Below are 121,896 nucleotides of genomic sequence, written 5' to 3'. Positions count from 1 at the left end.
AGCACCCAGCCCCCTCTAGCCACTAGACTCTGCTCCCCTCCCAGCACCAGGGAAAGAACCGCAGAACCTGAGCACCCAGCCCCCTCTAGCCACTAGACTCTGCTCCCCTCCCAGCACCAGGGAAAGAACCGCAGAACCTGAGCACCCAGCCCCCTCTAGCCACTAGACTCTGCTCCCCTCCCAGCACCAGGGAAAGAACCGCAGAACCTGAGCACCCAGCCCCCTCTAGCCACTAGACTCTGCTCCCCTCCCAGCACCAGGGAAAGAACCGCAGAACCTGAGCACCCAGCCCCCTCTAGCCACTAGACTCTGCTCCCCTCCCAGCACCAGGGAAAGAACCGCAGAACCTGAGCACCCACCCCCCTCTAACCACTAGACCCTTTTCCCCTCCCAGCACCAGGGAAAGAAGCGCAGAATCTGAGCACCCAGCCCCCTCTAACCACTAGACTCTGCTCCCCTCCCAGCACCAGGGAAAGAACCGCAGAATCTGAGCACCCACCCCCCTCTAGCCACTAGACTCTGCTCTTCTCCTAGCACCAGAGTTAGAAGCCCGGGAGCCCTGGCCTCCAGCCCACCCCTGCTGTAACCCACTAGAGCCCATTCCCCTTCCCAAGCTAGGAAAGTCCCCGCCCCCAGCCCATGCTCCCCCAGCAGGAGAGCTCGGCCCTGGCCGACTTGTGTGCCAACACCAGCCAGCTGCGGGTGGACGGCAGCCCAGTGCTGAGCTCCTTGATGTTCTCTGCCGGCGTGGTGGGCAACCTCGTGGCCCTGGCCATCCTGGGCGTGCACCGCAAGGAGCTGCGCACCAAGTCCTCGGCCTTCTGCATCCTGGTGACCGGCCTGGCCGCCACCGACCTGCTGGGCACCTGCTTCCTCAGCCCCGTGGTCTTCGTCAGCTACGCCCGCAATGCCTCCCTCCTGGGCCTGGCGCATGGCGGGCGAGGCCTGTGCCAGCTCTTCGCCTTCGCCATGACCTTCTTCGGCCTGGCCTCCATGCTCATCCTCTGCGCCATGGCGGTGGAGCGCTGCCTGGCCATCAGCTACCCCTACTTCTACTCCCAGCACAACGGGCGCAGCTGGGCCAAGTTGGCGCTGCCGGCCATCTACGTCTCCAGCGCCCTCTTCTGCAGCCTGCCCGTCCTGGGCGTGGGCCGCCACAAGCAGTACTGCCCTGGCACCTGGTGCTTTGTGGAGATGGCAGCCGGCCAGCCGGGCACCGCCGCCTTCTCCCTCAGCTACGCTACCCTCATGGCCCTGCTCATCCTGGCCATCTTCCTCTGCAACGGCTCCGTCAGCGTCAGCCTCTGCCAGATGTACCGCCAGCAGCAGGCCCGGCGCGGGTCCCTGGCGCCCACCCAGCGCCACCGGAAGACCTGGTTTGCCAAAGGGGAGGAGGAGGTGGACCACCTTGTGCTGCTCGCCCTCATGACCATCATCTTCGTCATCTGCTCCCTGCCCCTCACGGTGAGTGCCGGCCGGGATCACGGAGGTGGGCTTGGAAGGGGGCTTTGAACCCCTGGGACCCTGGAGAGCAATGGAGAGTGTGAGCCCCAGGGTTTCGGGGGGGGCTGTGGGTCAATAGCTGAGGACGCAGGGAGAGGAGGTGGGAGCAATGTTCCCTCTATTCTTTCCATCCATGTGTGGAATGTAAGAACGGCCAGACTGGGTCAGACCAAAGGTCCATCCAGCCCAGTAACCTGTCTGCTGACAGTGGCCAAGGCCAGGTGCCCCAGAGGGAGTGAACCGAACAGGGAATCGGGAAAGCCATCCCCCTCCTGTCACCCATTTCCAACCTCTGACCCTGTTCCTACCCATCCCGGCTAACGGCCAGTCATGGCCCCAGCCTCCCTGAACTTTCCCAGTTCTTGATCTAGTTTACGCCCTGGCCTTCCCAGCCTCCTCTGGCCAGGAGTCCCACAGGCCGACTGGGCGCTGTGTGAAGAAAAACTCCCTTGTGCTGGTTTTAAACCTGCTGCCCATTAACCTCACTGGGTAACCCCCTAGTTCTTGTCTGATGGGACCAACTCAATAACTTGTCCTCATTCACTTTCTCTGCACCAGTCACGATTGTATAGACCTCTATCACCTGCCCACTTTGTCTTCTTTTTTCTGAGCTGAAAAGACCCCGTCTGGGTAATCCTTCCCCTCCCCCTGGCTCCCATTCCAAACCCCTCACCCTTTCGGTTGCTGTTTTCTGACCTGGCCGAACGCCAAGAGGTATCTCTTTGCAGATGAGGCGACCACATCTGCACGCAGCATTCGAGATGTGGGCGTCCTGTGGGTTTACAGAGAGGCGAGAAGATACTCTCTGTCTTACTCTCGATTCCTGTTTGAATGACGCCTGCCATTCTCTTTGCCTTTTCGGCAGCTGCAGCATGGGGGTGGATGTTTTCAGAGAACCGTCCACGGGGCGCCCGGATCTCTTGCGAGTGGTTAGAGCTAAATCAGTTCCCATCATTTTGGTTGTGTGCACTGAGATACGCATCACTGATGCAAACCCAGGCTGTGGGTGCTCTGCTGATCAGCTGGGCGGTGTTTGAATCTCTCCCTGGGCCGCAGCCTAAGTGCTCAGCTTATAGGGAATGCCGGTTGGGAGTGTGGGGAGACGGTGACCCCCCAGGGGAGCTGGGGAGACTCTGGGTGGTTTGGGAGATGGGGGCGCAAGGGGACCATGAGTGGCTGGATAAGGACTCCTGGCCAGGACAGAGGATCCTGGCTCACCAGGCTAGCACTCGCTAGGAAGCCCCTCACCCCATCTGCTCCCTCTGCAGGGAGAGGGGCTGGTCCCTTCCCAGCTGGCCAGGCTTCGAGCTGCACTGAGCATCCCTGTGGGAGCTGGGCTCGGGGTGGGACCCAGGGCCAAGACAAACACAGCTGGACCCAGTTCCCAGGCGCTGCTGGCCCCAGGTCCGCCCTTGCCCTGACTTTTCCACTGTCAGTCCCTAAGTACAACGCTCAGCTGGCCCAGGGTGCTGGAGCTAGTGGAGGTCAGGGAAGCTGGCGGCTTCTGGGCAGGGCTGTTGGGGGGGCTTTGCAGGGGCAGACTCAGTGGCTGGGAGTAGAGCTATAGGCTGCTGGGGTGCGGGGTGGGGCTGCATTGCAGGGGAAAGGGCGGGTAGGGGTGCTGTGGGCTCCTGCAGATGGGTCCATGGGGTAGGTGATCAGAGAGTGTGACGCCTTCTGGATCTGTTATGGGGGTTGTCAGGGGTGCCATAGGTTTGGGGCCAGGCAGGGGGTGGTGGGTGTCTGTCAGGGATGCAAGCAGCTGCTTGGGGGTGTGGATCCCTGGCGGTCGGGCGTGTCAGGGATGTTGTAGTTCCTGGATGGGGCTCTGTGTGTGTGTGTGTGTGTGAGGGAGGCTGTAGGCTTGGGGGAGTGGGTCCAGAGAGGGGATTGTGTGTGTGTGGCTGTTGGTTCTCTGCTGCAGGGCCTCAGGGCACTGGAGAGAGGAAAGAAGGGGATGAGAAAACTGAGTGGATGCCCTGAGGGAGCCCCTGCCAGCCCGTGTCCATCCGTCCCCCAGCTGAGAGGCAGCAGTTCCCCTCCATGAGCTGACGGATTCTGGATGGAGGGAAGTGGAGCCCAGACTCGGGCTGCAATGCAGCCACTTCTGGGGCGGGACATGGTAGCCGGTTAACACTGTAATTATCCCCAGGCACACCCATCCATCCTTCTGCACATCCCTCCAGTTTGCCATACTGCCTGGGTTTGCCCAGCCCTATGCACACCTCAGCCTGGGCCTGTCTCTTGCTATGTTTTCTGTCTGCTGGGAGGCGATATGGTGGAAGGAGGATGCCTTGAATTCAGATTTTCCACATGTCAGCGGTTGAGGAGCTGCGGGAGAGGGCAGCCCCTGAAACGGAGGCAGCCCAGGTTGCTTGGGCCCATTGGAGTGGCTTCGTTAGACTGCAGAGTTGAGCTCATTGATACTAGAGATATCCCCCCCGGCTTGGAGCCAGAGGCTCTGGCTGCCTGCAGCCTCAGGCAGACCTTGGGGCTCTGGGCACAGATGGGAAGTGTTTATTGCCCCCCTGCAGGTGAGGGGTGGCTGGGCTGTGACAGTTCGGAGGGGCCATGGGGCTGAGCCTGCGGTTCTCTCTCAGCTCCTGCACGGGGCCTTTAAGGCCTGGCCGACTGCACTGACAGCTTCGCGGCTGCGGCTTCTCTTTCCTGGGAATGGGGTTGTGCTCATGGAGGAGGCTGCAGAGCTGGATCTTGTAGGCTGGATCCAGTTGTGTGTGCTGGTGCCAGAGCCCTGCTGTACTGGCCCCATTGCATGTGGATGTGTGAGCGAGTGCTGGTGCCAGAGCCCTGCTGTACTGGCCCTGTTGCACGTGGATGTGTGAGCGAGTGCTGGTGCCAGAGCCCTGCTGTACTGGCCCCGTTGCACGTGGATGTGTGAGCGAGTGCTGGTGCCAGAGCCCTGCTGTACTGGCCCCGTTGCACGTGGATGTGTGAGCGAGTGCTGGTGCCAGAGCCCTGCTGTACTGGCCCCGTTGCACATGGATGTGTGAACGAGCGCTGATGCCAGAGCCCTGCTGTACTGGCCCTGTTGCACGTGGATGTGTGAGCGAGTGCTGGTGCCAGAGCCCTGCTGTACTGGCCCCGTTGCACATGGATGTGTGAACGAGCGCTGGTGCCAGAGCTCTGGTGCTGTTGTCCACCCGCAACAGGGCTTCGAATCCTGCTCTTCTCAGGGTTGAACAGTTGCAGAAGCAAACCGGGGGGTGGGCGGACAGACGAGGAGTCTGGCTTGCAGGGAGCTCCGCGCTGGGCGGGGTGTTTGTGCAGCTGGGCTGGAATGGTGGCTCCCGTCTTCGCTGGCCTGTCGCGACCCAGCAGGGAGCTTCAGTGCACAAGTGGCCAGGCAGAATACTTGTGACCTTTACTGTTGCACACACACCACAGGCGCTGCGGGTACCCCAGAGCAGCCGTGGGGGCGGGCTGGGCCGGGCTGCCCATGCGGTGGCAATGTGAGCTGGTGGGTGGGGCCCAGGGCCCCTTGCTGTCGTGGGGAGAGGCTTCTGGGCCAAACCACAGTGACAGTGTCCCCTCGTGCAGGGAGCTGAACCTAGACAGCCTGGGATGAGGGGTGCCCTGCACACCCATGGGGCTTCCTGTCCTGACACCCCTCCCTTGCCTTTGGGCTCTTCTGGTAACCCCATGTGGAGTGGTGCCTAGGAAGTGACGAACTCTGGTCTAGTACGTACAGAGCAGGCGGGGGTTCTAGCCCTGGCTGTGCGAGAGCAGTACTGCCTAGTGGTGAGAGCAAGGAGGGTGTGAGCCGGGACTTCTGGGTTCTGTCCCCAGCTCTGGGAGGAGAGTAGGGTGTAGTGGTGAGAGCAGGGGCCACTGGGAGCCAGGCCTCCTGTGATCTCTTCCTGGTTTCGGTGGGTCACTCCCCTTGCCATGCCCTGCCTCGCCTCCCTCATTTATAAAACAGGAGTGAAGCCCCCGGGCCTTCCCAGAGTGAGTGAGGGCTCTGTACTGACGGGTGGCACATGAATACAAAGGACTGCAGTCCTACGCGTGAAAGAGGGATCGCTGTTGCCTCCAAGTGTATGAAATGGAAACTCTTTGCCTATGGGTCCTAGTGCGTGTACTGCGCCTAGCTGAGGTGAGTTCCCTGTAGCTCAGGCACTGGATCTCTTGGCTTTAGAAGCCGGTCTGGTCTGACCGGCTGCAGCAGCTCCTCGATAAGGAGCTGTGGGTTGGTGACCGTGTTTGCTGTGGTCCTGGCAGCTTGTCAAAGTCTGCGGACGCCCCTGCAGGGCACCTTGAGTGCAAGCTGCTGTGGGGCGTCTCTGAATGCAGCTTCTGACACCTTCCTCCTCCTTCCCAGCCCTCCCTGCTTTATCACGCTTATCGACCATCAGCGCTGATAGTGGCTTGGGCCTGTTGCCTCCCCATGTTTCCTCCACCTCTTTCAATATTACCCTTCTGGCTGATCTGGCATGCAGCAACCCCATGGCAGGCCTGATCACCAGCCGGTGTAAATCAGCCACAGCCCCATCCGAGCTGTGCCAATGGCCCTCAGTCTGGTCCAGGGAATAATGAGATCAGGTCCCCTCCTGTGCTCTGCCCCCTCACTGTTTGCTTGGCGTGTCCGGAACGCCCCCTCTGCCTGTCTCTGCCCGCATGATTCACTCTTTCCTCCTTGGGCTCAGTTCTCCTCCTGGGACTCTAATTACAACCAAGCCTCCAGTTTCATGGTTTCTCTTCTTGCATTTCCAGGCTGAGCCTGCGACGAGAGAGGGACAGGAGCACAGGGCCTGGGTCGGGGCTCATCTGGGCTTCCAGAGCTTCTCTTCCACGCCAGCAGGGTGAGCAACAGGGGAGTCACGCTCCGATTCGCCCTTTGCTCCCACAGGTGCAAAGCAGGGCTCCCCTCTTGCCGGCGGCACCGTTACACTCAGAAAATCAGCCCCTTTGTTGGGAACACAGGGTGGTAACTCAGCTGAGCTGAGTTTGCTGGCATGACTCTCCTGCCTTGCACACTGGGGCCAGGGATGGGCAACAAGAGAACCCTGGGACGAGTGGGCAACTTCTCACACTTGTTTTGCACTGATGTGCAAGGGGCACGGCAGAGAAGAAATACAGCCCCCGTGTGAGTGTGCGTGCACACGTTTGTGTTCTCCTGCGTGCACATGCACCAGCACTGGAAGGGTGTACGGGGGATGTGTGTGTCTGTGCCAGTGCCACTTAAATCAATTCCTCCTTCTGGTGGTCGTCCTTGCTTCCCTTCTGCCCTGGAGTGCAAGCTGCACTCCCCTTGCACGTGCACGTTGGTGTAAGTTACACTTGGCCATATCCTCTGGCTGCTGCTGTCAACAGTCCCTGGGCCTGATTCTGATCTCACTCCTCTTCTGCATCATGCCAGCGTTGGTGGTTTCTTGGGGGTCCTCGTGTTTTACTCCGGGTGACGGAGGGCAGCAGCTGACCAAGGGAGGCTAACGCCAACTGATCTGATAGTGATCGACTGCTCCGGAAGCTGTTCCTCTTTCGCCATCAATCACAGGCACTTCCCAGGGCGGGAATCGTCCTCTTCCTTACACAGGACAGGAGCTGCTTACGGGGCAGGTGTCCAGAGACCTGAACCGGCCACACCACTGATTTCAGTGGGATCGTACCGAGGCAGCTGCTTGAACTGCAGTGGGTTAACTCCTGACTCACACCGGGTTTCAGTGCAGGTACTCCTGAGCTGCACTTTCGGGAGAAGAGAATCAGGCCCACTTTCAGGAGAAGAGAATCAGGCCCCTCCTGCTTTACACGGGTCTATGTCCTCTGTCTTCAGTGGGGCCATTCCAGGATAGGGCTGCTCAGACCTGGAAAGCATCGCCCAGGACGGGATGCTGAGAGATGGTCGTCATTGGCCAGCACCCCAAGAGGTAGGAGTGGAAGAGGCTGACTACTGCTATTACAGATGGAAGACGTGCAAAGAGATTCAGCTGCCTCCCCGCGCAGGAGCAGAGCGCCCCCAGCCGGCAGCATGTGCTTCAATGGGTGGTACACATCTGTACAGGCTTCGGCGCACAGGACAAAATTTATTCTGCCCACGGACAGGAAAAACTGGAGGGACCATTACTCCCTTCCCCCCAGCCCAGAGATCCTTTTCTCACCACTTCTCCTCTTTTGTGGTTGGAATTGTTTTTCCCTCCACCCACGCTGTGAGAAATCGGCTGGTTTCAGCACACTCGAGAGGCCGTTTCTGGCCAGTTCCGTGTCACGCCCTCTGGGTCCTCGCCCACGATTGCACAGGGGGATGTTTATTTACAGTCTGCCCCTACTTAAGAACTTGGCTGGGGATGAATAGGAACGATCTCCCCTGCGGTTGGCCGGGCACTGTTGAATTAGCGAGGCACCTGGTGTTAAGGTCTCTTATCCAGGAGCCTGGGATGTTGACCAGCCAGGCCTGGTTCTGTTGTCCCGACTTCCAGAAGGATGCTGATAGACTGATGGACGTGTAAACCCAGAGGCACTGAGACCACTGGCAAGGGAGAATGAAGTCTCTGCTCTATCCACCTAGCCAGACGGTTTTAGCTCCAGCACGTGGCTTTAGCCCCTAAGGTCACAGGTTCATTCTCTCCAGCCGGCGTCCCGGGGCTGTCAGCTTGACAGAAGGACTGAAAAAAATGAACCTGACCATAAGAGATTGTTATTGGTTGTGTGGATTGCTGTAGTGCCCAGGGCTGCGCTGTGCCAGGGGCTGTGCATTTTGATTGATAGTAGGTGTATTATGGTAATGCTTCGGTGCCCCAAATGTGGACCCCATGGTGCCAGGAGCTGCATATTTTTATTGCTACAATGTGTATTATGGTAGCACCTAGGCCCCCTCCTGGGCAGGGACCAGGCCACCGTTGCCACAGCAGCTGTGTAAACCCAGGACAGTAAGGCAGGCCCAAAGACCAGACAACCTTAAGGCAGGCCGTCAGACAGAAAGATGCAGAGAACACTGAGGGCACGCTGGACAGAACCACATGCCCTGCTGCAAAGGTTGGGTTTGCAAATATCTGTGATCCCTGATAGGTCGGTGCAGGGAGGAGGGGGGTGAAGAGTGGCTGTGACCAGCGTTACCTGTAAGCTGAGCACAGAGGGGAACCCTGCAAGGAGCCCGACAGCTGGCCTGGCTGCAATGATGGACTTGCAGTTACAGCCTCAGTTTCCTCATCTGTGCAATGGGGATAAGAGTTCTGCCCCCCCCCCCACCATTGTAAAGCGCTCTGTGATCTGCTGATGGAAAGAACCCAATGAGCACGAGGGATTGTACAGTAAGTGTCATCGTTCCTGTGCTGAAGGGAGAGGTCCAGGCTCCTAAGGCAGCTGAGACAGCTTGGCGCTGTGGGCGTGGTCCTACCAGGGTCAGGCCCTCAGTCCTGGGTCAGTCCCTGCAGTTACAGCCCAGCGTCCCTCCACCTTTCTCTCTCTCATGATTCTATGACTCTTAGAAAAGCAGGATTGCAGGGAGGTGGCTTCAAGGCACCTGGAGTGACAGAGTTCAAAGCTAGAGCGGACTTTGCCCAGTGTTCCCAGTAAGCTGAGCACTTGGGCAGCCACCCAGGAGAGATTCAGGTGCTGCCCAGCTGATTAGCAGAACGCCCGCCGCCGGCAGCCTGTGTTTTTATGGGAGGTGCACCTCTGCACATGCCTTGGTGCACAGAACAAAAATCATTCTGCCCAGGGAGGGAAAAAGTCAGCAGGAACATCGACTGGGACTGGAGGATCTGGGCTCCCTTCTGGGCTTCAGCCAGAACTTTCATAGCATTTGACATTCATCTCTTGAGAGTCCCGCTCAGCCATTTCCTCCATACAGCCCATATCTGGTGGGCGAGCTAGTCACCCGATTTTGCTGGCAAGACTCCACGCAGAGACTGTCCCCTGGGGATTGTGCACCTCCCTGCTCCAGATGTGCACTTTGTTCCCAGTCTAAATTTGTCTCGCTTTGGCCCCAGCCATTTCACCGTGTTCGGCCTTCAGGTGTTCGATTCTCCCCAGGGAGATATTTACAGCCTGTAATCAACCCCCTCTGAGCTCCTCTTGTGCCTCACCCTGAGGATCCTTTGTTTCCTTCTGCTCACTCCTCTGTCCTGATGGCTCTGGTGGTGTTTGTAGATCATGGACTACATTGGCAGCTCCTTGGGACTCAATGGGCCAGAGCCCTCGCTGGGGTGAAGCAAGGCACCCTGGGAGGGGGCACACCCCCAGACGCTTTTCGGTCACTCTCCCTTCCAGTGGGGAAAGCAGCTGTCGCGCTGGGCTGGGTGCCTGAAAGGGACCTGGAGATAAGGGCTGAGTTTGCCTGTTTCCTCTTCCTGATGAGGGTTTATGGCCCCAGGGCAGTAATCTTCTTCCTCCAGACCCTGGGCCTTTCTCCTCCCTTGATGAGGCTGTTTCCTCTCCCAGGATGTGGCCCTGATGTGGCTGCATGGGCTGGTTTCTAGCTGGTGGCCCCCGAAGTTGGAGGACTGCCTTGGCAGCCTCCTTCTGGCCCTGGCTGAGGTGGCATTGATGGCACCCGGGGGAGCACGCTGGCCGGGCTGTGCTCTGTGACGGTGGGGTCTGTTGCTGCTTCCCCCTTGCCTTGCACATCCGGGAAGGGCTCCTCTGGGTGACGTGCACTGGTTCCCTAGATGGCTTCGCGGAGCAGTGGGCGCTGTCTGGGGTCCCCCTCTGGTTCCCTCATTATAAACCTGTGACCTGCCCCCCAGACCCCGTTTTCTTATCCGTTGACCCAAGCAACCAGTTGGCCCCAGGGGGATCCAGTGGCTCCCCACTGCTAGGCTGGGGGCGGGGCCTTAGTTTAGACCCGCCCACTTCCCAGGGTGATGGTTCTGCCCTTGGATGTTAAAATGAGGGGAACCGTGGTGGATGGTGCTGCGGGGGGCAGCTGGTGGGTGGGGCCCGCTGGTGGGTACCGAGCACCCACTGTTTTTTCTCCCGGGTGCTCCGGGCCCGGAGCTCCCACAGAGTTGCTGCCTCGGCTTCCTCTCCCTGCTGGGTGCTGGCAGCCCCCAAGTTTGCACCGTTCTCCACCTGCTCCAGGGCGTCCCACCCTTACCGCTCTGTGGGCTCCAGGTGTAGTAGAGACACCTCTCCGCTTCCCCAGCTCCTGGGGCCAGGGCATCCATGAGCATGCACAGCCTCTTCCAGTGAAGGAGCCTCAGGCAGTGTGATCGGTCCTGCAGCCCCAGCAGGGATGGCGCCGGCCACGACACCGACCTTCCTCCATCTTTGGTGGCCATGGCTTCTCCGCCTCGAACGAACAATCACCGAGTGGAACATGCACAGCAGATGGGGCTCACCAGCTCCAGCCACACAGGCTGACTCCCTTCTTGGCTGGGCTAGGTCTGTCTACAGGTTGGATCCCCCTCGTCTGGCATCCCCAGACCTGACCCTCTGCTGCCAGCCTCCTGGCCAGGCTCCATGCATAGCCACCAAGCTAACTGAAACCCACAGCCATGACCATGGGATGGGGCTCCCTGTCCATGGGCTGCTGGCCCAGCTCTGCTCCTGGCCCCAGCTGGCTCCCTGGCCACGGGACCAGTTCCACGTGCTGCCAAGCTGGCTCAGCTCCCTGCTTCCCCACTGCCAGACCCCCAGCCGGCTCCTGTCCTCGGCCACTGGACCATGGATGTTGCCGGACCAGGGAGGTTCAGCCTGTGGTGCGGGTCCCAGCTGCTGCACATGCCGGTGGTGCAGGGGATTCTAGCAGCTCTGATCTTGGGCTGGGTCTGTGTCTTCTCCTTTGTCTTCATCCTCTCTGGAGTCTTCTCGTCTCCCTCCTTTCCCAGCAGGTCTCCCCTCGTTTATGCGGCGAAGCTTCCGTCCTGCTGAGCTCCACTTTCACCAAGTGTCTTGTTAACCTATTACACCGCGAGTCTTTCGCCAACCCTCCCGTCTGGCGGCGCTGATTCCGTGCATGTCTGGGGGCTGCAACACCCATGGGGAAAAACCTGGGGGTGACCAGCTTCCACCAGCCACAGCTGTGGGATGGGCAGGGCTTGGCCACCCATCAGCTGTTCCGTGGGCTGGGTTAGATCAGCTGTTGGGTACCTGGTGGGAGGTGCTGGGGGAGGGCTGAGAGGAATGAGTGGCAGGTGGGTGGGGCTTCCAGGGAGGGGGTGGGGTGCTGTCATGAATAGGTGGAGCAAGGGCGTGGTCTCAGGACAGGGACAAATAGGGATAGGGCAGGGCCTTGGGGGAAGAGGCGGAGCAGGGCAGGTAGAGACAAAGTGAAGGTGGGGTCTCGGGGGTGGGGCAGGATGAGCTGGAGAAAGAGTGGGCCTTTGAGGAAGGGGCCAGCGGGCCTTGCGATGGAGAGGGGGTGGGGCCTAGGGGTAGGGGTGGGACCTCCTGGTGGAGAGGGGGTGGGGCCTGTGGTAGGGCGGGGCCTCAGGGGAGAAGGGGTGGGGCCTGGGGCAGGGGCAAGGCCTCCGGGTGGAGCATCCCTTGGGAAAAATGAGTCAGTGCCTGTGCAAAGCTATTGTGAAACGGTTCTTTACCCAATTGCTGATTTAACTCTTGCAAAATTCGTTATGCAATGGGCTGAAGCAAGCAAAGGCCCCCAGAGAAACCACGTGGCTAAACAGGGGGGACGTGGGAGCCAGAGAGGTGAACCGACGGGAAAGTCAAGATTCCACGTCCATGGCTGATTTCTCTTCTCCCGGATCTGACAACGCTACGGGGAAAAGCCTTGGCAACTCCCCAGGCCTGGTCCCCAGGGAGGGTGTCTGGCTGAGAGGGGGAGCCCAGCTGCATTGGGTTAATACGCAGATGGGCGAGGCCATGAATAATGAGGGGTCTGATGTGAACGGGGAGGCTTAGGTTATCCCATCATTGCCTGGTAGGGGCTGTCTGCACCCTCCACTTACCCCAAAGCTGCTGTGGAGCCTCGCCTGAGCCAGCAAGGGGGCAGGGCACAAGTGTGTAACCTCAGGAGGCAGCATGGCTCAGTGGCCCTGGTGGAGGTATGGGAGAGTTGCAGCCGTCCTGTGCCTCAGTTTCCCTGCTCGCTGGGGCTGATTTAGCCTACGCTCTGTACAGCCCGTCTGCCCCCGCCAGGCGCTTGGCGGACAGGGGCTGCTCACGTCTGCCCCCTCTCTGCTTCGGCTCCTGGATCAGAGCCGGCAGGGAGGGTGCAAGCCCCGGGTAGGGGTGTTGTCGCATGGCAGGTGTGGAGATAGTCATTGGCAGCTGCGCTTCGAGGCTGGGGGAGTCTCTCCTGGGATGCGGGGGCTCTGATGAAGATTTAGGGGGTGGATAACCCGCTGAGCAGGCACTCCCCCTGCAAGGCAGGTCACGAGACATGGGCAGTGGGTGAGCTGCGGGCTCAGGGAGGCCAGCGCATGGCCCAGCCCACCCTGCCTGCGGAGGAGTGGTGGGTAGGTGGTGCGCCTCTCCCCAGGCCCAGAGCACTGGCTCCAGCCACCCTGTGTCCCTGATGGCAGGCTGCCCTCCCTACCCCAGCCTGGGGCCAGTGTCCCCTGTAAGCTGAGTGCTTGGGCGGCCGCTGAGGAGAGATTCAGATGCCGCCCAGCTGATAGCAAAGCGCCCGCAGCCGGCAGCCTGTGTTTTCATTGGTGGTGCACAGCCGCCCATGCCTTGGTGCACATAACAAAATTCATTCCACCCACGGATGGAAAATATGAGAGGGAGACCTGATCCATAGGTGATGTGTGGGAGATACATGGTGGGGGGGCCCAGGGACAGGGATGGGGAGGGGCCCTGGGTAGGAGAGGGCAGGGCAGGGCCTGGAGGGGTAGGGGCTGGGTGGAAGTGGGCGGGGCAGGGGCTGGAAGGGGAGGGGCTTGGGTGAGGAATTGGTGGGGTAGGGGCCCCTACCCCACGCCTGCTCTGCCCCTACTCCACCGCTTTCTCACCCAAGCCCCTGCCCCGCCCCCTCCCCCCCAGGCCCCTCCCCCTCCAGCCCTACCCTCTCCCACCCAGGGCCCCTCCCTGTCCCCTGGGGCGACACGGCGGAGGAGGGATCGCACCTCTGGGCTGTGTCGCTGTGGGGGAGGGACAGGACTGCCCCGGTACTCATGCGAAGATGCTGGTTCACAGTGAGTACGGGGAGGTGGGGTGTGATGTGGGCTGTCCCTGTGCCCCCCCCCCCAAACCATGTGTCCTTGGGGGAGCCCGTCACCGGAGGGTGACCCGGTCCCACAGTTTCACAGTCACAGTGAGAGAGCAGAGAGAGAACCTGAGCACGTCGGCACCCCTGAGGGGCGGGGAGGGGACAGCTGGGAACCTGCCTGCTGGTCCCCCTGAAAACGTCTGCTCAGTGTGCAGCGGCTGTCAAAAAAGCAAAGAGAGTGTTGGGAGACAACGAGAAGTCCTGTGGCCCCTTATAGACGAACAGACATTTTGAAGCATGAGCTTTCGTGGGCAGTGTTGAGAATTATTAAGAAGGGGATCGAGATAGATAGAATCTGTGTAAATCTGTGGGGCCTCCCGCAGCTTGGACCCTGCGAGCAGAGGTGGTCACCTTGTCTCAAAAAAGCTATCTGGGCACTGGAAGAAGTTCAGAGAAGGGCGGCCAAAACGATCCGGGGTTTGGAAAGGGTGGGCCATGAGGAGAGATGACCAGAACTGGGACTTTTCCGCTTGGGAGAGAAACTCCTTGGCAGGCAGCTGACGGAGGCCTATAAATTTGTGACCGGTGCTGAGAAAGTGAATACTGAAGAGTAAGTTTCTCCGTCCCATCACACACGAGCTAGGGGGTCACCTGATGAAATGAATAGGTAGTGGGTTTAAAACAAGCACTGGGAAGTTGTTCATCACGCAGAGCCCTCTCAACCTGTGGGACTCCTCGCCGGAGGAGGTTGAAAAGACTCAGGCTATAACAGGGTTCGGAAAAGCTACCTGTGCAGAGGTTGGGTCCAGGAGTGGCTGTTAGCTGTGCTCTGTGGGAACGGGAGCCCTCGCCTCTGTTTGCCAGGAGCTGGGAAAGGCCGGTGGAGAGGGATCACTCTCTGGGGTACCTGGCATTGCCCACTGTTACAAGACAGGACATTGGGTGACCTGGACCTTTGCTCTGACCCAGTCTAGCTGCTCTTATGATGGTGCTCCCTGGCTGTGGAGCCTATTTCCGCAGCTCCCTTGTCTCCCGCGCCTGGGCGGAGCTCCTCTGGGCGGTGTCCAGTGGCTCCCTAGACGGCTTCGAGGAGCAGGCGGGGTTCTCTGCTTGGCGTCCACCCCAAGCCCCCCCGGTTCCCTTGTTTTACACCTGTGACCTGCACCCCTGCCTCATTTTCTCACCTGTTGCCCCACCAATCGCTTGGCGCCTGGGTCCACTAGCCCCTCCCACTAGGCAGGAGGAGGGGCCTTAGCTAGGCCCACCCACTTCTCAGAAGCTGACTAGTGCTGGCTCTGGGAGGGGCGGCAGCTAGTGGTTAGAGCAGGGAGTTGGGGGTCAGGACTCCTGGTTTCTCTCCCCAGTGCTTGGGTTCTGCTCATACTGGAGTGCCTCATGTGGCAGCTGGGGGACAGCCTGTGTGCACATGGCAGCCTGCGGGGAGGGGGGAGAGGTCACTGCCTAGTCCGAGAGCTGTACGTCCCCCAAAAGGGCCTCCATCTCCCCCCAACCCTCCTAGCTTCACCCCCGCCCCCCGGGCAGTGGCTGTAACCGCCCCTCTCCCCCCAGATCCGGGCCTACATCGGTGGCCTGGCCCCCGACGGCTACGAGAAGGACGACATGCTGGCCTTCCGCTTCAGCGCCTTCAACCCCATCCTGGACCCCTGGATCTTCATCCTGTTCCGGAAGGCCGTCTTCCGCAGCCTGCGCTCGCTGCTCTGCTGGGCCTGCACTGGGCGCCGGAGGCTGGAGCCCCGCACGCTGAACAGCAGCCACGTCCCTGCCACCTTCTCCTGCTGAGATGTGGGCGGTGGGCACCCTGCCACAGGCACCGAGCACCAGCCACCAGCACTGCCAGGCCCCTGCCTCGGGCACCGAGCACCAGCCAAGGGTACCACCAGGCCCCTGCGGGGGCCCCACGGCATCGCGCGGCACAGGGCACGGTGGGCAGCTGGCATTTTCACCCGCCCTCTGCTACAGGTGCAGCCGGGGGCGGTGGGAGAGGGCTGGAACCGGGAAGCCAAGTGTGAAGAGGTGGCCTAGGACGGTGGGGGGCAGGAGGTGGGGCTCTGTGGGAGGGGTACAAGACTGGACAGAGCATGAGCAATGGGGGCCAAGCAGGGGAGACGCCCCTCTTGGTGTTGGGCAGGGGATCTGGAGGGAGGGGTGTGGGTGCCCCCAATGGGGCCTACAGGGCACATAATCCCATGCAGTGGGTGGGCGGCAGAAGCTGCTTGCAGGGGGCTGCTTGCAGGGGGATACGCCAGCTCAGGGTGCACAAGGGGGGCGGGTCTTTGGCTCCGACGGCGATCCGTCCGCCAGCCCTGGGCACAGGCCAAAAGGGGGAGTGGAGAGGCTTGTATGCTCCTGCCAGCCCCGAGGAAATGGCCCAGTCCGGCCTCTGGCTCGTTAGTGACACTCACAATTAACGCCTCTGTCCTCCTTGTTAAAGAGAAGGTAACGGAGTCGCTTCCCAGTCATCCCTTTGTATTAGAGTTGCGGGGGGGTGAGCTGGGGGGGCAGCGGGTTGGGAGTGAGGAGCACCAACGGAGTGGGGAGGGGAGCCCAGGGCTGGGATAGTACGGGGGCGGGGGCGCTGCGAGTTGGGCTTGAGGGGTGTTGGGGTGGGCAGGGCTGGGATAACATGGGGGGGCTGTGAGTCAGGGGCTTTGGCAGAGGGGGATGAGGGGGTGTGGGTCAGGATTGTGGGGTGTTGTCTGAGCAGTGTGGCTGGAGGCCACGTGTGCCCCCAGTTACCTCCGCCCCCCTGCCCTGATCTGTCCCTTCCTCACCCTGGCCCGCCCCCTCCCTCCGCCTGTATACCCTGCTGGGATCTGGGTGCTGGAGCTGACACCGGCAGCCAGTGCTGAGCTCAATGTAAATATTTCCTTTGCCGAATTAATCCCTGCTGGCTTCTCCCCCGCAGCCGCTGGCTAATCCCCTGTCTAAATATTTGCAGCACAGTCCCCCAGCGCGCAGCCTCCCAAAATCCACTGACTGCAGGAAGCCCCCCAGTACTGGCGGGTCTGGGGTGCCACGGAGGGGGCTGATCCCTGGGCTGGGAAATTCTGGCTCAGCCAGCGGCCACATCCCAGCAGCCTCTGGGGCAGCTGCCCCTAGCGCGAGCACCTGAATGCGAAATCCATCAGCCTCCCGCTTTGCCCTGGCTGTGAGCTGAGACTGGTGCCCAGGCACTGCCCCACTGCCCCCAGGGCTGTCGTCTTTCTCCCTGGCCTGTGGCTTGTCTCACTGAGAGCTCCAGCCCCTTCCTGTGGGGTTGCGGAGGGAGATGGGCTGGGAATCTCTGATTTGCACACTCGCTGTGTGTCTGCACGGCGCCCAGCCCAACAGGGCCCTGATCTCGGTCGCTGTGTCTGGGGGCGCCCAGCCCGACAGGGCCCTGATCTTGGTCGCTGTGTGTCTGGGGGTGCCCGGCCTGTTGGGGCCCTGATCTCGGTCGCTGCGTGGGAAGGGTTCAATGACAAACACTTGTTGCATCTCAGACAGTAGCGGCTTCTCCCAATCGACTTTCCACCAAACGCTCAGCACTTGCACCCGTCCCTCTTGGTGGTAGACCCTCCTGTGCCTTCAGGCTGGTCCGATCATGATAGCAGGGAGGGTCGTGGCCTTGAAGCTAGAAACGACCCCGCCTGATGAGGGCGTCTCAGGGCGTCCAACGCTACTCAACGAGCAAACCCCAGCACTTCGGCTGCAGCAAACCACTTCCATCCTCGGAGCCGCAGACGCCGTTTGACTGCACAAGGCCCGCAGAGCTCAGCCGCCTGCGTGCTGGGGCGGAGCAGGATCACAGACAGAGCCCGGCAGCGACCGAGGGCTGTGATGGAGGCTGGTTCTTTGTGAGCAGCTGATGGCTGGTTCAAAGGACCCCCTGCCCGGCGGTACCGTGACACCGGGCCCGGCTCCTGCCAGACACTGCAGAATCCAGGAAGGCCGAGGCAGTGGGCAGGAGGGTCTGTTTACCCCGACCTCCCTGCGCATGGGGGCACCAAGGGCAATGACACAGCTGGGGCGCTTTAGGCATCCTGTATGAGGCCACCATGCCAATGCCGTGCCTATTAATACCACAGCGTCTTTATCGCCCCCTGCTGGCCAGACTGTGGAACAGGTTCCAGCTCAACGGGGTTCTATCTGGTAGCCACATGGCACCTCTAAGGCACAGGAGCGTGGGAACTGGGTGGGGCTCTTTTCAATAGGGTGTGAGCGCTCTGGTGGAGCTCAAGGGGTTGGAAGCTGCGGCAGCTTCTCTCGACTTGGTCAGATGTTGTATTCAGTTTCCCTTCTGGCTAATGGGCTTTTTTTTCCAGCCAAACACCAGTTTGCGTTGGCTGAAAGATTGTGTTCGTTATCTGTTGCTTGCCAAGTGCTGCTGGATGGCTGAATTGTTTTGGTCAGAAACTCGCCTCCCCCGCCGCTTTGAGCAGAGTCCAGTACACTCTGTTATCCAGGAACGTCAGGGGATGGGGGCTTCAGGTTAATCACATTTCCTGGTTAACAGAGGTCTTTTTACCCATGGCTCCGAGAACTGGGATGCTTAACACTAACTAAGTGTTGAACAGCAACAGAGAGGTCCCTGTGTTAGTCTGTACGCCAACAAACCAGCCATTGTGTAGCACTTTAAAACCTAGCACAATGATTTATTAGATGAGCTTTCATGGGACAGACCCACTTCATCAGATCTATAACATTTCCAGTCCAGACCCAAATATATAGCACAGAAGTCCAAAATAAAATAAAATAAAATAAAAAGCAAGTTAAAACTGACAAATCAAGTACATAGGACTGAAGGTGAGGGGGGCTGGGGGGGCATTTGTGTCTTGCCTGTGATGATTAGGCCTATCAAAGAAAGGGAAGCAGTCCTTGTAATGCGGGAGATAATTGCAGTCCTCGTTCAGACCAAGTGTCAATGTGTCGAACAAAAAGCTTCAAAACCAGACTCCAAAGAGAAACTGCAGAGCTGCAATTCACTTATGAAGCTGACACCATCAACCAAGGATTGAACAGAGACTGGGAGTGACTGGCTCTCACTGTTCACACCTCCACATTACCTACTGATAGTGGCCACATCCTCCCGGACTGAACTGACTTGATTTCTCCTCTCTTGATGCTCACACCTCTGCAGTAACTGCTGACAACGGGCCACATCCTCCGTGACTGAACTCACATTGTCATCTCTGGCCCTCCTCTCGACTGGGACTCCCTCCTTTTCATGAGCCCATATATTTATACCCTCCTCTGGAACTCCCCACTCATGCATCTGACGAAGCAGGCTTTTGCCCACAAAAGCTCATGCTCCAAATGATCTGTTAGTCTATAAGGTGCCACAGGACTTCTCATTGGTTTTGAAGATACAGACTAACTCAGCTCCCCCTCTGGAAAGTGAGTATGTGTTTTGTTTTGTTTTGTTAGAATACAGAGTAATGCGGGTACCTCTCTGTTACTAACTGCATGCGCATGTCACTTTATTCTGCTTTAACTCACACAGCATCCGTGACCCTTCCCAGGTGCACAAAGATGCCTTTGATCTCTCTACTCTGCCCACCAGATGAACTATACGTGGCATTCTCTCTTGCTGCTTCAAAACAAAACCAGTCCTGTAGCACGGTAAAGAGTAACAAAATGATCTGTGAGGTGGTGGGACAGGCCCACGACTTCAGATCTGGAGACTAACTGAAAACGGAGAGAAGAAAATACAAAAAGGAAAGAAAAAATGAAAGAAAACCTGATGAATCAGCTAGAGGTGTGGGGAGAAAGGACAATGTCTTCACTAGAGAATTTGGTCGACTAAACTGGGGTCTGGGGGTAACAAATGGTGACAAATATTTAATTACAGGCTCTGCTGTTGAGCAGAGAAACAGAATCCGATGGCTGGCATGGGAAGCCAGACAAATTCAGGCTGGAAATAAGGTGTCAGTATTTAATGGGGAGAGTAAGTAAATCCTGTAACAATTGCCCAAGGGCTGTGGTGGATTAGCCATCATACGTCGTTTTAAAGTCCCAGCTGGTGTGTTTCTAAAAATGGTTGTTATGGGAATTATTTTGGGCCATTCTCTGAGGTCAGACAATGATTTTCTGGACGCGGCATCGAATCACTTCAACAATATTTTTAAAACTTTTCTATTTGCCATTATTTCTGGGAAAAAGTCACTTTCCCTGGCGCTATTTTTTCCTGGGTTTTTTGGGAAGGCAGATTTTGTCCCACTATTCTGACTCTTAAGCGAGTGTTTACATCAGGATAATGTCATCGGTAAAAGCTTCCCATCCCAGATCCAGAGACCAAGGCAAAAATCTACGTGCGCAGAGCAGGGCTTAAGCTAAACAGATGGAAGTGCCTTGGGAGTGCGTTGCGCTAAACCCAACATGATTAACGAAACCTGTTTAAAATCACACTTGGAGTTTCATAGGTCCCTAGAGGCTAAGGCAGATCACCCAGTTCAGATCATCAGCATAGGATCTCCTAAGCCCCCTTTTCATCCTGGCAAGTAGCAGCCTCCCCCGCACCCGCCCACCAGACATGTTTAATGTCATCCAAAGTGATGGAAATTTTGGTTATGTTCATATTAAAAAAAAAAAACCTTCTGGCACATGTAAGGAACCAAGTGTGTAGCATGTAAAACCTGTATTAATCGCTCTAGAAATGTAAAAACTCCGACATTAAAACCAGGAACATTTTTCAGCATTTTTAAGGGGATGGATGAGCCTGAGACCCAGCAGCTAATCATACTGTGCCCCCCCCTTAAAAAACTTCACCCTCCCTCTCCCCTGGTTTGCACATCCCTGATCTAAGTCAGTGGCTCTAACCTTTCCTGATTACTGTCCCCAGATTCTCCTTGCCTACCCCCATGGTTCACCTCCCTTAAAAATGCCTTGTTTCGAAAACCAGCCAGAAAAAGACAACAGGGTCATACCAACCTGTTACTGAGAACTTGCTGCCTTTTTCTTTCTTGCTACGTACTCGGTATTTTAGAGCATTTGTCTGTTTCATCAAGAACCCCTCCTCAGTGGTAAGAGCTAAGATCACCAAATTCATAGACCCATAGAATGCTAGGACTGGAAGGGCCCTTGCAAGGTCATCGAGTTCAGCCCCCTGCCCTCATGGCAGGACCAAGTACTGCCAAGTTCTGTTTCCTCTTAGCATATTGGGGTGACCAACACATGGCCCGCGAGCCAGAAGCCTTTTCCATGGCAGCGATGCCATTTTACCCAAGCTGGCCCAAGTGAGTGTGGGGCACGGGATGTAGCCAGGTGGGGGGAGGGGTCGCAGAGTTTCCAACCCATAGAGATTTCATTTACGGACAAAATGGGAAAAATTTACAGCTGGACAAATATTTTTCCAGACATAATGTTTATATTATGGTCCTGTGAGAAGAATGGGTGACGAACATCTTCCTAAAGAAACCCTCTTTGGTGAACTGTCATGTGGGTTGCGAACAAGAGGAAGAGCAAAGCTAAGTTTCATGGATACCTGCAAAAATGCCATGAAAAAATTCAACGTCGATCCAAAATCCTGGGAATCTACATCATCAGATCCAAATACCTGGCGACGCTTGCTACGACGGGGCCCATCAGCCTTTGATCGTACATGTGCAAGCCCCGCAAAAGCACTTTGGTTGAGAAGGAACAGCTTGCTGACTCAAGAATTAGGAAGTAGACTGGCGTGGTTATTGCAGTCCACTGTGAAAATCCGTTATGGGACAGGCACGCCACGAGAGAAGCTGCAGAATCGAACACTGCCCATAGATCCTCACCACTGCTGCTAACCACCGTCTCTCGAGACGAAAAGGGGCCATGTCGTCCACCTATTAAGATGACATGACTGGCTAAAAGTTGAACTCATCGTTGTTGCTCATACGTCACAAGAACAATGTGCTATTTAACTCACTTTCATTTAGTTAGTCACGTTGCCAGTGCGCTGACGCTAACTCTGCGGGATAATGTAGACGATAACATCGTGCATCAGGATACGTCACCTCAACCGTTGAGCTGAATAAGCAACTCGAATGCCTAATTTCTGCTGCTCTGCAGTAAAAAGGCTGGCACAGCACAGGAGAAATTTAATGACTATAGAGTAATTGCTGTTTTTTTTAAATTTGATTGCACTTTTCTGCAATTTACGGACACCTACATTTTTTTACGGATTTAGTTTCAGCTAATTTTTTTCAGTAAATTTACTGACAGTTGGCAGTCCCGAGGGGTTGGCGGCCTGTGGCTCTGGAGTGGCATGCGTCTCTTTCAGGAGCCGCTTGCAGCTCACTGAACTCCTGCGGCTGAAATAACGGAACTCAGCGTAATTGGTTTCATGGCCGGTGGTGGGAGGGCTCTGTCCGTGAAGCCTATTAAACTGAGTCCCGTTATTTCAGTGGTGGCAGGGCAGGGAGCCGCCCAGGCTGCAGGTGGGGAAAGTTAGAAGGAGAGCTGAGGGTGGGGAGCGGCTGAGTCTGCCCCTGCTGGGGCCGCCCAGCTGCACTTGGGATAGGGGGGGCAGGTTTGGGGCTGAGAGGGGTTAAGCCTGGAGAAGTGGGGATGGGAGGTTTGTGGCTGTTTTGTGTTTGGCCCCTGGAATATGTAAAATATTGCCATTAGGCCCCCATACAAAGAGGTTGGCCACCCCTGTCTTAGAGCAAGGTCAGGCTTTACATATGCCAGGAACATGGAATGGGCCTGGAATGGGCTAGCGGCTCCTAAAACCACACAGAAAAGAGACAATCACCAAATCAGATGCAGTCCTCCGCCGCGACACCACTGGGTGAATGTTGAAAGAGACTTAACGAAGATGAGACAGAGGATGAACCTGTTCTAGGATTGCTTCTCGATAACCCTTACAGAAACGAGAGAAAAACAGAGACGTGGAGGCATGCTCAGTTTTAGCACAGCTAAACCAATACTTAAGGTTTCACTATAGCCCTTTTTTGGTGAAAACAGTGAATGATGACAGTTTATAGGGGTGTAAAAATACGTGATGGAATTCCCATTTAAAAGATTATTAAAAAAATAAACGAACAAATGTTAACAAATCCCTTTGTTAAGAATTTCTTAAACTAGGGGGTCAGGTAGATACCTTGGAGGGTAGGGATAGGGTCCAGAGTGACCTAAACAAATGCACCCCAATGGGCAGATTCGAGGCTTGGGCCAAAAGAAATCTGATGAGGTTTAACAAGGGGAAGTGCAGAGTCCTGCACTTAGGACAGAAGAATCCCAAGAACTGTTACAGGCTGGGGACCAACTGGCTAAGTAGCAGTGCAAGAGAAAAGGATGTGGGGATTACAGTGGATGAGAGGCTGGATATGAGTCAACAGTGTGCCCTTGTAACCAGGATGGCTAATAGCATATTGGGTGCATTAGGAGAAACATTTCCACCGGATCTATAGAAGTGATTGTTTCCCTCTATTCAGAACTGGCAAGGCCACATCTGGAGTATTGTGTCCAGTATAGAAAGGATGTGGATTCATTGGAGAAGGTTCAGCAGAGGACAATGAAAATTATTAAGGGGCTGGAGCACATGACCTATGAGGAGCAGCTGAGGGATTTGGGCTTACTTAGCTTACAGAAGAGAAGACTGAGGAGCGATTTGATAGCAGCCTTCAGCTTCCTGAAAGGGGGCTCTAGAGAGCATGGAGAGAGACTGTTCTCAGTGGTGACAGACGGCAGAACAAGGAGCAATGGTCTGAAGCTACACAGGGAGAGGATTCGGTTGGATATTAGGAAAAACTATTTCACTAGGAGGGTGGTGAAGGACTGGAGTGTGTTACCAAGAGAGGTGGTAGAATCTCCATCCCTAGAGGTTTTTAAGTCCCATCTTGACATGGTCCTGGCTGGCATGATTTAGTTGGGGGTTGATCCTGCTTTGGGCAGGGGGCTGGACTAGATGACCTTCTGAGGTCCCTTCCAGCCCTCGGATTCCATGATTCTTTGAAATCCGAAATAAAAATTAACTTCATAAACGTAACACTGTATTTTTGAAAAACTGCAGTCCTATAAATGAAGCCTTTTATTTCCCAAAGAACCCCACCACTGAGGTATGGATCTGAGCCACACTGGGCAGAGCAATGAAAGAAATCTATTGGAACAGGAATATTGCCCTTACATTTCAGTAGATGGGACAGAGTGTTGTATAACCAAGTCATTGTCTGTATGAGATTTTAGTTTGTACCAATTTGACTAGGGCTTTTTAATGGAGCCTGTTGAAAAACTAAGCAGATCTCTAGCTGTGTTGATGATAGGATGCTAACGGGTAACCAGTAAGCCTCTCCCTAAACAGATGAGGCTTATGGTTAACCAGTGGGGGATGGAGTAGCCACCCTCCACCTGTGGGTAGGGGGGCTGCTCCAGCCCTGTGGAAGATGCTCGAGCATGGCCAGACCAGCCCCAGTCCACACTGGCCCGGGGAGAGGGCCTCCGTCCAGGATGGGGGGACGGCATCAGCCCAGCTTATGGCCACATCCCTCCTGTTTAATCGGTTAAGTGGTTAACGTTAAAGTTTAATCAGTTAACTAATTAAATGGGATTTTACACGTACCCCTGGTTGAGAACCACTGATCTAGGCCCCTGTTTTCATCCTGTGGTTCATGGACCCCAGGGGGCCCACAGCATCTGAGGCAAAGGAAAGTCCCCATCAGCTGTTAGCATTATAGGACCTATGAAACACAGTTGTGAGTCTTCTAAGTGAGGAAGTCCTGACATTTGACCATGTTTAGAGACCCACCAATGAAAAGAGGTGCAAACCAGGGAGCTAGGCTGAGCTGCTGTCTAACCCAGGTGGTTTCCCTGTGTTGAACCTCATGACTTCAGTGAGACAAAAGTTTTCAGTTTTCAGGAGCCGAAACTCTTGTGTTCTCTGGCAGCAAACAGACAAGGCCGAGCTGTCCCAGACGCCCACAGACCGTGTGCTGCCCAGGAATGGCCAGGATGAGTCCCACCGCATTGCACGAGCACGATCCTTGGGGGCACCATTTTCACACGTGGCTAATGATCAGTGCTGCCCTGACTTCGCTCCCTGAAAGGAAAGCTGATCCGGGAGAGACAGTGAAATTGAGCAGGGCCGGTTTGCTTGCCGTGGGAGCCAGGAATGGAGAAAAATCCAATCCGGGAGGGTTGGGGGCAAGATCGTACGTGGGGCCTGACATTCCTTCCGAATTAATAATCGAAGGAGCTATTATTAGGCAGGCAAATAAAGACGTCTGTATTAACGTTGCTGGGTGTCTTTAATACCCATCACAGCCTGGAAAAAGATCTGGGGCTTGTGGAAGGGTTTAACCCTTTCCATGCTGCTGGGCCAAGACAGAGGTAGTGTTGCTTCTGAGCACAAGAAAGGCTCTTTCAAACCTTGAGAAATAAGACAGACTTCCAGAGAGGTGAGGAAGCATCAAAGGCGATGACCCTGGAGCAGGCAGCTGGAAGCAGAAGGTCCAGGACACAGCAGCCCATGAGACTATTTGCCTTTATATGATGGATTCACAACTGTGTGTCATAAGCCCTATAATGCTAACAGCTGATGGGGATTTACCTTCAGCTCAGATGCTGGTGGGGGTGGATTTTTCAAGCTGCAGCTGGGGTCTGAGTTCTAACCCGCGCCCCCCCCCCCCTCCCCCGACGAGGCCAGCCGAGCGAACCTCCTCGCCTGGCTCACCGATAGTAGCACAATGCTTCCCGATGTTCCTGCAACACAGCTGCTCTAAATTCTGGCTTAGCCTCCGCCCCCCCACCCCCGGCCACTGGAGTCTCCCCAGGAGAGGGTCCTTTTGTCATTACACCCAGGGGAGGGGTTTGAGTGTGCATGTGTAGGGGAGCCAGGCCTGCCAATAGAGTGGGAGCAAAGGGGGTAAATGGATATTCCAGCTGGAACCCTCCTGGATCTGTTACTTGTGGCAGGAAGCCACATGCATTATCCTTAGGGCCAGGGCTCTGAGCGGGAGGCAGGCCGGGGAGGGGCAAATAATGGTGCAGTAACAGGCCTGAGCTGTGACAGCCCTGGATGGCAAATGCTCCTTTCATAACAGGTTGCATCAGCCCTTCCTGTTTACATTTCCTTTGCAACTGTTACTGGAACCACTGGCAAGCCCAGCTGAGCATGAGCCTCAGGCACTGCTGAGAGCAGTTCAGCGCAGGGCCCCCTTGTGTCAGGTGCTGCCCAGCCCCCAATGGAGATCAGGGCACTGCAGTGTCAGGTCCCAGCGAGACCTTTTAATTTTTTTCCCATCAATGGGTGGAATAAATTTTGTTACATGCACTGAGGCAGCAGCAATGTGCACCACCAGTAGAAACGCATGCTGCCTGGGGTGTGCTGGGCGGCACCTGACTCTAGCCTGGTTGGCTGCTCCCACCGTGGGCTTCCAGGAGGTGAGGCCGGGCAACAGGAGCCTGGTCCAACCCGGCACTGCAAGACAAGCAAAGGGAGGAGGGGTGGGAGGGAGCAGCCCCCAGGGTGACCAGGCTGGGGCTGATGGCGCGTGGCAAATCTCAGCAATGACGGACACACTTGTGGTTCCTGCTAGACTCCCACTGTCCAAAAGGGGCTGCCTGGGGGACCAGGCCCAGCACCTGAGGGCCTAATGCCCAGTTCCCCCAGCTGAGTGGCCAGGTGGTTGTAGCGCCCCCCCCCCCCCCCCCAAACCTTTGTGCGGCCAAGACACTGGACCCCGCAGCAAAGTCCCATCCTGCCTCCGCCCCCCCGCCCCCCCCAAGAGCCTTGGGCGGGCTCGGGGGGGGGGGGGGGCAGAGAATAGCCAGCATGGCTCAGCCACGGTCCAGATCTGCCCCCTATGGGCCTTGGGGGCAGAGAATAGCCAATAGCCACAGCACAAATCCCACCCCTGCACCTGGAGCAGGGAGCAGGGCGCAGGCCCCTTTCACCTGCTCCACACAGGCTGGGGAAGCCCTGGTTTGGGGTGAGGCTGATGCTTGCAGTTGGGGGGGGGGGCCATTTCCATTCATGCTGTACTGCGGGGGCCCCAGTGCAACTCAGACTTAAGCCCCCCCCCCCCCCCCCCCCCAGCCCCGGCTGCGGAGCCAACACTGGACCGTTCCCACAGGATCCCCAGTCTCAGGGCAGGTGGGGCTGCAATGGGGAGCGGCTCTCCCAAGAGGCGATGTGGGGGGGGGGGGTTAGAAGGGACACGTGCCCCCACTGTATGCGGAGCTGGAGCTTGGTCTGTTTGGGAGCCAGGTCAGCTGGTGGCAGAAGGAAACAGGCTGGTGTTGCTTTAAGGGCCAGGTCCCAGCAGGTGCCAAGCCACTTGGCACAATGGAAAAATGTGCCTGCGGTGACCTGGCTCTGGCTGCATAAACACAGGCCAGGGAGTGCTCTGCACGGCATCAAGCAGCGGCCGTCGGTGTACCCGGGCACCAGCCGGCACGTCCCTCCCTTTTCAGGCCAGCAGCCGGCTCAGCAGGGCACAGGGCCCCTGGGGACTCGTGCCCAAGCAAGGGCGGTGCAAAGCCCAGAGAGGACCAGGGGTGAGGGGCTTATGGGGGGGGGGGGGGGGGGGTATGGCACATGTGGGGGGGGGGGGGGGCGGCCCTGTTAGCTGAGCTCTTGGGGCTGCCCAGGAGAGCTGCCGGGTGCTGACCTGCCCCCCCCCCCCCCCGCACCCCTCAGCGTGTGGTTCTCTGGAAAAAGATGAGCAGGCCCAGCGGTGGCACGCCAGGGCTGGGGTAGCAGAGGCTGTGAGGGACGCTGGCAGAGCTCCAGGAGGCTGAGGCTGAGCAATGGGGCGGGGGGGTCACCAGCGCTTGGGGAGCCCGGGCCTGGCCTAGCGGTGGCGGGGGGGCGGGAAAGCTGGGGGTTAGGACGGATGCACCGGCAGAGCCACGTGGGCGAAGCTGCCACAGCCCCGTGCCTGGCTCTTGTCTGCCCGCGCGGCCATGGAGGCCATTGACAGCTGTTTACATTTGTCAGCCTGGGTTGGGGGTGGGCTGAGCGATGGAAATAACATGCTATGGGGGGTCAGGTGCACCCGTCCACATGCCCAGGCAGATTGAAGCTGAGCTGCTCTGTCCCTTAACAGCCCCCCCACCCTGGCCCCTGTCAACCCAGCCATGGAGCTGGTGGCATGGGAAAAACAGCTCTGCTCACACTGGGGAAACTGAGGCACAGGGTAGCAAGGAAATTTGACAGTGGCCGAGCGGGAACCAGCCCCCGCCCCCCCGGCTGCACCTTGCCTGCTTTAACCACTAGACCCCCCCCCCACTCCAACCTGCAAAGCACCTGGCAACAAGCCTGGCCAGCAGTGCCTGGGGCTGATGTGTGAACGTGTCTATTTAATTCGGTGCCCGGCTGGTTGCCAGGATGTTCCGCCCTGCAACCTCTGGATGGCCTCACGGGAGCGCAGGGCAGGGCCCGTGGCATCAGCCATTGCACAGGCCGGGTCTGGGCCAGGGGCTGTGACTGGGGCATGCAGGGCCAGTTCTCTGCTGTGCAAGGGGGCAGGAAACCAGCATCTTTGCTTTGTGGATTCCTGTTTCGAGCCCCAGCCCTGGGAGGGGAGTGGGGTCTAGTAGGTTGGGGGTGGGGCTGGGAGCCAGGACTCCTGGGGGCTGCTTCAAGCTTTGCCATAGCTTCCCGGGGAGGCGTCCTCATTTCCCCAGTCTGTGCCTCTGGTTCCCCACCGCTGTGCTGGGGTCGCCTGGCTCCCTGGCCGGGGCCCCTCCTGGTCTCATTTCGGCTGATGAGGTTAGCGGGCACGTGGTTGGCCTGCGATCAGCAGGAGCTCAGACATGATGCATGTGGCGGGGGCAGGGGGAGTCCATCCAGCCTTGGCCCCTCGAGCCACTGGCCGCTAGTCACCCACCTCCCAGCCCTGGGCTAGAACCCAGGAGTCCTGGGGCTCACCCCCACCCCAGCCCCTGCAACCCTGGGACACCAATGGTTCCCTGAGCTGGGAAGAGACCTTGGGAGACCTGACTCCCAGCCACCTCCCATCTCCTGCTGTCCCCCTCACACCCCTGCCAACTCACCCACCAGTCCCCCGCCCCTGGGCCAGGGCGTGAACCCAGGAGTCCTGACTCCCAGGCACCCCCATCGCCACCTCCCAGTGGCTGCCATAGCCTGAAAGGGGGACGCCCTCCCCAAACCAGGCTGGGGGGGCAGAGCCAGGGGCACAGACTGGCCAGCATGACTCTTGCAACCCCAGGCTGAGCTGTTCCCTCTGCCCATGGCCTGGGGCCTTCTGATGACCCCAGCAGAGAGCAGGATCTGCTGGCTGGGCAGCGGTTTCCTGCCCTCCCCCCCATAGCCCCAGGTCTGGACCCCCCCCACCCCTGTACCCTGCTCTGTCAGCCAGCCAGCGGCAGATGCCCCAAACCCCTCCCCTGGGCCCAGCTCTTGTGTCTGGAGCCCTGTGCAGAGATCTACCTCCATAGCTGCAGCTGGGGCTACCTGGGGCTGTAAAGCAGATACCTGAGGCTTGGCAGGGCTCTACTATGTCTCCCCCCTCCAGGTGGGGTGTCTACAAACACCCCCCACAGCTCTGCCCCTGCAGCCTGACTACTGGGGATGCCGGGACTGACCTCCCCAGCGCCCGCTCCCCGGCCGAGCCCTGGCTGGGGGAGGCCAGCTGTGACCCCGGCAGGAGAGACATGGAGCCAAGGCATCCCCCTGTCCCCCGAGGCAGAGAGGGGGCTGCAGATTCACACCCCTGCTCCCCAGCACGCTGGCCTGCCCCAGGACCCACCCGCAAGGGTGCAAACTGTGTCCAGCTCCGGCCTGCAGTGCCCATGGGTAAATCCTGCCCAGGGGCCAGTGGGGCTGACCTGTGTCACACACTCCAGCACAGGTTGCACGTGTGTGTGTGTGTGTGTGGGTTCGCATGCACACGCCTGCCCCTTCATGCAGTCCCTGGCTCTGATCCAGCCCCAGAGCTGTGGCCTGGCTGGCTCAGGGGTGGGGATTGGGACCTAGGGCCTCAGACCCTGGCATGGCTGGGAGGGCCCAGCTGGTTACACCCCTCCTGCCTTCCACATGCCCTATGGCTACTATGGGCTCAGCTTAGCCACACGTGGGATGCCCGGATTCCCCAGGACAGCCCTTGGGTCTGTGCCCCTTGCCAGGCGAGGGCCCTCTCACCTCCCTCCACCTGCCCTGGCCTTTCCCACCCAGGCCAGCTCCCTTAGCCAGCTGGGTCCCTTTCTGTGGTCGCTGCCTCCCTCCAGCGTCCTCCCCTTGTAATTGCAGCACCAGGCACCTGGACCAGCAGAGATGCTCATAGAAAGCAGATGCTGGAGCTAAACCTTCCGCCCCCGCGCCCCCCGCCCCCCGGAAAGTCCCCTGGAGGGATTGTCTTCCTGCCAAACTCAGGCCAGCTGCCAGAGGCTAGCAGAGCCAGCGCACTGTCCCCTCTGCCTGTCACTGCATCTCTGGGCTTTCCTTGTACAGAAGGGACAAGTCTGAGGCTCTGGCTGCTGCATTTCAGGCTATCAAGGTGGATGCAATTTTCGCCCCCCACCCCTACATCCAGCCCTCATGCTCGCAGCTGACAACACTGCAAGGGGCAAGCAGGCCAGAGCAACTTCCGCCAGCAAGGCAGCACCCAGGGGAGACTGGGCCCCAAGAGGCAGCTTTGCAAAGATTCAGGTGTTGCAAGTGAGCTGGAGGGTTGGATGGGGACGTGCCCAAGTCTGGCTTTGTAATTCTCAGCCTCGGGCGCATGGCTGGAAGGCATATTGGGTTTCAAGGCAGTGAGCAGAAGGGCCCCTGTAAGCTGAGTGCTTGGGCAGCTGCCCCTGAGAGACCTGGGTGCTGCCCAGCTGATTAGCAGGACCTATTTCTGAGTGGTGCACATTAGCCTATGCCTAGATGCACAGAACAACATTTATTCCAGCCCAGGTGGAAAATACTGAGAGGGCTCATTGGTGGACAGTACTACAGGGGAAGAGCTGGTGGGTGGGGTACTCAGCACCCACTCCGGCTGTGTTTCTGGTGGTGCACATTTGCACAGGCCTCAGTGCACAGAATAAAATTTGTTCCGTTCACAGATGGGAAAATATTAGAACATAGGCCTGAAGCTGCAATTTCCCAAGAGAGCAGCTGGCATCTTAGCACAACCCAAAGGCCACCGAACAGGGCCCTGGTTCAGGGCTGCTTCTGGTCTACCACTGCTTGGCCATGGGTGAGTTGATGCAGGACACAGCAGGCCGTGAGCTCAGGTGACGGACAAGGCGGAGGAGGAAGTAGGGAGGGCTGGCAGGTTGTGACACGCACAGCCTTCAGCCTCGACTCCCCCAGGCTCAGGATTCTGCAGGGTTAGGTGCAGCAGACACATGGCTCAAAACTAGAAAAGGGGAGTGGAGACAGGAGAGGTTACCACAGCAGCTCGGGAAGCTGAGCTTTGAGCCCACCGCACAACCCCCCACAACATCTGCCCCAGGCTGAAACAGCCACCAAAGCAGTGAGTTTCAAGCCAGGGGGAGATGAGCTGTCAGCAGGGGTACACAAGAAAGACACAGGGGTAACAGCCATCTTACTTGATGCAGTTTTCCCACTGGCAGGGCAGAGGGGCATTCAGGGAACAGGTGGGAGGAAAGCAGAGCTGCTAGCAGCTCAGGCCAACCCTTGGTAGCAGGGCAGAGGGAGGGCATGGTGGTGCCCTGCCCCCCCCCTCCACACACACACCAGCAAGCCACCTGGGCTGGGGAGATGCTCCCCCCAAACAGGCTGAGAAGTTGAGGTAGGTTCTGAAATAGGAAAAAGTTCCTAAAAGAGGGAAAGGTTAAGTTACTTGGAAAGTGAGATGCCTCTAAGTCATCCTAGAATACTCAAGGAGTTAAGAGAGACGTGAGCCATTAGCGATCATTGTCGAAAAGTCACGGAAGGTGGGAGAATATAGTTGCCCTCCACAAGCCCCTGAGCGGGACACCGCCCCAGTTTGAATCAGTATATGGGCAAAGATGGCGCTCATCTGTAAAAAGGGAAGTAAAGACAATCCAAAAAATGACAGCCCTACTACAGTTTAAATTCTGTGCCTGGAAAGATGAAGGAGCCTTAACTAAAGAAATCCATTTACAAATCTCTGGGAGACAATAAGGTGATAAGTAATGATCAGCATCAAGTGCACTCACAAAACATTGGCAGATAAGCTGGGAAAGGTTGCAAGGGCTTTGGAAGATAAGATTAGAATTCAACATGATGCAGACAAACTGGAGAAACGGTTGAGATACATAGGGTGAAATTCAACAAGGTCACATGCCAAGTGTTTCACTTGGAAAGTAGGATCGGTTTCAGACATACAAAATGGGAAGCATCGGGCTAGGATGGACTAGTGCAGAAAGGGACCTAGGGGTCAGAACGGACCACAAGGTAAATATGAGTCAGTGCGACGCTATTGCTAAAAAGCAAACGTCTTAACAGGAACATTGTAAGCAAGAGGTGTAATTATTCCATACGTCCACAGATTGAACTCTCTATTGAGTTGGGTCCTGCTCTGGGAGCCACACTTCAGGAAAGACATGGACATAATGAAGGTCTAGAAAAGAGCATCAAAAATAAAGACCTAGAAACCTGACCATTGAAAGAACAGGGGTTGTTGAGCTCAGAAGAGGGAAGGCTGAGGGGATGTAACAGGTTTCAAGGACCTAAAAAAGTTGTTACAAGGAAGGGGGAGAAAAGTCATTCCCCTTAACCTCTGATAGGGGATAAAACAATGGGCCTGAACTGCAACAAGGGAAGTTTAGATTCCTAATGTGGCATAGGGCCAGAGCCCCACTGCAGAGCCCCCTGTGGCACAGGCCTGGGGCCAGAGCCCTGCAGCAGAGCCCCTGCCCCAACATGGGCCTGGAGTCCCCACCGAAGTGTGGGGCAGTACTCCCAAGAAGGCAGGGCCCCAGCCAAACTTGAAAAAGCATCACTGGCACTCAGACCATACATGGAGATCTAAAGGTTAAATTTCAGTACGATGCCTCGGAAAGGGCACTGACCTCTCTCTAAAGGGTGCTTGGTCCTCCCATGAGTGCAGGGACTGGGCTTGGCCTTTTGCAGTACTAGTGTTGATTCCACCATGGCCTCCTGCAGGGAACTCCTCCCCGGTTTGAAACCTCTAGAAGCTGTTGCTAAATGAGTAAGTCTAGGGGCACAGACGATCACACGCACCTCACAGGCTCATGTTTGAAAACCACCACACTACAGCCCCATGGCCAAAAGGGCACCACAGCCAAATGCCCTTTTTCTATACGCCCCCCAGCCACAGAACCACTGGTAAAATCTGACTCTCTAGCTTCACTGAAACGTTTAATCAGGAGGTTCCCTCCTGTCCCAGTTCAGACCAGGAGTCACAGGAATAAAAACGTAAGCAGTCGCTTCTGTGGGTCAGGCCTCGCTGGTACACATGTGCGTCTGCTTTCCTGGCTTTCCAGCCGGCCAACAGGCTGCCAGGAAAGGAAGCAAGCCAGGATGGGAATTTTGGCAGCAGGAGAGAGGCAGAATTAAATCCGGGAGGAGGGGAAGGAGACAAAGCACCAGAATCAGGTAGTCACTGTATTTTATTGGAAAACATTGATATAGTTTTATTTTCACAGCTTGAACTGAACACAACATCGCCCGCTTTCAGACAGCCTCGCTCCACCAGTCCCGCACCCCGGCTTTCACACAGGCTTCCCCTCACAACCTGGGGGGGAAGAGGGGCATCGCCAGCTCTGCCATGGGGCATGCCAAGTGCCTGCTTTCCGGGAGGGGGTGAAAAAAAAAAAATCAGTTTTTTCCGAGCACCACGCTCCTTCCCCAAACGTCTACAAAATTAAAAATCAAGAGAAGCAAGGTGGCAGCTCATGCTCTCCGCAGCAGGTTGGCCAGGCACAGGCAGGGGGTGGGGAGGGCTTTGCAACCAGAGCACAGACATCAAGAAAGCAAAGGCAGGTCACTAGGTAGAACAGGGGCAACGCTGGTGACGCCCACCTAGCCGACAGTCCCCTCCCACCCGCTAACTCTTGCCCATCAAAAAGCAGCCATGCCTCGCGCAGGGTGGGGACCGGATGGGTTAGCACCAGTATGTACACAGCAGCTCTGAGCATCAGATGTTGCTTAGGAATCAGGCGTGGACATTTACAGTTTGTACAGGGCTACGAGCAGGGAGAACTAGGCCTGGTTTTAGGATGACTGGTCAAGAGCCAATTTCTAGTTTTAATCTTTTGTTGGTTTGGGGCTGTTACAACCCTCCCCCATCTTTTCCCCGGAGGGCGCGCCAAGATCTCAGAACCCACTCTCACTACGCTTTGGGGGGTCGCCCCCCCGACGAGACAAGAGGCTTCCCTTTCTGCCGACCCCGTCGTTTCCAGGGGCGAGACGCTGAGGCCGCGGGGTGAATGCATAGACCCACAGTGCCAGACGCATGCAACACGGTTAAAGTTTGCTCTCTCCGCGCAGACGCGTGGATAGTGAAATCGGCGTGCTGGGACACCGGCCAGCTCAGTCCGCAGAACAAAACCCCGCACAGGAACTAAAGACATCAGCAAGGCTGAAATTTCTGGGGGGTAGGAGGGGGGGTTGGGTTAGGACCAGGGAGATGGGCTGGGGAGAAAATGGAAAGGAGGAGAAGAGGAAAGGGCACAATCATGCAGTTTGGGCAAAGTTAACTTTTTGTTGTTTAGTCAAATTTATTCCACAGCCGACTGGAGTTTGCTGAAAGAACCAGGTTACTTAAGTAGAGAGAGAGTGTTGGAAAAAAAGTATTGAAGGAAAATGGGCATCGCCAGCCGCCCGTCCCGGAGCCTTCACTTTGCAGTCATCATCTGCACAAACTCTGCAAGAGAGAGACGGGTGTAAGACCAGCAAGCCAGGATCACATGAACACCATCCTCCTCCAGGACAGGGGGCAGGGTAGAGGAAAGGGGGGCTTGGCTGCCAGACAGCCCACTGTTTCCCAAAGGGCTCAGGATCAGCAAAGCATCATGCTCAGAGCTGTCTGGAAGCAGGGGCCGGAGAGTTAAGCACTACAGATTCAAGGGGTCAGTATGTGCCTCTCAATACAACAAGCTATTTTTTAAACAGAGCTGAGAGCACTTTAAAAAAGGGCAACCTAATGAGGGTGAGGTACATGAAGACAGGCACAAGGAGGAGAGAAAACATGCTGAAGATCATCCAGTGCCTGAGCTGGGGTGAGCAGCTAGTGGTCCCAAATGCCAGTTCAGCACTTGAGTTCTCTGGCACCTGCACTCAGTGCAGAAATGCAGCTGCCTCTGGGGTGGAATCCAGCAGCTGAGAGCTACAGGTGTGCTCCAATTTTGGGCACGTAGCCTGCACGACAAGTGCGGGAACTGCAGACCTCTTGGGGCATTTTTCAGGAGGCAGGACTGTACCACCAGCCTGGGTCAGGTCAATGGTGCTCAACACCGGGGACTGTACGGGTTTCTGGGCCCACTGACAGCAACAAACTGTCAGCTGCTGAGGTGTCCAATCCCTGACTCACCTTCGTAATTGACCTGCCCGTCCCCGTCGATGTCGGCCTCTCGTATCATCTCATCTACTTCCTCATCGGTCAGCTTCTCGCCCAGGTTCGTCATCACGTGACGGAGCTCGGCCGCACTGATGTAGCCGTTCCCATCCTGCCAGGCAGAGGACAACAGAGCAGGGGGCTTAGCTCATACGATAGGAGAGATCTGTGCTCCCCCCCATCTCCCCTCACCATATGTGCTAGCCCAGAGAGCACTTGTGAAGAGGGTGTCTAGTGGTAAGTAGCTGGCACCCACAAGGTACTGTTCCCCACACCCCCGAGGCACTTACCTTGTCAAAGACCCGGAACGCCTCCCTGATCTCTTCCTCGCTGTCTGTATCCTTCATCTTCCTCGCCATCATGGTCAGGAATTCTGGGAAGTCAATGGTGCCGTTCCCTGGAACGAATGGTTGCTCTTCAGTGAAGGGGACTAGTGGGCTGCTGATTTGCTAAGGCAGGGCATTGTGGGATGGAAGAGGAAGGGAAGGACATTAGCTGGCTGTGCCAGGGACAGCGCAGGTCTGGAGGGACCTGCACATAAGAGCAGGACAGAAGTTTGGGCCCATGAGCTGTTCAATCCAGGACCTCTCCGCTGCGGCTGCCAGTGCGCTGGCACCACTCGATGTGGCCTGAAGTCCTTGGGAATGGCAGCAAGCAGCCAGCAGCAAGCACCAGCCTCACTTGGCTTTGAAGCACAGCCTGGGCAGTGGTTTCTAGGAACAGCTGCCCATGGAGCCTGATGCTGGGCTGAACAACCCAGCTGGGACAAACCAGGATGCAGGAGTCATGTGGAGCACTTGGGACACCTCACAGATCATCTCGGGAATGCCTGATCATCCCCCGCTGCCCCATTCCACTCCCCTCCAGGCAGGCTGCCCTCAGCCGCTCAACGCCCCTCAGACTCACCATCTGCATCAACCTCGTTGATCATGTCCTGCAGTTCGGCTTCAGTGGGGTTCTGGCCCAGGGACCTCATCACCGTCCCAAGCTCCTTGGTGGTGATGGTGCCATCCCCATCCTTGTCAAAGAGGGAGAAAGCCTCCTTGAACTCTGAGGGGAAAAACCATCCATGCTTCAGTTAACAAGGCCTCTCCAGAGCAGAGCTGCTATCTGGAACCATGCAAGTGACTCATGAGACAGACCCAGCCCAATCAGCAGCTGTGCAGAAGCAGAATACCAGGTTATCTTAGACCTGAGCTTCCTATTCATGTGCCACTGCTTTCCAAGACAAGCCTGCCCCTAGGGGGAAATCGGTCACTGCTGAACCTCTGTAAGAGGGTGAAGTAGCTAGCTTGAGCAGGGGCCACTGCCAGGAATGGGATGAGATGACCCCCAGCCTGGTGATTCCTACGCTGGCCCCACTCTAAGGATGCTTAGAGACCTAGAAGCTATTGGACGGCAAGAAGCTAAAAGCAGGGCCACAGGGCATCAGCTAGCGGGTTGTTTCCATCACGATAACTTGATATTGTGGGTTCCAAACAAGCGTTCCTGTGTCCATCCCATTCCCCAGATGCAGCTCCCCTGCTAGATCCCACCCTGGCGTTCCCCCCAGGGGCTAGCTTTGAACTTTCCAGCAAATTAAGTCTGTGACTGACACTAATCATGTCGCCCCAAACCCAGATGGCTGAAGGCTGTGGCAGGGGCATCCAGCAGCCTCAGCCATAGGCTGAAAGCCTGCTACAAAGCTGGCCCAGGAAAAGATGCCTTAAGGAAAGACAAGAGCCAACCTTACAGTATTCTGATCATCTCCATAAGCTGACTGCAGCTTTCAGTCTCAAAACAGGTCTCCAACTCCCCATGGCTCAGAGGCCAGAATCCTGCGGGCTCTGGAGTCACATTCAAGATGGGCATTAGAGTAGAATCTCTTTTCCTGGCTGCCCATTGTGCTCCAGCCCCAGTGGCAGGACCCCACTGTTCCTGCCATCAGCAACTGCTTGGCTCCACACCAAAGGTGAGCTCCAGAAGAGGGACTGCAAAAGCCGCAGCCAGGAGCGTGAAGACATGGCAGTTGCAGAGCTGACTTACGCCTTGAAGCATGCTCTGCCCTGCAGCTGTAAGGAGTATGGCTCGCCACGTGGGCCACCCCCCTAGAAGCTATCATCTGCACATCCCACTGGCAGCATCTGCAGTGAGATCCCCTGGATTTAGACTGGAAGCTCCTGGCTGGTTTTGTCCCAACACCCCAGCATTACCAGTAGCTGCAGTGGGTATTAGAGGTGATGAACTGGACTGTGCATACTAGGTTTCCTCCCCGTTCTTCTAAAATCTGGGCCCGGGGTCAATCCCAGCAGTGCAGAGACTTTGCCTGCTAGACACGGCGTGCCCAAACCCTCGGCCGGAGAAGGAGCAGTTTGGGACTTACCTGCTATCTGCTCCTCAGTCAGCTGGTCAGCCTAAAAGGAGCAGAGAGAAGTTAGTCACAAGGGCATGGAAATGGGCGGTTGTCACTACAGCTAAAAGGCAGCTTGGCAGGAGGTCCTGGACTGACAGGCCTGCCCAACACTGCCCCTGCCCCACTTCAGGTGGTGAAGCAAGTTCAGCCATACATGGGTCAGGCCAAAGGACCATCACACCCAGTGCCCTGTCAACACCAAGAACCCCGGAGGAATGAACGGACCAGACAAGCACCAAGTCATCTCCCTCCTTCCCGCTCACTCTCAGCTTCTGGGGAACAGAAGCTCGGGACACCACCTGCTAGGAGAGTACTATCTCTAGAGCAAGGGCAACATGAGCTCCCCACGGCCTATCCAGTTCTGGATCTCCCTACCAGAAACTGGGATCATTCCTAAAAGGCTTCTGCTTCCCAGGGCCCACTTTAGCTGCTGCAGCTCCTCAGCATGGAGGTGAGGGGGGCAGGTGCTACTCCAGGGTGGTGGCTGAACCCCCAGCCATTGTCACAGCCAGAGCATCAGCATGCCAGGACTCTTTGGCTTTATTTCCAGTTCCACTGCAGATTGCAAGAGCTTATTTTTTGCCTGTGGTGAGATGGGGCCATTCTCTGCCTCAGAGGCCTTAGTTCAGTAGTGTTTATACAGAGGACCGAGGCGAGGCATTGTGGAAGGGCAGCATATTATGTTACCAAACAGCCTCACCGGGCTTCCTGAGGCTGCAAGGATGCTCAAGGACCCGGGGGCTCCCTGCTGGAGTGCCTTGGACAACCACAGAACGGCAGTAAGGTCAGCAGGGCTGCCTTCGAACGAGCACTTGGTTGAGCCGCACATGCCAGAATCGGGATTAAAGAACTCTAAAGCTCCGCAGTTCCCAAAGGCAGGGTTTACAAAGAAGCTCCTGTCACAAGCCGGGTCAATAGGATTTCAGCACGTGTCTGTATGGACCTAAAGCTTTGCTTGAAGTTTTGGAAACTGCAGCACCACGGGCAGCCACGTGATGTTAATGAGGTTCCATTGTGACAATCCCTAGAAGCCCTGAAGGGAGAATGGCACAGTGTCTGGCGGCACGCGGCACTGAGGTTTCAGCAGAGGCTAGAGCAGAGCAATTAGGGCTCCATATTGTAACCCATCACCAGAGCATCTGGGTGCCTTCGGTGTCAAATTAACAGCTAGAGTGTGGTCTCTGGCAGCCGAGCCACCCTCAGGACAGTGGTGCCCTGGTCCAGATAACGTCTTGCCGCAGAAAGCCCCAGTGTAGCGTTCATGGAGCAGCACCACTAGGAAAGCAGCAGCCTGGCAGCCAGCCAGGGCAGGAATCAACACAATAGAATCATTCTAAAACTGAGTGAAAGGAGGATGCAAAGCAGTCGTTTTCCAAGCCACAGGGGGCGCCGAGGGTGGCATCAGCTCCCAGCATGAGTCGAATGAGGGCATTCGTATGCGAGATGGAGAATCAGCTACAGGACCAAGTGGCTCCGATCTCAGTCCAATTCCATCTGCTGCCAGGAGTGCACACCAGCAGGCTGGCAAAGGGCATTTGTCATTTTCATCTTTGCTGACTAGCTTAAGGGCCAGCGCTCCCCAAAGCCAAATCGAATTCTGGGGCCACCCAACCTCAGACCGAGCTTCTGTCAGATCTCCTTTGCTGAATGCAGGGAAGATACGAAGCAGCGATGGAGATTTCTGACACCACACAGGCATTGAGCTGGCAGAGTTATCTGCAGCGGAGGCTGTGGACATCAGTTTCCCACCCTTAAAAAAATCCCAGGGCATTTTCCACAGGAGACTGCATGCTAGCCCCAGCCTCCTGGCCCCATTCCAACTCAGGCAGATCCATTTGGCCTCCCTAACCTCCCTGGCAGTTTCAGTATCACTCTCGCCTGACCTACTGGGTATCATAGCTAAGGCACTGCAGAAGAGACAGGCACATCTTTTGAGACTCTCTAGATAGCTCAAGTGCAAGGTGTTCTGGAAACAGATTTAACGAGACAGCAGTGAACAAAGAAATATTCCTGCCTAATGAATTCATCTCAGCCAACTGAGATGGGGGAAGGCAGCCATCTGGCCACACAGCTGATGGTAGTTTGTGGAGGAGGAAGTCACTCCTTCCCTAGGGCTTGGGATATGAGGCATTTCCACCCAGAGGTGGGAGGTTATTTACACAGCTGTCCAGTACTGGAAGCATCATTCAGTCCTGCAGTAGCAGGAAGAGGTTAGAGAATTTGGAGGGTATGAGGGAAAAGAAAAGATCTTGCAGCAGCCCATTGAAGAAAAAGGGCTGATTAGGTAACTACTTTGGGAAATCATGCCTCCCAATCTATTAGAATTCTTCGAGGCGTGAAATGCACAGAGAAGAGTGATCCAGTAGACCCAGTGCACATGGACATTCAAGGAAGTCTTTGACAAGGTTCCCTGCCAAAGGCTCTTAAGCAAAGCAAGATGTCATGGGATGAGAGAGGTGGTGTTCTTGTGGATCTGTAACTGGTTAAAAGATAGGAAACAAAGGGTCGGTCCATTTTATGGACTGGTGCAACGTAAACAGTGCTGTCCCTCCAAGAGTCTGTACTGGGACCTGCGCTGTTCAGCATATTCATGAACAATATGAAAAAAGGGAAGAACAGTGAGCTGGCAAAGTTCACAAATGATGCAAAGTTACTCAAGTCCAAAGCAGACCATGAAGAGACAAAGGGATCTCACAAAACTGGGTGACTAGGCAACAAAATGGCAGATAAATGCAAAATAATGCATACAGTCTACAAAATCCTAACTTTACATATAAAGTGATAGGGTCTAAATTAGCTGTTACCACTCAGTCATAGGACAGTTCTCTGAAAACGGCCACTCAATGTCCAGCAGCCATCAAAAAAGCAGATAGATGTCAAGAGCACTAGGAAAGGGATAGATAACTGTAAATATAATGCCACTATATAAAGGCACAGTATACCCACACCTTGAAGACTATGAACAATTCCAGTAGCCTCAGATCAAAAAAGATAGCAGAAGTGGAAAAGGTACAGAGATGGGCAACAAAGCTGCGTAAGTGTATGAAACAGCTTCTATATGAGCAGCAGCTAAGAAGCCTGGAAAAGGAAGGACTAAGGGGGATATGATACAGTTATATAAAACAACTGCTGTAGAGAAAGAGGCAAAGGAGGTGTTATTTACCTATTCACTTAAGAACTAAGAGTAACCCAATGACATTAAGGCTGGGTCTACACTACAGAGTTTTGTTGACAGAAAGAGCCTTCCGTCAACATAACTCAGGGAGTGTCTACACATGTAAAGCAGTCTGTCTACAAAGTCTTGACAAAACTCTGCATTTGCCTCGACAGTATTATTCCTCAAAAATTTGAGGCATAATCTCTACACAGAGTACTGTTGACAGAAGTGCAGTGTAGCCTCTTCTGTTGACAGAGAGGGCTTCTGGTGCCTGACAGCCCTCTTTGCACAGCTGCCCTTCTCCTTTCTGGCACCAGCAGGCAGTGCAATCTGGCAGTTCTCTGTCAACAGAGCAAGTTGCACGTAGATGCAATCTGTTGACAGAGGTTCTGTCGAGATTACTCAGTCGACAGTAACTTCCGCTGACAGATGCTTCTAGCATAGATATAGCCTAATAGGCAGGAAGCTGAAAACAAAAGGAAGTACTTCACAGAAAGCAGAGTCAATCTGTGGAACTCATCGCCTAGGGATGCTGTGAAAGCCAAAAATACAACCTGTGTTTAAAAAAAGAGTAAATGGCCAACACGTCCATCAATAGCTATTAACCAAGCGTGCAGGGATGCAACCATGTGTTCCAGAAGCTAGGACTAGATGACAGGGGATGGGTCCCTCGGTAGTTGCCATTCAGTAGAACGGGCTAGAGGGTCTATTCCTCTGTCCTAGCACTGTTTTGATCATGCTGGGCCCTGAACCCTCACAAGGCAAAAGACCAAAGGCCAGAGCTCAAAGTGGCACAATTGCTGGCATGGAGAGCACATCAGGATCTGCCATCCAGCGGGAGCTCAGGTTCCCAACTTCCCTCCTCCCCAAAAAGCAGCCCTCCACCCTCTCCCTCCTTTTCCCCACCAGGTGAACTTTAACTGGCTTGCTCCCCAGGTTTCCCTTCCTAGAGCCTGTTCAGGTAGCAATCTCTCTCCTCCTCAGCCTAGCTCTACTCCCTACTCATGCTGAATCACCCACTGCAGCTTCACGTTCTCCACTCAGCACTCCCACTGCCAACAAATCTCCCCTCTCCTACTACCTGCCCACTTAGTTCCTTGTACCCTGCCCTGTAGCAGCTGACAGTGGCACTGCCAGCTGTAGGGTACAGGAGCCCCTGGTTTGCTCCAACCTCCAAGCTCTAGGTTACTGAACTCCCAAACGCTGTCTCCAACACATGCCAAGGTCACATTCTCTCACGACCCAGCTCCAGGGCACTTCAGTGACGCACTGGTTCCAAATCCCAATGATCCCTCCCTCTCCAACCCTCCCCACTTCAGACCCACCCCCCTTCACCAATCCTGAGAACCTCAGCAAAAGTCTCCTGTACCCTCATGCTAGTTCTCAAGGCCCTTCCCACCAAGACCGTCTCCACCAACCACACACGGATATCACCAGCTGTAAGAACTCCCAAGCCTGCAGCCCTCTTCCACCAAGATATCACTGCTGACCCCACAATCTGCCTCTCCTGTTTTTCAGCTCATGCAGTTCTTCCATCAAACCTCTACCTCATGTAGCCCACACTGAGGAGGCCCCAGTTATCCCCCACTGTATCCACCTCCTAATCCTAGTTCCTATCTCTCAAACCCCAGTCCCTCTGAGCTCCTTCCCACCCCACATTTACCTAAAAACCCTCATCTTCACTTACTCCAAGTGTTTCACTCCCATCCAACACTCCCACAACCCTGAGCCATCCTAGCTCCCCACTCCCCATCTAAGCTCACATACCCTCCAAACCATTTCCCCCAATCCCGAGCCAGAGAGCTTTCACTCAGTCACTATCCCACTATATCTCCAAGCTTCACAGATCCAGACCTCCTAAGCTTGTCTCTCAAACCTCCTTATCAGCACCTGTCACCAACCCACCCTATTAAGACCTGCTAATGCCCCAGATCTTCCCCCTCCACAGCCCCAGCCACACTGCAACCCTTCTGTCTCCTTAACACCCCCCCTTGAGTGCTGCCCACCCACGCCCCAACTCACCCGCCAGCTTCTCCACAGGCTACGTTTAACATCCCCTATATCACTACAACACACAGCCCAGCCTGCCCATCTCCTTCCTGTCCCACACCCAAGCCTAACCGGTAAGACCCTCCTCCTGCCGCCTCAACTCCACCCTCTCACTGCATAGTCAAACCCTTAACTTTTCCACTGGCGCACCCCCAAGTCACCCTCCCTCCCCCCACCTCCAGTGTCCCCCCTCCAACTTCCTGACACAACCAGAAACTCTCACCCCACCTCAACACCCCCAGGGCCCTCCTCCAACCACCTGCATCCACCCCCCCCCCAGCAGACAGCACCTTCCTCCTCGACAACCCCAATGCCCTAAACAGCTTCTCCTTACCAACCCCTCACTTTTCCTAACCCCCTCCCCACTTCCTCCCCACACTCAACCCAGTCCTGGCCAAACCCCACCCCACTTTTCCTAATCCTCATGCCCCACCCCCATGGCCACTTCCCAACACCCCACTCAACCCCTTCAATCGCCCCCCCCCCATTTCCTACCCCCCACTCAACCCAACTCCACCAGACACCCCCAGCCCACCCACCGGCCCCTGTCCTACGCCCCCACCTCGCGCACTCAACCCAGCCCTTTCCAGCCCCCCCCACTCCCTAACCCTCACCCCCAACCCCCCACATTTCCCAACCCCGCACCCTACCCAGCCCCCCACTAACGCCCCTCACCCGACAGCCCCCGGCCCACCCACCAGGCCCTGTTCTACCCCCCCGCCACCCCCACTCAACGCTGCCCTCCAAACACCCCACCCCCTCCCAGCCCATCTCCCGCCCTCAACCCCCGGCCCCCCCACGCAGTCAGCCCCCTCGGCCCCCCCCACAGGCCCGCTTAAGCCCCCCGCCAGGGCCCAGCTGCACCCCAAGCCCCCCTCCGGCCCCCCCTCACCATGGCGGGGTCCGGCTCGCGGCGGCAGAAGTCTCCAGGCGGCGGCAGCGGTGGTTGGGGGAGGGAGGGAACCACCAACAGCAGACGGGACTCGCTAACCGCTTCACATACCCCGCTGCAGGATCCTTCCGCCAAGCACCCGCCAGCCTGGCCCCGCCCCCAGTCGGCTGCAGCTGAGCAGGGAAAGGGGAGGTGCTCGCCGAATAGGCCCGGCCCATTCGCGACGCCCCGACCCCGGGACTCTTTTCTTTCTCCGCGCAGGGACACAGGATGGTGACGAAACTCATGTGTTGCACCTTCTGATTGGTTCAACGGCCGCGTCGGGATAAAAGCGCGGCGTCGATTGGTCAATGCTTACCTGCAATGCGTAAAAATTGGAGCGGGCCATGTTAAGGGGAGAGTGGGGGGGACGGGGCTGGAACCAAGCGCTGGACTGAGGGGTGGGGCCAAGCCGATCCAGACCACTGCACCTGAGGGTGGAGGAGAGGGGAATAGAAACTCCCTTTTCAAAAATGGAGCAGCCCGAAGCAGGCCACCCAACCAAGCAGATGGACCGACCCAGTGGATGGGCGGAGCCCAGGATATCACATGACACACAAGACCCTTCCCCTTAAATGAGGCCCCGCCCAGATTAACATAGCAACGGACTCTCCCGTTTTGCCTCGCCCCTGAAGCCTTTGACCACGCCCACTAGGCAATTTCTATAAGGCCACACCCCTTTCTATTCATATATTGGCCGCGCCTCCTGCTTCTCGTGCCACGCCCCCCTCAATTATGACCCCACCCGCGGTCCTAATGCCACGCCCATATCGTCATTGGCCACGCCTCCTGCTCCCGGGTCCCACCCCCTTCGCGTCTAGCCACGCCCTTATGCTAATAGCATGGAGGAGCAGGACTATTATTAGCTTTGGGCTATTTTGTGGCCCCTCCCAAGATGGAGCCGAGCACGGGGTCGGGGGTGGGGAGGCCATCAGCCGCAGCTCCACCCGTGCCCCCTTGGGGCCCAGGGCCGGGGCGTGCCCTCTGGTCCGGTCCCCGGGGCTTTGCTATTCACACCCCGGAGAGTCTGGTGCACCACTGGGGAACGGCCCCATTCTAACCCCCACCCTCGGGCACCCGAACGGGGAGTTACCTTCGCAGAGGCAACATGAGGGGGATCAATGCAAACGTAGCTGTCACCAGATAGGCTCAGACCAGAGACCTATGGAGTACAGTGCAGCATTTGTACGTCTTGAGCTCCAGGCCGCCTGGCTCTCGGCTTTGGTCATAAAGCACATTTTTTTCTTTGTGAATTGGTTCAGGCACCATTGGATGTGTGTGTGTGTGTGTGTCAGCCTTTTTCTCTGCCTCCTCCCAAGCAGGGGCGTGAGGCCTATGTGCCTGCGACGAGGGGTGTCACCCATCGCCCACGGGCTCTTCTACCTGGCTTTGATGGGCTCTAAGGAAACAGCCCCAAAGATACTGCTACTCCACAGCCTGGGAAACTTCTGCCACTGGTGGCCCTGTTTGTGATCCATTGGACCCTCCCCAGTGCTGCCTCCCCCAAAGGACCCACACCACCCCTTTCTTCACTCCCCCTTTTCAACATCCCTGCAACACCCTCCCACCCAGCAGACAATGGCCAGTGGCAACCCACCACCCCCTTCCCTCCATCCCTCCCCCTCCCTGGCAACCCCCACCACAACAACATTCCCCATCACCACCGAGCACCTCCACCCACTGGTACCCTCATCCCACCCCTAACCTCACTTCCCTTCCCAACCCCCCATGCCCCTTTCCAGATACCCCCACTACACCTGTCTGCCCATCATGCCCCAGGCCGAGCCTTCTAAGAGCCCAAACAAGCCACAACTATGTGGGGGGGGGCAGTGAAAATCCCAGTACCAGTTTTTCAGGCCCCTCCACATCCACCACTCCTAGGCTCTGAACACCAGCTGCTTAGCCTCCCGGCTTCTCTGCACCCTGATCTCCACAGCTAGGTAGCAGCCGAAGCCTGTGGGGCCTGCGTGGCCTTCTGGACCTTGGCCCTGCAGGACTCCAGCCTGAAATGGGAGAGTGGTGGTGGAGGAATAGATCCCCTGACCCCCAGCCTTCCACCATTCTGCAATCCCCTGCCAGCTGTGGCCTGCCCTTGTCCCTGGTTAGGAACCTGCCAGCTGGGGGGTCTGGGCTAGCTTGCCTACCAGCCACTGCACAGATTCTCTCAAACTGGGTCTATTTTTAGTCGCTAGCTGGGATTTTTTCCCCCTTCTATCTTTCCCTTCACAGTATCAATTTCCCCTTCATCTTTCTACCTGCAATATCTAACTCTCGCTCCCGTCTCCCATCCAGTGGATCTGTCTATTCCTTCACAGCACACATCACAACGATAATTTTAGTCTGATTTGTCTGACCTTTCCCCTTTTCCCCTGCAGTCTACCTACCCACCCTTCTCTCTGCTGCATCCACCCCTCCATCCTTCCCACCCCCATATCTATCCACCTGCCCACTCTCCCTTCTGCAGTATCTTTCTAATCCAGACTTTCTCCAGCAAGCACAAACAATGCCCCTCTTTCTCCCATCCAGCCATACCAGCTCCTTAGGCACCCTGAATCCACAGCTAGTTCTGCTGGCCCCGCTCTCTCAGCTGCACCTGGGGTTATTTGTGTCATCTTGTATGCATGGGGAGGGTGCAGCTTCTAAAACAAATCACAGGCGACGGCTCAGTCACTGCAAGTGCCAGGTGGGTGTGGAAATTATCAACTCAGGAAAGGAGCCACTGGGCAGATGGGTTCTGAGGTGGAGATACCTGGCTAGGAACTGGATCAAACCCCCCCCTCATTTCCCCTCCCCCAGACTCATTAGTTATGGGAGGCACCAGGCAGCAGTGACGTGGGGCCTGTCTCAGATTTCCCATTCATTGCTTCCCTATGGATCCTGCCTCCACCAGGCCCCCTGGCACCTTCTCCCAGCTGCCAGTGCTGCAGGCGGGGCAGGTCTCATCCTGCTGTCAGCCAGGGAGCTGGTCCAGGCGCCAGTGTTTCAGTTGGCTGGACACCAGCTGCTCCTCCAGCTGCAGCTAGAGGGGGACGGGGGTGTTAGAACAGGGAAGGGCTGCCAAGGGCAGTGGCTTCTGCGTCCGTGAAGCCCTGCAGGAGTTTCACTGTGAATCAGCAGGAAACACAGCACTACCACACTGAATTTCCCAGGATCTGGGATGGGGGCAAGAAGAGCACTGTATGTGCTGCAATCAGTACTATGTAGCTGTGTGTCATAGCCCCCATACTGCTGGCAGCTAGTGGAGATTCTCCATCAGCCCATGGGGTTTCTGCAGGGGGAGAAGGCCCTCAATTCTCACCTCCCACTCTTATCACCGAGTGCTACAATCAGCAATTCACTGCCAACCAAAGACATCCTTTCACACCAGCCAAGAACCACATGAAGACAGACAACCTAGCTGGGAGGAAGGAAGGTGCTGGGGCCAATGGGTGGCTGCCCTGGGCTAAAGCTGTGCAAATGCTCCAGTGGGGTTTAAGTGGGTTGGAAAAAGATTTCTCAGGTGCCTTGTTAGCCCTGAGCACATCCCTCTGACAAGCAGGTACATGACTCTGGCTCTGCTCTTCTGCTGCCTCCTTGTCTTTCCCTGGCTTCTCTGTTCCACCTGTCTTAGTCTCTCTACACCCCTTTCCTCCCTCTACCTTGGGGTCCCCCCGACCCTCCTGCGGTATCACAGTACAGTCCTTTCCAAACACGGACCATCTCTGGACACCTTGGGCTTTGTGTTGGCTCATGCTAGAATCCACATCCCTCAGCTTTGAAAGTCTCTTGAGCTCCGGAAGAATCCCCTTTTGCTGTGCAGAGGCTATGACACACAACTCAGCAGTTCTGATGCCAACCAGCAGAGGTCAGTGGGGCACCCTTCTGGACCAAGCCATCAGCATAACAGGCTCTTCAGCGAGGCCACGGCTTTTGCTACAGTCAAATCTCACCTTTGTTTAAAAAAATGGTTGGGTGTAATGGGTGGCTAGAAACCGTGGGTCTCATCTTCCTCTCCCTTTCCACTCTGCTCAGTCGTCCTCCCATTTGACTGCCTTCTCTGCCCCAAGACAAAACTCTCCCAGCATTGGGTCAAGGCTTGGAAAATATTTACTCATGGCTCACACTCTTCACCCCAAGCAAGATCAAGTCACTCTGGGGGTGGGATAGAACCTGGTACAAAAAAGCAAAGGGTCACAAAAACTGTATGAAGGGATCTGTACAGTATCATACAACATAGATACATTCAGTGCACACACCTATGATCAGGGGTTGGGCTGCAGTCAGAACCCCTCCCTCTCCCCAATGCAGGGGGGTCTGTGCCTTGCCTCGACACTGGCACAGAATAATTTACATTGCTAACCACAGGCCGGGGTAGGGAAGGGTTCCCTAGGCAAGCAGCTGATTGAAAATGATGGGGTGCGGTTGGGGTTCTATGCAAAATTGCCTATTTCTGGCAGAAACTCAGAATACTGCAATAGCTTGATTTGGAAATGCAGATGTACTGCAACATGAGTTGTAGTTCTGTTGCTGTTTTCTCTCAGCCACATCTATAGGCTGGGCTCACCAACCAAATATATATCTCCCATGATGCATCATGGTCACAGAGCCCCATGATGCTGCCACGGGGCCATGAGGTGATGCCACGGTGCATCATGGGAAATGTAGTCCAAATACCTAAAGGTCTCATTCTCCTCTATATGCAAGCCTCCCCAGCCAGACTACATCTTCCATGATGCAATTGCCTCTCCATGGGATTCTGTGGTACATCATAGGAGATGTAGTCACAGTCTGCCCTGTTCTCATTCTCTAATCGCCAGGCTCTCCAGCCAGACTCCATCTCCCATGACACACCATAGCCAGGGGCTCCCATGATGCAACTGCCTCTCCAGAAGGAACAACAAGAAGTCCTGTGGCACCTTATAGACTAACAAATTTAATGGACCATCAACTCCAATAAATCTGTTAGTCTCTAAGGTGCCACAGGACTTGTTGTTGTTTTTGTGGATACAGCCTAACACATCTACTCCTCTGATACCTGTCTCCAGAAGGGAGTCTCTGGTGCATCATGGGAAAGGTAGTCCCATCGCCTCATGCTTCCATTCCTTGTAGTTCAAGTTGCCCAGTTGCACTACCTCTCCCATGATGTAACAGGGGATGTCCCTGGTCATGTTGCATCATGGGAAATGTAGTCCAGCAGCCAAGACCAGCCCACCCAGAACTAAACATGAGCCATCCACACTATAACTCCCATGAGGCATGGGGTCCTGTCTAAACAGAAATATTTTGGTGTCTGGAGCTGCGTCTACACCGGCACAAATCTTTGAAATAGCCATGCTAATGGCCATGTCAACAATTACTAATGAGGCGCTGAATTGAATATTCAGTGCCTCATTAGCATTAGCACACTTCTAGCTGCGGCACTTCGAAAGCGCTGCTTTTGAACGCCCGTGGCCTGGCAAAGGTACATGGGGGTCCTTTTCGAAAGGACCCCACACGTTTCAAAATCCCCGTAAGGGATTAAGCTGAAGGGAATAAGGGGATTTCGAAACGTGTGGGGTCCTTTCGATAAGGACCCCTGTGTAGCCGCACCATGGGCGTTCGAAAGTGGTGCTTTCGAAGCGCTGTGTCTGGAAGCGTGCTAATGCTAATGAGGCACTGAATATTCAGTTCAGCGCCTCTTTAGTAATCTTCGAAATGGCCATTAGCATGGCTATTTCGGAGATTTGTGCCAGTGTAGACACAGCCTGGGTGTTTGATTTTTGTGGATTCTTCCGAGAGGAGCAGGTGCTTTTCAAGACAAATTTCCTTTGGTTGAGAAACTTCTCCTAGGAAAAAAAAATAGACAGTTTTGATGTAAATTTTCCCACCAGTCCCAGCTACTCCTTCCCAGGTGGGTGGTTCAAAGACAGAGGGCCCTGGAGAGAGCCCCCAAGACACTTTTCAGAACAGAAAGGAGCTGGGCTGGGTGATGGCTAGCAGAGGTTGGAGCTCCAGGTAATGGGCAGACCTGGTATCTGTTCAAGGACCACAGGTACCAGATGCACAGTGCAGGCAGAATCAGAGGCAGCCTTTCCTCCATGCCCTGAGAGTCCCACCCTGGGAGACCCGTGGAGGATGGAGTTAGATACACACACCTTGTAGAATTGGAAGCGACCTTTGAAGTCCAGTCCCCCGCACTCAGGGCTGCACCCACCACCACTCTGACATTTCTTTTTAATCTATTCTCCCACAGCCCCTTGGGGAGGCCCCCTCAAGGGCTGAACTCCCAGCCTTCGGTTTACAGGGCCAGTGCTCTATCCGCACAGAAGCTGCCGGCTGGGGACAGTCTCTAGAAGGAGACTTCTGGACCAAGGGCTGGATGTGGACAGTGGAATGATTTTCAAAGAGACAGGAGCTGGTGCTTCTGGAGGGGGAAGGCCCCATGTTTCAAGGCCTTCTGCCTGCCCCTGAGCGAGCCAGCTCCCAAGGCCCTCGGGCTAGGTTGGAGATGGAGCCTCTTAGAGAAGAAAAGCCCCACATCCCTGTCCACACTGGACCAGTTGCATTTCCCTTGTGCCCACCTGTCTGCCTGCTAATGAGCGTGGCAGATCACTGGCAGGTCATGCTCATTCTAGGCAGTGACCCAGCTGCCATGGTCATCTGCTGTTGAGCTTCTGCCTGGTGAATACCGGCTCACCAGCGTGATGAACTGGGGCAGCCTCAGCTGGCCAGTCTGAATTACCCCCGCAGGGGGGGTCCCTCTGGGTTGGACCCACGCTGGCATGGTGAGAGCATTATGTGCCCCCCCGCCACATGGGGGCCGGTTAAGGTGCTTTAGCAGAGCTGGGGGGAATGAGGGGGCTTGAGGGTCCCCAGTGTTGGGGGGAGCCCTGCAGGGTCTGTGCCCCACCCCCAGCCCCTTATATAGCAGCGCAGGGAGCCAGCCCATTCTCCCCCTGTGCTGGATCAGAGCTCGGGCTCCAAGCAAGCCAGGGCATTGAGTCTGTTGAGCTTGGCTCTCTCCAGGTTGGAGATGTCCGTCTTGGGGAGGCTGCGGGGTGGGGGGAAAGGCGGCTCCCCCTTGTCCGGGGGCTGGCCACACTCCCCCTGTGTAGCGCTGTGGATGAGCTGTGCTGCGTTGTTGGCCAGCAGCTCCTGCTGGGGCAGTGCTTGGCCTTTCCGGCGCATCCACAGGGCGCAGAGCAGGGCAGCCAGGAGTGGCAATAGTGCCAAAGGCAGCAGGACGTAGAGCAGGGTCTGGCCAGCGGCCCCTGCGGGAAAAGAGCGCAGTGAACAGGGACAGCCAGGCCCATGGTGCCAGCCGGTCCCCCTGAGCCCCATTCCCTGCCCTTTCCCCAGCCCAGCTCTTCCTCCACCCTGATATAGCTTCCTGATCCACCCCTCCCTGCCCCCACTGTGCCAGCCAGGCCCTCTCATGTGCCCCCCGCCCTCACCAGCAGGGTGCTCCCTGCCCCTTTGCCTGGCAGGGGGCCTGCCCTCCTTCCCCTGCCATGGGATGTGCCCTTTCCACAGCACCTGCCTCTCTCCAACCCAGCACCGAACCACAGCCCTCTGCCTCCCCTCCATCGCACCTGCCCCATAGCAGCTGCCACCTGGCCTTACCGGCGCAGTTCCCATCTGGGCAGGAGCACACATAGCTTCCTGCCCCACCCAGGCACAGGGCCCCTCTGGGGCAGGGGTTTGGGGAGCAGAGATCCAGCCAGACCTAGGACACAGGGAGAGCAGAGCTAGCAGAATCTAGCACCATGCTGGGAGCGCAGGGGCAAGGAGACCGCCGGGCCAGGGGTCTCAGGTCTGTGCAGTCCCGGAAGGGGAGAGCGAACGCAGCCCCACTGAGGGGGCTCCTCCAGCTTCTTCCCAGACTGGATTTGGCCCATTGAAGGTCTACAACCTCCACGGAGCAAGATCACAGGCCCCTTTTTGCCAACAGGGAAACTGAGGCACAAAGGGGTTGGGGGCAGTGACTTGCAGAGGGTTATGCAGGGGAACCAGCCATAGAACCAAGGAGTCCTGGCTCCCAGCCCTTCCCCTGGCTCTACCCACTAGCCCCTCCTCCCTGCCCCTCTCTGACACCGCTTCTGCCTCTCCGATCCCTGTGGTGCTCACCTCGCAGAAGGGCCCGCTGAAGCCCGGGGGACAGCTACACGCCACGCCGTGCCCTGGCGTCTCCTGGCAGCGGGCTCCGTGTTGGCAGGGGCTGCTGGCGCACCCGCCCAGCTCTGTCTCGCAGGCTGCGCCCGTGTAGCCAGCCGGGCAGGAGCAGACGTGCTGGGTCCCCTGTGCCTGCGAGGGGGGTTAGCGGAGACGGGGAAGAGGAATGTTTTCACTGGCATAGCAGAGGGCAGCTCCCCACAGCGACAGAACAATGGAGCCCCCCAGGCCGTAAGGGGCACTCTGGCAGTCACAGGCCACTGGCACAGGAGGGGCTGGGGGTGGGGGTGATAATATCCCACCCCCACAAGTTGGCTGTGGCCAGCTCAGGGCCAACACGCATTCCTACCCCTCAGCAGCCACGGGGCGGGGTACCTCCGGTGTCCACAGCCTTTGGGATCCCACCAAATCCATCTCCCCCCCATCTCTGGGGTTACCCATGTGTCCCCCGTTTCCATGCCAATCCTTCAGCACTGCTTGGGGACGTCACGCGTCGATCCCTGCCCCCACACCGCAGGGGCTCTGCCTAGCTTCAGGGGTCCCTCTGCCCACTCTCGGGGGGGAGGGGGGAGCTCAGGGGTAAGGTGCTGCCTCCAGACCCGGAGGGGAGGGGTGATTCCTGCAGCCAGTGCGGGTCCCTCCCCTTGCCCGAGAGGCTGAGGCACCGGCACCCACCTGGCACTGCCCCCCATTGCGGCACCGACCCTGGCAGTGGTCGTCTCCTGCAGATGGAGAGGAGCCAGGAGTCAGGGAGCGACATGGCTGTGAGGGGCGCAGGGGAGCATCCTGGGGAGCCGGCCAAGGACCCCATCCGCCTTGCGCCCCAGCAGGCCAGGGCAGGGGCAGCTGCTGCAAGCTGGCGTGTGGCTCTGGGACCCATGTTCCCAGTCCCCAGACATCTGGCACAACTCTCCCACTGCCTCCCAGATGGGGGGCGAGGAGGGACATGGACCAGCTGGCAGGGCAGCATTAGGGCAGGATTCTGAGCAGCCTCCAGGAGTTCTGGGGGGCAGGGAGTAGCCACAGCACAGTGTGCCCTGGCCGTGCCCCTCATCTGCCCTCTAGGGGCTTGAGGGGGCACACTGCACTGTGGCTATTCCCTGCCCCTCCCAGAGCCCACAGAGGCTGCTCGGAATGGCCCTAGGGGCCAGGCAGGACCCAAAACCATGGCGAGTCCTAAGGCCATGTGAAGCCCCCTTCCCGGCTGTGAATCTGGCCCAGTGGGTCCCCAGGCTGCGCTTGATGCCCTCAGAGGCCTCTCCCTGTACGGTCTGTGAGCTTTGATGGCCAGGGTCTGCTCCTTTCTGGTCCCCCTCCCAGCCACGGCTGAGGCCTGGCAACCCCCAGCCCCTGGCTACGTGGTGCTGTGCCCTCCCTCCCACGGCCCCGTCCCCAGCAGCTGGGGCCCGCTGGTTGCTCTCTTACTGGTCTCGCAGTTGGGGCCGGACCAGCCCTCCAGGCAGTCACAGAAGTAGCCCCCGATGAGGTTTTTGCAGTCCCGGGTGTGCACACAGGGCTCTTGCTCACACTCGTCGGCATCTGTGGTCGGGGTGGTGGCGGGGGGTCAGGATGGGGCAGGGGCTGCTGGCAGCCCACGAGAGCAGCATGTGACACCACTGGCCAGCATCAGGGCCAGGGCTCCCCCACACCCTCCAGCCTTGGGGACAGTAGGATCCTCGCCTCACTAGCGCCACCCTGTGGCACTTGGCTTTCGTGGGGCCGGCTCCCAGCCGGCACTGGTCACTGGGTACCAGGCGCGCAGCTCCTTCCCCAGCACAGGGATGCCGCAGCTTCCCCTTCTCCCCACTCCCGACCTCTGGCCAAGTTCTGCACAGCGGGGAAGGGGCACAGCTAGCCCCCGGTCCCGTTCACGGCCCCTGCTGCAGACTCACGAGAAGGGGAGGAGCTGGGACGCACAGCACAAGGGCCGGGGGCGGAGGGCAGTGTCAGAGTGGGGGTTGGGAGGGTGGTGTCATGGGGCAAGGGAGGGTGGCAGGGGGGAGGCCGTGGGGAAGTGTCAAGGCATGGGGGCAGGAAGGAACGGCAGGGGGCAGAGGCAGAGCATGGCAGGGGCAAGAAGGAGTAGCAGGAGTCCGGGGGGGGGGGCGGGGGAAGTGGCTGGGTGTGGAGGGCAGAAGAGGTGTGTCACAGGGCAGTGTCAGGATGTGGGGGGCAGCAGAGAGGTGCCATGGGGCAGTGTCAGGACATGGGGGGCAGGAGGGGGGCGCCACGGGGCAGTGTCAGGACATGGGGGGCAGGAGGGGGGCGCCACGGGGCAGTGTCAGGACGTGGGGGGCAGGAGGGAGGTGCCACGGGGCAGTGTCAGGACGTGGGGGGCACAAGGGGGGCACCATGGGGCAGTGGCATGGCCTGGGAGGTGGAGAGGAGCTGGGGAGCCCTCTGAGCTCTGTGCCAGGGGAGCCCCCTCACCCAGCTGGCAGGTTTTCCCGGTCCACTGGGGTGGGCAGGAGCAGCTGAAGCCATCGGGGAGGGGGTGGCAGGTGCCGCCATGGGCGCAGGGCTCCGACCGACACTCGTCCAGCCCTGCCAAAGGAGGAAGTGATCATGGAGGGAGGGACCCCTACTGCGAGTGGGACGGGCTCAGCCAGGCCCCCAGGGTCCCTCAGGCTGGGCCAGCACCCTGCCTTCAGCTATGGGGCCTGGGCATCATGCCAAGCAATGACCATCTGGGCAGGGGGGACCCTGGGAGCAGGGCCTGGGGGCTGAGTGGGGACAGGAAGGACCTAGGCCCCGATCTATGGGACCTGCTGTTTCCCTCCCAAGACCGGCCAGGGACAGGCTGGATCCTGGGTGCTTTGGGGTGACCTAAGCCTGGGGGATCCAGCCTCTCCACCAGCCCCCTACAGCCTCCTCCACCCCCCCTCCAACAGCTTCCTCTGCCACGCTCACCCCCAGTCCCTCTCCTGCCCCCCAACCCAGCCGTCACATCCCCACCAGCCCAGCCACAGACTCCCCACAACCCTCTGGGCCTTTTCCCCAGGACACCCCAAATCCCCAACAGTGTCCTCAGCCATGTCTCTGCCCCTCTGAACACCCCATCTCCGTTCCCCCTGGGCCTAGAACATGACCCCTGGCCACACTGGCCACCCACCGCCATCCTCCTGGCTCCCCACTCTTCTGCTCCCCACCGGGCCCCGTCCAGCATCCCCCCTGTTCCCAAAGGAATCCCAAATCTTTCCTCCTACCGGCTGCCAGCAGCTGCTGCCGGCCCTAGAGCATCATTCCCTTCATTTCGAAGCGCCCCAACAACCAGCTCCCACTATCCCAAGGGCACCCCAAAGCTCACAAGCAGCTGTGGGGAAGGGCAGAGAAACTGGCGTCAACTCCAAGGTAGCCCCCACCCCCCGTCTCCAGCCCACCCCCGCCCGGCCCCCTCACCATTCTCGCAGTCCCGGCCCCAGAAGCTGGCCGGGCACAGGCACTGGTACTCGTTGGGCTCCGTGTTGGTGCAGGTGCCGCCATTCCGGCAGGGCCGGTGGGAGCCGCAGTAGTTCAGGTCTGGGGGGAGAAGGGCTCGGCTCAGCTCCAGGCAAAGCCCACTGCCTCCGGCCTGCCAGGGCAGCCAGGGTCATGCCCCGTCCTCCCGCTGGGGAGAGGCAACCGCACCAACCAGCTGTGGGGGGCGCTGGGGGGGCGGGGCAGCAGCTCCCAACTACTCCAGTCCCAGTTTATCCCAGCAGGGGGCGCTGTGGCGAGTAGGGGGGCTTCCAGCTACTCCAGTCCCAGCTTATCCCAGCAGGGGGCGCTGTGGGGAGTGGGGGGGGGCTTCCAGCTACTCCAGTCCCAGCTTATCCCAGCAGGGGGCGCTGTGGGGAGTGGGGCAGGAGCTGGCTGTGGGGTGAGACCCTGGATACTCCAGCCCCAGCAGGAGGCTGCTATGGGGAGCAGGGCAGGCACTAGTAGGGGACGCTCTGGCTACCCCAGTCCAGGCTGTCCCAGCCAGGGCTCTGTGGGGCAGGGCTATGGGGCGGGATGCTGCTCACCCTTGTCACACAGCAGCCCGCCCCAGTTGGTGTTGCAGTCGCACTTCCAGGGCTCTGTGCAGGTGCCATGCAGGCAGCCGGGAAAGGGGATGCACTGGTCGCAGTTGGGACCCATCCAGCCATAGTGACACCTGGGCAGACACACCAGACGGATACACACGGGCAGTGAACCCAGCCCTGTGCAATAACCTGGGTCGTCAGGGACGTCTGCGTGGGGGCAGCAGGGGAGGAGGTGTCTCTGTTCATGACCAATGGCCCCCTAGCAATCTCCGGCCCTAGGGGCTTCTCGGGGCGGGGGGAGCAGACGGGCTGCAGCCGAGACCCATAGGATACCATACTGTGGGGGTCCTGAAAGAAGGAGCATTGTGGCAAGCCATAGAGGCAGTTGCCCGGGAGGGGACTGGAGTCTAGTGGTTAGAATTTGAGGGGCGGGGACTGTGCTGGGAGACAGGACACTGGGGTTCCACCTCTCGTTTTAGGGGGCTTGTCAGGTGAGGGGTCAAAGGGGGCACTGGGAGCCAGGACTCCTGGATTCTGTCCCCAGCTGTGCACAGGATGGGACCGGGGGACGCAAGCAGGTTTGCCCTGGGAAGCTGCCAGGACTTGTCAGCGAAAGGAAAACGCTTCGAGTTCCCCTTCCTGCCCTGACGCCAGCACTTCCCCGCTCCTGGGCCTGGCCCAGCCGGCCACAGCCCTGCGCCTCCACCATTTCCTCCCATCCTATCCACCGGAGAGCCTGCCTGGCAGCCAACTGGACTGGGCTCCGGCTGCAGTGATGCTGGGAGGGACCCCACCAGGCTGCCAGGGAGGCATCCAAACAGCCCCCCGCCCCCTTCCTTCTCCACGCTGTGTAGGAAGTCGGTGGGGGGGAGAGGTGGGGGGGGGCATGGGAAAGGGGGAGGGGTCCATCCCACTCACGTGCACTCTCCGGGCACCTCGCAGAAGCCGTGGAGCTTGTGGCAGCCCAGGCGGCAAATGGCTGTGACAGAAATAGTGGGGGGAGGATGAGGGGCAGGAACGCCCCTCTGGCTTCCCCCTTTTTCCAAGCCCTGCACTCTCCTAGGAACCATGCCCCCCAAGCACCCCTTCCTGGGGACACCACGTCCCTACCCCCGCGGCCCTTCCCTGCCAGCACCGTGCCCTGCCTTCTGCCCCAGCACGTACCTTGAGTGCAGTCCTCTCCCGTCCAGCCGTGCAGACAGACCTTACCGCCGCTGGCGTCGCAGCCGTGGTGGCCAAAGAAGTCGTCACGGGGCCGGCACAGGCGGTTGCAGGAGGGGCCATAGTAGTGGTGGGCACAGCGCACCCGCAGCCGGTACTCCAGAGCTGTGACCCGCCCGTGGTGCTGGAAATCCTGCCAGCCCTCGCCTGGGTTCAGCATCCCTGAGCGCGTCACCCGCTCCACCAGGGACCCCCTGCCTGCCAGGGAGAGGAACCTGTCACTGCTCTAATGCACCCTACACCGGCTGCGTCCTGCCTGGCGGGGGGGGGGTCTCTGAGCCTGGCTCACTCGGGGGCAGGGGAATGGGGCACATGGGCTGTGTGCCATGGGGAACATGGGGCTGGAGGCTGTCTGGAACCCCCTTGGGTGTGCCAACTGCAATCTGGCCCCAGGGTGGGGACTGGCTGGCTTTGTGGGGCAGGGCACAGGACACGGGGGTTTCCCCCTGCAGGGGGTGCTGGCTCCGATCCAGGCACCACATGTGGGAGCTGGTCAATTTAGGGCACCTCACCTGGGGTGCTGGAGCCAGTTGTGTTGTCAGCATCCCAGGCTTCCAGGATCAGCGAATACGCACGCTGCAGTATGAAAGTACAATGTTAGAGAGGCCAGGTGTCACTCCCTAACACCCCCCCTCCTTTGACCCGATTGTTCCAGGGTGGGGATGTGGGCAGGGGGTGACATGGACTGTCTGTGCAACATAACACCCCCTGTCCCAGGGTCTCTACACCCTTGTGGCTGGGTGGGGATCCTTAACCCCACCGCACAGAGGGGGAAACTGATGCACACAGAGCCGGCATCCTGACTCCCAGCTACTCCACATCTTCACCCCACCCCCAAACGCTAACCACTAGACTTCACTACCTTCCCAGAGCTGGGGATAGAATCCAGGAGTTCTAATTCCCAGCACCTCCCCCCCAGCTCTAATCCACTAGACCTTCACTGTCCCACGCCCAAGCCAAGGGTAGGACCCGGGAGTCCTGCATGTCATTTGCTGTGAGGAGGCCATGCTGATGAAGTCCTTCCTGCTGTGGTTGGACATGGATGATTGCTGAGTCCCTCCCCTCAACTCTTTATTGTGCAGGCAATTGTCTCCTCTCCTCCCCACTGTTTCCTAGGTGCCGTGCCTGCTGCATGCGAGTGCAAGGGGCTGCACGAATGGAGGACAGCATCAGAGACAGCCAAGAAAACACAACTATCCCTACGGTTTTCCCCAGGGGCTCAGTAAATTCAAACCCATTTCACAGGTGGGAAAACTGAGGCCTGGGCAGTGGTGGGGAGCCCCCCCAGCAGCAGAACTGGAAGCAGAGCCTGGCTGTATGCCCAGGGCAGCCTAGAGAAAGGAGGTTGCCAATGCAGGGCAGGCATCAGGGAGGTGGATCCTGGAGTTCAGTGTGCTGGTAAGGTCTGTCTTGACTGTCCCATGCCACTGGGGCCGGAATGGTGGGTCAAAGGCGTCTGGCTGGGGCATGGCAACTGGGAGGAGATGGGAAAAGGGAGAGTGTTTCCCTCAACCCTTCTCCCTGCCCAGAGTCGCTTCCATGGGAGAAATCCCTGGCTGCTTCCCAGAGGTATCACTGCCTGCACTGAAACATTCCTTCTGCCCACGTAATGGTCCAGGTGTGGCCCACACCGGGGTGGCGGGGAACTCCCCATTTCCACCCCACCTCTGCCCCCTGGGGCCCAGCGAGGGCATCAGCCAGAGAATCTGCCTCCTCTAGACGAGCTGACTGGGCCAAGCTTAATGCAGCCTGATTTCCCTTCTCACGGGCGGCTGGGCAGCAAATGGGCAATGCCACTCTGGCTCCTCTTCAACCACCCGGCTGCCCCAGCTCTGCTTTCGCTCGTGGAGGAGGGAACCCACCCCTTTGCGGCTTCTAGAGCCGCTTGGGGGAACAACCGCAGAAGGGGCAGAGCTCAGCTGCTGCAAATGCTACTCCAGCTGATGGAGACTCCCTGCAAGCTGCTAGCAGTATAGGGGCTGTGACACATGGAATGGCGGGTCTGACCAAACCCAGGCCACGGCAGTGACACATGTCCACGTGGCCTTTCTGTTGTGTCAGCTCAGACCTCTAGGCCCAAACAGACCGGTATGCCCTCCCTGTTGTCAAAGTAGAATGAGTAGGGGGCACCAGGCGCCCTCCCCCTGATACTATAGGGATCCCTGGACTAGTCCCCCTCCCCCAAATTCCTTTCTAGCACTTTTCTAGCTCTGTAGCAACCCTGCCTGACTCCCTGGGTAGTGCATGGTGGGAGTGGGGAGCCCTGTGTGTGGAGGGAGTGCAGAGGAAGGATACAAGGGCGGAGGGCCAGGGAAGGGGTCCCTAGAGGTAGAAGGATGGGAGAAGAGGCAGTGAAGGGGCCTTAGAGGCGGAAGGGTACAAGGGGGGCAGTGAAGGGGTCCCTAGAGGCAGAAGGGTATGAGGAGGGCAGAGAAGGGGTCCCTAGAGGTGGAAAGATATGAGGGAGGCGGTGAGGAAGCCCCTAGAGGCAAGGACATGAGAAAGGGACTGGGGAAGAGCAGGGCCCATAGAGGTGGAAGGATTCAAGCGGGGTGAGTGGGAAGTGAAGGGGTCCCTGGAGGCAGAAGGATACAAGCGGGGGCAGTGAAGGGGCTCTTAGAGGTGAAAGAATACAAGAGGGGGGTCAGGAGTGAAAGGTCACTAAAGGTGGAAGGATATCGGGGGGGGTCACTGAAGAGGCCCCAGGGACAGAAAGGGCATGAGCAGGGAAAATAGAGGTGGGGAGAAAAGGCCCCTAGAGGTGGAAGGATACCAGGGAGGGGGCCACTCTTACAGATTGACATGTAGTCCCCTTCCAGAAATTGAGTCCCAGGCAGGTCCCCACCTATCCCCCCACTGTTAATTTTCCAAACCCTGGTGCACACTGGCCCCGCTGGCTGAGGGCCCCCCCCATAAAGGGGAGATGTAAAAGCTGCCAGCAGGGTTCCCCCCACCCCGAACCCAGGCATAGATGAGAGCCAAGGCTGGCGCACAGGTGATGAGTGTCTGTAACCCACTACCCTGTCAGCGCCACACTGGGGGCTCCAATGCTGTGAGCTTCCTCACAGCAGTGCCCTGCTGGTGCCCAACTGGGGAACCAGGCAGTATGTAACCTGGTTTCCAGTGAGTCTCATCTGGTGTTTACCAGGGCACTGCCATGCAGCAGCTGGCAAGGCCTGGGTGGGGGGCACTGCCACAAGGAAGCTTGCAGCATCTCATTCCCCAGTTGCAATGTTGCTGCAGGAAAGCTCACAGGCCACAGGCTGCTAGCCCAGCCTGTAATACCTCGCACACCTGCCAGCTGGCTTGAGGGCACAGGATGGGCCCTGGTAATTTAGGGAAGTTATTTCATTAAGTTATTTACCTTTCTGTTTCCCCCCTGGGTGAGGGTGAGGCATAGGGGTGGGGCTGGAGCCCTGCACTTCTTGGGCAGCACCTGGCACAGGCCTTGCGGGCTGCGTGTAAAGGGCTGTTTCCCTTCCCTGGCATCTGCCAGCAATCCCGTTCCATGCAGGACTGGGCTTGCCTAGCATTGCAAAGAGCCCCAGGTTACAGCCCCACCCAGGGTCCCAGCGCAGCCCCTGCTGCAGCGGGGTGGGGAGGCATCATTCTAAGGGCTGGGAAGGTCTGCTACTCCCCCAGGGCAGGTAGATCCTGCAGCGTCCATCACCTCCGAGACCCCATTCCTTGTCCTGCTGTGCCCCCTTCCCCCAGCTCTGCCAGTGCCTTCCAGTCCCGACCCACACCTCTCTGCTAGCCCAGCCCTGGGCTCCCCTCCTCCAAGCTCTGCCAGTGCCCCCGGGGCCTGATGCAGAGGGGCTGAGAGGGGACATCTGTCTCCAACCCAGTGTTTCCCTGACCCCTGCTGAGCAGTGCAGCCCCCCGGCCTTTGGGGGAGACTGTTCCTACATCTGAGGACCCGCTCGGAGCCTGGCTGGCTGTTGGAGTCCAGAGAACCCCATGTTCCAGGTCAGCCCCCTCTGCTGGGGGTGCGGGCAGCTTGGGCCTGTCTCACATGCGTGTGCACTGATGTGCAAGCTCACAGGCCGGCCCTGCATGGGCTGCACCCAGATGTCGCAAAGGGATGCTGTAATTGTTGCTGCTGGAATGGCTCTCCAGACAGCCGCTAGGGGGCGCTGTCTCCCCACCTGGCCACGCCCCTTTTCCCATCACTCCAGCATGGCACCATCTCCTGTCACCTGGCCACACCCATTTCCCATTACTCCAACAGGGCACTAGGGGGCACTGTCGCCCCACACCTGGCCACGCCCCATTTCCCATCACCCTAGCAGGGCACTAGGGGGCGCTGTTCCTCTTGTCACCTGGCCACACCCTATTTTCCATCACCCCAGCAGGGTGCCAGGGGCATTGTGCTTCTAAGACCCATCTCAGGCTCTTCTCCGCAGCCCACTTCAGCCCATGGCCCCTCTGTCAGCCTGTAAATATCCATGACTCAGACTGGGGCCAGTGGCATGAGGGCACTGGGCAAAGGTGCCAGCTTGTGTCTCGGGCACTTCTGTGGGGGAGGTTGAGGCTGGCGTGGTGATGAACAGCAGGTGGGAAGCTGCAACCTGGAGACTGCACTGAGCGGCACCCATGGCCACGCAGAGGGCAGCGAGTTCGAACCTGCGCTGGGACAGGAGCCCAGGCTGCAGCTGGAGCTGGCTGCTGGAAGTGCCCAGAGGAGGGCTCTCAGGGGAGGGGCAAAGGGAGCAGGTTGGCTCCGGGCCCTGGGAAAGGTCACGCAGGGCAGGCTGCTCACCCACTGGGGCCAGGAAGCTCCACACCGTGCAGGGCAGGTCACAGGCTCCCAGCGTCCCTCAACCAGAGGTGCCCTGGCCAAGTGAGTGGGCAGAACAGGCCTCTCTGTATGCAGATCAGCCGGGCCCTTTGTGCCCATTCATCCCTGGCCGGCCCACAGCTCTGGAGAGGGAGCCGGATGGAGATACCAAGTTGGGGCAGAGGAAGTGGTGTCTAGTGGTTAGAGTGGGGGGGCGGTGTGGGGAGCTGGGAGGCTGAATTCCTGGGTTCTCTCCCCAGGTCTGGGAGGGGAATGAGGTCAGTAGTTAGAGCAGAGGGGGCTGGGATCCAGGATTCCTGGGTTCTCATCCCAGCTCTGGGAGGGGAGTGGCATGTAGTGGTTAGAGCACAGGGTGCTGGGAGCAAGAGCCCCTGGTCCCTGTGCCAGGTTTGCACAAGATCAGTGCGAAGAGGATGCAGACAGCTATGGCTCCAGGTGTGCGGGGGGTGCGGGAAGAACAGCTGGTACTCAGAGTCTGTTCTCCTGGCAACTGCACGTGGGGGCTGATGGGAGGCCCAAAGCAGGGTCCCCTTCCCCAGAGAAAGGGGGCAGGGAAGGGAACGTACCAGCCCCTGTGATCTGGTCCAGTGCCTCCTGGCCCTCAGTTCTGACCTACTGCCCGACTGTGCTTCAGTTTCCCCTCCCACTCTTTGTGCAGTCAGAAGGTGAGCCCTTTGAGGCAGGATGTGTCTCATGCTCTGTGCCCTGCCGGGAGCTGCCGGATAACACCACCCGCTGGAGATGGCTTTGGAACGGGAGCCGGGAGTCTGAGGGAGGCAGGAGCTTGAGGGAGCCCAGGATCAATAAATCACGGAGCAGCTGGGGCCACCCACTAATTCATATGGATGGAGAGAGACTGAGCATCTGTCAGCCCCCAGGGAGCCAGGCGAGATGAGAATGCAGACATGGCACTGTCCCCACCCCTCCATCTTCCAGGGGGCGTCTTACACCATAGGCTCAGAGCCGAGCTACATAGCCTGCCCGGCTCTAACCAGTGGACTCCACTTCCCCCAGACCCTGGGACAGAACCTGGAGTCCTGGTTCCCAGTCCCCCCGGCTGTAACCACTAGACCCCATTCCACATCTCTTTTTTCCCAACTGGGGCAGTTTGTGGCTTACAGCAAAGGTCCGTCCCTCAACCTGTCCCAGTTCCCAACGGAGCCCCAGGAGGTAGCCTGGCTGGGCCCTGGAGCGATGGGTGGATCAGGGCCAGGCAGGTGGATGGCCTCTCTCCCAGGGGCTGATCCCTCTCCCAGCAGCAGCCCCAGGTGTAGATCCTGGGAGAACCCAGGGACTGTTTCCATCCAGCAGCCTGGATAAACCCCACCCCCCTTGCACACCCAGGCCAGCTAAATCTCAGTCCTTGCACACCCAGGGCCAGATAACCCCACCCCTTACACACCTAGGGTCAGATAAACCTCACACCTAGGGCCAGATAAACCCCGCTCCTTGCACACCCAGGCTAGATAAACCTCGCTCTCCGACACTGCAGCCCCCCCACCCAACTCCCCTCTTGGGTCAGGATACTGGGCCCTTACCGGCCAGGCGAACTCGAATGGCACAGTAATCCTGCCCATGTGCTCCGCACCCCGCCTGGACTTGGCCGTGAAGGTGTTGCCCCCCAGCACAGGGGTGGTGCCGGCCCCCAGCACGCAGGGCCCCCCAGGGATGACACGCAGCTGGTACTCCTTCAGGCAGGCCTGGAAGTAGGTACGACACGGTTCCCCCCTGGGACACGGCGGCTCTGCCCCGCCCTGGCAGCAGCGCCCGTCCGCCAGCACCCCCTTCTCGTTGCTCATCAGCCAGATCTGCAGCTCAAAGAAGCCAGCTGCTTCGAGAGTCTGGAAGGGAGAGGAGTTGGTTAGAGCAGGGGCTGGAGTCCCCCTACCTCTGCTTCTCACTTCCGGGTGACTATGAGCTCAGCTTCCCCACCCCCACTGCTCTGTGCCCAGCTCTTCCCATCACGCTGCAGGCACACAGGGAGAATCTCTCACCAGCTTGGAGCAGTATAGGTCCCATGACACACACCACGGTGCTGAATCCATCCAACAAGATGCAGCAGTGTGCCCACACCCCTCACAGTAACAGCAGCAGCCCATTGCTCGCCACCAGCCCCTGCTGCTGCCCAGGGTGAATTAATAAGGACACACTCTGCCTGGGCTTTGCTGCTAGGGAGAGAGGCTGGGGGCTAGGTCCAGCCCAGGGATCCAGAGATGGCTGCATATTTCTCTGCCAGCTTTGATCCAAACCCACAGAGCTGCCCTCCTCTAGGCATTCTGCGCTCCTCATGCCAGCCCCCACCAGTGCTTGCCTCCCATCCCTAGCTGTCTGATCCCAGCCCCTCAGCCCAGCACAAGGAAAGGAGGGTGCTGGAGCCTAAGAGATAAGGCAGGATTGGAACTGGGAACCATTGCCAGCTTGGGGCAGAGAGATGCCAAACCCAAGAACCAGACTATGCCAACCCCTCCCTGGCTCAGCTTTCAAGCCCAGCTCAGAGGGAACACAGGAGGGGCAGCCATGGATCTGGGGGGCCCTGGGCCACTTGGACAACACAAGATGGGTATGGATGGAACAAAGGGGAGCAGAGGGGTGTGATCGGGTCTCACCAGCTGGGGGCTCCAGTGTTTGCCCCCACCTCCATGGTGAGATGAGGGTCTCAGGCCCAAGACAGCAAATCTATGGGGATCCCTCACCTCATGCAAAGAAGCACCCACCCCTGGTATGGGGTGACACAGCTGTTTATACAGGGCTCCCTCCCCCAGTGCCGTGATGCAGCCACCTCTGGGGTGGGGCGCAGCCACTGCTTAACAGCAGTTTATGTCGTAAAGGTGCCTCCATCCACCCGAGTCCAGAGAGGGACTTTTCAGGGGGCGCGACTGGACCCTCTCCTGGTGGATTTAGCCAGCAGGGACCCCAAAGTTCACATGCATGTTCGGTGGGGCTCATAGGTCCTTATGATCTTGGCTGGCATCTGAGTCGACAGCTTGTGCCCTCCAAGAGCCTCACGTGGGGCTCAGCTCTGACCCAGGGAGCAGAGTGCCCCTTATGGAGCCCCCGCCCTGCTCCCTGCAGCACCCCGATTTCCTCGCCAGTCTCCCATCCGAGCACAGAGCCAGCGCAGGCGTGGCCGACAGCTGCGGGCTGGAATGTGCCAGGAGACCTGTCCAGGCAGGGCTCAGATCTATGGGCATGGAGGTGCTGCTTGCCCCCATGCCGCTGCCCCCCCCACTCTGGGCAGGGACAAGAACCCAGGGGTCCTGTTTCCCCTGCTCCGAATCCCCCACAGGCAGGGTCCAGCTGCCCCACGGAAGGAGGGTTAGCTTGGATCCGGGGGACCCCGGTGCCCCACGGAAGGAGGGGCAGCCTGGACCCGGGGGTCCCCTGCCCAGCACAAGCTGGGTGTGGAAGGAGCGGAGGGGCGTGACCCCTGGGCCGGGCCCCCAACGTTTGCCATCGCCTGGACGTTAAAACCCACCGCGGCAAGCGACGCCACAGCCCCTGGGGGGCCCTTCGCCGCCCCGGCCCGGACCTGCCCCCCCCCACGGGGCACGGGCGCCCCCCGCCCCCCAGCCATGGACGAGCTGCCCCGGGGGCCGGCCGGCCGGCCCGGCGGGGCCCGTTCCCAGACAAAGGAGGGGGGCCGCGGAGGGCTCACCTGGGGCCGCAGGTGAAGCCAGAGGAGGACGCGGAGCAGCCCGCAGCTCAGTCCCAGCCTCATTGTCTCCGCCCGGCTCGCGGCCCCCTGCCGGCTCCCCGGGGCGCGGCGCGACTCCCAGCCGGGGCTCTTCGCCGGGAGCCGCCTGACATCATGCAGGATGGGTGGGGCCAGCCCGCGCCGGCCAAGTCATTAGCAACTTTCCCTGCTAATGAGAGGAGAAAGCTGGTCCCCCCCGCCCCGCCCCGCTCCGGCTCGGCTCGGCTCGGCTCGGCTCGGCTCGCCGGCAGGAGGGGCCGCGGCAACAGCGACCTTCAGGGGAACTGCAGGACCCGTCTGTCTGTCTGTCCATCCATCCCCCGGAGCCTCTGTCCAGCCAGTCATCCTCACAGACAGCCCGCTCTCCATCCATCCCCCATCCGTCCATCCACCCTATACACACCCCTCTGTCCGTCCAGCCCCCTACACACCCCTCCATCCATCCGTCTGTCTGCCTGTCTGTCCGTCCATCCACCCTATACACACCCCTCTGTCCGTCCAGCCCCCTACACACCCCTCCATCCATCCATCCCTCCCATACATACCCATCCGTCTGTCTGTCTGCCTGTCTGTCCATCCATCCCCCAGAGCCTCTGTCCAGCCAGTCATCCCCACAGACAACCCTCTGTCCATCCATTCGTCCGTCTGTCCGTCTGCCTGTCTGTCCATCCATCCCCCTACACACCCCTCCATCCGTCCATCCATCCCATACATACCCATCCATCCGTCTGTCTGTCTGTCTGTCCATCCATCCCCATACATACCCCTCTGTCCACCCATCCCATACATACCCATCTACTTGTCTGTGTGTCTGTCCATCCATCTATGCCCCCCAAGAACTCTCCATCCATCCCCATACACACCGCTCCCTCCATCCCCCTCCCTCCATGGCCAGATAACTCAGTGGTTAGAGCATTGACTTGCCAAACGCCCTTGTGAGCTCAATCCCTGAGGGGGCCACTTAGGAATCTGGGGCAAAACAGATTTAAAGAAGAAGAACTCTGCTGGGGGTGTGCTATGACATGCAGGGGACTGGACTCAATCACTCTTGAGGTCCGTTCCAGCTCTATGAGACTAGTATATCCCCATCCATCCACACCCCTTGAGGACCTCTCGATCCACCTGGCTGGCTGTCCATCCCCCTTCCCCATACACAGCCATCTGTCCATCCGTCCCCTCTCCGTCCGTCCATCCATCCACCATCCCTCCTCATACACATCCGTCCCCATAGACAACGCTCTCTCTGTCCATCCCGTCTCCTCACACATTCCTCCACCCTAATACACACCCATCTGTCTGTCCATTCATCCGTCTGTCCTATCCATCCACCCCACTCCCCATATGCATCAGTCCATCCACTCACCCCACCCCTGCATTATCAGTCCCTCCATTCATACTTCCCTCATACGCACTGGTCCATGCACACATCCATCCACTTCCCCTCCCCACCCTAGCATTGGTCCATACATCCAATATGGCCTCTTCTTAATTTCCTGTCCTAAACTGCTCTGCAGGGAAAGGGCTGTTAAGCAGCTGCCCAGCCTCTCCCAGGCAGGTGGTGGCTGGGTTTTAATGCTGGCTGAGCGTTCTTGAGCTAACCAGCTGCCCTCTCAGCCCAAGGACATGAGGTGGTTGAAGAATAAATAGGTGCTACCCACTTCTCCCCCCAGAGGTGGCCACATCTCAGTGCAGGGTGAGAGATCCCTGTACAAACAGCTGCTGCAGCTCACCCCAGAGGTGGCTGCATCTCAGTGCTAGGTGAGCAATCTTTCGGTGTCACTGGTTCAGTGCTTTGGGATTCTCTGGGGTCTCTTGTGCTGTACACACAGAAAAGTTAGTCCAAGAAATGCAGCCAGCTGCCACTCCTAAAAGCACTTAGCACAGGCCAGGGCGGAAAGGGCCCCCAAGTAACCCTCGCCTGCCTGGACTGGGAATGATAGAGCCTGAGAAAAAGTAGGGTTGGTCAGTGCCCAGGTCTGGTGCTGCGAGCTTCCTCCCCGAGCAGTGTCCTGTCAGTGCCCAGCTGGGAACTCTAATGCTGGGAATTTCCCTACAAGGGTACCCGGCCACCAGGAAATCCAGCATGGAGAGCTCCAACTCTGACAGCTGGTGCTCCCGGGCAGTAGGATTGCATTCCCAGCCCCTCCCCCCTTCAACCATCCCTGACTCCCTCTGCTCCCCCCAGCCCCTCAGGGAGCGGGGATTTCACAGTTTAGCATCTGTCCCTCCATCTCCCTTCCCCTGGCCTCTCTTCCCTGCAGCATCCCCCAGCACCCTGGCGACAGCGCTGTGCTGCTGGCTCCCCCTGCTGGTCATGGATGGCATGGCCTGTGCTGGAGCGGGGGGGTGGGGGTGGGGGGGGAGCTTTTTCCCCATGCCTGCCCTAGAGGGGAAAAAAAATCAACCGTGTCCCATTCCCCACGCTCCGGAGCCAGCCAGTCCCCATCCTAGGGCCGGGTTGGAGCCTGTGCCTCTACAGGGGCAAAGCCCCTGCCTCATTCCCCACCCTTTAGCCAGCCAGTTCCCACCCCATCCCCCACCCTCCATCAGGCACCTTTCTAGCACAATTCCTCAGTCCAAATGCCATCACAACCCCTGACTCCGCTGGCGCTCCCCCACTGGATCTGCCAGCCTGCACCCCTCTCTCCCCACCTGGCACCTTCCCACACGCCAGGATGTAATTCTACCCTCCTGGTCTCTTGGGGCTTTGGCTGGGCCCCACCAGGGGCAGCAAGTTGGTACTGTGTCCCTGACATCACCACGGAGCTCTTGTGTCTGGGATCTTTATGGGTTCCCCTGCCCACAATGTAACGGCTACTGGGAGGGCATCACCCACAATCCCCTGGTCTCAGAATTAGCACTGGGGAGTATAGCCCAAGACTCACCAGAGCAACCACAGCAGCAGGCTACTGTGACACAGCCCATGGGTGCCAACTGGCAGCTCAGACCGGACAAACTCGCTACACGTAATACACTGCTTTCACAGTACTCATGAATAAGGAGTAGCAAGTGGGGTCTCTGATGGAAACCTGTAACTTACACATGGTCATAGTCCTTGTGTGAGGTGCGTACGGGTGATATTTAAGGAATAATGTGACTGCACAGGAAATTATGGCCTTGGAAAGAAAGTGTGTCACCAGGGAATCATACCCCTGGGTGCTGGCCCTGGGAAGCAGGAGGGAGTTACTGTCCCTGACTGGCTAGCTGGTGCAGAATGTATTGTATCTTACCAGCCCCACCTCCACAGGGTTTTTCTGCAGGGCTGGGAAAGGGGCTCGGGGCAGTGCAGCCAAATACAAGGTAGAAGCAGTTTTTTTAGCTGAAGGAGTTAACGTGTGACAGGGACCCACGCCAGGTGAAGGGGGCAGCTCACAGCTCAACAGTCACAGAGTGGGGTTCACGGGTTACTAATTGTTGAAATCAGCCCCAAATCCAGAGGGTTTATTAACTCCCTGGGGTCTAGCAGAGCTCTGAATTTAATTTTTGGTGTTTTGCAGAATTATGTTGTGATGGAGTTGGGGGCGGGGTGAGAGTCAGGCTGAATATGTGTGTGTGACAGGCAGAGCAGCTCGCAGTGGCTAAGGATGACCCCTGAGGCTGTAACCTAAGCTGGCAGGTAACACCTCTGACCTGAGCAAAGAGGAGGGAGAAGCCGAGCTGGGTTTTGAATCCCAGGCGGCAGTTAGAAGCTTGTGAGAGAGTGGGAAGGCAGCCAGCCTGTGCTGAGGGGAAGCTAGACCCCAGATGGGGTACCCCTCGGGCTCATCTCCTCAAGATGGGTTGGAATGATGGTGCCAGCCTGATGTACTGACACCTCTGGACTGAGCTGCGCCTCTCTTGACTAATAAACTTCCCTTTCTACCTGATGAGTGAGAGTCACTCCTGCCTGCGGATGGGGTGCAGAGCCTGGGGACCCCTGAACCCCATCACATATGCATTTAAATTCCCTGGCTCATCTTTCAAAGGAATCCAGAAGACCATAGCTTTGCTGGACACCAAAAAGCACAGACTTTACAAGCCCCGCTGGATTTGTGGCTCATAAGAATTCGTAAATCAGGAACTTAGGCAAAGGGAGGGCTGGGGGAGCCCAGGGGGCGTGAGTGGCTGCCTGGTAGGTGGTGTCAGGGCGCTGACACCCAGGCAAGATAGATGCCACCAGGGGGTGGGCCTCAGCCGTGGGCACCCCAACAAGCAACTCAGCCCCTTAATGAGCTGGGTCTGAGACAGCCTTCTGCCAGTGAGGCAGGCTCGACTGACGCTCCCACCAACCTCTTTGTCTCTCTAGGGAAAAGCTGATGGTGCTGGGCGAGTCACGTCCCCTCGCTGTTCCTCAGTTTCCCTCTCCCACCCTTTGCCTGGCTACACTCACTGTGGCAGGGGCTGTCTTTCACCCTGACCTCAGACTCCACACCTCCCCAGTTGTCCCTGTGTGGCGGAGAATGGGTCCTGGTCTGAGTCTGCCTCTTTTCACATCCATCAGGGCAGAGAATCTAGGCTCTGCCATGCTAGGGAGCAGAGGGAAACCCCACAAACCTGTGGCATGCAGCAGCTTCAGACTCAGCCCCACCTCACTTGATCCAGATTGAAACCAGATGAGGCATCAGTTTCACTAGCATGAAACTGACCTGGGGAGACAGGTCTTTCTCCCCAGCAAGGAAGTGTGTTCCCAATGGAGCTTCATCTGCTCTGCTGTGGGAATGCCACCCCCCCACCTCCTTCCTTATTTTAACTCCACCCCCTACACCCCCCGACTGTTTATTTAAGGGCAATGTAAACAGAAGCCCTTCCCCATCCCAGCAGCCTGATAAAGCCTCTTTGTGTTTGCTAAGCCTGGGGTGGGCTGGGGGGGGCTGCATGCCCGATGAGCGGGCGGGGAGCCCAAGGGAAACCAAAAGGACAGGAGGAGAGGAGAGAACAGGCCAGCCAAGGTCATGGCTTTCCCAGGAAGCTGGGGCACGCAGGGCTGAGCAAACTGAAAAGGGCTGATTGCTGGCCAGCCAGGCAGTGGCTCCAGGTTAACCCTTGCCTTGCGGGACAGCTGGCCGCGCTAGGGACTTGCACAGTAGATCAGGCCTTATGTTGGACTGGGCCCCACGGGAGAGCCAGCTGGCGGGTTGGGCCTGCCCGGGGAGCTGCGTGTTCACTGGTGAGCCAGGCAGTGGCTCAGACGCAGCTGGGGAGCTGTGTATTGGATCGGGCCCTGTTGGTGAGCCAGCTGGTGGATCGGGCCCAGCTGGGCTGCCCCGTATTGGATTGGGCCCTGTAGGTGAGCCAGCTGGTGGATCGGGCCCAGCAGGGGGAGTCGCGTATTGGATCGGGCCCTGTTGGTGGATCGGGCCCAGCTGGGGTGCCCTGTTGGATCGGGCCCCGTTGGTGAGCCAGCTGGTGGATCGGGCCCGGCAGGGGAGTCGCGTATTGGATCGGGCCCTCTTGCGCTCTGCGCTGCACAGACGTGGCTGCCACTGCGGGGCGGGGGTTCTTGCTGCCAGAGGACACAGCACAGCCGTCAGTGCTCCAAGCTCTGCCCTGAGCCCCGCAGCGCCTCTCCCCAGCACGGCTGGGGATTCAGCCCACTGGGTGAGCCGGCTGCATCAGCGCCACTTCAGCATCAGAGCCAGGGACAGCTCCCAGGCCGGCCTCTGCTGCAACCGCTCCGCCCCGCTCTCTTCCCAGGCCTGGGCAGCCATCCAGGAACTCTGAATCCCAGTGCCCCCAGCGCCAGCCCTCAGACAGTTTGCCTGCCGGCTGCAGCGTGGACCAGGCTGGGAATTCCCCTGGGACAGATGCAGCCTTCTGTCTGCTCTGTGTCCCCTGCATCACCTTCAACTTCTGTACAGCAGCCCACTCAGTCTGCTGGGGAACTTGGGGGTGGCATCTCCCCCCTTGGGTACTTACCAGGGCAGTCCAAGGTCCCCAGTGCACCGCTGGCATCCCTGATGAAAGGATAAGCTGGGCTGGGCCAGGAGGGATACCCTCATACGGACACCTACTGTTCAAATGCAGCCGGCACTGCCTTTAAAATTCTGACCAGACCCAAGCACCCCTCCTACTGGGCCTGTTCTGCGCCTTGCACTTACTTAGCTCTTCCTACAGGACAAGTGCATGGCAGACCAGCAAGGCAGTGAGAACCAGGGGGCCTGTGAGTCCTGGCTGCATGGTCCTACACCCAGCTCCGGGAGGGAAGTGATGTTTAGTGGTTAGAGTGAGGCAGGATGCTGGGAGCCAGGACTTCTGGGGCAAGTAATCTGCTGGCTCCGTGCCTCAGTTTCCCCATCTTAATAATGGAGGCTACTGTTGCTGGTTCCTGGGCTCAATCGGTTAATGTTCATCAACGGCTCCAACGTCTCAACCCTCATCTCAGAGGAGCAAACCAAAAAGTGTGATTCCGCCCGCTTTTGGAGCAGGGCCGATGCGGAGTCACACCCATTAACGCTGGTGTAAATGGGAGGAGAACCTGGCTCAGGTGACTGAAACCGCTGTAACATTGCAATGAAATCAGCTTCAGCATGTTGCTATTGTGATTGTTTGGGTTGGTGCATGTGGACCTCAAGGGACCTAAGAAACAGAGCTGCATCATGCTGGGCGCTGCCCAGACACAGTGACCAAGATCAGGGCCCCACTGGGCCAGGCACTGCCCAGACACAGAGCCAAAGCCAGGAGATAGTACCTGTCCTGAAACTGTCTGAATAGACAGCACATGGGTGGGAAACTGAGGCCTCCAGAGGTGGGGAGTTGGGAACATCCCAGGCACCAGCAGATCAGTTGGGAAGCCTGGAATGGAGCCCAGTAGTCAACACTGCCACTTGGGCAACCTGCGCACTGTCCCACATTTCCTTCCACCCCCCCACCTTCAGTCCCCTGGGCTCCCCCCTGCTAGAGTCTGTTTGTGTTCCTTTCCCTTCCCCCACCTTCTCCTGCTTGCTGTCCATCAGCCTTCCTTTCTCTCCCATGCATCCCCATCCACCTAGACAGCTCCCCTATTTTCTGGGACCCGCCGACTGGCTCCAGGATCATTCTGCCTGTGACCCTTCCCCAGCCAGCCAGTCCTTTAACCAGCACATGGCACACACATGGAACTCCCCCCTTAGGGAGCTTCCTGGACCAGGTATTTTGCCCATTCTCCACTGGAGGGGGCACTGCGCACCTCCCCATTCAAAGAGGGCTCCCTGCCCTGTCCATAGGGGCTGGGGCCCTGAGCCACTGGCACTGGGAGGGGGCTGGCGTCCATGAATTGGGGGGCCTGAGTGGAGGGTCTCAGTCCCTCCAGGCTATCAATGAAGCTTTCATTTGTCCAGGGCTGGACCCCCATGTGTTGAGGGCTCTGAATCAGCCCTGCTTCCTGCCCCCTACCCCGCTCTGGGACGTGCTGAGTACTGGGGACAGGTTCAAAGCCCTGAGCGGTGCCCTCTGGCATCCTCAGGGCTCAGAGACCCGGCCAGGGCACTGAAAGGTCTGCTCAGTGCCCCCAAGCTGCCCTACTGAGCCAGGGCCAAGCTCACTGTCTCCCAGCAGGGGGCGCTGTGGGGAGTGAGGCAGGAGGTGGGTGTGGAGGGAGCACCCACCAGCTCCAGTTCCAGCCTTTCCCAGCAGGGGGCAGGGTGAGGGCAGGGGCACTGGCTAGTGGGGGGGTGAGCACCTGGCTAGTCCAGCCCCAGCATCTGGCAGCAGGGGGCGCTGTGAGGTGTGGGGAAGGAACTGGCAGTGCCGGGGGGTGGGGGTGGGGGCGCTCCCAGACAGTCCAGCCCTGGTCTCTCCCAGAAGGGGGCGCTGCGGGGCACTGGCAGGAGCTAGCTGGGGGTGGGGGAGGCTCCCAGCTACACTGGCCTTGGTCTGTCCCAGCAGGGGGCGCTGTGGGGAGTGGGGCAGGAGCTGGCTGCCGGGCAGGGCGGATGGCAGCAGCTGGCACCGCTTCCCCTTGGCAGGGCAGGGATGAAGGGTTTTCTGCTTGGCTCTCCTGCGGCTGCTGTTCCCCACTTCGGCCAGCAGGGGGCAGTGAGCTCCAGGCTATGACCCCAGCCTCTGGGCAGAGAGGAGACGCTTGCAAACTTGGTAAAGGGGATTCCCGTTCTAAGACCGGGTTAGCTCCTCAATAATGCAGCTTCCAGGGAAACGACGTATGGAGGGCAATACCCATAAGGAATAACGCAGTTAGTCTGGATACGTTCTCAACACATACAGTTCACAGAATCACAGAATCATAGGGCTGGAAGGGACCTCAGTAGGTCATCGAGTCCAGCCCCCTGCTTCAGGCAGGATCAACCCCAACTAAGTCATCCCAGCCAGGACCTTGTCCAGCTGGGACTTAAAAACCTCAAGGAATGGAGAATCCACCACCTCTCTAGGCAACGCATTCCAGTGCTTCCCCACCCTCCTGGGGAAGTAGTTTTTCCTAATATCTAACCTACACCTCTCCCTCCTCAACTTCAGACCATTACTCCTTGTTCTGACATCTGACACCACTGAGAACAGTTTCTCACCCCCCTTTTTAGAGCTCCCCTTCAGGAAGTTGAAGGCTGCTATTAAATCACCTCTAAGGCTTCTCTTCTGTAAACTAAACAAGCCCAAATCCCTTGGCCTATCCTCATAGGTCTTGTGCTCCAGACCCTTAATCATTTTTGTTGCCCTTCGCTGAACCTGCTCCAGCAAATCCACATCCTTTTTATACTGGGGGGGCCCAAAACTGGACACAATATTCCAGATGTGGCCTCACCAGTGCCAAATAAAGAGGAATAACTACTTCTCTAGATCTGCTTGAAATGCTCCTCTTTATGCACCCTAATATGCTGTTAGGCTTTTTGGCTACAAGGGCACACTGTTTACTCATATACACACCATGTACCTACAACCCGTAAAAAGCAATACATAGAAGTAGGTAAGACCAGTATGTTGTTATTTTTACCTTGTAAATGGATTTGATGGGCTTGATGATGGAAGTAGGGACACTGGAACACTAGCCCCTGTTTGGTAGGTGGAGGAGAAGGGAACTGGGACAGGGGAGTCATCCACCACCATCTCCTCATCATGCAGGATGTTAATTTCTTCATCCTCCTCGACACCTAATGGCCATGCAACACCTGTTGGTTCCACTTCTTCCATGCCTTGAACGCCTGAAGGTCCAGCTTCTTCTGTGACTGGTTCAGGTTTGTTTTCCTAAGGACTCTAATATTGTCCACTTGCCACCACGGATTTTTGCATCCAAAATCTCTCGCTGGCATGACAAGCTGTCCCGTATGAAAAACAAAACAGCGGAAATGTAGCACTTTAAGGTGAACACAATGATTTATTCGGCGATGTGCTTTGGTGGGAGAGACCCACCTCAGATCAATTTCATGTCATGTAAGAGACGTGCAACCTTGGAAGAGCGGTTAGTCAGATGATCATGTGTCTTGAATGTGTCAATGATTTCACCAGCAAGGTTAAAAATATGGCAGAGGGACTTCATTGTACGTCCCTCATCTTCCTTCTTGGTTGTTTCTTCTTCATCTTTGTCCTGGCTTTCCCCTCCAAATGCTTCCTGATTGAGTTCATCCAGGTCTCCATGACTTAGAGGTTCTGAATGAGAAGGAAGCAATTCAATCACATCCTCTTCCTTGACATTATCAAACACCATCTTTGCTAGCGTCCCCCACTCCTTTCGAATTGTGGTTTCATTGAAACCAACAAAGCCATTAATTGCTCCAGGATAGATTGTTTTCCACACACTGTTCATGCATCGAATATTTCATCCCATGCTGTGCCTGTGTGCATCACTGCGTCCGGTATGTTAGAAGTTTTCTAAAATTCCTACACTGTTGGTTTTCGTTCACCGCCTGTATCCTTGATGAGTCTCCTGAATGTTCTGTGTAGATAATAGGCTTTAAAATTAGCGATCGCACCTTGATCGGTTGGTTGGCTCAGCCGCTTAATGCGTGGTGGTGAAAACTCAGCTTTAATGTTGGGGCATGCTGATTCATAATCTAAGTTACATGCAGCATTGTTGTCCAGAAGAAGGAGAATTTTGAATGTTAGATTTTGCTCTTCACAATATTTTTTATTTCCAGAACAAAATAATCCACGAACCAGTCGCGGAATGTTTGCTCTGTTATTGCCTTTCTCTGAGGCTTCCCTACGCCAGGCAGATGAGGGCTGTCTCTATGATAGACTAGCCGTTGTTTAATTTTCTTGTCTCTCTTTGCATTGCCGCCGAATGAGAGTGTCAGGTGACCTGGCACGCTTTTTTCATTAACAGAAATGTAGGTTCAATAGAGTCCCGTCTCATCCACATTAAGGACTTGCCATGGCTTGTATCCTCTTTTCCGAATGCTCTCTCTTACCTTTGCCTCGTACCCTTCGGCTGGCTCCCCGTCGGCACTCGCTGCATCACCTTACGCTCTGACATTCTTGAGCCCATAGCATGACTGGAAACTGAAAGCAGCCATGGCTAGCATTAAATGTTTCTTCTTTAGAAATGCCTCCCTTTTCCTCCTTCTCTTTATCCTTCAGGAATTCAAATAACCTCACTGTCTTCTCCTGAATGGCACTGAGACCTACCAGCTGTAACAAAACCCCAGGCTTGACCTTGTGGGTCCCTGCACTGAGTGGCGGTTCAAAAGCAGCCTCAGAGGCCTGCTGTGGGCCTTGCTCTGTGTCCTGTACTTGCAGGGGCTTGGATCACAGCATCACCAGGCCATTCTCATCCTTGGCTAGTCCAAATACAGTTTTCCCTGGACAAGGCTCTCTCCCTGCCTGCCACCTCTTAGGGTGGCCTTTTCCTGCCCTCTAGGGCTGTCCTGATACTTTGGGTGGCCTGGGGGCAACCCAGTCTCCTCCCACACATCTCAGGTTCTGGCCCAGGAACCCTAGGCAGCTGCAGCAAGAGGGGCTTCCCTCCCTGGGCCTTTCTAGTGCTGCAAACTGCATCCCTGGGCCACTTCCACCAGACCCCCTTTTCCCCACTACCTTCCTCCGACAACCACAGTTCTTTTCCTTTGTGAGTCCTTCTCTCCACAGTCCCTGTCACTCCTCTAGCTCCTTCCCCCTGCTTGCCTGGGGGGAAGCTTTTTTGAAGGGCTCCACAGGCTTTGATTGGCCACAGCCCCAGGTGTTGGTTTACCCTGGTGCTGCAGGTGAACCCTTCCTGGGCCTTCCATGAAAGCACATATCCAGCTGCCAACGTATTTCCCCTCCACACAGCACGGCGTCTATCATACAGCGTATGCTGCGTGTGCAAGTCCTCCGACCACAGAGCCAGCATTGTCTCCATCGTTTCTCTAACCTTGCTTCTTTGCTGAGCGATCTTTACAGAAGGATTGTGCATTGTGTGCGTGGTCTTTTCCGTTACGTCAGCAGCATTTTGGGCAATGGTACGAACCGTTGTCGGAGGTACGTGAAGATGGCGAACAACGTTGGCCGACCGTTCCCCGTTTCTGATGCGCTTTATCACGTCTATTTTCACAGCGAGACTCACGCTAGCACGTTGCCTCTTGCAAATAGCACTTAACTTTGCACCCACACTTGATTTCTCCGTCCTGGTTAAAGGCTAACACAAGTATATTAAGGTAAAGTATATGCACTTGCTGGGGTGCATGGGGTGTCCAGGGGGAAAGGTAGCACCTCTGGAGTGGGGACTTGTCGTGTCTCTTCGGGGCAGTTTGTGCACCTTTGGTTCCCACCTGGCACCCAGCTCTCACCTGTGGCTCCAAGAAGCTGTAGCACGCAGCAGACACACCCTGATAAACCGCTTCGACAGGCAGGCTAAACCAGGTGAGGGTAGCCGGCAGGTCTGAAACCTGCAGTGACATAGGGAATTGCCTATCCCAGCATGCAAAGTCGGCCCCAGAGGGCTGGGCAGATGAGATCAACAGCAAGATCCAATGACCAGGAAGGCAGTTCTGCAATGCCCTGTGGAGAGCGAAGGGCATGACAAGGCACCAAAGATGGCACGGCCATCCACTGCAGCCTAGGAAGTCCCAGCCGTGACGACTTTTTGTACCACTGGAACCAGGCTTCTGAGGTCAAGTGAGTGGAACTGCCCCTGTGCAACGGCTTTTCCACTTCAAACATTCTCCCGCACAGGTTCTTTGCACACGTCATCGTCGGACACGACAGACTACCTACACATGTGCTTGCAGCATGTTCACTTTAAAATTTACAGGACGGCGCAAAGGATTGTGATTCCTTGGAAAACGACTGACGTGCGGATCTGTGGGACATATAATGAATTTAAGTATCAGAGGTGTAGCCGTGTTAGTCTGGATCTGTAACAGCAACGAAGGGTCCTGTGGCACCTTATAGACTAACAGAAAAGTTTTGAGCATGAGCTTTCGTGAGCACAGACTCACTTCATCAGATGCAAATGATGAAGTGAGTCTGTTCCCACGCTCAAAACTTTTCTGTTAGTCTATAAGGTGCCACAGGACCCTTCGTTGCTATAATGAATTTAGTTTCCTTAATTCATTGACAACTTAGATGTGAAACGACTTATAACGAGGCAACTTATAATGGGGATTCCCTGTACCTGCCTCTGCGGCACTCTGCTTTGCAAGCAACACCTCACCAGGAACAGGGCTACACGGCCCTAGAGGAGAAGTGTTCGGCATTGACCCCATCAGGCCAGGCGGAGACAATGGAGAGGCCAAATTGTATTTGTTTGCCATCAGTTAGAGTCCAGCGGGAGCAAACTGCAGTTTGCTATAACCCGAATTGTTCGATCTGTGCAGGCAACTGTTCTCTCCAGCGTGTTAACTCCTGTTATCTTAATTAACCGCACTGGCTCAATGAACATTTACACCGAGAAAAGACCAGGATTTGGAATTAGAAAATGCACCGCCCAAGAACACAAACCCACTGTCTGCCCGTCCCTTGTCCCGCTTGCAGTGTTCAGCCTCGGTAAGGCAGGAGTGTCAGGGAATGTTCAATGACTGTTAGCTCTGTACTGAACAACCCTCTTGTGCAGAGTTCTCTGTAAGCTTTGCACTCATGCAGCTGCTCAGGAGACAGGCCAGAGCTGCCTGCTCATCAGCAGAGCGCCCACAGAGAGGTTTGTTTCTACTGGCCGTGAACATCTGCACAAGCCTTGGTTGACATAAAAAATTATTCTGCACAGGAATGGGGGTGGGAAATCCCTTCACAGCTGGAAAAGATTGGCGGGAACATGGCTCTTGCACAATTGTTGTTTAGCACTTTGTGCTCCAGCTTAAAGAAAAACAGACCCGGGTTATACTTTGGCTTCTCGACAAGGGCTCCTTGGCTCACTCTCAGCCTCACAAGGCATTTGGTTTCTGACAGTTTCAATATTCCTGTCCCTGCCCCTGGTCTGCCAGTCTGCCAGTCTGGGGTTTATGTTTTCCACACTTTTGCTACAGTTTTATTCTGAAACCCTTTGCTGTTCCTTAATGGCAGAGGCAATTCTGGGAGATAACATCACGTGCTGGACCAACCTCTGCCGGGGAGAGACAAACTTTGGAGCCCCCAAAGCTCTTCCTCTGGCTGGGAAATAGTAGGCCAACTCGCAGCTAAATGCAATGTGGGAGACATTGTTTAGCCTAAGTGGTTAGCCCCAGGACCCGGGGTGGAAAAGCTACCCCAAAAGTTACTTGAGTAAAAGTACTTCTGCTTTAGGAGGAATACACTTAAATACAAGTCACCGGTGTCCCTCTGGCAGACTACTTGAGTGAAAGCAGCCCTTCCCCTCAACAGCTTTATTGTACTCACGTATCCAGAAGTGAGACCAGCTGCACTTTTACTCAAGTAACTTTTTGGGTACGTTTGCCACATTTGACCAGGACCCATTCAAGGTGAGTGGCTTGTTATCACTGCAAAGTGCAAACAAGGGTACCAGATTTAGGGTTACCATACAAAAACGAGAACACTCCTGCAAGGGCTGGTATCTGTAGCAGTATCTACCAGCTCGCAGTTGTATTCATGTACATTACAAAGACAGCTTCCCTGTCTGTGATATTCATGGTGATCTCAGGCAAGTCACTTAACACTAGCAGTAATTTCCTCCCTACCCTTCACCTCCCCGGCTGATTTGTCAGTTTTCATTTTGTTTTGTTTTGTTTTGTTTTCTGTCTGTTATTTATTCATTATACCAGTTCACTTTCAGCACCAACTCTAGAGCTGAAGAAATGAGTCTGCTCCATGAAACCTATTAATTATTTTATTAGGCATTAAAGTGCTACAGGACTGCTTTTTTGTTTTGTATAGTATATCTAGTACAGTGGCTCTTAACCTGGGGTGCACGCACCCCTTGGGGATGCAGGATGCCCTTTCTGGGGGTGCAAGACAGGCCAGATTTTTTTAGAAGGGAAATCGAAAACACAAATTAAACACAGGCCTGTTAAGTACAACTATTTTGTTTCATCAAACCTATGTATTTATTAACATTATACATTTGTAACAATTATAATAATATACAAACAAAAATTATTTTCATGTTTTTAAGCTAATTGTAGTGAAATTCTCTTGCTACACAATACAAGGCACCGCCACGTTGCGGGGTATTTCTTGACGCATGCGCAGATGATGGCGTGGCAATGCAGCGGCTTTGTTTGAATTCAGTTAGCTGCTAATGGTTGGCTTGTCGGTTACCATTTACTTCCACAGCAAAACGCTGCAGCATCTCTGGGTAGCACTTTGCATACGTACTGTACTATTATTTGTGGTGCGTAATAACATACAACTATTTTACATATATTTAATATGCATTTGAAGTGTATAGCCCCCCCGCATCTCCATTTTTGATTTTTGATAAGAGGTGCAAGAACATATTTTGAGAACCAAAGGGGTGCAGGCTGCGGTAAAGGTTAAGACCCACTGATCTAGTACATTCATACAACCTGACTTGGTGGCTACAGAGACACTCCCTCATGGGGGGGGTCCTCTTTTTTGAAAGATTTTGAAATAGATTATTATAATGATTTTGAGTCAGGCTGAAGTCATGTCTGGGAAACGCCTAGGCTCACCTTCTGGAGGCAGGGGCCAGGCATAGAAGACTGAGGGGAAGTGGCAACTGGTAAGGGGGCTCTGGGGTGGGGGGGAACTGACCATCTGCCCCACCCCTGCCCTTTTCCTTCAGAAGTGGGGGAGCACTGATAGTGCTGGGGGGGGGACTACGCTCATGGAGGATGCATGTGACCCATGTGCACCCTTTACCGTCGGGGGTGTGTGCATCTCATTAGTTACCTGTCACTCCTGCTGTGCCTCTCTCACCCTTTGCTAATAACACCCTAGATCTGGGCTTGGTTGTCCTCTTGTTAAATTGCCCTGACTCTTGGACTCATCACCTGCTGGCCTCCTTTAAGGCGTGGACCCTTTGTGGCTGGCTTGTGTTCGGCGACGTAAGAATCTCACACCCTCTGAAAGTCGGCAACCAAAGTCAGAAGAAGAGCCGTTTTCTCCCAGTTCGGTAAAAAACTCAATAATTCAAGAGCTGCAATTCACGTGAATACCAGACGGTCCTCAATAAATAATGTCAAACCAGACTTTTTCTAACCCCTATTTTAAGAACAACGAGCGCGCGCGCGCACACACACACACACACACACACACAGAGTGATGCGTAAAGAGATACCCATGTACTGAGAGGCGTTCACAAACTTTTTACATATTCTATTCCTCACCCTTTACGTGTGTGTTCGTACCACTGTCTGCCTGACCTTTTCTCCCTCTCTCTCTCTCTCTGGAGGATGCTGCGGGGAGTTACCCAGTGTTTCAAGATCACACATCGTTTGCTATTTAGACAGGAGTTATTCATTTCGGGGCTTTTAGATGTTCACCATTTATTGCCAATAATCTGGAGGGTTTTTTTTTTTTTTAAACTTGGCAATGATAGTATTGGGAACCACAAAACTGTCCTTCAAGAGCCACAGGCAGCCCTGGAGCCGCAGGTTGCAGGCCCCCGTCGTTGGTGATACTGTTAGTGTAATGCCGACGGGTGGAACCACACCTGGGACCCCTGGAGCGTAGTGCAGGAGCTTCTACCACTTGAACTAAAAGCCACCGGCCTCTCAGCTAAGGCTGTGGAGCAGGGTCAGCAACCTTTCCGAGGCAGAGAGTTGAAATTTGACCTCTGCGTGTGGTCTGAGTGCCAGTGATACGTTTTTACAGTCACTAAGATGACGCCTGCACAGCAGCATTGTTCCTGAATAAGCTATTCCAGAAGAGGCCTTCCAGAATAGCTTATTTTGAACGAGCGCAGCTACCCACAAAATGCATTTCAAAACAGCACTCAGCTATTTCGAAATATAACATCTACACCCATACCGCCTATTCTGACATAGAGCCAATGGGGACACTATGGTTTATTTCAAAGTCGGCTCCATTCCCTGTCGACACAGCCCGTGTCAAAATAGCTCTTTGGAAACAGGTGCTATTCCTCATGCAATGAGGTTTACCAGTTTCAAAAGGAGGCCTCGTCTCTTTCCAAATAGCCATTGTGTTGTGTAGACACTCGCGTAGCTGATTCGGAAGAGCAGCTGCTATTGCTGTGCATACGTACTATAACAGTTCTAGCATCAGAGAAGTAGCCGTGTTCGTCCGTATCTTCAAAAACCAATAAGAAGTCCTGTGGCACCTTATAGATTAACACAGAATCATAGAACAATAGAGCTGGAAGAGACTTAAGAAGCCATCAAGTCCAGCCCCCTGCCCAAGGCAGGACCAAACCCCATCAGATCAGCCCAGCCAGGGCTTTGTCAAGCCGAGACTTAAACACCTCCAGGGATGGAGACTCCACCACTTCCCTGGTCAGACCATCCCAATGCGTCACCACCCTCCTAGGGAAAAAGTTTTTCCTAATGTTCAACCTGGACCTTTCCAACCTCCACTTGAGACCATTGTTCCGTGTTCTGCCATCCATGACCACTGAACAGCCTCTCTCCAGCCTTTCTGCAACCTCCCTTCCATAAATTGAAGGCTGTTATCAAAATCATATTTTGCTAGATATTTTGGAGCATGAGCTTTCTTGGGCAAAGACCCGCTTCTTGTTTATAACAGTCCTACCAGCCTTCACAAGATCCTTCTCATCTTTTGGCCAAAGACAATCTCCCAGCAAGACTTGCTCCTGCAATGCCAGCAGGAGGAAAAGACCATGATCATCATGAGAAGAGGCTGGAGCTGGACAGGGCACGTGATAAGAAGGGAGGCAGACGCCCTTGTAAAGGCAGCACTTCACTAGACACCCAAAGGATGACAGCACCGTGGGAGGCCCAAGACAACACAGTGGCGTATTGTCGAGGCAGCCATGAACAGAATGAATGATAAATGGGACACACTGGAGAAAGTGGCCAGAGATAGACGGAAGCGGAGGACCGGCCTGGCCGTCCTACATGCCAGCTGGCGTAACAGGCTTTAACTATCTAACTATTACAACAGCTTCCTTAATAAAGAAATGCAGCTGTGGAGCTTTACCCGTCAGGTGATGGCTGGTGGCAAGAGCTGGTCTTTTGTTAATCCGCAGGCTGCCTGGTTTTGAGCAAGCTCCCGGCTGCAGTGGGGGAAGGCGGGGCAGGGCTGTTTGTGCCCCTCTTGGCACCCGTGCCGGAGGTTGCTGACCCCCTGCTGGAGAGGACGCTCATCCTTTCTCCCTCGAAGGCTACGTCTACACTAGCACACTATGTCAAAGTCGCCTATTTCAAAGTAAGGACATTGAAACAGGCTACTTCGACGCGTATCGTCTACACGTCCTCCAGGGCTGGTGCCATCGACGTTCAATGTCGAAGTAGCGATGGGGAACGTCGAAAGGAGCCTCCCCGGAAGGAAATGCGGCGCGTCCACACACACAAGCGCTCCCTGTCGAAATATGGTACGCCCACATCTTGAGTACTGCGTGCAGATGTGGTCTCCTCACTCAAAAAAGATATACTGGCATTAGAAAAAGTTCAGAAAAGGGCAACTAAAATGATTAAGGGTTTGGAAAGGGTCCCATATGAGGAGAGGCGAGAGAGACTGGGACTTTTCAGTCTAGAAAAGAGGAGATTGAGGGGCGATATGATAGAGGTATATAAAATCATGAATGGTGTGGAGAAAGTGAATATTGGAAAGTTATTTACTTGTTCCCATAATATAAGAACTAGAGGACACCAACTGAAATTAATGGGTAGTAGGTTCAAAACTAATAAAAGAAAATTTTTCTTCACAGAGCGCACAGTCAACCTGTGGAACTCCTTGCCGGAGGAGGCTGTGAAGGCCAGCACTCTAACAGAGTTTAAAAAAGAGCTTGATAAATTTTTGGAGGTTAGGTCCATAAATGGCTATTAGCCAAGGGTCAAGTATGGTGCCCCTAGCCTTTAGTCAAAGGCTGGAGACAGATGGCAGGAGACAAATCGCTTGATCATTGTCTTCGGTTCACCTCCTCTGGGGCACCTGGCACTGGCCACTGTTGGTAGACAGGATACTGGGCTGGATGGACCTTTGGTCTGACCCAGTCTGGCCATTCTTATGTTCTTATGTAAGGGGCCAGCAAAGCCTGTGAAAAGGGTGACAGGCTGGACTAACCCTTCTGGGGCAACAGCAAGCCGCGCCCTTAAAGGGCCCCTCCCAGACACACTCGACCTGCACAGCATGAGGTCGGCAGAGCTGACAACCAGTTGCAGACCCCGTGCACACAGCATGGACCCCCAGCTGCAGCAGCAGCAGCCAGAAGCCCTGGGCTAAGGGCTACTGCACATGGTGACCACAGAGCCCCTCGGGGCTGGGCAGAGCATCTCTCAACCCCTCAGCTGATGGCCGCCATGGAGGACCCCGCTATTTTGATGTAGCAGGACGCGGATCCTCTACACACACCCCACTTGGACGTTGAAGGTCGAAGTAGGGCGCGATTCCCATCTTCGGATAGGAATAGAGATTTCCATGTCCTGCCGCCTAACGTCGATTTCAACGCTGAAACAGCGCACGGCCCGTGCAGACGTGACGCATGCTATTGCGACGTCGCGCCAGCTACTTCAAAGTAGCCGGCTAGTGTAGACGCACCCGAAGTGCCACTGCATGAGACAGCAACCGACAACCTGCAGGTTGGGGCGGTGCAGCCTCCACATTGCTTGCATCGACTGTTGCTGGCTTGCAGGACTTGTCCCTATGATGCCCTTTCCCCACAGTACAATCAGGACCAGCTCTCCTGCTGAGGCCAGCTGACACGAAGAGCCATGCGTGCGCACAGGCATTTCTGCAGTAGAGGTGGCTACACGCAGCCAGAGGTTAGCCCGGCAGAATTCGGGAGCGGAGATGTGGACGAGCTCTGCCCGCTGTACTGTTGTAGCGGTGTTGGCCCCGGGCTATCGGCGCGATGAGCTGGGAGAAGGAATTGTTTCAAATGAAGCAGCTTCCAGACTGGCAACACGGAGCTGTAGCCACCACACCTGCCAGCAGAACTCTGCTGTTTGGCCGACAGAATAAAGCCACCTTGCCGAGAGGCACAGAGCTTTTAGCGGAGAAGTCAATGCAACGAAGGCTCCGTGTAAAGGCATCGGGTTGTTCTGTCGCCATCACTGGCCTCCCCAGTAACCCACAATGCCTTCTGAGGCTGCTCTGCTCCTTGTTTAGACCTCGGCTGCCCTGCAGGAATGCGCTCAGGAAGTTTTGAGCGGAGGAGGGCATCGCAGAACAGTTGCCTTGGAACCTTTAGCAGGCGGGGCGGCCCCTGGGGTGGGGCTGCGAGGTGGTGAGCCCACTAATTTCTTCCATCCATAGGTGGAATAAATGTTGTTATGTGCACTGAAGCCTGTGCTGATGTGCACCACCCATAGAAACACAGGCTGACTGCTGTGGGAGCTCTGCTAATCAGCTGGGTGGCACCTGAATCTTTCCCGGGTGGTTGCCCAAGCGTGCAGCTTACAGGCAACACCGCGTGGGAGTGCCACTCAAGGGGGGCCATGGGGCTGTGCCCCCCCACTCTGAGTTTTGCACCGGGGTCTAGTCACCCTAGCCCTGGCCGGAGCTATAAACTGCAACCCAGCCTGAACATGACCTGGACGAACTCTGAAGCTGGCAGCAGCACAGCCTTTGGGGCAGGGAGCGAAAGCAAACAGCATTAGCAGTAGGGAGCATTAGCTGCTCTGGAAAACACGGTCAGGCACTTGCAGTTAAAAGGCAGGAAATAAAGGGCGGGAATAAGTGGTGAGACCACGGAAGATGTAAATAGCGGTGTCCCCCAGGGGTCTGCACAGTGCTGGTCAACGCATTCATAAATGATCAGGAAAGCGGAGGGTAAGCAGGGAGCTGGAAAAATCTGCAAATGATCCCAAATTTATTCATAATAATTAAGCCTGTAGCAGACCGCAAAGAGTTCTGAGGGGATTTCACATAACTGGGGCACTGGGCCACACAAGGGCAGGTGAAATTCAGAGTTGAGCAATGCAAAACAACGCACCCGGCAAAATATAATCCGAACGCTATCTACCACGGGGGGTGGGTGGTCTGAGTTAGCTGAAACCAGCCATGAAGAGACCTTTGAGCTCTTGCACATCTGCACAAACCAACATTTATTCTGTGCACGGATGGAAAAACATGAGGGGAACCCTGGCCTGGGAGTGCGTTGGGGTCCCCCTGCAGGCAGCAGTTCCACCCCGTCGCGCCACAGGGGGCTCACAGGCCAGGTAGCTGTTTGCAAGCTGGACAGGTGGGAGCAAGGTAAGCAATGCATTGCCAGCGGGGGCACCTGGCGGGGAGGGGCAGCAGGGAAGCCTATGGAGCACCTCAGTGGGCAATTCAAATGCTGGGGGAGCATCAGAGGGCAGAGCATGTCCCATGCGGCACCTCTGATTGCAAGGCATCCCGGGTTGCAGGGCAGAAGTGAGCCAGTGGTCTACACAGGTCTGGATGGGGCCCGGCCCTATTACCTTCCCACCCGCAAGAGTACGGACGCTGCTCCTTTGCCTTGTTCCACCGGCACTGCTGCAAAGGAAAACCAAAAGGAAGAGCCAGCTCTCATCATATCCCTCCTCAGGAGCTGAACAGCTTTAATAACTTAGTGCTTCATCATATTCTGTGAAGCAAAGCAGACCCCAAGCACCACGACATAATCACCAAACATTAAACCTCAGGTACAAAACCCAGAAGCGAGCAGAAGGATTTCTGGAGCTGAATGTGGGATTTCTGGCTCCTTCGGGGCGGGGGGGGATATTGCTCCAAGGAGGAAGAAGCCCTGGAAATGTGATGCCAATGGCTGAGAACTCGCATAATGACACATGCCCTGAGGTACATTCAGGCCACGGTGGTGCTTCAGTGTAGGGGCTACCTAGGCTGTGAGAAGACGGCTCCAATCTCTGCAAGGGGGTGGACCACCTATGCCGGCGGGAAGCCAAGTCAATGGAATAATCCTTCTGTTGATTAATGCTGTCTGTCCCAGAGCTCAGCTCAGGTTAGCGCCACGCTCAGGGGTGTGGATTTTTCACACCCTTGATTGATGGTGCTCGTCTGATGTGAGTCCTTCATGTGACCCAGCCCTGAGCAGCATCCTCAGAGGCGTACAAAGCTCCCTTAAGGCGGGGAAGCAAGATTGTACGGCTGGGGCCAAGTGGATTCTTACATTCCAAGCCCAGGATTAAAACTTGCTCCCTGCATGAGCCAGGTGTGGGGAGGGGGAAATGTTCTGCCTTTGTAAATCCATTGGTGCTGATGGAATCCAGGCCTGGAAGGAGACCTCTGAGTCATGCAGTCGAGACCCCAGTTTGGCTCTGCAGGAAGGGAGTACAGGCAAGGCATGGGTCCCAGCTGTTCTCACTCGCAATGGAGCACTACCCCTGCATGCAGGGGGGGCCCAGCACCAGACTCTGCTCCTGCTACATGCCCAGCTGAAGCCTGGTGCACCCCAGCTGTCTTTACGCTGCCATTTGCTGGGCCATAGGGCTACGCCCTCTGTCCCCTCCTGCTGGAGAACCAGGCTGCATTCAGGGAACTGGCAGAGAGATACACATCTTTGAGCCAGAAGGAACATCTGGAGGTCATCAAGTCCAGTCCCCTGCCCTCTTGGTAGGACCAAGCATCACCCCCCCATTTTTTTAAAAAAATAAAATCTATTTGCCCCAATGGCCCCCTCTAGGATTAAACTCACAGCCCTGGGTTTAGCAGGCTAATGCTCAAACCAATGAGTGGCCCCACCTGAATTGCTGCTACCACTCTAGGGAGCGCAGCACAGAGCCTGGGGGTGGGGAAGGAAGACGCCCCTTTAACCTGGGTCCTCAGCACTGGGCTTGTGTGTTTCAGGGAGACTTAAAATCTCACCTCAGTCCAAGGTTCCCTCTAATCTCCTACCTTCCCCCTCCCTTCCCCACACTTACGCCACCACGTGAGTGCCGGGCATCATCCCAGGATCGTCTGGGGGAACCCGCTAAGTGCCAGGCTGAAAGGACAGGGGGGGTCACTGTAAAAAGTTTGCTCACCCCTGGACTAGAGGAGCATGTTGGCCTTGGAATGTAAGAATCCACGTGGCCCCAGCCATTTGGCATGCAGAAATTTGCATGTGCCCTGGGATTGGCTAACACCTGCTGTCTCTACAGTAGCATTACTGCCCTGGCCAAAAGTCCCCAGGACTATACCAGCACTGCATGCACCTAAGCCTTTCAAAAGCCAGGTTCTCCCCCGTTAGTACATGTAGTAACAAAAACACCTGCAAAGTATTAACTAAATGATACCTAAGAAACAAAAAAGCCATCCAGTAGCACTTTAAAGACTAACTAAATAATTTACTAGGTGATGAGCTTTCGTGGGACAGCCCCACTTCTTCAGATCTTCAGGTCTGTCCCACGAAAGCTCATCGCCTAGTAAATTATTTAGTTGGTCTTTAAAGTGCTACTGGACGTTTTTTTTGTTTTGATAGTACATAGACTAGCACAGCTAGTTCTCTGTTACTAAATGATACCCAAATATTAATCTCCACCCCAACCCACACAGGTGCTTCTGCTGTGGGGTGGGGGGGTAACATCTATATCCATGTACTAGATCCCTGTGTTGTCTCCCTTATCCACCTCCTGAGTTCCTGTATCTCCCAGACCTGCCCCCATTAAAGGACTCTCCTCTCCCTGTCCTCCATCTGTTGCATCCACCCCAGTCTCCATCCCATATCACTCCCAGACTACTTCGACCCTAGAGGGTTCTTACAAAAAAGCCGGGCCCTTTGGAAAAAACCCACGGAGCATCTAAACACAAAATGCGTTCCTTCGACATCAAATCGGGGCCCTCGGCCTCTCCCGGGTGAGGAAAAGCGCCTTTTTCAAAAGAATCCTTCGAAACAAAAATTCATGTAGATGCTCCGGGGGCCCTTTTCTGACAGGCAGGGCTTCCAGGCAGCCCTGTTTGCTGAGCTTCCGGTTGGCCGTTCTGTCGAGAGAGTGGGTGGCTCTTTCGATCCGCTTACTGTGCGTGGCCGCCATCTTTCAAAAGAAGTTTTTTTTGGAAGAGAACAAGAAGTCGTCCTGGGGCACCTTATAGACTAGCAGGTATTTGGAGCATCAGCTTTCATGGACAAGGACGCTTATGCTCCAAAATACCTGTTTGTCTATAAGGTGCCACAGGACTCCTTATTCCTTCTGAAGATACAGACTAACTCAGCTATGTCTCTGATTTTGTTTGGAAGAGATCTTCCGGAAGAATGTCTTTCGAAGGACCGCTGTAGCGTAACCCTAGCCCGAGAATAAAAAGCACCAGCCCCGTCCCCACTCATCCCACCCCTCCCCTCTGCTGCAGCCTGGAGGGGTCCACCTTCTGCATCATCTGGTTTGCCCTGGAAAGAGAGAAAAGGAAGGACGGTTGCCAGGGTGCCGGAGGCAGAGTGCTTGGCGGGGGGTGAGACAGACAGGGTGCTTTGGGGGACAGGTTGTACCCACGGTTGGCTGGCGCTGACAGCAGCGCTGAGATGAAGCGAAGTCGGCTGGTGGGCTGCAAGGGGCTGGCAGGTCTGGGACCTGCAGACCATCCCAGGCCTCAATAAAGCCGCCCAGGCTCCACCAAAAGACCAACCAAGACCTTTTATGTAGGAGAAAGAGCTCTAAGGCCCTTCATGGCACGGCTCAGCCAGCCAGGGGAGAAACAAGGTGTCTCACCCCAAGAGAAGAAGCAGAGGGATGGGGCTTCTTGGGCACGGAGCCCGCTGGGGATTCCTGAGCCAGGAAGCTGCCTGCTGCTCCCCTCAGTATCTCTTCTCCAGAGAGGCAGCCCTGCGCGGCCCTGGGTGTTGGAGGCCCTCTGGGGTGACAGCTCGCCCAGGGCCGGGGGTCGGCACACACGGAGCCCAGTGTGGCTGGCGGGCGTCTGCAGGGCACACACGGGGGAGCTGAAGAGGGTTTGGCTGAAGCTCAGGTGGGGACTAGCTCTTGCAGGGCAGTGTCCCACTCCCTTGCTCCAGCCGGCCCACGGGGTCAGCCCCAGAGCCTCTTGCTTGCCGAGCACAGTGCTGCCTTGCAGGCAAGGCCTTTACTGCTCTGGAGAGGTTTCTGACAGGGCTGGGGTAGCTGGGCACTCCCCCCACAGCCAGTGCCCCTGCAGCGCCCCCCCATGGCACCCCCTACTGAGACAGGCCAAGGCGGGGGTAGCTGGGTGCTCCCCCCACAGCCAATGCCTCTGCCCCACACCACACACCGCCCCCTGCTGGGAGAGGCTGGGAGGGGAATAACTGGGAGCTCCCACTGCACACCGCCCCCTGCTGGGAGAGGCTGGGAGGGGAATAACTGGGCGCTCCCACAGCACACCGCCCCCTGCTGGGAAAGGCTGGGAGGGGAGTAACTGGGAGCTCCCCCATGCACACCGACCCCTGCTGGGAGAGGCTGGAAGCGGACTAGCCAGGAGCTCCCCACTGCACACTGCCCCCTGCTGGGAGTGGAGTTTTCCTACAGCTGGTGCCCCTGACTTCCCTCCAGCAATTCCTACTCACCCCTTCCAGCAAGCGCCGGCTAACCCCCGAAGGCCGAGCGGCTTCCCGTCAGCGGGCGACTTTCATCCTGGGTGCAGGAAGGACAGTATCCCAGGTCCTTCAGACACCTGTCCTGCATGGGCTCTATGCTGAGGTCTTCGCAGCACAACATGGTCCTTTTGTTGTAGATTCTGAAGCCGCAGCAGTCGTCATGAGGGCTGTGCTTTTTGGTCACTTGCCAGTCTCGGCCGTTCCCACAGCACAGGTGGGTCTGCTTGTCGTAGAGTTCTTTCCCGCACTTGGCCAGCGTCTGCGGTCCCTGGCACCCAACGGCTCTGCACAGATCTGGCAAGAAGACGACACTCGTGGTGGGTGCTAGCTCCTGCCCCCCAGGGCATGGAAGAGGGGGACGGTTCTGGGCTGGGGTGGCATTGGGTGTGGTCGCCTCGTAGGGCTCCTGCTACCTGAGTACAGCGCTCCTTGCCTCAGTTTACGTTCCCCAAGGAGGGGCTCTCCTGAGCTCTCCCTGCCCCCTGATCTGCACTGGAGAAAGGCTTATCCCTGTTGGGTGAGTCACAAACAAACATCTCCCCTCCCCCAGCCACAAAAAGTCCCATCACAACCCTGGGTAAGCTCCCAGTCCCTTCAGGGTCATGTTTCACTGGCCCCCAGCTAACAGGTCCACACACCCGGCCTGTGTGTTTGCAGCCTATTTAAAAGGCCCTGCCGATGTATCGCCTGGCCCCAGGAAGTCCCATGCCCTTGGGCTAGTGGCTAGTTAATTATGGCACAGGTGAGCTATTTGAACAGGGCCAAGCTGGCCCCAGGCCCTTTAGGTTACCCTGTTACAGCTCAGATTTGAGGCCAGCACAGTCCCCAGTACGAGTTAGAGCGACCCCTGGGCTGCTCTATTTGACAGCCATTTCCCCAGGTTATTGGCAGGTGGGATCACAGATCAGAAAATCACACCCAGGAGACAGGACCAGGGGACCAAGAACAAGTGCTAGAGGTGGAGTCAGAGCTGCAGCTGTGGCCAGGAATGGGGCTCCCCACTGCCCAGGTCCCATCCCCGACGTCCCTCCATGCCCTCCTAGAGGGGCATTCAGCGCTGTTTGGGGATGACTCCCCTAAGGGCTACAAGTAGTAAGGCTGCTTTTCATTCTCTGCGATCAGTTGCATCTACTCGGGTCACACTCGTGACCTGTTGTGGCTTGGCTGAGAACACACCGCTCACCAAATAAACAATTTGCCCCAAAACACTCACCCACCTCCAGTTTCCAGACTGTGAGCGCCCCTGGTTTGGAAGGGCTGGGCGCCGCCCGCTGTTAAAAGCCCTCAGCGTCACCCGGGGTGGGCAGGCCAAGAATTGGGAAAGTGGTCAAGGGCCGCACTCCTCCCTGATATTAATGGAGGGGGTGTGGGGTCAGGTTGGGAGCAGAAGGGAGCTCGGGGGAAAGGATTAGGGTGCAGGGGGTGGGGTCTGGGAGGGAGATTGGGTGAAGGAGGCAGTTGTGACCCGGGGCAGGGGTCTGGGGTGCAGAGCGGGGGGGCAGAGGTCGGGTTATCTCAGGCAGGGGGAATGTGGTGCAGAAGGTGGGTGAGGTTCTGGGTTCAGGAGGCGGGACGGAGGGTTTGGGTTATGTGGGATGGGGGAAGAGGGTTGAGGGGAGTGAGGGGCTGGGGTGCCAGAGGCAGGCTCTGGCCAGGAGGCTCACGTGGGCGACCCCTGGCTGGCAGCCCTGCCACCAGCTCTCTGCTTGCTGCAGCCCCTGACTGCTCCAAACGGCTCTCTGCGGGTTCTGCTCCAGACACTGAGGCAAGGGGAAGCTTTTGTACGCTGCCTGCTCCCCGCAGCGAACATCTCTCCTCTCCTATTGGCTAGCCGGAAACCACAAACCAGCCAACGGAAGCTGAGCTATTTTGCAAGGGGGTGGGAGCAACACACGAAGCCTCCTGCGCCCATCAGGGGTCCAGAGCAGAGAGCCCCCCCCGGCGCAGAAAGCTGCTGGAAGTAGTGGCTGGCGGCTCTGTGCCTGAGGTGGGCCTCGGGCTGTACCGTGCCCACCCCTGGTCTAAACGGAAGGACAATGTCCCACTTGGCATGAAACGTTTGCGACGGTCCCTTCCGTCTGAAATTTCACATTTTGTGGGGTTTAGGACGCTCCTGCAAAATGGAAATTTCACATTCCGTCCCAGCTGGCGTGCACATTCCCAGCTGCGAAAGCCTCAGTCGCTGATTTCAACTCTGCGAGGCGCCAGCCCTCCGAGCCACACTGGGAGCAGGAAATGACGAGCGGCTACAGGAGCCAAGCAGCAGCCCAGAACTCAGCACACATTTTCAGGAATTGGGGCCTAGCCGTACAAGAGAGGAGTCTCAGGCGATCGGGGTGAGAGCCTCGTGCTGTACCTCAGTTTTCCGAGTTGATGCTGCTTGGGAATCTGCTGCTAAGAGCAAAGGCTCCTCCCATTTTTCTCCCGTAAACTTTTATGTAACTTTTTCCGGCAAAATGAAAATTCGCACGCGAAACTGGCTGACCTCTCATCCCATTCTTGCCACAGAACTTTTCCTTAGAGTCGTCCAGGGGCCAAGTTAAAAATCAGGCCATCTGCAGATAAGCTGTTCAGAGGCATGCTTCCTTGGGTGGATGCATGACTTTCAAGTGGCCATTCACTGCAGAATAGGTTTCAGTTTTCATAAGCATTTGGATTTTCCATAAAGCAGTGGCCGTTTTCACTTAGCTGCTGCCACAGCAGCTTCGCTAAAAGGGGACTCTGCTCTGCATCTGGGAGATTCGGGGAGGAGGCGTGCGGATGCTGCCTTGGTGGACACCGATAGTGTTTTTGAAACGGCTGGACTTCCCCTCAAATTCTGTCTGCGGTGGATACGTTGCCAGCACTCGCCACTCTGGGATCTGCGTACCTCACCTCTGTGGGGTTCCCCCACCCAGCATGGCAGGAGAAACTGCAGGACAGAAACTTGCCTGAGGTCACAGAGGGAATCTAACCCAGCCTGACTCCTTTGCTGGCTCAAGGCCCTGGACTGACCGGTCTCTGCCTCGAGGACTGTTAACGATCTCTGGTGAACCAAGGGGCCCATGTTGTGTGCCACCCAGGCCAGCAATGCAGCCGAGGCAGTCAACTGTGAGTATGCTGGGGACACCTCACCGGAGGGCAGGAGACACCCCAGAGCCCCCAGGCCAGCCGCCTCTGGGAGAGCAGCCACCACTCCAGCAACCAAGCCTTTGCCAGTCTTCCTGCACCTGACACGACCCCGTTAGCAAATCCTGCAGCAGTGCTCCAACTGCTGCGCCTGTGCCTTTACCAGGGAAGTCCCAGGGATTAAATGCTGGTGACAGAGCCCTGCCCCCAGGCTACTGCAAATATTACCCCCTACGCTGGGCTGCGTCTGTGGTTCATGTCAGCTGGTCCCCGGGTTCCCTGTAAGCTGGGCACTTGGATGCAGGTACTGCCCGGCTGATTAGCAGAGCACCTCTAGCTGGCCACATGGGATTTTATGGTGGTGCACATCTGCACATGTCTCAGCGCATTAAACAAAATTTATTCTGCCCCGGATGGCAAAAAATAGAGGGCACCCTGGCTGGCTCCAGAGCTGAAAGCAGTGGGTGTGACTGGTGCGCAGCGCCAGTAAGAGCAGGCTGAGCTGCTGCAAAAGCCAGCGGGGAGCTATTGAAAGAGCTGGCAGGGACCTGGGCTGCTACAGGATGGGACCTGTAAGACACTAAGTTATTTTCATCCCTGGCTGGCACCATCCCAGCCTTCTTCCTCCCGCCTTTTAGGAGGTGAAGGGAGGTTTTAGGGGCCTGTTCTCAGGGACATCCGTCATGATCTCCTAGGGAAGGCACCAGAGGGAATACTCCCTGGGTTTAAACAGCCTTAAACAATATCAAAGTCCCCAGCCCTAAGGTAATTAGGACATTAGGTGCTTAAAAAGCCTTTGCACCAGAGCTGCTGGGCTCCATGCTCTGCACACCCTGTGCAACTGAATGCTGCTGGCAAGCTGGCAAACTTCTGCTCTACACGGCCTCTCCGATGGGCCCCCATGGCCCTTTCTCTGCCGGGGTGCAGGGCTGTGTTCCCTGCAAACTGAGCAGCTGGGCTGCTGCCCAGGAGGGAGTCAAATGTCACCCTGGCTGATTGGCAGAGCAGCCGGCAGCGTGTGTTTCCATGGGTGGTGCGCAGCCACACATGCATTGGTGCAGAGAACAAAATTTATTCTGCCCATGGATGGAAAGAAAATTAGAGGGAACACTGGGGCTGAGGGGGATGAAGGGTTAATGTTGCCCTGGTGCTACAGTCAGACTGGCTCAGCGCCATGGTTGGGAGGCTGCACAATAACATCTCTTCCCCGAACAAACGCTACAGCAGCAGCCGGCCCGGACTGGCCTCTGTTCAGTGAGGCTCTTAGCCCAGGGCTGCCGCGAACACAGGATGATAAGCTGGAAGGGCAGAGAAGGGGCAGCGTTGCTTTGATTTCCTGGTTTTCTGCTGGGCTGGCTGGTTAGAGCACACGAGTCTGGGCTCAGCTGTCAGCTGAGCTGCAGGAATCTGCTTCCTGGGTTTGGCTTGGGGGTGGTCCAGTTGCTTTCATACAGTCTCTAAAGCCAAGCCCTGTCCCAGGGCTTTCCATAAGCAACAAGTGGGAAGCCTTGGGACCCTGGGTGGGACTGGCCCATCAGCCTGAAAGCTCGACCGGTTCCCCAGATTAGCTTCTGGGGCTCACGGGGAGCAGAAGGAGCTCTGGGAGAACAGCCCTGCTGGATCCCCCAGGCCTGCCTTTGCCAGTGGCCCTCACTTCTGACTCACAGTCCCCTGCCAGCCTAGCCCTCGCATTCCCCCAGTAGCTCTGCCGGTGCCCATCAGACCCAACCTGCAGCCGCCTGGTATCCCAGCCCTGAGCCCCCCCTCAGGCCTTGCTGGTGCCCCTCACTCCTGACATGCAGCCCCTGGTTATCCCAGCTCAGAGCTTCTCTGCTAAACATCTTCTGCAGCTCGTCAGTCCTGACTCACAGTCCCTTTGTTACTCCGGTGCTGGGCTCTCCCCAGCACCTTTAATTCTTCCAGTGCCTCTGGTCCCCCAGCAGGCAGACCTTGTTCCCTAGCCTTTCCCACCCACCCTTGGACGAATACAGACCTGCCTCCCTCCCAAAACCCAGCCCTCCAAGTCAGCTCATCTGGGGACCATCAGCTGGTGTCTTGGTCAGTGACAGGCAGTGGAAACTGACCCTCTGCCCATGGTGGGGCTGCCCGGAGCCCCCTAACCCAGGATGGAAAGAGGGGAAGGAAGTAGACCCAGGAATTTCTCTGCTCCCCGACTCTTACCTGGGTACCAAGGCCAGGTCTGTCCTGGTGCATCCTGGGTCCTGTTGTTCAGGATGGTGCCGAGAACTAAAGCGGGGGAGAGAAAAGAGGTAAACACAAGGGTCCCTTGGACCTGCTGCCCTGGGCCAGGTAGGCCAGTATGGCCAGCGGGGTTTACCTAGGATCAGCAAGATCTGGGCCATGGCTGGGTCTCCAGGTCAGGCCAGCTCAGCCCTCTGTGGCCACCCTTTGTGGTGGTTGGCAGCTGGGTCCCTGGCTATATATAGGCTCAGGCAGGGGAGCAGAGCTTGGCTGTCTATCCAGGGTGGTCCCTTTTGGTTGGACGTCATCCTCAGAGGCTTTGTCACATGACATCATCTTCAAGCAATGAAGCCTTGCAGCCTCCAGGATGGTCCGGGAGGGGTGGTAACCCTCAAGCTGAATCTCCACCCCCCACCACCCCTCACTTTTCCCTCCTAACCTCTCTGAGCTCATTGTGGTGTTCCATGCCAAGGATCAGCCCTGGGCTACATGGGCTGGGCCAACAGGCTGCTTTCTGAGGGCGGGCTGAGGATGCCAGCAATGTTGGGGGGGTGGGGCAGCATATGCCCCCCACATCCCCTCTGCTGTGGGGAGGAGAAACAGCAAGGCAAGAGCGCCCCCAGTCCTGCCCAGCAACCCCCGCCCGAGCTAATCATGCTCTGGCTCTAGGGCAGGGCTACTGCTCATTTTTTCCCCTCATGTGCGATAAATTTTGTTCTGTGCGCAGAGGCCCATGTGGATGTGCACCACCCATAGAAACACTGGCTGGCAGGGGGTGTGCTGTGCTAATCATCCGGACGGCCCCTGACTCTCTCCCGGGCGGCTGCCCAAGCGCTCAGCTTGCAGGAAACGCTGGTGCTGAGGTAGGGGGAGAACGGAGAGTCCCTTGATACAGGTGTCCCTGGAGACCTTGGTGGTGCAGCTCCTTCAGCTCCCGAATCCCCTGGGACCGCAGGACAGATCTGCAGATGTTCTCAAGACAGAACCCATGCAGGGCCCAATCCTGCGCCCCCGAGTCCCCTGTGCCATTGTTTACCACCAGGGCGAAGGCCGGTGTGAGAGGCTCTCACAGGGTGGCGGGGCGAAGACCCAGTGTGGGCATCTCCTGGTGGGGGGGAGCGGGACGGGGAACTGCAGGAAGAGGGGCTGGTGGGCTCTGAGCTTCCCCTCCCCCACCTGGGGCCACAGCCAAAGCCCAGGGGGTCGAGGGAATCTTTCAGTAGGGCAGCGCCTATTCTTCCTCCCTAACCGGTGATGTCGCTCTGGTCCCAGCCCACCAAAGCCGGCTCCTGCCTTGCACTGAGGGGACCCGGGACTGGGCGTCTGTAGAGCTGTGACTGGAGCCTCGGTCCCTGCAGGTCACATGGGGAAACTGAGGCAGGCGCTTGGCCAAGGTGGCGCATCGCGCGCTCCAGTGGTGGAGCCATGCTGATTTACACCTGCTGATCCCCTGGCCCAGGGCTGGGGGAGGGGCACCTGCAGCCGGCTTGAACATCTGTGGCCAGACGGGACATTGCGGGACCTGTTGCGTTCCACCTCCGTGGGCTCGGGGGCGGCTGACCAGTCAGCTGGATGCCGAACGCTGCCAGCTGGGGGGCGGGGGGGTGGTGGTGCCCAGGAAAGGGTAGTTAAAGTAGCAAAAGCCATGGCACTTCGGCTGGGGACAGAATCTGTCCTCTTGCCAGCGGTTTGGCCCGCAGGGGACAGGACCATGTCAGGAGGCGCTGGGGAGGAACTCTGAGCACAGGCCCCCTCCTTCTCCTGGGACCCCCATTGCGAGGGTCAAGCCATGCTCATGGGGACTTCTGGGAACAGGGATCCTGTCTGCGGTGCCCACACAGTTTCAGAATGCCAGCTGTGCCAAGCTGGCCCCCATCTGGCTACATGACTCCTTCGTGGGAGCTGCACCAGTGAAACATACCAGAACTGCTTTTGTGTTACACCTGTGCCAAGAGAACCCTTCCGGCTGCCAGGATCTGACTCAGGAGCAATTACACAGGCATGGCTGAGAGATGGAAAGTGCTTGTTGTGGAGGAGGCTGGAATACGGAGAAGAGCCCAGCTTGTGGCTGGGACTCAGGGCGAGTCAGAGGAAAAAAAAAAACGCAATTTTTGTTTCTGAAATGGCAGTGACCAGACGCCAGAGCAGGGCACTGCCCAGACAGCAGAAGTCTACAGAGGCCAGGTGGTTTTCATGTCTCCTGCGGGCTCCCTCCTTTGGCACTGGAACTGTCTGAATAGGGAATAGCCATGAGAGATGATGTGGAGAGGTAGGTGTTGAATGGAAGTGGGATGGCTTAGGGGTTAGAGCACTGGCCCTGTAAACCCAGGGTTAGGCATTCAAGCCTCAAGGAGGCTTTCAGGGGTCTGAGGAGGTTAGTTTTTTTTAAAAAAAACAAACCTGCTAGGAATGGTGATGGGCCCTGCTGTGAGGACAGGAGACTGGCCTCCCTGACCTCTTAAGGTCCCTTCCAGCTCTATGAGCTATGAATATCTTCATGTTACAGACAGAGCAGTGTGCATGGGGCTGGGTAGACAGACAGATGGTGATACCCCTCACCCTGTACAACCAGGGGAGGGGTTATTTATGTGCTCCAGGTGGGAAAATTGAGGGGAACGCAGTTGTTCTCCCTGATCTATAGCATGAGAACCTTTCTTTGTGTATTCAGAGTGGAAACTCTTCAGGGCAGACACTATCTGGTGGTGTGTTTCTGGGCAGCACCCAGCCCGACAGAGCCCTGATCTCAGTCACTGTGTCACAGAATCACGGGGCTGGAAGGGACCTCAGGAGGTCATCAAGTCCAGTACCCTGCTTCAAGCAGGATCAACCCCAACTAAGTCACCCCAGCCAGGACCTTGTCCAACTGGGACTTAAAAACCTCAAGGGATGGAGAATCCACCACCTCTCTAGGCAACGCATTCCAGTGCTTCCCCACCCACCTGGTGAAGAAGTTTTTCCTAATATTCAACCTACACCTCTCCCTCCTCAACTTCTGACCATTACTCCTTGTTCTGCCACTCTGAATACACAAAGAAGGGTTCTCATGCTATAGATCAGGGAGAACAACTGCGTTCCCCTCGATTTTCCCACCTGGAGCACATAAATAACCCCTCCCCTGGTTGTACAGGGTGAGGGGTATCACCATCTGTCTGTCTATCCAGCCCCATGCACACTGCTCTGTCTGTAACATGAAGATATTCATAGCTCATAGAGCTGGAAGGGACCTTAAGAGGTCAGGGAGGCCAGTCTCCTGTCCTCACAGCAGGGCCCATCACCATTCCTAGCAGGTTTGTTTTTTTTTAAAAAAACTAACCTCCTCAGACCCCTGAAAGCCTCCTTGAGGCTTGAATGCCTAACCCTGGGTTTACAGGGCCAGTGCTCTAACCCCTAAGCCATCCCACTTCCATTTAACACCTACCTCTCCACATCATCTCTCATGGCTATTCCCTACTCCGACAGTTCCAGTGCCAAAGGAGGGAGCCCGCAGGAGACATGAAAACCACCTGGCCTCTGTAGACTTCTGTGCAAAACTTCCCAGGGTCACAGATTCACTGCCACTACCCAAGTGGGAAAACCCCTCTTTAAAACCCAGGCTGATGCACTTGGGATGTCAGACAAAATCTGAATCCTCAAGCTCTTAATCCTCTTTTAGGAGAGAACTTGAAACCAAAGAGGAAGAAATCAAGCTGCAACCCGACAGCTGCCCTTTGACTCGTAGGCCAGGGTGTTACGGAGCAGTTTAAAGAAGGGTAAATAAAAGCACAAAGAATTACTTCTCTGGGACTTGATGTAGAAATTACTGTGTACACAGGGTACATCAGCCAGCCCGAGAAGTCTCGCCCCCAAAACAAACAACATCCCGATCACCTCTGACTAAATATTTCCTTTCCGTTTACATCTCTGTATGCCCAGATCTCCTTGTGGCTTGGATATTTACTGGATTCATTAAGCCTGGCTGAGGCTTAAAGGGCTTTCAGTCGCTCTCCTCCGGCCAGGCAAAATAAAAGTCTCTCAGTTGGTAACCACTTCAGTTCAAGAGATCCCCCTCTCTCTTCCCATTGGCTTCCTTGGCTACTTGCCAATAGAGAGCCCCACTCTCCCTGGGTTTAACCCTTTACAGACATTTATTCATGACACCATCCTTCCGTCCATCCACCCCCACCCCTCTGTACACCCATCTATCCCTCCATCTGTCTGTCCATCCCCATACACCTCCCTCTAGCCATCCATCTCCATAGACACTTATCCCTGCAGCCATCCACGCCCCCTATACCCATCTACCCATTTGCATATGTAATATCGGAGGCTTCTCTGGGCACACCTGAGAGAGTCTGGCCAGCAAGAAGCAAATCCCCCAGGCACTCCAGCTTCCCTTGTGCCCCAACCAATAGCCCTCCTTGCACAGATGAGTGGTTCTGACAACCAATCTCACCAAATCCACACAGATTCTGCCAGCCCCAGAGGGACCAGACACATCCCTAGGTCAATGCACCTACCTCAGATCTTACCCAAAAAGGCACACTGTGCCAGTCCTTTAGAATCTAAAGGTTTATTAATAGAAAGAAAGCAAGAGTAGGGTAAGAGTAAGATTGTTAAAGCGGTCAAATTACATACCTCAATCACAAAGTTCTTGATGCAGGCTGCAGCAGATGGAGTAGGCTGCTATCCTAAAAGTCTCTGCAATGCATCCTTTGCCAGGGTGGGTCAGTGGTCCTTCAGGCCCGGTTTATAGCGTAGGTTGAAGACTGGAGATTGAAGGCCAAAATAGAGGGGCCTCAGGGTTCCCTTTATACTTTGCTCATGTGGAGGGAATCCATTGCTCCTTCCTGACTGGGAGCACGTTCACAACGGAGAATCACATGCGAAGGTCATCTGTCCATGTCCTATTTTTTTTTGGCATTCGGCCATGGGCCGTCTCCCAGGCTACCCGTCCACAGCCCCATTCCCTCAGGCCTGGATTGAAAGTCAGAGCTGGTTACAAAAAATAAAATAGAAGAAAAGGCAGAATGCAAACTAGTCCCTAACTTCCCAAGCCAAGCGGATCCAGAGAAAACGACTCTCTCCCCACATGCTTGTTGGCTTGCTGGCTGAGTCTTCCAGCTGGGATTGTCTCCCCCATTCCCCCAACCCGAATCCAATGGCACCGCCTCGGTCATTCAAGGGTTGTCAATGCTGTCTCTCGAAACGAAGGAAGAGATGATCTCTATACTCTGTGAGTCTGCCTGCCGGGATAGCCCCAGGGGTTGTTGCCAAGATATAAATTTCTCCCTTGCAGCCTTCTTCCTGCCAAAGAACGGCCACGGTACCAGGTGATGGTCTACACTCCCCCTAAGCCGTACAGCTTACCAGCAAGGGCTCAGGGCTGAAGCCGTGAGAGATCTCTCCCCCAGACCTGAAGCTGCCATGGCTGGCAGAGGGGAGCCCCTCCCCGCCAGCCCCAGAACTGAGTGGCTGCGGCCAGGCAACAGGGGCCCATCTGGTGTGGAAGGGCTAACCTTGTTCCTGGGCTCCAGGCCTTTGTTCAGTCCACTGGCCCCATAGCCAGGACACCGTTGCCCTTCTTGGGACTGTGGGGGGGCGTGGTCTGGGTGGCTGGCCCCTCCCACTCATTTTAGGTTCCGGCCCAGGTACCCTGTGTGGCTGCTACTAGTGGGGAAGGGCCCCTCTCGCCCCGGACACGGCAGCTCTTCTCCCTGGGCCACTTCCCCAGACAATTCCCTCCCTCCCGGTACCTCCTCCAGGTGGTGGCAGCAGTGGCATTTTCCATCGCCTGGATGGTTCCCCCCGTGCGATCAGTTCTTTCCGGCCTCACGCCAAATCTCAGGGCCGCTTGGACAGGGGTCCCAGCCCCTGGCTGCTGAGAGCTCCTCCCCTCTTCTGTGGGTCCTAGAACCCCCCCTTGCTTCTCTGCACTCACCTCCTCTGCTCTCCTCACTCACCTACCCCCACCCCGCCCACTAGGCAAAAGGTCTTTTAAACGCAGTTTTAAGTGGGGCCAGCTGGCCCCAATTGACGGAGGGCAGCCTTCACCCCGGCTGCTGCCACCCTGTTTGTTTGCTAGTTCAACACAGCCCTGCTTCTCCCTCTTGTACTCGCTCCCCTGGCCTCACCCTATCACACTGGGTAAGCCTGAGCCCCACCCCCTACCCCATCTTGAGCCCCCACCCCCCGCAGCCCTAATCATCCCCCTGCACCTCACATCCCTCCTCCCCAGCAGCGTCCCCTGTAAGTTGAGCGTCTGGGCGGCCACCAAGGTTCCCTCTCATTTATTCCATCCGGGGTGGAATGAATTTTATTAGGTGCACCAAAGGATGTGTGGCTGCGCACCCTTAGTAGACACGCCTGCTGCCGGCGTACCTTCTGGGTGGCTGCCCAAGTGCCAGGGGAACACTGGCAGCCGCGCAGGAGAGATTCAGGTGCTGCCCAGCAGGTTAACAGAGCGCCTGCAGCTGGCAGCGTGTCTCTCTACTGGTGGTGCACATCCACACATGCCTCAGTGCACAGAATAAAATTTATTCTGCCCATGGGATAGAAAAAAATAAAGGGGGCACCGATCCCCAGTCCCACCCCAAAGCCCAAACCCCCAGCCCAGAGGCTGTACCCTCTCCTGCACCCCAACCCCCAGCCCTGAGCCCCTCTCCAAACATGGCGCCCCCTTCTGCATTCCAAACCCCTCACCTCCAGGCCCACGCCACAGTCTGCACCCCACCGCTCTCTCTGAGCCCTGAGCCCCTCCACTCCAGCTCCATCCTTGAGCCCACACCCCCAGCCAGAGCTCTCAGACACCTGCCCCAACCCTGAGTTCCCTCCCACCCTTCCAGCCCCTTGACCCCATTCCTGCCCCATTCATTCTGTTCAGTGCACCAGTATGAAGGTTCTGTGTCTCGCAGCCCCGCCACATAAAATTCAGTCCGCTCAGGGGTGGAAAAACATTAGAGGGAACACTGCTGGGAATGAATTTAACGATGGTGATACCTGGCTGAGATACTGGCTTTCCTTTTGCCTCCAAGAACGAGTGTGAAGCTATTTCTTCAGACTGGGACTATTTCTTAATCAGTAGAATTTCCTAACATTACATACACTTCCTTCACCAGGACTACTCTGTCACTACAGGCCGCTGGCGATCAGCAAATTACGAGTTTTTTCCAGTGATGCCTGAGAACTCTCACTTTGTACCAAGTATCCGAGGGGTAGCCGAGTTAGTCTGTATCTTCAAAAGTAAGAAGCCGTCCTGGGGCACCTTAGTTATATAAGACATATACAATTTATAGACTGTTAGTCTATAAGGTGCCCCAGGACTTCTTGTTGACTTTGTACAAAGTCAATCATAGTCTTGTAGAAAAAATGAACATAAGGGCACAGACTGTCGCAGTAACCACTAACAGCCAGTGAGAAGCTCTGTGACTAACCGATTGACACCATCGATTTAGGACTGAACAAAGACTGGGAATGGCTGGCCAACTACAAAAGCGGTTTCTCCTCTCTCAGGCCACATCTACACGGGCAGCCTCTGTTGACAGCGAAGTCTCAACAGACCCTCTTCTTTTGACAAAACTCTCTAGTGTAGTGTAGACACAGCTGAACAGGAATAACCCTGCTGGTAGAATAAGCTGCCTTCTGTTGACGAACTCTAGACAGAGCACTTCAGCCATGTAGGCGCTCTGGAGTTTTGTTGACAGAACTTGCCCGTGTAGACGCAACTTTGGTGTTCATGCCTCCATGTCAGCTGCTGAAGGGGGTTTCATCTGGCTTGACTGACATGACCTTGTTAACTCTGGCCTTCCTCTGAATTGATACTCCCTTCTTTTTATGAGCCTGTCTATTTATACCTACCTCTGGAATTTTCACTCCATGCCTCTGATGAAGCAAGTCTTTGCCCACGACAGCTTACGCTCCAATAAATCTATAAGGTGCCACAGGACTTCTCATTGTTTTTGTGGATACAGACTAACACTGCTACCCCCTCTGATACTTCACAGCCAGAGTGGATTTACTAAGGGTCTGCCCACACTTGGGAATAAAGCTGAATTTATTAAAGTCGAATTTTTAACACTAGATGTCATGAAGTCAAAGTTGATCGTCCGCACCTGCTCACAAAGTCGACTTAGTGTGTTCCCAGTAAATTGCTTAAGTTCGACTGCAACAGCAGCACATTGTGGGCACCCATCACACAGTCCCTGCAGCCCCATTGCATTTTGGGTCTCTGTGCCGGTGTCTTGCAGGAAAAAGAAGATGCTGCAAATGATTCTGGGCGTCTAAGGTCATCATCCGAGAGTGCACGTCTCTCCCTTTCTGCTTCCCGCTCACAAAAACAGCCAAGGGAATTTTCACACCTCTTTTACATTGTCTGTCGCATGTGATTACAATGATAACATGGATCTGGAGATGCCTCAGTGTTTGGTGCAGTGTTTCCTGGTGTCTTCCCACCAGTATCTTCTAAACATAATGAGCCTGGCAGAGGAGTATAAATCATGCCAAAAGAACTTAATTTTCCTTCTCTCATAGAGTAACTAATTCAGTGGATGGGGGGCAGCTGTGGACATAACATACCTGGTCTTCATTGAGGCTTTTGACACAATCCCATGGGATGTTCTGGTAAGTGAGCTGGAGAAATCTGGGCTCAACAAAACTACCATTAAGCTGATGCATAATTACTTCAACAATCCCAAACAAAGAGGAGTGGGATGATCTCAGCTCAGAGGGAGGTCTCCAGCCAGGATCCAAAGGTATCTGCTCTGGATCTGTTGCTGTTTAACATCTTCATTAGCCGTGTAGGAATAGAAAACATGCTGATCAGGTTTACAGATAACCCTGAGCTGACGGGGTCTGGGGAGAGAGGTTGCCAACACTTTGGAAAAGAGAGCTCAGATTCCAAGGCATCTTGGTTAACTGAAGCACTGGACTAGAGACAACACAATGAACCTCAACACAGACACATGCCAGCTACTTCCCATTGCCCGTGGGGAAGAAAAAACAAACACACAAATATAGAACAGGGTGTATGTGTGTTGGGGGTGCAGGGCAACTGGCTTGGTGGCAGCACAGCTGAGAAGGATCTGGGAGTTGTGCTGGGTCACAACCTCCACGAGCCAGTAAGATGATGCAGTTGCGAAGAGCTCACGGGCAGTTTGAGGTTGTGTTAGCAGAGGCCTGATCTGCAAGCCATAGGAAGTGACGGTTCCCTTCTGCTCAGTGCTGGTTAGGTCTCAGCTGGAATCATCCTCATCACCATCCTCATCAACAACCAAAGGCTCAGAGCCCGTTGGTGTCCGATGCCTCCCTCACTATTTCCTTCCAACTTTCCCTGTCCAGTGCGGAGTGGCTGAGTTTCTGCAGACTAGCTCCACACCAATCTACTACATCATTCTCTGCGGGGTCTGCCTCTCCTGTTCAAGCCCTCTATTATGCTGAATACCAGGGTCTTGACTTTCCACTCGCCATTTATTCTGCAGATGTGCCAGAACAGCTGTAACTTCCGTTGCATAACCTCTCCAGTAAGTTCCCTTTCAGCTGTATCTTCCTATATACTTCATCTCTGGTGACCTTCCGCATCCATCCCGTTCGCAGGATCTTTCAATAACAACGCCTGTCACATGCCAGTATCCTTCTCATGAAATCATTATCACCCATGTCTCACCTCCGTACAACATGCTGCTGAATACGCACATTTTCAAGACACTCAGCTTCATTCCTAAGCTAATCGCTTTGCTTTTCCAGATCTTACCCATCACCTTCAAACTCAGTCTTGCTTTTGCTGATCTAGTTACTATTTCCTTCTTACAGTCTAGATCATATGTTACGTTGCTTCCCAGATACATGAGCTTCTCTACATTCTCTAGTTCTATCCCATCTACACTGATCTTCCTTCCTATTTCCTTATCTCCAAATGCCATTGTCTTCATTTTATCAATGTTCATGATCAGGCTGTACTGCTTCCCTTCCTTGCTTAGCACCTGCTCCATTCTCGCAAGCTTCTCTTCATCTTCCTTGATGATAACTATATCATCCACAAACCTCAAGTTGTTAATTCTCATTCCGTGCATGGATATCCCTTCCACCTGCTCCTGGAACTTATGCATCACTCTCTCTAGGTGCATGATGAAGATACTCAGCGATATCGGATCTCCTCGTCTTGTACCTCTACTCGTTCAAAACCAACTTCCCAACTCTTTGCATGTTCTCACCACTGCCCCCACATTCTCGTTGATATCTTTCAACAACCGTTATCAGTCTGCTATCCACCACGTATGACTCCAACGCTGCCCACATCACTTTCTGATCTATACTGTCAAATGCCTTCTGAAAATTGATGAAGCAATTGTAGATATTCTTGTTCTTTCGTTGAGCTTTCTTCGCTATCAATCTTAGTGCCAATATCTGCTGTATGGTACTTCTATCTTTCCTGAATCCCCCTTGCTCATCTGCTAGATGTTCTAACTGCAATCTCAGTCTCTCCACCAGTATCAGCAGCAGCAGCACCTTGCCTAGATGACTCGTTAGGGCAATCATTCTATAATTCTTGCACTCCAATGTACTTCCTTTCTTGTGTATAATCACTAGTACAGATATTGTCCATTCCTTAGGTGCCTTCCCTTCTTTCCATGCTGTTACATAGTCAGTGTTATGTCCTGAATCAACTTTCTCTGCTGTATTTCATCAATTCTCCCATGATCTTATCATTTCCAGGGCTCTTGTTGTTCTTTAGTCATTTCACTGCTCTTTCTACTTCCTCTGTCAAAATACCCGTCTTGCTCTCAATGCTCAGTGGAGATATCTCCTTCAGTTCTTCAGGCAGTCCCCCGAGACGCTCGGATCCAACTGTGCTTTGTACAGATCAGTGCAATATCTCATCCTTCTCCTTATTTACGAGCATCTTGGCAATCTGTCTTTGATTGTCATCTGCTTCGGCTGCCACTTCCTACTAATATTCCTAATCATTTTATACACCTCCCTGGTCTTACACTCGCTGTAATACCTCTCTACATGCTCACACTGCACCTCTAACGATTTCGCCTTATACTTTCTGGCTGCTTTGTTTACCTCATTGCATTTCACTCTGTATTACTGTTCCGCCCTCTCGGAAACATCCCTTCTGATCTTCAACACTCTCTCCCCTTGGACCAACTTCAGTGTCTCCTGTGTAATCCACTTCTTATTGATCTTCTCTTCTTCCAGAAGACTCTGTTCAAATGCTTCTTCTATCGCCATGTCTATCCCCTTGATCCTCTTATCTAGGTCTTTCTCTGCGTCCACATTCCTGATCTTCTCTTTGAGCGCTGCTCTGTACACATTCCTTATTTCTTCCTTGCCTACCCTTGCCACATCTCTTCTTTTCTTGAACTGAGTCTTATACTTTCTCTTGAGTTTCATCGTGATGTTTGCAATCACTAGACTGTGGTCCGAGGCCATATCTACTCCTTGGAAAGTTCAGCACCGCCGTACTCATGTTATCCATCTTCTTCTAATCAAGATCACATCTATCATGTTCTTGGACTTCCCATCACTGGATTGCCATGTCCACTTCCCACAGTCCTTTCGTTGGAATCTCGTGTTTCAGATCACCATGTCATGCTCCGTAGCAAACTCTAGCAGTTTCTCACTTCGTTTCTCTCTCGTTATCCAACCCTTCCCATGACTCTCTCCCAACCTTCGTTGTCTGTTCTAACCTTCGTGTTCCAATCTCCTCCAATGATCAACATATCTCTCTTTGGTATCTCCTCCAGTGCCTTTGTCAAGTCTTTATAGAATAGCTCAGTTTCTTCCTCCGTACTGTCCGACATGGGTGCATACACTTGAATGACCAAGATGTTGAATGGTTTTGCTTTGAATCGCACTACCACCATTCTCGCACTCACCACTGTGTATTCTAACAATGCTCCTCTAGCTGTTTTGCTTAGAAGGAATCCGACTCCTGCCTCATGCTTCATTTCGTCCCTGACCAAATGACTTCACAACTGCACACCTTTCCCGATGCCGTCCAACGCATCTCCGCCGGTCCAAGTATATCGCATCGGTATCTCTCTGTCGCCTTCCAAAGCAGCTCTAACGTTCCACTCGCCCGTAGTGTTTGGACGTTCCACGTTCTGATTGATAGTCGATGTGTTGTAATTTTCTTTTGGTAGCCAATTTATTAACCCAACCCCAATTGCTTGATGGGTGTTGCGGACCTCATTTATCAGGGCGACGTCCGAACCGGCACCTTTTATCAGTTAGTCGTGCTGGCATCAGATTTCATTTGTATTGTTTCATGACCAGCGCATTGACACTCATCTGACCAACCCTCCCCCTTTTTCCAGGCTTGGGATTGGCATGCTGCAGTACTGTACAGGAAAGGATTCAGTGGCAAGTGACAAAGAGGAGGAATAGAAGCCATACGAGTGACAGCTGGAGGAAATGGTTCTGTTTAATTTGGAAACGTGGAGATTAATGGTGGATGCAGAGGCAATGCGTAGGGGGATGCGCAAGGGGTCACATGCATGCCCCTGCAGGCCACCCCCTCTGCACTCACCTCCAGCACCATATTGCTCTGGAGGGTGCGGGGAGGGGGCAATGCCCCTGCCCTCACCAGGAGCAGTACAATGCCTCTGGAGGAAGAGGGGGTTAGGGCAGAGCCAGGGAGGAGGTGGAGCTGGGGTGGGGCAGGTCCTGGAGAGGGCAGGACACAGACAAGGAGAAGCTGGGACATGGGTGGAGCAGAGGCGGGGTGGGGGCCTGGAGAGGAGGGATGGGGCAGAACTGGGGCTGGAAAGGGGCGGGGCAGGATGGGAAGAGGGCAGAGCAGAGGTGGGGAGGAGCTGGTGCACCCCTGGAGCCTCCCTCACCAGTCGCCACTGGGTGGACGTGACTTTACATACTTGAGAGGCTGCCATGACAAAGATGGAGGAAAGTTGCTGTGTCTCACATCACAGGCCGGGCACAAGGTCCTGCATTCCCACTCCAGCAGAGGAGGTTCAGGTTAAATGCTCAGGAAACGCTGACCAACTGTAATAACAGTCAGACAATGGAGCAGATGCCAGGAGCGAGGGCTCGCAGAAGGCCCTGCAGTGGAAGTTTCTGAAAGGAAGCTGGGTAGCCCTTTGCCTGGAGCGGTTTAGACACAGTCCTGCCTCTGGATCGAGAACCAGCTGACACAGGCTGCTCCTTGCAGCCTCCCGGTTCTGGCCAGCACCACACCGTGGTGCTTTCCAGCAGCTCCTTGGCTGAAGTGACGAACATCGATACCAGGGTTGCGTTGGCTTCCCACAAGGGCCGTGCACCTTATCCTTTACACGCCGCGTCGCAATGGGTGCACGCATTTCTGCACACGTAGGTCCGACAAGTGCGTTTCACAGGAGCGGCGGCAGGCCGGAGCTTGGGGGGCTGATCCAGGAGGGTCCTTAGCTGTGGGGGGAGTCGCTCCACAGGCTGGGCTGGGGCGCCGGTGGGCCAGAGGAGCAGAGTTGTTGAGATGAGTCTCAGCCTGGAGAACAGCAAGAAGTCTTGTGGCACCTTATAGACTAACAGATATTTTGGAGCATCAGCTTTCGTGGGCAAAGACCCGCTTTGGGTCTTTATGCTCCAAAATATCTGTTAGTCTATTAGGTACCACAAGACTTCTTGTTGTTCTTGAAGCTACAGACTAACACGGCTCCCTCTCTGATACTTGTCAGCCTGGAGATTCAGCTTCTTTCAGGGGTGGGGATCAGATGCGCATCCTGGGCTCTGTTTCCCAGGAGCAGGATAAGAACATGGACAATCATGGGCGATGGGTGAACCTTCCCCTAGGGTGGCTGGGCCCTGCCCCGTCTCTTCTGGCCACGGCCAAGCCCCTGCTCACAGTTGTCAGCTGAGGGGGATGAAAGCCTCGTCAGGGTCATGGAGGGGCAGGGCTGAGCTCCTGCCTCCTGTGCCAGAACCATAGTGCCCCCCTAAACCGTGGCCACCACCATGCCCATGGCCCCGCCCCATTCCAAGTTTTGCATGGAGCCCCGCCCCGGTTCCACTCAGGCCCTGCCCACATGTTCTACTTCTCTGGTGGCCCTGCCTCCTTCCCAACACCACTTTGCCTCTTTCCCCCCCAAGGCACCACCCCCACTCCCTCCTTTTGCTCCTGCCCCCCTGCTGCCCCAAGATCAGAAAAGTTCTGTGCCCTCCCCCCATGCACTCTAGGGCCATGGCAGGGGGAGAGTTTCCTGGTGGCCCCAGATTGGCTGGGCCCCCAGCCCCATGCAGGAATCACCGGTGCCCCTGCCCCGGCAGTGCAAGGTATGGGGCCTCTGTGATAGGCTGCCCATGTAGCCAATCCCTGGGGTGCACCTTCACCCCCTGAGAAGCTGCACCCTGGTGGCCAGGACTATAGGTTTGTCCCTCCGTTGGCCAACCTCACCTCCCCCCATTAACGCACTGGCCCCGCACTGTGGCTGGATGCTGGAGCTGACTGCTGTACGAACAACAGACCCATCACCTGTCCCCGGGTGGGACATGGGCCAGAGGCTGCTCTTGGGCATCCCATCCGGTGCAGATGGAGGGTGCAGGACCTTTCCAGGGGCACCCACTCCCTTGAGTTTCCTGCCACGGTGGAATGCAGACAGGAAAGTGGGCTTGGTGCTCTCTCCTGGGCTCTGAGTCAGACATTGCTGTTGGCTGACAGCCTGGCCAGGAGAAGAGAACCAGACACACTGTGGCCCGCTGTGAGAAATCAGACTTCCTGCTGCCAGGAATCAGACTTCCTGCTGCCACACACTTTCGTGTGTGCCCCTCTGTCTGTCCCCATCCCTGCACAGCGCTCCCCCTCCGCCAGCTCTGTGCAGAGCATCAAAGTCAGACTCAGGACTCACAAATTTGTCAGGCCAGTCTGTTTATTAGCAAAGCTGCTCTGCTAATGCACCCAGAAAATGTGAATGCCATACAGGGCTCAAACCCCTTGATTGATATAGATGAAAGAAAGCAAAATTAACAAGATTACAAAAGGGGCAGGATTCACATGTTTCCCATGAGACTAGGCACTTATCTTCATTTCCGTATCACGCCTCAGCAATCTCCTGTCCATATCTCCCTGGTTATCTCAATTACTTTCTGTCTAACACCTAATGTTCCTTTTTCTGTTATCCCAGACACACCTGGCTCCACTCTGATCCATCGTGCATACCTACAAACAACATTAACAATCTTCTCTTTCCTGTTCTTGAATTTATACTATTATTACAGGATAATTCAGCTCTCTCTTACAATATACTTCTTTCTACATTCACAAAAGTGTCAGAGGGGTTCTCAGAACACCTCCTCATCCCCCAGCTCATGGGTTGAGAGCCAGGAGAGAGAGGTGTCTGGCCAGCCATGGCCGAGAAGAGAGACCCACTGGGCGCTGGTCTTGCTCAGGCGACTGTTACACTCCAGTGCTCTGCTGACTGAAGTCACGGTCGGAAGAGATTTCACGACCCAACTTCTGTGGACAGAGCTCAGACACACAAAAAAGCCAGTTGGGAGAGCGCTCTGCTCTGTCGACAGGGGTTGGACCGCCCAGCTGCTCTCTCGACAAAACAGGCACCCGGAAGTACAGCAGACAGGGCTGCCCATTGTTCTAGATGCCCTGGCTGGCGAGAGAGAGACTCCCCAGAAGCTGTGACAAAAGGCGCCCTTCCTCAGCTGGGAGACGCAGAAGGTTGTCAGCGGAAGAGCCGTCTTTTGTCAACAGACCGTCCTCTGTTTGTGTGTGGACGTTCCGCCAGTTTTGTCTGCAACACTTGCTAGCGTAGCTGCAGCCTTAAGTCTCTCGCTGAAAGCTGGTCTGTTTTATCGTCCGTGAAACAGCTGGTGTTTCTCTCACCCATATCAGTAGCTACTGCTGGAAAGCAGAGGGCATTAATTGCGCCTACAGCGAAGCCCCCACGCCGAACCGCTTGGGAATGGAAGCTGCCTTCGCGCTGCAGAACTGTTTGTAACGCTGAACGAAGCTTTACAGTATGTTCAAAAGTTTACACCTGAGCTTGGATTTAATACAGCTTTGAAACTTTACTGAGCAGAAGAAAAATGCTGCGTCTTCCTTTTTGCAGTAGTTGACTTTTAACACAACGCTCTTCTTTTCTCTCTCTCTCTCTCTCTCTCTCTCTCTCTTCTTTCTTTCTGTTTGTCTTTCTTAGGCCCCCCGTATGTCGGAGCCTGTAGCTGTTGCTGGGTGTGGCAGCCTGGCTCTAGAGACTAAGCAGGTCTTTGCCCATGAAAGCTTATTCTCCAAAATATCTGTTAGTCTATAAGGTGCCACGGGACTTCTTCTTGTTTAACTCCCCTGAGGCTTTGGGAAAGGAGGTGCTTTCTCTTTTGTTTTTTTGGGTCAGGCTGTAATAAAGAAGACGGTGGTTTCCTGTTGTGGGCCAGAGAATGCTGTTTGAACAGACTGCTTCCAGGCAAGTGTGAAGTTTTCTCCCAGCCAGGAACTGCATTGGAGAGCTGCAGCCTGCAGATGAGAGACCCTGCAGGAGAGGAATTTGAGCTGTGTGTGTGTTAGAGTGCTGCAGAGGCCAGCTCCAGGTCAGATGCCCTGTTCAGTGGGTTGTTTTGCCTGGACTGACACATGGAACCCTGACCAAGTTGTCAGCAAGCCAGCGAACAACAGATGCCTGCCACCGCAAGCATGTAACCAGAACTGTCATAATGAAAGAGTGCACATTCTCGGGTGGGAGCAGTGAGGGCACTCTACGTGCCAGTTATGTTTCATTTATTTCTGTGTACATTGTTAATCAATTGCATTCACATTTAGTCTGTAACCCAGTCTCCTTACGTTGTTAAGTAACGATGGGTGTTGATTCTTATGGGGTCTATTAGACGTATACTATTTATAACATTTGGGAGTTAAATCCAGCTCATAACTAAAATAAGTTTCCTGGAGGCTCCCAAGACACACCATTAAGTGTGTACAGGGGCCAGCCAGGTGGAGGCACCACCCTTTTACAGAGCTTTAGAAATCAGGGGTGGAAAACGGATTCCCAATTACCCAATATCACCACTGGGACCCTCAGGATCTCCTTTAATATTGAGCCTCTCGGGCGCTCCGACACTCAGCTGAGGGCTGCCTGCTCCCAAGTAACCTAAGGAGGAGAGAAAAGGGGTTCTGCTTTCCTTCTTTCTCTTTCTTTTTCTGCTGACTGGGTCTGTCTGTCCAGGTGAGGTGTGTGGATGTGTGGTCCGTCTGACCTTCTACTGCAGGGCGGCCAACCAGTTAGAGATGAAGAACCAAACTAGCAGAGGACGGAGTGTAAAGATCCATGTATTAGGTATTTATTTATAGCTCTACGTAGAGATCTAAAAATAGATATAGAGTACAGGAAGATATATGCAAATAAATATCTAAGGCCCGGCTCAGTGCCCTCCACCCAGAGCCAAGCACTCTCAGTCCCCTGGCTGTAAATGAATGCCCTCCCCCGTTCCCCAGCACCAGGCCCCCCAGCCTCACCACTCTAAATAAACCCTGCTAATTCACTGGAGCCACCACTGCCCCCATGCGCTTCTCCCACCAGGCAATGCAGCACATGTGCGGAGCAGGCACGGCACTCCCGGCGCATGGGCACGGCACTCCCGGCGCATGGGCACGGCACTCCCGGCGCATGGGTCTGAGGGGCTGCATTTAAATGGCTCCTAGAGCTGCATGTGACTGGAGAGCCATGCGTTGGCCACCCCGTTCTACTGTATCTCTGCTTCTCAATCAGAGGCTGAAAAGGCTTTCTTTCTTGAACTAGTCAAGGGGTCAGCAACTCCCGGCACGGGTGCCGAGAGCAGCACGCGTGCCGATTTTCATCGGCTCATGAGGTGGGAGCTCAGTCCCGCCCCTTCTCTCCCACACAGCTGGGAGCTTGCTCAAAGCCAGGCCACCTGCGGATTAACAAAAGACCAGCTCAGGCTACCAACCACCCCCTAAACAGCCCCGCTCTGCATCTTCATGTATTTATTAACAAAGCTGCTTAAGTAGGACCATTAGGGACTTTAAAAAAGCATCGCTGGCACTCGGACCGAACATAGAGGTCGAAAGGTCAAATTTCAACCCTCCACCTTGGAAAGGTTGCTGACTCCTGAGTTACTCTTTAGTTCCTGGCACTTTTATTCATTCACAGTTCCTAGAGGGTTCTTAATCAACGTTCCCTTTAATCTTTACCAGCCTTGGGTGGAATATATTTTTTATGTGGGCGGCACAGGTGCAAATATGTGCTACCAATAGAAACAAAACCTTGCTGTGGGCGCTCTGCTCATCAGCTGGAGCAGCTGCACGAGCACAGAGCTTGCAGAGAGCTTTGTCATTAATCCTACCAGGCTGTTAGAGCCTGGGACCAGGCCGCTTTGCTAATGTCCTTCATATGTGACTGTGCCCTAGAAATGGCATTGTTTAGAGCAGTAACAGAGAGGTCGCCCTGTTAGCCTGTACTCCAGTAAACCAAAGCAGCAGCAATGTAGCACTTTAAAGGCTAACAAAATGATTTATTCGGTGATGAGCTTTTGTGGGACAGAGCAATTGATCTGAAGAAGTGGGCCTGTCCCACGGAAGGTCATCACCGAATAAATCATGTTGTTAGTCTTTAAACTGCTACATTTCCGCTGCTTTGTTTTATTGTTTAGAACAGGGTTTCTTAAGGTGTGTTCAGCAGAAAGTCGCAGGTGTGCTGTGAGCATTTGGAAAAATACCCTCATGGTCTCTATTTTCTCTTATGAAAACCAGATACAATGTTACTTCTTCATTGCTAGGATACCTGATTCAATTCCTTCATTTTGGTTTCGCTGTATATGTAGTTTGGGTTCTTTTTGATCTGACAAAAAAATTTTTGGAAGAAAATTTTCATAGGCGTTCCGCATAAAAAATATTTTATTTCTGTTGTTCCGTGTTCTCAAAAAGTCCAGGAAGCTCTGGGTTAGATGCGAAATTTTTTTTAATAAAGTTTAAGATATGTAGACTACATCTACACCAGAGAGTTGTAGACAAAACTGGGGTTTTGGCAACAACACTCGGAGCGTCGACACACAAAATGCCTGTTGTTAACAGAAACTGTCGACAAAAAAGCTGTGTAGACGTTCTGGGGGCCCTTTTGTTGACAGAGCAGATCAAAAGATAAATCTGCTTTTATGCGTAGATATGCTCTGTCGACAGAAGTTTTATTGGAGTATCTCTTCTGACAGTAACTCCTGTAGACAGGTGCTTTGAGTTTAGACATAACAATTATGTTTTGATTAAGGTGTGTTTCAGCATTACCCCACTGGGTCACAGTAGATACACAATCAAGATTCCTCTATTCCATGATAGAAATGAAGAGTCTTCAGGGCCCAAAGCAGGCATTTAGATCAGTCATTTGCAAATGCGACTTCAATTTTTAAATTTGTTTTCCTGCTTTGAATCTTTATTTCTAATTACCAAGTAACTTCGGAGGAAAAGAAAACACTCAAAAAGGATACACATGTTTATCTAGTGGCAACGCACCATTCAAGTGCTTAGGAGCTGATGGGAGCCACATGCTTGTCAATCTATCCTGGGTTTTTGTGGCCAGTTATTACTTTCAAAGCTTCTTCTTTTTCCTTTTCTATAAAGCTGGTTCCAAAATAAAATTGTTCTCTAATTTTTTGTCATTCCATGATTCACAGGAATGCCTGAGGGGAAACCCAAGTACTATAAATGTCATAACTATTGCATGAGACATGACGTACGCAGATTGAGTACATGTGTACTTGGTTATAATATCCCAGATGGTGATAAAAATGGAAATTGAGAGAGGCACGGGGTTGGCTGAGGGTTACAGATGCAGCTTTCAAGGTTCTGGGGCAGGTTAGATTAAAATAAAAAAAGTCTGTCAGGGATGGAGGTAGGACCTGCTGTGAGGGACGGGGACTGGACCTGATGATCTCACAGGGTTCCCTTCCCGTTCTATGAGATCTGGTTAGCCTAACTTTGCCCTGCTCCTGACTGTTCACCGGGCCTTGCTGCCCCCAGGAACAAGTCAGTCAGGAGAGCTCCATGCAGCCCCAGGGGGCATAGCTCAGTGGTCTGAGCATTGGCCTGCTAAATCCAGCATTGTGAGCTCAATCCTGAGGAAGCCATTTAGGGTCTGGGCCCAATAGATTTAAAAAAAAAAATCTGCTAGGGGATGGTGCTTGATTCTGCCAAAAGGGGAGGGGACTGAACTCCGTAACTTCCTGAGCTCCTTCCAGCTCTATGAGATGCATATCTCCATATTCAAAGATGGTGGCAATTCCCTCAATTAGAATTACCCAGAGACCAGCTACTCCAAGATAGACCCAAAAAAGCCAAGAACAGAACACCACTGGTCACCACCTACAGCCCCCAACTCAAACCACTGCAACGCATTATTAAAGACCTACAACCTATCCTTAATCAGGATGCCACACTCCAGAAGGCCCTGGGTGACAGGCCTGTTCTCTCCTACAGACAACCTCCCAACCTTATGAGGATTCTCACCCACAGCCACAGTCTATACCGCAGGAACACCAGTCCTAGAACTTTTCCTTGCAACAAAGCCTGCTGACAGCTTTGTCCACATATCTATTCTGGAGATACCATCACTGGACCTAACCAGGTTATTCACAGAATCACTGGCACATTCTCATGTTCCTCACCTAACATCATATATGCCATCATGTGCCAATAGTGACCAGATGCTTTGTATATTGGACAGACTTCAAACTCTCTTAGACAAAGAATTAATGGGCACAAAACAGACATAAAAACACTCCTGATCCACAAACTGGTCAGCCAGCATTTTAATGGAGTGGGCCATTCTGTTAATAACATAAAAGTTTGCGTCTTACTGAAGGGGACTTTTCACAACACTCTTGAAAGCGAGGCTACTGAACTCTCTTTTATATACAAACTCGACTCATTAATACGTGGTTTGAACCAGGATGAGAATTTTCTGGGTCATTATAGGGGCTTGTTTGCAAACTTGGCTTAATCTAATTCTTGCCTGCCCCGCCCCTCTGCTCTCTGATTTGCTCACCTTGATAATTTTTTCTCTTATTTGTCCACCTTGATTGCTATTTTTGGTTCCCTGTGCCTTAAATATCGAGTCTGTTCTGGTCTGGCTCTGGTCTGAAAAAGTGGGACTGTCCCACGAAAGCTCATCCCCTAATAAATTATTTTGTTAGTCTTTAGAGTGCTACTGGACGGCTTTTTTGTCTTGACAGGTCACTGTGTAAAACCCCTTCAGAAGGTCTCTGGTGATTTGATCAGAGGTGTCAAGGGGAAAAAGAAATCTCAATGTGAAGGGACCTGTTTGCTGGCCTCCTAGGACTCTGGGAATCACTACTCAGACAACACCTGGTGTTGGAGTTCTAATAGACCTGGGATTGTTCCCAGATACATATCCCCCAGCATCTCATTGACTCACATAGTCCCTGAGAGATTGTGAAGTAGACCACTTCTCTCAGTACTGAAGCAGGCGTAGAAGGTCGAGTTACTATTGCTGCTGCCTAAACACCTGGCATCGGCATTAATAAAAGTTGATTTGTAACTTTAAAAAAAAACCAAACAAAAAACTAAACAAATAATAAGAAGAAACTAGGAAAGACAAGACAGAGGATGGCAACAACAACGAGGGGCTTGGAACATCTGCCCTCGGAGGAGAGATGGATACGACTGGGGCATTTCAGCTTGGAAAAGAGACAAATAAGGGAGACAGGGTGGAGGGCTGCACAATCTTGACTGGTGGGGAGGGAATGAACAGGGAAGGGTTAGTTCTCCACTTCCTAACCCAAGAACTAGGGCCAGCCTGCCAGACCTGAGGCCTTTTTCTGCAGCTAGCAGCATCCAGGCTGAAGGAGCAGAACAATCACACACTCACATTCCATGGAAGCTGCATCCATATGATGTGGGTTTGAGCTGATCCTGTCTTAATAGGCCCTCCGTGTGGCGGGCGAGAGGAAGGGATCCCACGCTGTGTAAACAACATGCTGATAGCCTTCCGCCTGGCAGGAAACTACTTCTCAACAGCTGCAGTTGTGAAATCTTTACTTCCAGGGTGAGGGACAAACCTTTTGGACTGACGGCCACATTTGGGTTCAGAAATTGTATGGAGGGCTGGGAAGGGGCAGGTGTCCGAGCCTCTGCTCTCTGCTCCACTGGATTTCACACATCCTATCCCCAGCTGCCTGTCCCCCAGCCATCACTCACCCTCTGCCCAACCCCCTCATCCCCTGCCCCTTGACTGCCTGTCGCCCCGCCAGGGCAGTGTTCCTGTAAGCTGAACACTTGGGCGGCTGCCCAGGAGAGATTCAAGGGCCACCCAGCTGATTGGCAGCATGCCCACAGCCGACAGCGTGCGTTTCTATGGGTAGTGCACCTCTGCACATGCCTCGGTGCGCAGCACAAAATTTATTCCACCCACAGACGGGAAAGAAATTCAGAACACCACTGCCCAGGACCCTTCCTCCCTCATCCAACCCCCTGCTCCCTACCCTTCAGCCACTCCATGGGAACACCCCCATGGCACTCTAAACTAATAGCTCCCTGCCCCTGACTGTACTGCCTGGCGCACTAGGGCAGGTGGAGTTGCAGCCTCACCCCCTGGATCACTGGAGCTGGCGGCATGGTGAGCGGAGGTTGCAGGAGAGGAGGACAGAATGGGAGGGGCCAGGGGTTGGGCTTCCCTGCTAGGAGCTTGGGGGCCAGACAGAAGGGCCTGGATGCAGCCCGTGGGCCATAGTTTGGGGATCAGTGTTGGGTGGCCAACCAGGGGATACCCAGCTGGTTCGCAGAGCGCCCAGAGCAGGCAGCGAGTGTTTCTTCTGGCGGTGCACATCTGTGCATTGTGCACACAATTATTCTGCACCTGGATGGAAAAAAAAGCCCAGCTGGGGACCTTGGCTGTACTACTGTGTTGCTTTGTCTTTCTGGTTCCTACATCTCCATTGTTTATCCGCACGGTCTGGGATGTTTTAATTGTTCCTGGCTGTTGCACCACTCCTCGTGCAAGTTTTAAATCCACCCAATCCCCTGGCCTGCCAGCCCTCAGCTCCACCACCCGGCTCCAGGGGCCCACTACACTGAGGGCTGCGCCACTCCCCCTTCTGCTTGTTCCCCCCACCAGCCTCCCTCTTGCCCTGCCCCTACAGCCCTGAGCACAGCTGCTCCCCGCCTGCGGAGTGGCTGTCCCGCTCCCCGGTGGGTAATGTGGGTGCAGGTGCTTGGGCCGCGTAGGGCACTAGAAGTCATAAGGATGGCCCTGGGTTAAGGCTCTTTCGCTGGTTAAAAGCCCCACATGCCCGCAGAAGATTGTGCCCCACGTCCTAGGAACTGGGAAAGAGGGAGCTGCCAAAATAAAAGACTCACACTTTGAGGCACCCGAAAGATAAAGGTGGGCTGCCCTAGCAGGGGGTGGGGAGCACCACAATTAAAGAGAACGGACAGTGGGTTTTAACAGACCAAAGGAGGTACTGCACACGCTGCATGGACACCTGCGGAACTCCTTGCCAGAGGATGTCCTGATGGCCAAAAGCAAATCAGGGTTCAAAAAAGAACTAGCCGAGTTCATGGGTGGTGGGTCCCATCGCGGTTATTAGCCAGGACGGCTAGGGCTGCAGCACTGTCTCAGGAGTGGCCCTCGCCTCTGTTTGCCAGAACGTGGGACTGGGCGACAGGGGAGGGATCACCTGATGATTCCCTGTTCTATTTGCTCCTTTGGGGCACTCAGCATTGGTCACCGTTGGCAGAGGGGACACTGAGCTAGATGGACTTTGGGTGTGACCCCATGTGGCCGTTCTTATGAGAGGTCATGTTGGGATGAGGAATATTTTGCTGTTTTATCTCCCGATTGTTCTGAATTTTACACAGAACCTCAAAATATAGTTTTAATGGACGTCTGACTATTTTTTTTCTCTCTCTTTATATAGGGGTTAGCTAAGATGCTGTGGTCAGTTACCAGCTGCAAAAAATACTCAAAGTTTTCAGGTGCCTAGAAGCACCTGTAGTCATGATTGAAGTCCCCACTCCCATAACAAAACCTATATGTAATCCCCAGAGCTACCCTATGTAATCCCCACCCTAGCATGTGGTCTCAGAACTTCCCTCGCCCAGCACCCTCGAGACTGGAACAGTGCCGAACGAGAGTTTCCTGGACAACAGGAGGTGGTCAATAGCTTCTAGCACAAGAAGGAAGTAGCGACTAGAATAGTGAAAGCAAAAGTAAGTTTGAAAGCGATGGATAAGATCTGGGAAAGCAAAGCGATGGGATTAGGAACGAAGCTGAGCGTCTTGAGAATGTGCGTAATCAGCAGCACATTGTACGCATGTGAGACATGGGTGATAATGAAAGAGTCGAAGAGAAGATTATTGGCATTCAAGAGGAATTGTTATAGAAAGATCCCGAGAATAGGATGGATGCAGAAGGTCACCAACGGGGAATTCGATAGGAAGATACAGCCAAAAGAAAACCTACTGCAGAAGGTTATACAACACAACACAAGTTACAGCTATTTGGGCATATTTGCAGAATGAATGACAAACAAAAATCAAGACCCTGGTATTCAGCATCGTGGACAGGTTGAATAGGAGAGGCAGACCCCGCAGAGAATGGGTATATGATATAATAGATTCCTCAGCTCTCGTCCCTTATTACCACTCCTCTACTTAAGATACATTGATGACATCTTTATGATTTGGACCCGTGGTACAGAGGCTCTAGAAGAATTCCACAGAGACTTTAACAATCTACACCACACCATCAACTTATGCCTCGATTACAACATGCAAGAGATACATTTCCTGGACACTACAGTACTAATCAAGGACGGCCTGATCGGTACCACACTGTACCGAAAACCTACTGATCGCTATACTTATCTACGCCCTTCTAGTTTCCATCCTGCGCACGTGACTAGATCCATTGTTTACAGTCAAGCTCTTAGGTACAATCGCATTTGCTCTGATCCAAATGACAGAGACCAAAAACTACAAGAACTTTACCAAATATTCATAAACCTGAATTACCCACCAGGAGAAGTAAAAAAACAAATCAACAGGGCCAGACAAATACCCAGAGACCAGCTACCCCAAGATCGGTCCAAAACAGCCAAGAACAGAACACCACTGGTCATCACCTACAGCCCCCAACTCAGACCACTGCAACGAATTATTAAAGACCTACAACCTATCCTGAATCAGGACGCCACACTCCAGAAGGCCCTGGGTGACAGGCCTGTTCTCTCCTACAGACAACCTCCCAACCTCATGAGGATCCTTACTAACAGCCACAGTCTATACCCCGGGAATACCAGTCCTGGAACCTTTCCCTGCAACAAAGCCCGCTGCCAGCTTTGTCCACATATCTTCTCTGGAAGTACCATCACTGGACCTAACCAGGTTACTCACAGAATCACGCCCACTTTCTCATGCTCCTCTACTAACATCATATATGCCATCATGTGCCAACAATGCCCAGATGCTTTGTATATTGGACAGACTTTTAACTCCCTTAGACAAAGGGTCAATGGGCACAAAACAGACATCAAAATACTCCAGATCCACAAACTAGTTAGTCAACATTTTAATGGAATGGGGCATTCTGTTAATGACCTCAAGGTATGTGTGTTATTGAAGAATTATCGCACCATTTTGGAAAGGGAAACAGCCGAGCTGGCTTTTATATTCAAATTCAGCACATTAACACATGATTTAAATCGTGATGGGAACTTTCTGAGTCACTATAGGGGCTTGTCTGCATACTTGGCTCAGTCTAATTCTTGACCTTCCCCCCTACCCCTCCACTCTCTGATTTGCTCACCTTGATTATCTTTTTCTGATTTGTCCTCCTTGCTTACTGCTTTTGGTTCTCTGTGCCTTAAACATTGAGTCTGTTCTGGTCTGGCTCTGGTCTGAAGAAGTGGGTCTGTCCCACGGAAGCTCACCTAATAAACCATTTTGCTAGTCTTTAAAGTCCTACTTGACTGCTTTTTGTTATAATAGATTGGTGCGGAGCTAGTCTACAGAAACTCAGTCACTCCGCCCTGGACAGGGAAAGATGGAAGGAAATAGGGAGGGAGGCATCGGACACCAATGGGCGCTGAGCCCACGGCTGTGGTAGATAAAAAAAAAAAACCCATTAAATCAGAACCTTTTGCAGTCACCAAATCAAACATCTGGCAACTCAAGTCTAAATCTATTACATCCTGGCAGTTAACTTCTGCTAATTTGTAATCTCAAAGAGTTAAGTCAGGACTGTTTGACAAGACCTATGTGCCATGAAGTCACGTTGACTGGCATGAATTTTACTCCTGGCCTTTAATTCTTTATTGATTGAATCTCATATCAGCTTTCCCATGGGTTTGTCTTGGTTTGACATAAGGTTTACCAGCCTCTTGTTGCCCC

At 55.4% G+C, this 121,896-nt stretch overlaps 3 protein-coding genes and 1 long non-coding RNA gene across 5 annotated transcripts; 1 reads left to right on the top strand and 3 right to left on the bottom strand.

Annotated features, from left to right (window-relative positions):
* The first annotated feature begins 277 nt into the window (after positions 1 to 277).
* PTGIR (prostaglandin I2 receptor) lies at positions 278 to 22,680 on the top strand. Of its 2 annotated transcripts, XR_012648511.1 has the most exons (3): positions 278 to 1,464; positions 15,143 to 15,464; positions 20,929 to 22,680. XR_012648511.1 is itself a non-coding variant. In XM_075016894.1 (2 exons), exons 1-2 carry the CDS (start codon positions 640 to 642, stop codon positions 15,371 to 15,373), a joined length of 1,056 nt encoding a protein of 351 aa, XP_074872995.1. In that variant the 5' UTR covers positions 278 to 639; the 3' UTR covers positions 15,374 to 15,599. The 2 variants fall into 2 exon arrangements, 1 of the variants encoding a protein (XP_074872995.1); XM_075016894.1 differs by lacking the exon at positions 20,929 to 22,680 and having other exon boundaries at positions 15,143 to 15,599.
* A 10,360-nt stretch (positions 22,681 to 33,040) lies between these two features.
* On the bottom strand, positions 33,041 to 43,632 carry CALM3 (calmodulin 3). The gene is made up of 6 exons (XM_075016305.1): positions 43,495 to 43,632; positions 37,367 to 37,397; positions 35,911 to 36,054; positions 35,295 to 35,401; positions 34,981 to 35,116; positions 33,041 to 34,314 (listed from the first exon to the last, which is right to left on the bottom strand). Exons 1-6 carry the CDS (start codon positions 43,495 to 43,497, stop codon positions 34,286 to 34,288), a joined length of 450 nt encoding a protein of 149 aa, XP_074872406.1. The 5' UTR covers positions 43,498 to 43,632; the 3' UTR covers positions 33,041 to 34,285.
* Positions 43,633 to 49,186: 5,554 nt separating this feature from the next.
* On the bottom strand, positions 49,187 to 65,421 carry LOC142024493 (protein jagged-2-like). The gene is made up of 13 exons (XM_075016552.1): positions 65,345 to 65,421; positions 63,228 to 63,530; positions 57,401 to 57,464; positions 56,832 to 57,086; positions 56,586 to 56,646; positions 55,668 to 55,798; positions 55,063 to 55,182; positions 54,094 to 54,207; positions 53,089 to 53,202; positions 52,339 to 52,385; positions 51,619 to 51,795; positions 51,115 to 51,217; positions 49,187 to 50,762 (listed from the first exon to the last, which is right to left on the bottom strand). Exons 1-13 carry the CDS (start codon positions 65,405 to 65,407, stop codon positions 50,458 to 50,460), a joined length of 1,857 nt encoding a protein of 618 aa, XP_074872653.1. The 5' UTR covers positions 65,408 to 65,421; the 3' UTR covers positions 49,187 to 50,457.
* A 24,861-nt stretch (positions 65,422 to 90,282) lies between these two features.
* LOC142025176 (uncharacterized) lies at positions 90,283 to 100,213 on the bottom strand. Its single transcript, XR_012648600.1, has 3 exons — positions 100,182 to 100,213; positions 95,547 to 95,612; positions 90,283 to 90,551 (listed from the first exon to the last, which is right to left on the bottom strand). It is a non-coding gene; the product is annotated as an uncharacterized LOC142025176 (long non-coding RNA).
* Between the last annotated feature and the right edge of the window lie 21,683 nt (positions 100,214 to 121,896).

The sequence above is a fragment of the Carettochelys insculpta genome, chromosome 22 (assembly GCF_033958435.1).
Source record: "Carettochelys insculpta isolate YL-2023 chromosome 22, ASM3395843v1, whole genome shotgun sequence".
Lineage (NCBI taxonomy): Eukaryota > Metazoa > Chordata > Testudines > Carettochelyidae > Carettochelys > Carettochelys insculpta.
The sequence above is the reverse complement of the archived record's forward strand: the minus strand, read 5'-3'. Positions and strand labels throughout refer to the sequence as shown.

Excerpts from the sequence above, each read along its gene's own strand:
- LOC142024493 (XM_075016552.1), bottom strand. The coding sequence starts at position 65,407 with ATGAGGCTGGGACTGAGCTGCGGGCTGCTCCGCGTCCTCCTCTGGCTT. Across the intron at positions 56,647-56,831 it reads GGGAGAGGACTGCACTCAAG|CCATTTGCCGCCTGGGCTGC; the intron begins GTACGTGCTGGG and ends TTTCTGTCACAG. Across the intron at positions 51,218-51,618 it reads TCAGCGGGCCCTTCTGCGAG|GTCTGGCTGGATCTCTGCTC; the intron begins GTGAGCACCACA and ends CCTGTGTCCTAG.
- PTGIR (XM_075016894.1), top strand. The coding sequence starts at position 640 with ATGCTCCCCCAGCAGGAGAGCTCGGCCCTGGCCGACTTGTGTGCCAAC. Across the intron at positions 1,465-15,142 it reads TCTGCTCCCTGCCCCTCACG|ATCCGGGCCTACATCGGTGG; the intron begins GTGAGTGCCGGC and ends CTCTCCCCCCAG.
- CALM3 (XM_075016305.1), bottom strand. Across the intron at positions 35,402-35,910 it reads CAACGAGGTTGATGCAGATG|GGAACGGCACCATTGACTTC; the intron begins GTGAGTCTGAGG and ends CATTCGTTCCAG. Across the intron at positions 34,315-34,980 it reads CGGGCAGGTCAATTACGAAG|AGTTTGTGCAGATGATGACT; the intron begins GTGAGTCAGGGA and ends TCTCTCTTGCAG.